Raw genomic sequence first — 144,179 nt, 5'->3', positions numbered from 1 at the left:
CACAACATCCACATCCTCAACAATCCAACATGAATATATTATAAGACCTTAAGGGGAAAAGAAGCTAGGAAGGAAGCAAGGGAATCAACAGAAACCAAGGGCACAATGAAGCGAAGAGAAGCTAGGATGGAAGCCAATGACATTGCAATGTCTAGGGATAAAATGTTGACTAGGAGGATAGAATCACCAAGGTTGAACAAAGAGTCCAAAGGATGGATTTCTCCCATCAGAACCTAGCTAATTAGGTGATTACTACATTGAACACCCTAAATGAGAATATTAATAGTCTGGGTGAATCACTGATGAGTGTTGGTTACGGCGGTGAAAATTTGGAGAAAGCCAGCTTGGACATTGGGTAGGCTAAGGATGATTTAACTAGATGAAAATGAATAATTGTTTTACAAATATGGAGAGAGAGTGCTATTAGAAACAATAAATTTGGTACCCAAGAACAAATGTTTTTATACAATGATAGAAGTTGGTCTACCTTGAATTGTTAACTATTATTTTATTATTGCATTAGTCTTTTATCTTTAATTGACTTACTTTTATAATACTTATATGTAATTGTATGTACTATTACCTACGAATAATGAAGAAGACATATGCACTCTTATGAAGATGAAAACAATTAGATTAACCACCTAAATATTACCACATTTGCAAAGAAACGACGATCTACTAGATTCTCCAACTTGAGAAGATTGGGCATTTGCAAATGCCTGAGAAGATCTACTAGACTCTCCAGTTTGAGAACATTGGGCATTTGCCAAGGCACTAAGGTCCAGGTTGGGAAAAATAAAGAGATGAAAATGAGGACATTTTCTGCTAAGGCGCATCCATCAATCAGTACATTCAACATGGAAGTTATGTGTGCAAGGTAGCCCAAAAACATGTAATTAGAGAGGTTACTTATCATTAAAACACAACCAGGTGTTAAATATATGAACCAAGTTTCCCTTAAAAAAGTGTAACACAATTATTTATAACAATATTAAACTGCATACCTCATTTCCTACATGGAACTCCTCATGGCAGATGGGGCACTCACTATAGTCTGTAGGTACTACCTTCATGCAAAATTTTGGAAGCTCTTGAATAATGCTTCAACTACTTCTCTCTTCATTATACTCATTTTCAGTAAAAGAAAAGAAAAGAAATACTTGTTTAAATAAAAGAAGCCAATCAATGTATAAAAGAAAAAATAGTTGTTAGGGTTATCTGACCACTAGTCTACTACATCATAGTCTTTGAAAGAATACTTGAATTGATATATAACTATGAATTTCATGTCCATGAATTAATTGAATTCAAATTACGTGTATACCCCTAACCTATCTTCAATTATTATAACAATAACTCCTTCAAACAAATCAAACTCAAGGAAACACTAAATTCTACAAGTTCCAATTATAATCAATGGACTACAAAAAACTACTAACAATAAATAGAGTCTTATTGCTGTTTATATTGAGACATTTTAACAAAGTACATATTAGTGTAGCTTGGTCTCCTATGGCATTGGGAACATTTTGAGTGGTTAAGCTATAATATAACAATATTTTAAGAAGTTATAAGTAGAAGACAGTACAGTTTCATTGGTTTTGAGTCCCCTAAGGTAAGTAAATTTATCTTACTTAAGAGAGACATAAGATTATGTTATTAATAGTATATTCTCATGTATATTTGGCTTCTTTCCATGTGATGATGTTATGCTTTTGTGCAAGTTGTTGAAATTGTAGTAGATTGCCTACACAATTATCTTTTGTTTGAGCACATTTTGAAAGTTCAGCTTGTTCCATCTGAAAAAATTCAGCCTATATTGTAAGATATTTTTAAAAAAATTGACTGTCATCTAGAAATAATTTTCACATTCACATGCATTATCAATCATAGAGTATATTGTAGGAACATTACGAATAACTATTATGATTAGGCATTGATAACAATGTTGATGGTTTTTTTTTGCATTAGTTTCCATTGCCTATGATGCACTTCCTTTGTGTATTCATTTTATTTTGTTTGGCTTATAGTATTTTAGTTGTTTAAAATAGGTATTTTTTTTGTAGCATTGGTAATTTTTCTCACCACATTTTGTTTATTAAATTACTAGTTATCATGAATTGCCTGAGCATACATGATAGTTACTTTTGATTTTGTATGCCTTAGAGTTCACATTGGCATCTATAACATCTTATATTAATTATGTACACACCTATGGTCACATAGAAATTTAACAAAATATCATTAATAAGGAAATAATCCATGTTGAGTATCTTGTCTCATCTCCATGCAAAGAGAGCTTGGTAGTTTAATGTGTACTCAAATTATGGAGGTTGCAAACAACACTCATGTTACATGGAGTCACATCTTTAACAATCTATCTGATCCAAATTGGAAAGTGAAGAATGACAAAATACTAAGGATATTTATGTAGAATTTCATAGAAAAATGAAAAAGAGATCTTTCTTATAACTATTGTTATTAGAAAATGCCAAGTAGAATGCATAGTTTTGGAAATATTTTATTTTACCTTCTAAAGTCTTCAAGATATATTTTCACCAAATATGCCTCTGTGAAATAAAATTTCACCCCAAACACTATTCTTTGGTACCTTTAAAGTGGTCTTAGTGCATTAAGAAATTAAACACTTGATGAAACACATGTAACAACATTCATAGTTAAGGATTGGGTAAGTGCACCAAGTTGTGGTGCCAAAAGGGGGGTATAAGTGGACACCTTTTTCCTGAAATCAGCAAATTCTAGACTTCAACAAGAATTTGGAGATAGTTACGCTCAAAATTTTAAGATATGACAAAAACAAAAGTCGTAGTCCTTTGAATCTAGTTTCTAAACTACTAATTTTTTTTCAAAATGGTTTAGTTTTAGGTCCTCAAGAAAGGGGCCCACAAAAAGTGGTACTGTTTATTCCAAAAAAACATAACATAGTACAAAGTGTGGCCCCCCTAAAATTTTAACCTTTTTTTTGAAATTCTTTAATCGCTCTAGTCAAAAGTTACCTAACACTATGTAGTTTATCCCAGATTTTTTGGGTAATTTTATAATGTGTATTTTTTTTTTAATGAATTTTTTAATTAGACCCATCCCAAAAATGTGAAATATCTATGTGCTCCCCCTAGAAATGATTGAAAACTAATCTAAAATCAAAACTTCTTTTTTTCAAAGTGTGTAGAATGGAGTCTAGTTTCTAAAAAACTAAGTTGTTACAAAATTCGATTAATGAGCTAAAATCTACAGCCCAATTAGTACATGGTGGTTTTTGACAAAAAAAGAACATACATTCAAAAGAAATTATAGATGAAAGACTTAAAATAGTTCAAATTAAAAATAAATTATATGGTTAGATAGCTAACACAAAGACCTAAAATGTTATGTAACCTGATCTTATCAATACCTAACCACGAGGAATCTTGAAGGGGAGAACACAAGAAAAATCAATCATTTTTTGTATGTTTGTTGGAAAACATGTCTCAGACCTGTTTATAAACTCCAAACCTTTGGGTTGGATCTCCAAGGCAAAACCAAGCCTTAGGCTTGGTTTTAATGAAAAGCTTTGAATAGCGCGTGTGCCCTATAGTGCGCACGCGCTATTAAAACGCTTTTGAATTTGAAGTAGTGCGCACGCGCTATAGTGCGCACGCACTATTGAGACCTAAATTGCAAACCAAAACCAAGAGAGAGCTAGGGGGGGTGGGGTGAGGGAATGGCTATTTTTGTGTGTGAGAGAGATAGAGAGAAAGTAGGGGATGGGAGAGGGGAGAGAGGAAGTGAGAAAGAGTAGGGGTGGCAAAGAGAGTATAGGATGGGAGATAGAGGAAATGTGAGAGAGTAGGGGTGGCAAAGAGAATATAGGATGCAAGAGAGAGGAAGTGTGAGAGAGAGTACGGGATGGGGGAGAGAGATTGAAAGTAGGGGATGGGAGAGAGAGGAAGTGTGAGAGAGAGTACAAGTTGGGAGAGAGAGATTGAGAGTATGGGATGGGGGAGAGAGAGAGTAGGTGGTTGGAGACGGAGTGGGAGAGGAAGAGCGAGAGAGAGGAGGATGGGAGTGCATGTGTGTGAAAGAGAGAGAGTAGGGAATGGAAGAGGGGGAAGATAGAGTAGCTTGAGAGAGATTAGGGGATCGAAGAGAGAGTAGGCGATGCGAGAGGGAGTGGGAGAGGGAGAGAGAGAGAGAGGGGGGATGGAAATGTGTGTAAGAGAGAAAGAGAGAGAGTGTGAAAATGTGAGAGAGGGTAGGGGGTAGCAGAGAGAGAGTAGAGAGGGAGAGAGTGAGAGTGAGAGTAGGCAGTGGGAGAGGGAGAGCGAGTGAGAGAAAAAGTAGAGGATGGGAGAGGAGAGAGGGGGGATGGGTGTGTGTGAAAGAGAGAGAGTAGGGAATGAGAGAGGGGAGAGAGAGAGAGAGAGAGTAGGGGATGGGATAGAAAGAGAGTAGGCAATGGAAGAGGGAGTGGGAGAGGGATAGAGAGGGTGGATGGAAGAGAAAGAGATTAGGCAATGGCAGAGGGAGTGGGAGAGGGAGAGAGAGGGGGGATGGAAGTGTGTGTAAGAGAGAAAGTAGGGGATGGGAGAGAGTGCGAGAGTGTGAGAGAGAGTAGGGGTGGTAGAGAGAGAGAGTGAGAGTAGGGTATGGGAGAGAGAGGGAGAGAGTGAGAGAGAGAGAGAGATAGTAGGCGATGGGAGAGGGAGTGGGAGGGAGAGAGAGAGAGGGGGAATAGAAGTGTGTAAGAGAGATAGAGTTGGGGATGGGAGAGAGTAGGCAATGGGAGAGGGAGTGAGAGAGAGAGAGAGAGAGGGGGGGAATGGGAATGTGTATAAGAGAGATAGAGTAGGGGATGGGAGAGAGTGTGAGAGTTTGAGAGAGAGTAGGGGGTGGTAGAGAGAGCTTGTATAGGATGGGGGTGAGAGAGAGAGAGAGTAGGGGATGGGAGAGAGTGTGAGAGAGAGTAGGGGATGGAAGAGAGAGAGTCAGAGTAGGGAATGGGAGAGAGAAAGTAAAGAGGGAAAGAGAGTACTTGAGAGAGAGAGATAGTAGGTGGTGCAAGAGGGAGTGGGAGAGGGAGAGAGAGGGGGGATGGGAGTGTGTGTGACAAATCTAGAGAGTAAGGGATGGGAGTGTGTGTCTATGAAAGAGAGAGAGTAGGGGATGGGAGAGGGGAGAGAGAGAATAGGGGATGGGGGAGAGAAAGTAGGCAGTGGGAGAGGGAGTGGGAGAGGGAGAGGGAGAGAGGGGGAATGGGAATGTGTGTAAGAGAGACAGAGTATAGGATGGGAGAGAGTGTGAGAGTGTGAGAGAGAGTAGGTGGTGGCGGAGAGAGCTCGTACGGGATGGGAGAGAGAGAGAGTGAGATTAGGGGATGGGAGTGTGAGAGAGAGTAGGGGATGGGAGAGAGAGAGAGTGAGAGTAAGGGATAGGATGGGAGAGAGAAAGAGAGAGTAGAGAGGGAGAGAGAGAACTTGAGAGAGAGATCTAGTAGGTAGTAGGAGAGGGAGAGGGAGAGAGATAGGGGGGATGGGAGTGTGCGTGACAGATGTAGAGAGTAGGGGATGGGAGAGAAGAGAGTGGGGGGATAAGAGTGTGTGTGTCTGTGAAAGAGAGAGAGTAGGGGATGGGAGAGAGTGAGAGAGAGAGAGAGAGAGAGAGAGAGTAGGGGGTGGCAGAGAGAGAGAGAGAGTACAGGATGGGAGAGACAGAGTGAAAGGATGGGAGAGAGTGTGAGAGAGAGTAGGGGATGGGAGAGAGTGTGAGAGAGAGTTGGGAATGGGAGAGAGAGAGAGTAAGAGTAGGGGATGGGAGAGAGAGAGTAGAGAGGGAGAGAGAGAGAGAATTTGAGAGAGAGAGATAGTAGGTGACCTGGGAGAGGGAGTGGGAGAGGAGGAGAGAGAGGGATGAGAGTGCGTGTGAGAGATCTAGAGAGTAAGGGATGGGAGAGGGGAGAGAGAAAGGGCAGTGGGAGTGTGTATCTGCAAAAGAGAGAGTTTAGGGGATGGGAGAGGGGAGAGAGAGTAGCCCAAGAGAGAGAGAGAGTAGCAGATGAGAGAGGGGTGGATGGGAGTGTGTGTAAGAGAGAGTAGGGGATGGGAGAGAGTGTGAGAGAGAGTAGGAGCTGGCAGAGAGAGAAAATGGGATGGGAGAGAGAGAGAGAGAGAGAGAGAGAGAGAGAGAGAGAGAGAGAGAGAGAGAGAGAGAGAGTAGGGGATGGGAGAGAGTGTGAGAGAGAGAGTAGGGGATGGGAGAGAGTGTGAGAGAGTAGGGAGAGGGAGATAGAGAGAGGGGGATGGGAGTGTATGTGACAAATCTAGAGAGTAGGGGATGGGAGAGAAGAGAGAGGGGGGATGGGAGTGTGTGTGTGTGTGTGTGTGTGTGTGTTTCTATGAAAGAGAGAGAGTAGGGGATAGGAGAGAGTGTGAGAGTGTGAGAGAGAGTAGGGGGTGACAAAGAGAGAGTACAAGATGGGAGAGACAGAGTGAAAGGATGGGAAAGAGTGTGAGAGAGTAGGAGGTGGCAAAGAGAGAGAGAGTAGGAGATGAGAGAGATAGAGTGAAAGGATGAGAGAGAGTGTCAGAGAGAGTAGGGGATGGGAGAGAGTGTGAGAGAGAGTTGGGGATTGGAGAGAGAGAGAGAGAGAGTAAGAGTAGGGGATGGGAGAGAGAGAGAGTAGAGAGGGAGAGAGAGAACTTGAGAGAGAGATAGTAGGTGGTGGGAGAGGGAGTGGGAGAGGAGGAGAGAGAGGGATGGGAGTGCATGTGAGCGATCTAGAGAGTAAGGGATGGGAGAGGGGAGAGAGAGAGGGGGATGGGAGTGTGTATCTGCAAAAGAGAGAGTTTAGGGGATGGGAGAGGGGAGAGAGAGAGTAGCCCAAGAGAGAGAGAGAGTAGCGGATGGGAGAGAGGGGCAGATGGGAGTGTGTGTAATAGAGAGTAGGGGATGGGAGAGAGTGTGAGAGAGTAGGAGGTGGCAGAGAGAGAGAATGGGATGGGGGAGAGAGAGAGAGTGAGAGTAGGGGATGGGAGAGAGTGTGAGAGAGAGATTAGGGGATGGGAGAGAGTGTGAGAGAGTAGGGAGAGGGAGATAGAGAGAGGGGGATAGGAGTGCGTGTGACAAATCTAGAGAGTAGGGGATGGGAGAGAAGAGAGAGGGGGGATGGGTGTGTGTGTGTGTGTGTGTGTATGTCTATGAAAGAGAGAGAGTAGGGGATGGGAGAGAGTGTGAGAGTGTGAGAGAGAGTAGGGGGTGGCAAAGAGAGAGTACGAGATGGGAGAGATAGAGTGAAAGGATGGGAAAGAGTGTAAGAGAGAGTAGGAGGTGGCAGAGAGAGAGAGAGAGTACGAGATGAGAGAGACAGAGTGAAAGGATGAGAGAGTGTGAGAGAGAGTTGGAGATGGGAGAGAGTGTGAGAGAGAGTTGGGGATTGGAGAGAGAGAGAGTAAGAGTAGGGGATGGGAGAGAGAGAGAGTAGAGAGGGAGAGAGAGAACTTGAGAGAGAGAGAGAGATAGTAGGTGGTGGGAGAGGGGAGAGAGAGAGTAGCAGATGGGAGAGAGGGGCGGATGGGAGTGTGTGTAAGAGAGAGTAGGGGATGGGAGAGAGTGTGAGAGAGAGTAGGAGGTGGTAGAGAGAGAGAATGGGATGGGAGAGAGAGAGTGAGAGTAGGGGATGGGAGAGAGTGTGTGAGAGAGTAGGGGATGGGAGAGAGAGAGAGTAGAGAGTAGGGGATGGGAGAGGAGAGAGAGAGAGGGGGATGGGAGTGTGCATCTGTAAAAGAGAGAGTTTAGGGGATGGGAGAGAGAGTAGAAGATGTGAGAGTGTGAGAGAGAGTAGGGGGATGGGGGAGAGAGAGAGAGAGAGTAAGAAGTGGGAGAGGGAGGATGGGAGTGTGTGTGAGAGATCTAAAGAGTAGGGAATGGGAGAGGAGAGAGGGTGAGAGAGATGAGAGAGTAGGCGGCGGGAGAGGGAGAGCAAGAGAGAGTAAAGGATGGGAGAGGGGAGAGAGAGAGTGTAGGGGATGGGAGAGGGGAGAGAGAGTATGAAGAGAGAGAGAGTAGGGAGAGAGAGAGAGTAGGGAGGGTGGAGAGTGATGTGTTCTCACATAGTGCGTACGCGCTATAGTGCGTACGCACTATAGCACGTACGCACTATGTGAAATCACCTAAAAATGGTCAAAAAGCAACTTTGGGGCCCGTTTCATTCATTCTCTACTTTTGGTCTATTCTGCACTCTATTATCTCGACAGAAATCACAAGTTTCAACACAACAAACAGTCTTTCAAGGTGGTAAACACTATTTCAAGCTAACAAACACTATTTAAAGGTGGCAAACACTTTTGGAAGCTAGCAAACACCAAATTCAATCATTGGATACGCGATTTGAAGACTTTTTGAATATTCCTTGTATAGAAAAGGTTAGTGCAATCTATTTTAAATATTGTTTGTTGATATATAGATACAAATTTGATTATAATTTTACATGTTGTTTAATATATAGTGAATTCATTGAAATTTGTATGTTTCAATGAAATGTTATTTCGAAATGGTTAGAAATTTGACAAGTCATTTTATATATATATTGTGTATTCATTCAAATAATTATAATTTTTATATGTATTTGAATAATTTGTAATTTACACATTTTAAGTAATTCAAATGTTTGAATAATTTGACATGTAGAAATCATCATCATGCCAAGGAAGAAACCAAAAAATCAAACAAATGAAGATAGGGAGAGACATTTGGCAATTAAAAGAGATAAAATGAAATTACTATGTGGGAAAAGAAAATTGCAAAGCAATAATGAAGAATTGACTTTCGAAGAGGATCAAGAACCACCGGTACCAAGAAACAAAGAGGAAGAATTGGAAAGACAAAGAGAATGAATGAGACTGTTACGCTCAAGAAGACAATTGAATTGTGAAGCTACACCATCTTCTAATGTTGGAGTCATATCGTCTGCTACACTATCTTCCAATGTTGAAGTCATATCGTCCTCTCATGTTGAAGAGACACCGATTTGTAGATCTGACGATATACACACTCCATCATGTCATGTTGAAGGCACAACATCAACACATCAAGTAGGTGATATTCCATCTTTTGCATCTTATTGCCAAGGCACATCATCTTCTATTCAAGGTACACAATACACTCAACCTTATGTTGATGTTCAAAATGTTGAGAGAATTGAAGAGATTATAACACCTTCTAGAATTCATTTTAGAAGACCAAAATATTTGATTGATATTGATAGTAACATTTTGAAATCAATGCCCGACAAGATTAGCAAGCGTACTTGTCAAAAAAAAGTTAATCGTATGTAGAGATTATTTTTTGATGAATTAAATATTACAGGTCAATGCCAATTATTTGTTGAAATGATGAGGAATTTAAAATTTATGCCTATCATGAAGATTCTTGGGCTAAGAACGATGGATGATTCAAATGAAAAAAACATTGTAAAGAATCTAATGAATGCTTATGACAAAGTGGGTTCTAAATCATGCACCAAAGATAGTAATATCGCAAGACGAGTACTTACATCGATAATAGTAAGTAGCCAAATGAAGAAAGCTCGACTCATGAGAAAGACAAGCAAAATATTAAAAATTGGTAGAGGTACTCTAAGGAGAGCCATGCTAAGGCGTGAGAGATTGGAAGATCCAACAAAAAATGAGTTATGGACATTTAGCGGTAGACTACCGCGAAAGGATAAAGAAATTAGTGAAGCCTTGAAATCATTGATTGAAGATTTTTGGAAAAATAACACACGTGTTTCCCCTAATCAAAGAGATGTTGTAAGAAGGAGGATTGGTAGCCAAAATCGCGAACCACATGCGAAACATTTTTTGGACACAACTCAGACACAATTTTTTGCAAAATTTATTGGTATGTATCCTCAAATTCAAATAAGTCAAAGATTTTTTGAGATGGGTAAACCTTTTTATGTGAAGATAAATCACACACGCACAACTTTTTGTTGTAGGATACATATTGAATTTTCTAACCATTTTGATGTTTTTAGGCATATATGTGTAATTTTGCATTCTCAGTTTGTTTTGCAGGATTGTGACATAAATGAGCCACCAAGATCTTCAAGGGAATTCATATCCAACATTTTATGTGAAATAGGGGACAGCCAAAAATTTTACAAGACATCATGCTTGGATGGTACGTGCTTATTTTGTGGTTCTTTGCAACTTTTATCAACTTGTCAACATATGGATAGTACACATGCAATTGAAAATGAAATAGTAGATTACGGAAAATTTAAGACAGTGACATATGCTCTAAAAGATGGGAAACATGGTAAAAGATGTGATTTAGTCATTGAAAAGATTCCAGTGTATGAGTTCATGAAGATTTTTCGTGAAAACATTATTTACGAGTATGCAAGGCATACCCATAGAGCTCGATGGCTGGATTTGCAATTCAAGTTGTGCAAGGATACGTTTCCACTGGATACCATTGTTTTGATTGTAGATTTCATAGAGAACTACACACTACAATGACAAAATGAGGTGCAAGCAAAGTATTATACTTCTCAACAGGTTTCCATATTTGTTCACATAACATTCATGCATTCACCTACAAGTACAGAGGATGATAGGAAGATTTTGAGGGAGTACCATTTTTACATCAGCGATGATCGATCACATTCTACGGAGTTCGTACATGGTTGTTTTCAACTATTTTATGGAGATTTGGCTAATAGGGGCATCACATATCATCAGCACATTATTTGGTCAGACAATTGTGCATCTCAATTCAAGAATGCACGGATGTTCTATTGGTTGAGCAGGATGCACAAGTTGTGTAGAATTAATACATGTGGAATTTCATAGAGGCTAGTCATGGAAAGGGAGAGCATGATGGTGCAGGCGCATGAATCAAAAGAGCCTTAGCTCGTGAAGAACTAAAGTACAAAGATGGAGCAATATTGACAAATGCAAAATCCATCGTCTAGTGGTGTAACGCTACAATGGGTCCAGGTAAGGAAGGTGAGTCTACGGTTCATAGATTTTTTTGGTTGATAGATAATACTAACATTGCACCATATCAGGATTGTTGCACACTAACAGGATCCAGTGAATTGCACTCTTTTAGAAGCTCTGATGCAGGTTCATGGAGTATCCACACATGAAAAATGGCATGCTATTGTCCATCATGTGCAGAGGAAAATTGGGATGACGTGAGTCGACTGAATGGGTGGACAAATGGGATATATAGGTTTTGGATGCAATTGACACCTATCATCCCCCACAAGCACTGGAAATGGTACAAATTGAATCGTCTTTTGACTTTGACCGCTTGTCTGATCTAGTGAAACCTGGTAATATATATATATATTTATATATCTTTGTAATTTCAATATGTAACTTTATAACTTTTACCCAAGTATTTTTTGAATTAATGACCGCATTTTGTACATTTGTCACTGCAAGCCATGTTTTTGTTGTTATTGCACCTGAAGACAATGAAGAAGGGACAGATTATTATTTGTGTCGTTGTGTTCAAGCCAAAAAAAAATTGGATCACTCGGTTATAGATGGTGAAGGTTTAGAGTACCATGTTGGTGCGGTGGTTGTAACCGACACATGGCTTAGACGATATTCTATGAAGAACCCTAACTTGTGGTTATTCGAGGATTGGCAAACAGAGAGGAAGATTCTTCATTATTCAAATCTTGTTGTCGCATCAAATGTCAACTTGATAAAATATGGTGGAAAACCACATAATAAGAATCTTTGGAAAGTTCACGAGTCAAACCATGAGGCAATACTTGAGACATTAAAATGTCGAGCAGATCCAGTTGGCTCATTAGATTGAATACAGAGAGAGGGAGAGAGAGAAAGAGTGATCAACTGGATCCAAATACATTGTTGCAACCTCTTCCCCAAGACTGTCCACATGACTAAGGTGGACCGTATTGTTATGATGTGTAAGTGATGAGATTTAGTTTAAATCATAGATTTTATGTTTTGATTTGTTTAGAATCTAGATTTTATGTTTTATTGTCTCCATTTTTTTTAAAGCTAGAACAATATTTTTCATATTTTCTTATTGTGACGATATTTTTCTTTCATTGCATGTTCTCTTAGATGACAGGAGGGAGAGAAGAAAAATAAGTAGATTTCCAAACAGCCAGCCACCCTTCTTCATGTAATTTATTCATTTAAGGTAAAAGTCCCATTTCCTTTGTTTGGCTTTGGTATTTGGTTATTTAAAGTCATTATTCTAGTTGGACCTTCGTATGTTTGAATTTGGGATTGTTTAGTGTCTATTTGTTATGATTTTACTGAATTATTAATTCTATGATGTTTCTATTATTTAATTATTTAAAATAAATTAAAACTTTTTGTATAAAATTATTATTTTTTATTTCTATCTATTTGTTATGATTATTTCTATTATTTAAAATAAATTAATTCTATAATATTTCTATGATGAACTATTTATATTTCTAAACTTTACATATTTTAAATTAGATATCTCTCGACTTAATTTACCAAAAAAATTAATTAAAATTTTAGGTATGCTAGTAGTACACCATGACCAACAATCAAACTATTATAACAAAAAAAATACATTTAAATAGTAATGTAAGAATGGTTTAGTTCACATAAAAAATAAGTCTATCTTAGATATTCTAAATACATCACAAAACTTTATTGCTTCAAAAAAATTGGAATTTCTCCCATCTACTTGAGTTCCCATCAATTGTCCATAAAACTGGGAAAGGGAATAGGTGTTATGCTCCCAATCCCAACATCCTCCTATCCACTACTAGGAGATGTGTGTAATGTAGGATTCAGCTCCAACAACTTAGTCATTTTTTTCACTAGTTGATTGGGACTCTTGCTTTACAACTCATCAATATTTGCATCATCTACAGTAGTTGCATCATCATTTTCAAACTCACTAGGTGCTCTTGCACCATTCTCCCCATGTGACAAAGAACTCATGGTGGATAAATCTGAAGGAATTTCGTAGAAATACCTTTCTTTCCAAAATCACTCTCATCTATCCATGTTACTTCAGATTCTAGTTGATCCTTCCATTTGATAAGATGCTCCATATAGGTGCCATGAAAAGTCTTCTTCTTGATTCTTGAATCCATAACCTTTTCAGCTTTTGGCTGAGATTATAATGGGATAGTGACTTCTTCAACCTTTGATTTTGTTTGTCCTTCTATGAATGTAGGCCCTTTATATTGAACTTAGTCCTTGAAATTAAAGATAAGGTAAATTTCCAAGTTTGGTGGGAGTTCTATTTTGTCGGCATTAGAACCATAATTTGCAAGTACCTTACAAGGTCCTATCTTATGCATTTGTAGCTTGGTTAGAACACCCTATGCAAGTACCAAAACTCATCCTTGGCATCATACCATGGCCTCAACACCTTGGATCATCTCAAAACATCTCATCTAACATGTTCCAACTCCTTGCACACTCTCAGCAACTCATCTCTTACACTTTCTCAATTTTGCCTCTTCTAGGCTTGTTCCAACTAGCCCTTGCCAGTCACTAATTTGCTGTTTTCTCCAAAAATTTCCACAGAACTTCCTAAACTATTGGGTGATTAAAATACCCTTTTCCTCACTCTAAAATATACTCCAAAACCAACTACACTTTTTTTTGTAAAATATCACTCAAAACTGGCTATTTCAGTCTGCCAACTAGGCCTAATTTGAGGCCATTTACAAAGCAACTCACAATCCCTTGACTTTTGGAACTCCCATGACCCAAAAAAGTCTTAAGACACGACTCAAATGCAAGGATTATTCTATTTTTTTGGTCTCATGATCAACTTTACAATGGTTTTTACAAAACCCTCCTTTCTAGCCCCTTTACCCTAGGGCTTTCTAGAACTCTTACTTTGCAATGTCTCTAGAACCCCAAAATGTTTCAAACACCTTCACTTTGGTTATATTAGATGACTTCAAACATAAAATGAAACTCTTGTTTGGAGAAAACACTAAATCCACCTTGGGAGCAATCACATACCCCTTTTTATGCACTCAAATTTTAGGGAAAACTATGCAAATACTTCTTAAATAGTTTCAACACTTGAATTTTCAGATTGAAATGGTTATTATAGACTCAAACCAACAAGAAAAATCCCAAACTTGAGGTTTCTCAACACTCAACAATCAAATTTCAAAACTGTTACCAGCACTTACTACTAGGACAATTTCTCGTTTTAACGGTCAAACTCCCAAACCATACAAAGGACCCCCCACTATTTTTGCATTTTTAAACACTATTTTTGGAGAAATACAATAACCTCTCTCGCTTTTTGGAGATCACACTCCATTTTCATTTTACGACGCCATCTCGGGTGATGCTGAAACTTGTAATGTTGGCTAGTACAAAGTTGCCAACTGCCAAATCTCTCTCACCTTTTGTCATGGGATCGAACTGTCTGCTCTGTTAGCTCTGGGTGGCTGGGTAAACCTTATCCCCAACCTCATCCTATCCCCTTCAGTGCTCGAACGTTCTTAGGCACACCAATTCAGAATGTCCCTAAGGGTCACTAAATGCCATAGGGCTATGATCTTTGACAAGGCATATCTCGGAGCTCGTGTGAGGTATGGATGTGATTCTAGTTCCGACAGGATCATGTTGCAGAGACCTACAATAACCTCTCTCACTTTTTGGAGATCACACTCTATTTTTGTTTTACAATGCCATCTCGGGTGATGCTGAAACTTGCAGTGTTGGCTAGTACAAAGTTGCCAACTGCCAAATCTCTCTCACCTTTCGTCGTGGGATCAAACTATCTACTCCGTTAGCTCCAGGTGGCCAGGTGAACCCTATCCCCAACCTCATCCTATCCCCTTCATTAATAGAACGTTCTCAAGAACGCCAATCCAGAATGTCCCTAAGGGTCAGTAAATGCCATAGGGCTGCGATCTTTGACGGGGCATATCTTGGAGCTTGTGTGAGGTATGGATGTGATTCTAGTTCCTATAAGACCGTGTTGCAGAGACCTACAATAAATTCTGTCAATTTTTGGAGATCACACTCCATTTTTGTTTTACAACGCCATCTCGGGTGATGTTGAAACTTGCAGTGTCAGCTAGTACAAAGTTGCCAACTGCCAAATCTCTCTCACCTTTCATCGTGGGATCGAATTGTCTGCTCCGTTAGCTCCGGGTGGTTGGGTAAACCCTATCCCCAACCTCATCCTATCCCCTTCAGTGCTGGAACGTTCTCAGGCACGCCAATCCAGAATGTCCCTAAGGGTCACTAAATGCCATAGGGCTGCGATCTTTGACGGGGCATATCTTGGAGCTCGTGCGAGGTATGGATGCGATTCTAGTTCCTATAGGACCATGTTGCGGAGACCTACAATAAAATCTCTCACTTTTTGGAGATCACACTCCATTTTTTTTTACAATGCCATCTCGGGTGATGCTGAAACTTGCAGTGTCGGCCAGTACAAAGTTGCCAACTGTCAAATCTCTCTCACCTTTCATCATGGGATCGAACTGTCTGCTCCATTAGCTCTGAGTGGCTGGGTAAACCCTATCCCCAACCTCATCCTATCCCCTTCAATGCTCAAACATTCTCAGGCACGCCAATCCGGAATGTCCCTAAGGGTCACTAAATGCCATAGGGTTGTGATCTTTGATGGGGCATATCTCAGGCACGCCAATTCAGAGGGAAGTGACCATCTTACACTTATCCAAATGTTGTGGCTTATTTGTATCCATGAGAGGTTAATGGAGTTAATCTTGTGAGAATTTGTGAAGGAGACAAATATGTTCACTAACAAATTTTTGGCAGCTTTTTTGGGGATTCAAAAACAAAGATCAGTGTAGGATTAGATATCCTTAGCTATCCTTTATTCGTGCGAAATTGGTGACTCTATATTTTATCTTGTATAATATTTGAATAGAGGGTTTCATTATATACAATGGATTTGGTTGCGAGAGAACCATGGGAAGCTCATATTGGGCCCTTTGCTTTGTCTAGTATTCATCTTTACCCAAGGGTCAAGAGAAATCATCCCAACACTTGATGGACAAAAAATACAAGATCTAGATGACCACATCAAAGAAGTTACAATTGCTTGTTTAATTCTTGGCGTGCAAGAAGAGGATGTCTTCATCAGATTATTTTCTTGTGGCTTTATTGAGAGTGTTGCTAAATGGTTTTAGAATTTGTAGGATGGTTGTGTCACTTGTTGGAACAATCTCAAGGTAAGATTTATTTAGATATTTAAGCCTATAGCTGATGTTGGCAAGTTATTAATAGATTTCTTTCAAATTCAAATGAGGAAGAGTGAAATTATGAGGGATTTTGTATATAGATTCAATAGATGTACTAGAAAAATTCCTCCATCCTATTAACCAACTGAAAATAAGCAATTGTGTATCTTTAGAAATTGAAATTAAATTCTAGTTAAAGCTCCAAGAAATGCATAATTTGGAAGATGCTAAAAAAGAAGTTGCAAAGATAGATGATGCTATGCTGATTAGTAGAATGAAATATAAAAATTCAAGCTATGTGAAGGCAACAAAATCTGAAAATTATCATAATCTTTATGCCAAAAAGATGACTTTACAAAATAAGGTTGAAAAGAAAGAAGAAAAACCTTCATCCCCCTTTCTTTTTTATTATAAAAATTTAATGATTTTCAATCAAAGAGACTTTCAAACACCTCATGTTGTTGAAGGGAGATTTTCTAACAGTGCAGGAGCTTATCATTTGCATGTTGAATATGACAATGAACACATCTCTCAGCCAACTGATTTGGTGACTTTCTTAGCTATTCCTCCTATTGAGAAGGAACTTGTTGATAATAAAATTAATGAAAGTTTGTCAATGGATGCCCCTTTTCTAGAATTTTATTCTTTTATATTTGAAGCTTCTAATATCATTCCAACCATTGATGTTAATCCAAGAAACTTGATAGATCAACACAAGCAAGAAGGGATTGATGGAGAGAAGATAAAAGATATTCCTCACCCTAACAGACAGATAGAATATGAGGCTTTCTCATTTGATTATACACCACATCAAGAAGAAAGGTTGCTACTAGAAGCATTGGAGGATCATGAAGACATTCAAAAGAAATATGAAGAAGGTTTATACATTTTTATGCCATCCCATAATAGGATTGTACTTATTTGGTGTTGGAGATATTTATCTTTGAAGAAGAACTTGGAAGTGTATTCATCGTAGATGAAATTTTAGTGAGCCTATATTTAGACTACAAAGATAAAACTCTAAACACATCTTTCCCCAACCATTCTCTTGTCAAAGGCGTAACTAATTTTTTTGAGATGGTGGATCTTGGTGTTGGCAATACGAACTAGCTCATTCCAAATGATGCCAAAATGTTGCAACCATAAGTTTATAATGCAAAATGGCTCTTTGGGCTTGGTATATTTTTGAAGAAACTTAAGCAATGTGTTGTTATTGAGTCTTTTCTTATGATTTCCAATAATGATATATCTTGCATATAAAGTTACATCTCCCTCAAAGGACATTCAATGAATAACATTGATGGTATGCCTTTAATCAGAAGGCACAGAAGGCAAGCTATCATCTATCCATAGACATGAGGTAGATGAGAGAATTTACAAATAAGAAAATACAAACTAAGAACTCAAAGATTCTAAATTAAATATTCACAATCAGCAAATCAAGGGGAAAGATCAAAATGATTTATTTTAGATTGTGTGATACGCGAAACTCAAAGTTTTCCTTATATGCACAAACACAATTTACTCTATAAAGTTTATTAGAGATAACCAAACTGGTAGAAAGAACAACACATCTCAAATGAATATATTTAAATGCAAAGCTTTCAAATATATTGCATCTCCTCTCTAATAAAAGATAACAATTCACAAACTATCATTCTTATTCACGCAGAAAGCCCAATCTAAAAATGAAAAAAATGTTTATAATTTTCCCTCTACCATTATTACAAAACTAAAAAAAGAATCCCTCTTCCTCTTTTTTTGTATCTACTAAAGATTTGTGGGTTTGGAAACCTTAGAAACATATTGATTGAAGTTGTTTAAGGTGTGTAGAGGTGGAGGAAACAATTGGTGAAGGTAAATCCAAGTTTGGATTCTTTGGTGGCATTGTGTGCATTTGGAAACACCATTTTGGAAAATATCAAAGATCCTTCACGCTGCCCCTGTTTCCAACAATGTAAGAATAATAACAACTATTTATTAAACTTTTATTTTTACCTTAATCTAGTTACTATAGAATAATAACAACACATTCCAATCAACTGGTGATTATGTTACAATCATTAATGTATGAAAACACAGAAAACTATCAGTGATTATGTTATATTTATGATATTTAAAATGACTTTTTTTGCAAATAATCCATCTTTTCTCTACTATCTCTGACATTTTTTAATTGATGATAAAGAATGGTGGTTATGTATTGAAGCTTAACAAATGGAGAGCTTCTCAAGCTACTAATTTCTTTCATGGAGTTCCTAATAAATCTCAAGGTTCTCATTTAGGTGACCAATTGCCTAGAGGTCCACGAATATTGCCTGATAAAGTTTATTGCCAGGAGGTCCTAATCGATCTTGACTGATAAAGTTTATTGCTAATCAATATTGTATCAAAAATTCAAACTAATTAGGTATTGAATTAAACTTGATAAACAAATGATAAAGAAGGAAAACTTTAAGCATGAACAAGATCATAAATCATATGACGATGACATATTGCAAATGATTAACTTGTGCTTAAACAGTGATAAATTTTATTGTTACTCAATATTCTATCAAAGTTTCGAACATATTAGGTATTGAATTTAATGTCATACATAAACATATCTAATTTAATGTCATACATGCACATATCTAATTTAATGTCATACACGAACATATCTTATTTAATGTCATACATGAACAAACATATAATATAAAATGATAACCAATAATGTCATGTACATTAACAAACACATAATATATTATGATAACCAATAATGTTGCATATGAACAAACATATCATATATTAACCAATAATGTCATAAGTCGACTAATGTCATACATCAAATAAATATCATACATCAAATATAAAATGTCATATACATCAAATGTGTATCGAATATGTCCACTGATGCCTATATATATATATATATATATATGTCTAGATCAACTATATATTTTCCTTCCCACGAGGGGAAGGAAACAAATCTCTCGACGTCTTCTGTCGTCGTGTCGAGGGAGATGGTGGAGATGATAGGGTCCTCCTGAAACGCTCGCTCGTCCTCTTGTTGAGGCTCTTCTCCAACTCGAGCTGATACAAACAAAGTAGATATGAATCCGTATTTATTATACGTTGAAATCAAATATATGTACACACAAAATCAATTATTTTCTTACCGCCATCAAATAGTCACTCTGTACGTCCACCTCGAAGGCTCGTGGACGATCAGGCGTGACGAGACCCTACAACAATTCAATAAATATAATCACTTATAAATAACATTATAAATTTTGAGACTAACTATTATAAACAACAACTAAAATGGAGAAAATTCTTTCATACCTCAGTCAATGGCTGTGAGCTAGCCATAGCTGTGGCCACTCCATGATCAACAGACTGTCGGAGATGAGGAGGTGTGTCTGACGTCATGAGCTGCATGTCATAAAATACACGTTACATGTAACATGAAACATGAAACAAATATAATCAAATGAATTAAATTAACATGAAACAATTGTACCTGTACGAAGCTTGTACGATGTCTATGCTCTGAGTCCATACTAAAGGTTGAGGGTCCTGTGGAGAACTGATGCACATGCATAATTTTTTTTGTCAATCCTTAATATGATACTTTAATAAATATATGTATTAATTTAAATGATTAAATCGATACATACCTCTGGACTCGTGGAGGGGACAAAAAATGGGGCCAGACCATCGTTGCTAGGCTCAGCAACACTCTGACCCTGAATTTTGAACAATGTCAATAGATGCTAATTAATTAATCATTCACTATACATATGAAATGTGATCAAATTAGTAAATTGTAATTGTAATTTACCTATGTGTCAATGCCAAATGTTTCGTTCAAGAACTGATCAGTGACGAGCCCATCATCCGCAGCATCTCTAGCATGAGTGCCAAATGTGCATAGGGATCCGCATGAAGTGCACATGTGACCACGACGCACAGAAGGCTCCCCCTCAACTAATGGGCCCATGGAATGGATGAGGGTCTGTGTCAAAGTATTAATGATCCCTAGAGTGCTGGCCTCTACATGTTCCTTCACAACTGAAGCAATAGTCACATGCTCACGCTGTGGCTTGACCACAGGTGCCGTAACTACATTAGGGTCACGACGTGCTCCCGACCTCTTGAATGATGACCCCCCACCTCTACCCTGGGAGTCTAATAGATCAAAATAATTGGGGATCTCCCCAAGGACAAACTCACAATACAATTTCTTCAAAAAATACATTGGGACCTCATGATTGTTGCAAGGAGGGGCATCAAAAACCATCCACCATCTATCCCAAAAATGATTTCTCATAGCATCATGTATACACCAATGGATGGGGAACCGTTTAGTACCCTCTCTAACAGTATTTTTCTCACCAGGTTTTCTAAATAATGCACATATTGAACCTTTTGGTATTTCTTTCTTTTTAACATCTTCATATGACAATTTATTTGCATAAAATCTTTTTTGTTCTTCCCTCTTAACCCGCCAAACATCTAACTGACCAGTAACTGAGGCTATCTGGGTCTTAATGGATTCAAGGGATGATGCCAATTGAGCCCTCATTGGATTGGTTTGTCCAACTTGTTTCAACTGACCAATGAGTCCTTCTAATTCAATTTTGCCTATCTCAATTTAATTTAATATATTTTCTTGTGTTCCTGGTGGAGTCTTGGAATCGGTTCGGGTTGTGGAATTTGTTGTTCTTCAGGAGGGTTTTGTGGATTTTGGTTTTGAGGTTCTTTAGGTTCTTGAGGGTTTTGTGGATTTTCCGGTTGATTATGGATATTTCCTGATAAAGAATCAATTGAAATCCAAATGAATAAACAAATCTAAATAAAAATTGTAAAAACCCTATAAAACAATATGAAAAACATATAAAATAATGCAAAGTCAAGTTTAGATTACATACGGCGTCAGCATCGGCGTGCTGGTGATCTTGGATTTTGTCGGCGAGGAGGCATATTGGCAAGGGATGTTGAAAATGAATTGTTTTCCAACTCGCATGCGCGCTGCCCTTATAAACAGTAAAAATCACTGTTAATATGATGGGCTGCGGGTGTGCAGCCCATCATTTATAAAAAAAAATTGCTTTTTAATAGCGTGTACGCGCTATTGTGCATACGCACTATTGTGCGTATGCACTATAGCACATACAGACTATGGTTTGGGTAACTCGAACCATAGTGCGTACGCGCTATAGTGCGTATGCACAATAGCACGTGCGCGCTATTGAAAAATGAAAAAAAAAAGGCTTGTCACCTTTTTGGCACCACAACTCGGTGCATATGCCCCACTCTTTTAAAAAACCTTTGAGCACTTCTTCACACAATCTTTGTAAAAAAGCTCATTGGTTTGTGCTCAAAACATTTTAATCCATCTGTTTACTATCTTTTTATGTTTTGGATCATTGGAAACCTAGGAAATTGCACTCAAAATTGCAAAAACTTCATTATATTATAATGTAGAAGTGTTGTTACAATTAGAGAACACATTAGTTACACCAAATTTTTCTTTCAAAAACATATGTGCAGATATAAACATTAAGTACATGTTCAATTTTTTTGCAGATAATATACACATTAGTTAGATCAAATTTTTCTTTGAAAACCATATGTACAGATATAAACAATAAGTAAAACATGTCCAATTTATTTGTAGATATATTTTCCTATGAAGAAAGACCATGCCTAACAACATGAACCCAAAAAAAAATAATGAGACAATGGCTACATTGTGGTCTCAGTTCCAAAGAAAAGCTGATAAATGTAATTGTCCTTGCAAAAAGCGTAAAGGCTTAAAGAATTGAAGAATTCTAATCACAACAGCATAGAGACATTGTAGGAAACATGGTCACATTGAAGGTGGCCATGATTTTTGTCCTTTTGTAAATGTGGATTTCCTACTGGAGGAACATGGAGGTGTGAATATCCAAGCTGAGGTTAACACTCCCATGGAAGAAGATGATAATATGCCAGAGGACATTTTCAAAGAAGATGATATTGGAGCAGGTGATGAAGAGGCTAACGATGATGGTACTAGTGCATCTGATAATGATGGTGAAGATAATCTTGATATACCTTTACTTGAGAAGGCACACGCGACCTATACGAAGGCTCCCAAACAACTCTTCTCTCGATGATAGTGTTGTTGGTAAACTTAAAGGTTATGAATGATTTATCTAACATAGCAATATCATGTATGATAAGGTATGCAATTTTTTCATCTTCCATATTAGAGCATACAATTAATATTTATTATATTAATAATGCATATTTGTTGTTGTAGGTTGATAGGTGAGTTTTTGTTACCACCGTCAAACATTTTACCTCATTGGTACTGAGAATTATCTACCATTATAAATTAGATTGGAATGAAGTATCAGGCAATACATACATGTCCCAATGATCACATTCTATATCATAAACAACATGAATTTGCAATAGAATGTCCTGATTATCATATTAGTAGATATTAGTTAGATCAAATAACAAAAAAGGTGCCTCGCAAGGTTCTTTGGTACATTCCCATTATTCCACATCTTCAATGATTATTCAAGATGATATTATGTGAATGCTTATGGATGGTTATTTCATGCATCAAATCAATGGTCAAGATGACATTATGTGAATGCCTATGGATGGTTCTTCATTTAAAGAGATAGAAGAAATGTGGTCACACTTTAAAGAAGAACCTCATAATTTGAAGCTTTCATTAGCAGCAAACAATGTCAACCCATTTCAAGATATGAGATATGTTCACTCAGTGTGGCCTATTTTTGTTATTAACAATAACATTCCTCCTTCGATGTCCATAAAGAGGGAGCATAGAATGTTGTCAATGATTGTGCTAGGAATTTTTACATTTAATAGTTTTCTAAATTAATTTATAAAAATGCATGAAAATGGTCATAATAATTTTGTAATGTTTATGTTCATTCAATTACTAGGTAAGTACCAAGTTAAAGATATGAACGTGCATATTGAGCCCCTAATTGACGAGTTCTTGAAGTTATGGAATGACATCACTATGTATGACATCACTAGACCAATAGGACTCGATAATTTCAATTCGATGCAATGCTTGTATGGACAATACATGATGCCTCTGGGCTAACTCATTTTTGTAGTATGTTATATTGTTAAGATCACATATTTTTGGTCTATTATAGTGTTTACACATTACTTATTGTATGCTTAAGATGCACATGAAAATTGTACATGATCTTTTAGGTTTTTAGATAAAAGGAAAGTTCACATGTCTAGTTTGTGGTCTGAAGATGAAATCACATCATTCAAGAAGTTTAGGAAAGTAGGTGTTTGATGATTTTAGGCACTTTCTCCACAATAATCATAAATATCAAATTACTAAAAAATATCCTTTTAATGGGAAAGAAGAGACATCATCAAGGCCACAAAGAATGACACCTCATTTATGGAAATTGGAATATGATCGACTAAATCATTGAGTTAATGTCTAGTTTGTTGTTCGAAGTTTAAAATTTATATTTTTATATTCTAGTATTTACTAATGATGTAATTGATGCTCATGAAGGTCATCAAGGCATCAATGACCAACTTCTTAGAGGAATGAAAAGTTATCCTACAAAATTTAATAGGTTATTGTACTACAAGAATCTCCCAATCATGCATTTGTTTGATGCTATGCATATTGGAAAGAATGTAACAGAGACACTATGGAAAATATTGGAAGGCATGATAGAGAAAAAATTGCCAAATTTGTGCTGACGTTCATGAATCCAATGCACTAAAAGATTTTATTGAATCAAATAGAAATGGAGATTGCATAAATACAAGTGCCCTTCCTTGGTTATTAACAAAGCAAAAAAGTGATGCATTAAAAAAAGTCATAAAAAAAAATTTCAATAGGATTTGCTACAAATATAAGCACTCTTCTATCAAAGATAGGTGATTTTGGGCCAAGGTTTAAAACACATGATTGGCATACTTTCATTAAGGTAAGTCATATTCTCTATTTATAGTATATTTCTAAAATTGAATGTACTACCCATTGTATTATTTAATAATATATTAAAATTATCATTTTTTAATGATTGCAGTACGTCCTACCTCTATTCCTCCCACACCAGTTGGAGAAAAATATTAAACAAGTTATATACGACCTTGAAAAATATATGAGGTTAGAAGTATTTTTTTCCTAGATTTGTATAATTTTATCTAAAATCTCATTTATATGTTCTTGTGTGTTGAATCTCTTTGAGGTGGTTATCATCTAAATAAATTGATAAAAAAGATATAAAATATTGGAAGAGAAAAATTCCACAGCTCATGTGTGAAAAGAAAAAGTGTCTACCTTCAACCTTTTTCAATGCTCAAGAACACTATCTCATACATCAAGTTGAGGAGATTGAATTGTGTGGACCTATACAAACTAGGTCAATGTGGATGGTTGAGAGGCACTTGAAATTTATGAAGGGTTTGGTTCAACAAAGAGCACATCCTAAGGGTTATATGGTAGAGGGATATATGGTTTACCAGACCATGGTCTACATTGGTGAATATCTTCCAAAGTTTGCAGCAAATATCCATGTAGACCACATTTGGGATCTCAATTCTAATGACAAATTCAAAGGAGAGTACTTGATAGGGAAAGGTAGATTGAGGAGATTGACAAGTAATTATAAGTTTTTTCTTTGTAGTTTATTAATTCATCCATCATCAATATAAGTTGTTTCTAACTAGTCTAATTGTTTTCTTTATAGTTGGTCGTGAGTGGGATGCACTACATTTGTATATTATAAATAATCTTGATTGGATGATGGTATGGATTGAACAGTCTCAAAAAAAAGGTCACTCATTAACATGGGACAATGTTGTATTGTTGGTTAAAGAAGCTCATCGTAATGGAGATCCCAATGTTATGCCAATGGTACTTGATCTAGTATATGGATTAAGAGATACAAAAGTATGTAGAAGATTACTAATCATAAGCCATAAGTTTACTATCAAATCACAAATCAACATAAATAATATTGACATGTTGGAAAAATTATAGGTCAAACATCACAAAGCTATATACTACCATGGCTATAAATTTTGGATAAAAAAGTCAGATGAAACAAAGAAAACATGTAATTTTGGGATAAATGTAGTCTTTTTGGTCACCAATATTTTGTCTAGAATTGGCATACATCCTCAACAATCTAAAAATTGATACTATGGAATTTTGGATGATATACTTGAGTATGACTTTAATTCATTCAAATAGTTCTATTTGTCATCAAATGGTTCAGGCTACGACTTAATCACAATGATCCTGATAGAACTGTCATTGAACATGATATTGGATTTACAATGATTAATACAATGTCATTTGAGCTAGTCGGAGATGAGCCCCATGTTCTCCAAAGCCAATATGAGCAAGTGTTTTACTTTGGTGTTTCACACAAACTAGGTTGGTTATTTGTTAGTAGACACAATCCAAGAGGAAGGGTGGTAAAATATAATGTGATGGAAGAAGATACTGAAGAAGCAAAAGACAAAGAAAATGATAATCACAAAAGATTGTTACCCAATGATGAAGAAGAATATGGTGATGATTTTGGTCATGTTGATGACAATGGTGATGATGATGATGACGATCATGATCATGTTGATGAAGATTGTGATGATCATGGTGATGATGGTCATGATGATGATGGTGATGAAGATGATGATGATGGTGATAAAGATGGTGGTGGTGATGACAATGATCAAAGTGACAAGTATGATGATGATGATGACATGGATGAAGATGATGATCAATGAAACGTCTATCTAGGTACAATCAATTTAAACTATGATGGGGTCATGTACAACCAAAATTTTCTTTCAAAACCATATGTGCAAATATTAACATTAAGTAGAACATGTCAAATTTCTTTTTTACATATACACATTAGTTACACCAAATTTTTGGCTAGCTTAAGATAAATGATTTACATATACAATCTACATTATTATTAATATTTTTTTTGGTAATTCTATTACTTTCATTTTGTTACTAATTCTTTTTTACAGGGTGACATGGATAGACCACCATGTCGCACGGGCAGGGATGCACCATCTCACACACCTTCTTTAACAGAGGTAAACCTTAATTATTGTAATTGTCCAAATTATGTAGAAAAAAATGTCTTATTATTATGTTCTTTCAAAACCGTATGTGTAGATGCAAACATTAAGTACAACATGTCAAATACTTTCATTTTGCTGCTGATTTCTAAGAAATACTAGTCTTTTTCACAGGGCAACACGACTAGACCACCACGTACAGGTGGAGGTGCACAATTTCACACACCTTCAGTGGAGGTAAAAATTAATTATTGTAATTTTTATTGTTATACACAAACAAATTTTGTATTATTATGCTCTTTTCGTTATGGCTTTGAAGTTATTTTGGTGAAATTTTACTGATTTTGAATTTTGCAGATATACAGATTAGTTACACCAATTTTTTCTTTCAAAACCATATGTGCAGATACAATCGTTAAGTACTACATGTCAAATACTTTCATTTTTCTTCTGATTTCTAAGAATTAGTAATCTTTTTCACAAGGAAACATGGGTAGACCACCATGCACAAGCAAGGCTACACCAACTTAGTCACCTTTAGCTGAGGTAAACATCAATTATTGTAATTTTTATTGTTATATAGAAATAAATGTTGTATTATTATGTTCTTTTCTTTATGGTTGGAGTTATTTTGATAAAATTTTACTGATATTAATGTCACAAATGATAGGAAAAATATAGAATGATAGTAGATAAATGCGATCTAAAATATGGGCATCATTTGTGCATGACATCACCTTTAGTGCTAACCCTATTTTCATGGAGCAACAACTAAAACAAAGATACGTTGATGAAATTGTTAATGTTATCATCGACTATGACACAAGTGAGGAGAAATAGGCACTAAAAAAAGAATTGGACTGTAGGGTCCAATCTTTGAAGGTAAGCAGTAATTAATCTAATGTAATAATAGAAGTTAAATAGATGTTAATATTTATAGTATCTTACGGATCATGATCTAAAATATTATGTATTTTTGTACAGAAATATGTGACAACTATGATATCACATGGTGAACATGGTGAGGGTTGTAGTGCACAACCTTCATGTAAGTAATAGTTTCTTTATTCATTTTCATCAACATTATAACACAACTTTTTTTTTGGTTGCTTCTAGCTAGTATCCTATTTCATTTTTATCCATTGCAAATGTCTTTGCTAACAATATTGTAATCTTCAATGCATAATGAAGTATAGACACCTCCTTCGATCGACGGTCTAATATTGCTCTATTCATTTTTGGCAACAAGGACCACACAAACATCCTTGTCTATGCCTAGTACAACTAGTAAAACCTTGTATTTCTATATTGTGTAATGTGCTAACCATGCATTTTTTTTTTTTTGGTTAGATTTTGTACTCATGTACCTATTTTTTCACTAATAGATAGACCTTCAATTGATAGAGAAACAGAGAATAGTACTACTGAAGCTGATCCATTTCCTAGAGCAATCTATGTGTCTAGTACTAGTTCATTTGAATGGACATTGTTGCTGAACAAGAAAACTATGTTTCCGTTTAAATTATGAAAGCTTTCAGGTGCTTTAAAATTGTTATTATTTAAAGTGTAAATTTAGTTTACTTATACATAACTCATTTTGGATTGATAATATCTTTACGTTTTTGTAGGTAATAATGTTTTCTTTGACCATCTTTCTAATATGATATTGAGGCTATTTGAATCCACCATACATAAAAGGTACGTAGTTTCATATCATTATTAGATAATTTTTCTTTTCTTTCATTTATTGTATTATATTAAAGTTATTGATCTAAAAAAAATAAAAAATTTAAAAAGGTGGAATTTATAGGCTTTTGAATTAAAAAATCAGCTGATTACATCTTTTGAGGACTTATTTGGAAAAAAATATTTTTGACACTGGCCTACTTCTGAAAAGAGTATCAAGGCATATAAAGGCTGTGAGGGATCAATATAGAAGGGGTCTTATGGAGAACCCAAAGTAAGAGAATCCTCATATGATTCCACTAATGGAGTGGAATGAAATAATAGAAGATGCAAAGGAGAAAAGGCTATGTAAAAATAGAGTAAATGAACCAACACAGGGGAAAAGAAGGTATCTAATGATAGTAATAAGTACATTGTAATCATGCACTTATTAGTGATCTTTGTGAATATATAATCTAACATATTTGAAACTATTAATAGACTATAGGATACATCTATGGTTACAAAAGTAAGACTAAAAAAAGTTGGCCAACACAAACTTGGCTCTGGTGGCTATAAGAATCTTCAGTCTTGAATTGTAAGTAAAAAAAATGAAATTTCACATATATATATATATATATATATATATATATATATATATATATATATATAATGTTGTAAACAATTTTATTTAGTGAAACCATACATGGAAAACTGATGATGTTAAGCAAAAAATACAGGTCATAGAATTCAATGTGGAGCTCACAGATGAAGATAGAAAAATTGCCTTGAAGGAAGGTTGTAAAGTTGTGGCTACACACCAATGCCAAGAATCTAAAAGCCTTACCAAAGAATTTGGTGCACAAAATGAGACATAGGTAAATTGGTCAGATGAGAAGTAAATGAAATTGAATAGTTGAGAAAATTCTTTTTTGGTGCTAGTTTTGAACATAAATTGACTGCATAACAATGCGCATAACATTTTACTGTAGCCTTCATATCCTACCATAGAACCTGCTTGTAATGAAGGCTATGATGTACATTATAGTGGTGGAGGTATTAATTTTCTATTGAAAATTAATTATTCAATTATGAATACAATTTAACATCTTCAATTGCAATTTGATGTGTATCCTTTTTTTGAATATTTTAGAGCATGTTGAACATCATGGTGAAGGAATGGAGCATGTTCCAAGTGTTTAGCATGTTGATGTGGCAATGGATCAAAATTTTAATTTATATGATGTCACATTTTTAGGTAAGAAAAATGCATGTTATGTTGTACTAGTACTTAATTATAGACTTGTAATAATTTAAAAAAGAAAAAGAGTATGCCAATTTAACCCATTTACTTTTTCTTGCAATAGAGCCCTCTTTAGTGCAGCAGCCTCCTACTCCTTCAAAGAGGAGGAACCATCATAATTTGACATTACATGTGCCACAAGAGGAGGAAAATAAGGAAGATATTGATGCTCCTATTAGCCTTTTTCTTAATAGAGCTAAGAAGAAAAGAAGAAGAAATGATGTTTTTAAAATGGTCTTTGATAAACCTTGCTGGATGATTAAAAAACTTTGTTTTAAGTAATTATCTATGAATGATGCATATTAATATTGATTTTTATTTTATGTTAATGAATATTTTTATGTGTTAATGAAGTCTTGATTAGTATTGTGTATTAATCAATTTTATATCATATTAATGAATGTTATGTGATTTTACTGATTGGATGTTATAGGTCATAAATGGAGGAATGAATGAATGAAGTATGTAATTAGATAATAATGGGTAATTTAGATTTATGTTAGGGAAAGGGGGTGAGCTGAATGAGTTTCCACCTTAACGTGGTTGGCCTTGTTAAGTAGAGAATATTATAGTATTCTTGAAACCAAGTGAAGCTCAAACTAACATACCAAAGAATCACAAAACCCAAATCCATCTATCTCTCATCTTCTCATCCCAATAATCTTTTCCACCACTTTTTGCATATTCAATATTTTATTATTCACAATCTTGATAATGGAAGCCTCCATATTTTTTGTAAGTTGTTCCTATCCTATCCTTTTATTTTTTTTAATGCATATATTTCTCTCCTACCATAACTCCCATATGAAAATAGATGGTGTCGTAGTCCACAAGCCACCATACAAACAATCCTTATTTTGAATAGATGTTTGTCTTTGGTCTTAGCTATTTTGTAAATAGGTAATTATAGCCCTCCTTAGTGTTCTAGTTTTCAATAGTCATTTGACAGTTTCTCTGAACAACCTCAACCCCATATCACAAATCACACACATCATGATTATAATGAGCACCTATCTCATATACAAAAAATTGCTCATACACATCATAGGTACACAAGTTAACTAGCTTTCCATACATCACATACATAGTAAGTAGCTCCAACATACATCACAAAGACTATAGTGACCTACTCACATGTGAATCACAAGACAATAGTGACTAGTTCACATATAATGGCTAATCATTCCCCGCCCATGTGCATCCTAAATGAGGGATTGTTAGTGCATTGTGCACTACACTATGGGTCCCATTTCTTCCCTTGGTCTTGGAACTAGTAGATACTTTGGAATGGGATTAGGTTCATCCCATGCTAAACCCAATTGGGTGTAGTTTACCATTTCCACTTCAAACTAAACCCAATAGCATACCACAATGTTTGTCCAATTATCACCTACCTGTTCCTCATTAGAAATTCTCTTCCCTCCAATCCCTGAGATAGCCAAGAAATTAATCCTTGAGGAGGTAGCCTCATGATAGGTATTAGATATATGTGCCACAAATCCTTTGAGGGAGCCTACTCAGAAATGGTTTCCAAGGCCCTTAGATAAGTAATTCCCCATCTTTCTCAAGGTTAGCGATGAAGAGTGCAACAAGGAATTGAATGGTTAAAAATATATTATGAATAATCAATTATTCATTAATGTAATTTAAATGCATAATGATGAAATTTGATCATTAGGAATTGGCACTCTTCTAGTAAGGAAAGTTTTATATCATTATATTTTAGTGGGATCTAAACCCTAGTTGTGAATAGTAGAGTAAGTTAGTAAAAGTCTCAATAGGGGACATTGCAGTAGTAGAGTATGCTAATATCCCATTTGAGGAAGGTAGTGAGTGGAAAGGAAACCAATAAGTCTTCAATGGTATCAGTTTGACTATATATCAACTAAATATTGGTGAGGGTCCAATAGAAAATTATTGATTACTGGAAAAGTATCAAAATATTACACTTTGACACAAATCAAGAGTCACATATAAGATAGTCATTGGTTGATGGAGGTTGTGATATAACACTTTGAGATATAAAGTAATCTATTCACCCAGGCATTGAATAAGATTCAATACTCTATCATAGATTATCAAATGATGGGGGCACACAGAGATATAAAGGATATGAAAAAAGAGCAGTCACAAACTTCTAGCAATAACACAAAATTTGAGTTAGTCAAGTTGATAGATGACAAGATGATCATAGAAATGACTAAAGATTTAATGATATTAGTATTACTATACTGCTCATGGGGATGATGCACTCTTCATTGGAAAAGCTTACTACCACACCACAACTGCTCTTTGTCAATTGTGTAATGAACATGATGCTCTCTCAAGTGTGAGCATTAGCAAGAATATGTTTGAAAAAATTATTAGAAACCTATTGTTAGAGAGGATTGATCATACTATAGAGATTTTTGAGGGAAGTGGATCAAATTGGAGGTTGAAAAAAACTGGAACCCCTAGCAACCTTGGTAGTTTTGAGGACATTCTCTTTGCTAGTAATGGCATGTAAGATACACCAATGATAATCGCTCTTCAATATGTTGCCTCATAGGTATATTAGATAGCTCCTACAGTGACTAATCTTCAATACCTTGATTATTCTATCTATGCTTAAGAATGGAGCTTTGGCCTAGGTGGCTAACAACATGGTCGATCATTCACCCGGGGTCCCTACCTAGATGGCATTCCTCATTATTCCTCTTTCTCTTACACATCCTTCTATAATGATGAAAGTTCACAAATAGATAACTGAATATACATTCTATATCAAATAATTATAAATATAATTGATTGAAAAATAACACATAGGCAATGATAAATACCAAAGAGCAACTGCTAGATTACAAGATGCTAGTAATAACAGTTGTGAAAAACCCAGGGGTCTATTGCTTTCATATGCCTAATCTCAATTTTATCTTATTGTTTAATTCCTATAACTGCTTCTAACTTATTATTGTGTTTGATTCTTCCTCAATGATTCCTTACAATATATTCTTCGATTGTTCCCATGATGTTTAGCAAGGAACTATTGAATGTATTAATTGTTTGATGATTTGCTTACGCCTTCCACTCTGATCCACCTTTTAATAAGTACTGTATTGATCCTCTTTTTCACTTTATTGTTGGAAGGGTTACCACCTTTCATAAGGATTGAGTCACCACTTTCCATTGTTTCCTTTAAAAATAATATATTATTCCCCAAAGTGATCTCAGTTGGATGTTCTTCTTCAATGAAATCTTCTACCCTTTATAGCTTCCAATTTGGTCGAAATTCACACCTCTTCATCATGTCTATCCCTTTGCAATAGTTACCTGTCACAATTTCCACCCTTTGAAAGAGTTGCAACCCTTCAACATTCCTGCCCTTTAAAATAGTCACAACCCTTTCAAAGAGTTACAACCCTTTGAAAGAGTCACTTCTCTATTTTATTTATCTATGTTCCTTTCTTCTTCATTCCTTCCTCTTTCTTCCTTCCTCTCTCTCACCCTTTCAAATGAACTCTAATCAAATCTATATCAAATGCCAAGGGAGTCACATTTCTTCATTTCACATCTCTTGACCTTTTATTTAACTTAATTAACTTGTAATTATTTTATTTTATATTTTATTATTTATTAATTTTTATATTTAAACTTTATTTATTTGTTATTGAAAAATATTTTAGAAAATAGAAATTATAGAATGCACCAAGATTATGTAAATGGTCCCAAAGTTCTATAAAATTAGGCACAACCACTAAAGTTAGCCTAAACTAAGTGTGAAATTATAAAGGGACAATTTCTGACACTACTCAATCAAGCTTTGTGAAAATAACATAGAAAACAACACAATGGACCAATATACAAAAAATAATCATACACAAAAGCACAAAGTGAATGGAATAAAGAAGAAAAAGGAGTAGGAATGAAGGAAGAAGTGGATGGCTTTTTGTGTCCTTCACTAGAGCTTTTCTTGCTATCTGCATCCCTGGGAAATATTATCTCCCTAAATCAATAAAAGTAATGGTGAGAAAAACCTTCAAAGTACTTGGAGTGGAAAAATAAACAAGTTACTCACCCATTTGTGAAATCCTCAAAGGTCTCGCTTGTATCTTTTCCATCTCTTCCCTTATAGCAAGAAAAATACGTAGCTTGGCTGAGTTATAAGTTTAACCTAAGCATCATTATCTCTTAGTATTATTTGAGCTTTTCAATAGCTGGAGGGAAGATGAAAGCTATTTTTTTTATTAACATTTTTAAATTTCTAGCATAAGCTAAAGGTGGATTTGTAGGTCACCTCCAAGAAAAATACTATTTGGCTTACAAGTGTTCTTTCATGGGAGTTCAAATGAATTTATATTTTTCCATTTATCTCATAATTTTTCATTTGTATACTCTTCCTCTCCTAGGTTGTAACCTCATGATTATGTTTGAGAGTAAACCCAACTTTGCCAATCCACCTTATTTCCTCATCATCAATATATTTTCAACATCAATTCTCTTATTTTTATCATTTAATGTTGTTTGTGTTGTCATATAATATTTGCACATCTGTATAGTATTTATGAAATGTTTTCAACTATCTCTCTCTTTTCCAACACATCATGGGAGTTGAATAATAGGTAGAAATCATAGGCTAATTGATTGTATAATGGTTCCAATTTCTATATTTTTGAGTTAAGCGTTTCTTGAAGCTGTCCTATTTCAAGAACATTTAATGTTTTTCCATTGGAAGAACAACTTTTGATTTTCCCTTTCAAACACATGGGACTTATAGGGGATTCCATATTGTGGGCCCTTAGAAAACTTTTTAATTTACAATAGGCACTAGTACATTTGCATCCATTTTTCTACCAAAATTTTTGACCAACGCTATGAATCCTCTTTATTTTTTGTTTTCATTCCCGCGTTGGTTGCAAAAAAAAAAAATTCCCCACCTTTGTTCGAAATTTCAACCAATATCAAATTACACAAAGTCAATGCAAAGACTAGAAATGCCAAATATTTGCCTGCATTTTCTGAACTTTGGTGAGTGCATGCCAAATATGTTTGCTCGCATTTTTTGAACTTGGATATGGTTGGGAAGGTAGGATGAAATTGTGTGTCTTTTTCGCTCGCATTTTCTGAACTTTGGTGAGTGTAGATATGAGATTGGCATTTCTGATAGGGTTTTCCCATGAACAAATTTTCTTGTAGGTTCCCTATGTTGACTTGGCCTAGTGTGGAACCATTCTTTCAATACCAGCTATGACCGACTGGTGAGAGCGAATAGCATTTGGGTGGTTGACCATAGCTTGCATCGAATACTTGTTTCTCATTCTCATCAACATGACACACATGAGATTAGGATAATTGGTCCTCAAGCTGCAGTACATTTGCTTCTGAATGAGAATGAATTAGGCCATTGGGCATTCTTTTCCCACATAGAGGCCCTTGCCTATCCACATACAAGAGTATTTTATCTCCTTCTTCTTTTATTAAAAGTTAAAATAGTATAGTTGTTGTATTTTCATCATCCATTTAATGGGCAAACTTCTTTTTTGGAAGCAGTCTATTTAGCTTAAAGAAGATCTGACATAAACTCTTCCAATATTGTATATAAAGCTGGATAAGTTGCTTCAAGATAGTTCAAAGAGTATAAACATAATTCATAAAGTTAAGCCAGTCAATAAGTTCTTGAATCAGATGCAAACAAACAAAATTGTTTTCCCAAATTGGAAGTAGTAGTCTAGAATAGTAGTTGAATAGAGCATAACTTAATGGGTGTTTGTAAATTGATTATTATAGGGTTTACCAAGTGATATTGAAAAATGGGTCCTTTGTCTTAAAGGAGAAATTTTTCATTTTCAGGGCACACAACTCTCACTGACCTAGTTAAGCATTCATGAGCCATCAAAGATCATTATTCAACATAAAACAAGTGAGGCTTCGGCATGGGCTTGTTGGATAAGGTATGCACGGTTGGAAGACAAGGAGCTCTTTTTATACTTTCTAATTTATGATTTCCTTCTGTCATCCATATTAATTACAACTGCATAATCAAGTGAACATACCATCCTACAACATAGTTTGTAAATTTTTTTTTTATACATTTCCTAAACACTAGTATAATACCAAACAGTTGTCATTTTCTTTTATCAAAGTTTCAAATATGTATCTAGATCATTTCAAACATATTCTTATCATATTGTTCTTTTGGACCCTTTGATAATGTGTGCTAGTATGATAATCACCCTTTCTACAGTTAGCAAACACAAAAGCAATTAAATATTATATTCACTCAACAGTCATTCTTTGAACATTTAACAAGAAATGGACTTTTCATAAGCTTCCTTGATAAATAACTTGACTAGTTCTTGAGAATAGTGCATACTAAATAGAGAATGAGTAGTCCAATCTCTTGAACTCCATTGTTAAAAATTACTATCAAGATCACAAATAAAATCCTAACCATTCTAATGTGAATTTAACATATGTGCACCTGCATTATTCTTGCAAATATAGTGTTATTCACAGGATTGCCTCTTATTCCAGGAGCAATTTTCTATTTTGATTTGACATTATTTGATTGCATACATTTTGTTGTCTTTCACTTCCATCATTTTTACATCATTAGGATTCTTGGCATTGTCATGAGACTCCTTAACAAAAATACTACCAACTCTCCTTTGATCTTGTTCCAAATTCTTTTGTTTCAAACTATAATTATTTCTTACCCAACAAACAACTATTGCAGTAAGATGGCCTCCTCAAAGTATTTTGCCTTCCATACGAATCAAGAATATTTATGGAAGCAGTCTATTGACTTTCTTCATCATAAATGAGAACTTGTAGGCGGCGACCCCTAGTGCACACAGTAGACAGATAGGCTTGAAGTTGTGGGTCACCCTCATGGTCTTGAGTTTGATTCTGCCTCCGAGTTCAAATGGTGAGAGTGGCTTGCCTACGGCTGCTCTGCACCCGTGGGGGACTAGTACATAAGAAGGGAGGTAGACCAACAGAGAGTAGTACACAAATTGTCATTTAATTATTATGATGTTTCAGTTGATAGACCAACAGAGAGTAGTACTACTGAAGTTGATCTATTTCTTGGAGTAGTTCGAGTGATTAGTACTAGTTCGTATGAAGGGACATTGTTGCTGAATAAGAAAACTATGTTTCCATTAAAAGAATGAAAGCTTCTAGGTGCTTTAAAATTGATATTATTTAAAGTGTAAATTTAGTTTACTTTTACATTACTCATTTGGACTAATAAATCCTTTATGTTTTTGTAGGTAATAATGCTTTCTTTGAACATCTTTTTCATATGACATTAAGACTATTTGGACCCACCATGCATAAAAAGTACATAGTTTCGTATCATTGCTACATAATTTTTCTTTTTTTCTATTTATTGTAATATATTAAAGTTATTCATCGAGCAATCTATTTGTTTTTAAAAAGCTGGAATTTATAAGCTGTGGAATTAAAAAATTAGCTGATTGCATCTATTGAGGAGAAATTTGGGAAAAACATTTTTGACACTAGCCTACTTTTGAAAAGAGCAACAATGCATATAAAGACTATGAGGGATAAATATAGAAGGGCTCTTAAGGATAACCCAAAGTATGACCGTCCTCCTATGATTACACCAATGGACTGGAATGAAATAATAGAAGATGCAAATGAGAAAAGGCTATGTGAAGATAGAGATAATGAAGCAGCACTGGGCAAAAAGAGGTATGCCATTATAGTATTAAGTACATTCTAATCATGCACTAATTATTGATATTTGTAAATATATAATCTAAGATGTTTGAAATTATTCATAGATTGCAGGACACATCTGTGGCTACAAAAGCAAGAGTAGAAAAGGTTGGCCAACACAAACTTGGCTCTGGTGGCTATATGAATCTCCAGTCTCAACTTGTAAGTAGAGCAATGAAATTCTTTTTTATAAATATAATGTTGCAAATAGTTTTGTTTAATGAAACCATACATGGAAAATTGATGTTATCAAGCAAAAAACATAGGGCACAGATTTCAATGTGGAGGTCATAGATGAAGATAGAAAAATTGCCTTGAAGGAAGGCTATAAAGTTGTGGTTGCACACCTATGTGAAGAATCTGTAAGCCTTGCCCAAGAATCCTGTGCACCAAATGTTATCTCACAGGTAAATTGGTTAGATGAAAAGTAAATGAAATTAAATAATTGAGAAGATTCTTTTTTGGGATTAGTTTTAAATGTAAATTGACTACATAACAATGTGCATAACATTTTACTGCAGCCTTCATATCCTACCACCGAACTTGCTCGTGATGAAGGCCATGATGTGCACTATAGTGGTGGAGGTATTAGTTTGCTATTGGAAATTAATTATGCAATTATGAATACAATTTAACATCTTCAATTGGAATTTGACGTGTATCCTTTTTTTTGAATATTTCAAAGCATATTGAACATCATGCTGAAGGAGTGGACCATGTTCCAAGTGTTCAACATGTTGATGTGGTGGCAGATCAAAATGTCAATGTACGTGATGTGGCATTGTCAGGTAAGAAAAATGCATTTTATGTTGTACTCATACTTAATTACAAACTTGTAATAGTTAGAAAAAGAAAAAGAGTATGTCAATTTATCCCATTCACTTGTTCTTGCAACAGAGCCCCCTTTAGTGAAGCGACCTCCTGCTCCTCCAAAGACAAGGAGCCATCATAATTTGACATTACACATGCCAGAAGAGGAGGAGAATGATGCAGATATGGATGCTCCTATGAACGCTTTTCTTAAGAGAGCTCAGAAAAACAAAAAAACAAAATTATGTTTTAAAAATCTTCTTTGATAAACCTTCTTGGATAATGAAAGGACTTTGTTTTAAGTAATTATGTAAGAATGATGGATATTGATATAGACTTTTATTTTATATTAATGAATATTGTTATGTGTTAATAAAGTTTTGATTAGTATTGTGTATTAATGAATGTTATGTGATTGTATTGATTGAATGTTATAGTTCATAAATGGATGAATGAATGAATGAAGTATGTAATTAGATGATAATGGGTACTTTAGATTGATGTTAAGGGGAGGGGGGTGAGGCTAGATGAGCTTCCACCTTCACATGGTTGGCCTTGTTAAGTAAAGAATATTATAGTATTCTTGAAATCAAGTGAAGCTCAAACTAACATAATATGGACACTTTGCATGTCGTAGGTCTAAAATGATCCACAGCTACTACTGCCCATAACATACAATGCAAATTTGATATGGGATTTACGTGTTGCTACCTAAAATGTTTGATATTTGATCATTTTTTTCCCTTTATATATTTACCCTTTTTATTTTGCCCTCAGCAATAGTTGTCAATAATGATATTTTGAACTATGCATTAGGTGACTTAAATAACCATTATGGGTAAATACTACAATATCATTCTAATAGAAATGGTTGATCAAAGATTCATCTCCATCTTTGGGGAAGAATACTGACAAGATTTCTGACGAGGGCACATGCTTGCTTGTGAGTGAGCTAGGTTCTATAGCTATATGTCTCTTTTTTTTCCTCTTGATGTTAGCTTAGTTGTTGAGGTGAATTGTGTTTATAGGCAAGCTCTATTTAAAATCTTTGATTAGAATTGTCCTACTCATGAGATTGTTTCCCTTGGTTATGTTTTGGATAACTAGTTGAAAATGTTAAACTATTGTGGATGCAATGTAGAGAGTTTTTTTTAACGCATTTGTTAAATGTGTTGATCATGAACTTCTTCTGTTTGAACTGCTCTTGACATCAACAATAGTATTGATTTAGAATATGATAATAGCTTTATCAAAGTTTAAGAATTTATGGTAATATTTAGGTCAATAAGTTATAGCATAATACAAAGTAGATCAAATTGTGAATTTTTTGTGAATTTTCTATAAATCTACTGAATTAGAGGGCTTCATTAATACCAAAGACCCTGTCCCTAGTATGTCAAGTGTAGGCCCTAATATTACAAGACTAAGGACCTTGAGTGTATATTATATATATGCCATATATTTGGTCAATATATCTAGCTCAAAGCTTCAAGCTAAACTCTTCATTCTACCATCTGCATTCAACCTTAGGATTCATGGCACTAAATTTTGTTTCAAGGTTACATTACCATTTTAATATGAATAATGACACAGTATTTTATTAATATAGTTTTAAAAGATTAATATGGTTCTAGCTTTTTATGGATATAGAAGTTTTAGGCTTCATATATATATATATATATATATATATAATATATATATATATATATATATATATATATATATATATATATATATATATATATATATATATATATATATATATATATATATATATATATATATATATATATATATATATATATATATATATATATATATAACCTATGTCTTGCATTGACATACCCAAATTGTACCTTGACGTCTTCTAGGATGTGGGAATTTACTTCCCTCCTTGCTAGCATGAAGAAGAAAGATAGAGATTTGGAATTTGAAGGTAGAAAATGGAAATTTTAATGAGATAATGGATGGATGTCGAGGTTAGGAAAGCAACAACAATTAAGGAAGAGGTCGCTCAAGTCTTTCTTTTTAAAAAACTTTTTAAATTCAAATCATTCTCTAAACAAAAATGAACAAACATCATCATCTTTGCAAACATGAAACTGAGCATTCAATATTGCAAGCAAACTGTTTGAAAATATGCCTAAATACTATAACATTGAAAAGAGAAAGGGAGTGCAAAAGAAATTGGTGCATACAGGATGCACATTACAAATTTCCATTTTGTTTCATGAATTCAATTGAAATCCTTCATGGGAGGGAAATCCGCTTCAAATCAAAACAACTTGAAAAGTTAAGAACCAAGCTCTCCAGGAAGCTAGCTAATATTGCATTCAATAAAGGTGCAGTTATGTACACATTATTCCATCCTTTTCCAAAGTTTTCCACTATATTTATCTTGCCACAAGACCATGCATAGTTTCCAATGAACTATGATGAAGAAATTGACCACACAGTCAAATCCAGAAGCTATCAAGAAAAGAATTTTGCTTGACATAAGATATGTGCTAGGCTATTGCTTTGTGTAGACCTAGTAATAATACTCATAGCATTTCATTTATTGCTCTAGCTCAACATACACTTACCTTATGAGCACTCAAATTCCTATTGCCTCTTTATACTGAAAGATCTCCTCTGATCTGACAACTACAAGTTTTGATTTTTATTTTTGTTTCTTTGAATTTTTTGATTTTTTAAAGGATTTCTAATATTTTGTCCTTTTGTATTTTTTTGGTTTTCCTAGTTGTTTGCAATGTTTAAATGAAATAGAAAGAAATATGAAGTGAAAACGCAAGTATAGATTAAATGTAGAGTAAAGCATCAATTCAATGAATTTTTATATACTTAAAAATGCCAACAAATGTACCATTATAGGTTTACTGCAGATCTGAAATTTCTTGAGATATTCTATGGCACACAATGTAACACGGGGACTCACAACCCCTCCTAAACCTCAAAGAAGTTGTCCCAGAGACATCCCTGCACCAGGTACTTGGAGTATTTGAGTAGCCCCGCCTACGCTATTTGACAACCAAGCCATTGTTGGGATAGGTACTTGAATTTCTATTTCTATTTTGATTTTTGAATGTTACTAGTGGATATGCTCTATGTTACTACGTTGAGTATTCAATGGTTCTAGTCCTTGTTACAATTTCTTAGATATATCAAGGGTGAAAGATTACTCTTGTCATTGGATATCTATAGATTAAAAGAGGGTTTATATCAGTGTAGATTTCCAGTTATCATGCAAATGCAAGGAGGTTTAAGCAATTAAAAATTGTAGTAGAGTTGAATCAATACTAAGTCATGCAATAAGGTAAAGATGTTTGGAGTACACTAAAGTAGAGAACTTGGTTTGAAGCTAAATCTGTCACAAGTAGCTAGTATTGATGCCAATGTAGTTTCTTAGTTTTGTTGAGATTGATATAATTTTAATTTGTGATCTATTCAAAGAAAAAATAAGAAAAGCTTCACAAGATAGAGGAGAAAAGAATATATTTACAATTATATGATGCCATGAAAGCATTTGTTCACATCTGCAGAGATGGCTATCGCACAATAGGACCTCACGACAAAGACCTAGATGATACTATGGGACCCTGCAATTTCCTAGCATGCAAAGGCCTTGAATCTTTAGTTAGACATTTTGCTAGGTGTAAGACACAATTCCCTAGTGGATGTGTTCACTATAAAAGAATGTGGCAACTTCTTGAACTTCATTCAAGAACGTGTTATGAGCTAGATGTCTGTAAGGTTCCTCTGTGCAGGTACAGATGGGGCTTTTGTTATTAAATGCACAATTGGTATTATTACATTTTCTAGAAGCATACTTCTTTTTGTTATAGATAATCAGAGTATATCTTCATGAAGGCATTTTAAAGAAAAAGTGAAATAGCAAAGCAAGAAGGATGAAGTGAAATGGAAGGTGCTGGTGAGCCAAGTACAAGCAGCTAAAAGAGTTGTCAATGCCTTTTCATCAGCTACCACTATATAAAGATTATCTTTCTTACAACACTATACTAGTTGACTCAAAAAGGAGTAGAAGAGGTTGTTGATGCTAGAAAAAGGATTAGAAACATTCTAGTTGATTTGATATTTACTTCTTCATTGGTTCGGTCCCAGATGATTGTTATGCTACGATGAATCAACACCATAGGAAAAGGGTTTTTTAGTCAAATATTTACTTTATGTTTATGCTAGCATTAACTACTTTGCTTCTCTATATATGCAAGGGCAAGTGTTTAAATGGTTATTACTTGAGTTCAGTATCAATTCTTAGGAAATTTAAATTTTGTATCTAGCAAGAGTTGACAAATGCATAGATGGAGTTTTATTCATTGAGAAAATTTAGGGGGTGATTTTATTAGATAAATTGCATTTGGTAGGAGCCTTCTAAATTTCCAATTATCCCTTTTTCTAAGGCCTTCATATTCCTAAAAGGTTATTGTGGCCATTGCTACTCAACCAATTTCTAAGCCACTGCTCAATAGTTGACTTCTGAGTTTCTAACATTTTGAGCAATTTTTTGAATGTTTAGAGCTATAGAGGTTGGTATCAAACCTCTTACTTTTGGTTAAAGCTAGAAAAATGTGTGCTTACATGGGATTCACCCAACACCTAGTTCAATGTGATTTGTGCATCTTAAAATTTCTTAAATAATGTCAAGATTTTCCCATTTTATTTGCAATATGCATTGGGTTAATATTATTACATCCTTCTATAATTACCCTGTGTTGACAATTTGCTAGTCAATTGTCATGATAGACTTGAACTTGAGTATCATCTCAAAGCCGTGTGTTTATTGTTTTAAAAAATAATGATTATACAATTTGTATAAATTTAAAGGTCCTTTTAATGAAAACAAGAATAAAATATTAGATTCATTTCTTTGGAGGTAGTTGTGAAATGACTATCCCAGGTAGGCTGAGGTGTTTAGGATGTCGTTCTATTTCTTAAATTCAAATTTATTGTTGTGGTTTCAGTAGCACATCTATAGTATGAGTGATTAGGTTTGGATGTCAACATTTATATAATGACTTGTTAAATAGGACTAAAGCTTGAAGTTGAGTTTAGTGTGATGCAGGTACCAATAATAATACAAAATGAGAGTGAGCAGGCCAAGGCATGGAGCAGGATATTCAGTGAAGATACTCAAAAAATTCTATTCCAATCATAACAACTTGGCAACTCAATGAGTGCATGTAAAAGCTTAATGCTAACAATTCTTGGATATTAATAGTTTCAAACTGTGTATAATATAAGTTTATAATGATTACTCCATAAATGTTTACTGCAATGCAGGTATGGATAATTGTAAGGCCTCAACAAATAGGAAACAACTGATAGATATGGAAAGGAGAAATTTCATGAATGTTGTCACAATTATGACATTCCTCCCCCAAATGGTGAAAGCCTTGAAATGTGCACAGTACGTGTTGTTGCCTACTTTAAGGAACATGTGTGGTATATTTTTATAAATCAGATATGCTGCATTTATTTTGTTATAAATGTGCTTTTTGTAGTGGTCTATAGATATATTATGATTGGGTTGTTTGCTAGGCTTTCAAATTATGTATGAGTACTAGCCACAAAACAAGTAACTTGCACATATCCATCTTCTGGATCTGATATGTTTTGAGAGGTATCAAATCCTTATGAAAAATGATCTTTTCTTGTTTACATTTATTGTAATGACTAATTAAAATATGTTATACTACACATGTAGCTGATGTTATACAGAAAGCTTTCATATACTTTTCATAGTGCTACTTTCTTAGGAAAACTTTGATTTATATGGTTGTTGTATGTAATGTCCCCTTTTTGTAAATGCTTGAGTATTTTCTCTGAATCAAAGATTCCAAGTAGAACAAGAAGTAGAATAGAATGCATAACATCATGTACTTGGTCCTGCAACATTTTAGGAAATCTTTGACACATAATCCACAAATAGATCTTCCTTATTTGCAATATTAAAGCATATATCACTCCAAATAGGATTAGGATAGTTAATTTAATCATATGGGGATACTAAATTTGTTAATGGAGTTCAACTATGGGAGAGGTAGGATAAGGGGCATATTAGGGTGCCTTAATCAATCATCTACCCTAGGTCCAAGAGAAAATGCCATCACTCTTGGTTTCTTGTGGCCGTTGCCATCCATACAAGTGGGTGTACCTAGTGAAAAATCCATATCCAATCATTCCTCTAACTAAGGCCCAAGAGTGGATACCATCCCTTGTGGCCTCATGTGGCCCTTTACCATCCATTTGAGTGGGTGTACCTAGTGAGGAATTCATAGCCATTCCCCTCTTCCATAACCACCGTTATCCTCCTTCCTATGATTAAAGATCCTTAACGTAATGGCCAAAATGGTAAGGATATGAGAAAATTGAAATAGTATTTTATGCTCTTCCTTTCAAACTAAATAAGTTTTTCCCATCTGTTTGAAGAATCAACTCTAATATGTTAAGGTTGGGAATACCTCTATTATGGGTAGGTAGGTGAATAATAATTTTGTATTCATTTGATATAATTTCATAGTAAGAAAGCCTTCAATGTTAATATTTTACTACTTTTCCCCATATAGGGCAATGTTTTGAGAACTTCCTTTAATAAGTCTATGCCCTGGTCAACAATCATTTAGATCTTTTTGATGGCATGTGCTTCATACACAATATTGATAGTGGTTACATATAATGTTGCAAGAAATGTACTGGTTGACCATAATAGGTTTATAAAAAGGGCAGAAAATGCTAGGAAAGTTAGTTAAAGTATACAACCTATCATAGACATCTAGGAATTTTTGTTCCCATGCTTTGGTCTGTGAGAATATTCATAGTCTAGATGCACAAAAGTCCATTCTATGTCAGGAAGAGATTCCAATTTTTCTTGAAGTGCTTCTCCAATGTCATGAGCATCCTGCAAGGGCATATCACTGGGTAGCACAATTTCAACTTCAACAAAGAAATGAGACACAAATGTGTAAGCTTTGACGATATCAATATGTTGTATGTCTTTGTAATGATTCCAACAGAGATATGTCAATTTTTGCAAATAATTAGGCGATGTTGTTTTCCCCACCAAAGAATTCACATTCTCCAAAACTGTGCTTGACCATGTGCTGATTGTACAAAGTGCTAACGGCACAAAAGACCCACTATTAGCTTTAGTATTTCAAATTATACACATTAATATAAACTTGAAGCATACTTGGCATCTACTCGGACGAAGCCTGGTAATCTGTATTTTGGCTTTAACGATCACAAGATTATACATCCTTCTTGCTACCACCACCACATAAATAACTTGATAGACACTAATGATCAAGTTTAAATAAAAAAGAATACATCCTCTTCGTTATTGTGCATGCCTGCAGCTGTTATTACTCACTAGCATTTTAAATGCTTCTAAGATATAATAGGTTTATAAAAAGGGCAGAAGATGCTAGGAAAGTTAGGTAAAGTATACAACCTATCATAGACATCTGGGAATTTCCATTCCCATGCTCAGGTCTATGAGAATATTCATAGTCTAGATGCACAAAAGCTCATTCTATGTCAGGAAGAGATTCCAATTTTTCTTGAAGTGCTTCTCCAATGTCATGAGCATCCTGCAAGGGCATATCATTGGGTAGTACAATGTCAACATCAACAAAGAAATGAGACACAAATTTGTAAGCTTTGACGGTATCAATATGGCATATGTCTTTGTGATGATTCCAAAAGGATACATCCTCTTCCTTATTGTGCATGCCTGCAGCTATTATTAATCACTAGAATTCTAAATGATTGCTATCAGTGTTTCCATCTATAGAGACAAAAGTCTGTATCCCTATATGTACATAGAAAGAGAGGTTAGATATGGTAATCCTAAAGGAGCCAAATAGTATTATCTGTAGTCATGTGTTCTAAATACATTGTATACATACATATGCCTTGTAGTAGTCGTTACTATCATCTCTGAGGAAATGAAACCCCAATACTATTCTACACAAATAAGATCTCCAGAATCAAGTAATGCAAATGGTCACATCTACTTGGACTCTTTAAAACAACTACTAATTAGTGGAAAGTGGAAACATATTCTATGTTTGATGCGGGTTATACGAGTTAGCTAGGAGCACATATATAGATATTATTTGGCTTTATTAACTACGTAGGCATTATTGTAGAAAATCAAAATGTGAAGTATCCTATGTTACAATGTAAAGTAAAAGGTCAAAGAAGTGCTTACCACTATTGCTCCAACTGGATCAATCCACCAGTAAAATTTACTTCCAAGAATTGCAGCGGTGAGACCAATTGAATTGGTGATGACATAAAAGAAATGATCTTGGGCATATGCCTTTACTATCTCATTTGTAAAAGTCCAGCAATAGATTACAAGGACCAACTTCATAAAAGTAACTGAAACCATAATTCCAACAACCCAGAACCACCTATCTCCTTCAAATAATACACCTCATTTCTACATAATTTAGGAATGAAGTTGGTGTAAGAGTATTACTTATATGTAATATGCAAAAGTAGCTCATTTAAAAGACAATACACTAATGATGGAACAAATGGAAAAAGAGCAGAATAAAAGTAGAATATTTGGTGCAGAACAAAAGAATACTCCATATCACATTTAAGCTCAATATTTTATAGCTCAAAAATAATGATCAAAATAAAAAAGTATAAAACTCAACTTTTAGGACAAGGAAGTATGCCTTCATTTTGTTCACTTTTGCATCACTAGAAAACCATGTAAATCAGGCCAAGTAAAACTCAACATGAAGCATTTCTATGAGTATTTTCATTTGTATCCACTTACAAAATTTTGGCAAAAACAAAAAGCCAGAGCTCAAGCCACTTATACCATGTAATTCCTTCCAAAATGGTCAAGGGGGTTTACTAATCCAAAATATTAACACTCACCTGATGATGTTGTATTTAAGAACATACATATGGCCTCCAACACTTGAATATTATTTTAACTTAGTAAAACCATGTTGTTTAAAGGATTTAAATCATAAGCACAAAATTATATCTATGGTTGTAATTATGTCCAATAAAATATACTGTATTTGCAGTAATAGGATACAAAGCTAAACAAGTGACTAAAAAAGCATATAATATATCTTCCATGTTCATGAAAATCTCAAATCATCATGAGAACCATTAGGGGGAAATAGATATCTTGTTCTTAAAGGTATATCCTTGAATGGGGAATTTACCTTTGAACAAGTTGTCGAATAGACTCTAACATGATTTGCAGTCCCAATGTAACCATAACTAAAGCAAAAACTAGAATTCCCTACACATGGAGCATTCTATTATGAATTAACACTACATTAGTGTTTGACAATTCACAATGCTCATTCTTTGAGCAATTAATATAGAGCATGACAAAGAGAATATGAACATTCACACATCAATGATTGACCATAGCAATAGAAAACACAAACTACAATGAACAATCTAAAACAATTTCTTACACTAATCAAGAATAGAATTCATCTTCAGTTATATTGATATCTTCTATGAAATTACTCAAAGATCTTAATGAGTCTCATCCTCATCTTATTCATAAATTAAAATGAAACCCCCATTACTAAGAATGCAGGGTAGCACATAAATGCAATTTGAAACAATAAAACATCAAGTTGCAAAGCTTAAGGTTAAAAAATAGTAACATCTTTGGATTTTGGATTTTGCAATGAAAAAGTTTCCCATATGGATGCTTCCCTATTACATGGGATCTCTTATCAAATCTCAAATAAGAAACCAAAGGATAAGAAGTCAAGAACACATAATATATAATAAGCACAACTAACAAGTGTGAAACCTAATTAATAACCACTAAAGTTGCATAAGTTTTAGGTGATGATATTTAAATACTTGACCTTTTAGGTGATGATTTTTAGCTATCTTGTTCCTTAACAATATTGATACTAATATCATGTTATTGCTTCCCTAATTTTTATGTAGAGCATTTTGGTGAATATTCAAGATACAAAAAAATGCATTGTAGCAGAGAAAAGGTTTGATGCAGAAAAATCAAAAAGGCGATACACTCGCTTAAAACTTCTATTCCTACAATTTTTTGGAAGCTATAGCTTGTCCTAGTTTTCTCTACCCTCCCAAACTTGTTCTCATGGCTACTAGATTCAAGGTTTTGGTGTGAAAATATAAGCTAGGTTCAACTTGGAAGTGTATGATGATTTATCGGTATTCCCACCTTAGACAATGTGTTGACTGATATGATATTTATATGTATTGTAATGTTTCATTGTTTATTGAAACCTGCCCACATTCATTATTTTCCTCCAATCGGGTCAAAATTACTATGAAGCAAGAAAATTGTGTGATGGAAAGCCATTTGCTATTTTTTTTGCATGTTTTCTATACTGTAAGCAATTATTTACATCACAGACTTGATATTTTTCTGCTTGTACTTTGACATAAAAAACATGATGTGCATCTCAATGTTGAAGATCCTAATGCTAATAACTACACTAAGCCATAGGTAGATGATTCACAATTAAGTGATTGGTTAAATCAAGATGTAATTGAAAGCATTTGCAATCGCTTTATTACTAGTGATTGGTCAAAGGTTGCTCGCCCAAGTGAAGCAATGGATGAGAGAGATGAAGATGATGACTCTACCTATGGAGATTTTGAAGATCTAGAGATGGGAGAGAAATATGGAGATGAAGCTAATGATAGCACGAAGGACAGTAAAAATTTGAAGTTTGCAAAAGAACAATGAAGACTGAAAAAGCTTGCACTTCATGCCAAATTTTATTCTCAATATCCTTTTGGCTATTTTGTTTTCCAGTCATGCAATGCCTACTTTTAAAGATATTTAGTTTCCATGGTTCATAACATTGTGAAAAAATGTTCTTGGATAGCATTGTGTTTGAGATCCATCCTTAGGATATGATGCAAGATTAGAAGTCTAGAGTTTCCCTTGCATGGGTGATTGCATTGGAAGAGTTGGGAAAGTCTATTTCTAAAGAATTAATAGTAATGAGGTACACAGCCACCTGAGGACAATAAATATCAGTGGGAAGAGCTAAATGACCATCTACTTTAAGGTTGGGAATCAGGATAGATAAATAAAATACTCGGATTAGTAGTAAATAAATTTAAACAAAAAAAGATTATCAATTTAGCCAGAACTTAATATTATGTGCAAGAGACAACAGAATATTGTTCACTGGTTTCTCTTATTTAATACTTTTGGCACAATAAGTCTATAAGTTGTAATTAATAAATTTACTTGTGTGAATTGCAAACATTATTTATTGGTAACTCTAATTTGGTATGTTTTGCAGCATCTCATTATCACCTAACTCAAATGGATAGTCACAGCTTAACTCATATTTGCATCTTCTAACTAGATTTTCTTTAGCTTTGTGAATAAAGTGTCATATGGCAACCTCATTTGTTGTAGATATAAGTGTCGTCTTTAGTTGCTCTATAATTATCTTGATAGGTTCACTAGATAAACCATTCTTCGATGGCACAAATCATGTCTTGACCTCTAGAAGTTTTGATGATAATTGCACTAGCTATGTTTAGTTCTTTTTTGTGGTACAAATATGAGGTGGATTATTGTAGCATTGTTGGCTCTTGATGGTGATCACACCACCTAATGTTACACACATTTGTTTCCGTTTACAACCTATGGAGATATATGTTGAATTTATTTGAGTTTATTAATGTCTGATAAAATAGTAACAATTCTCTCTTTTATTGATTTTGGTATTTATGTCCTAAGATTCTTCCAGCACTACATCAAACTAAGCAAGCTGGAGAAGAACTGAAAGCTAAATGATCTGCTTGATGCACTAGACTTCAATCAAGTTGTGATATTTGTCAAGAGTATTAACAGAGCTACAAAGCTGAACAAGCTTCTTGTAGAGTGCAACCTTCCATCAATCTGCATTCATTCTAGAATGCCACAAGAAGAAAGGTATGTTTGATGTTGTTTTTCTTTTTGAATCTACCATGGTACTTAATGTAATAATTCCCTTTTCTTAGCTATTTTTCCTCTCGATGTTGCAAAAATCCATATTCAAACAGCTCCAAATATTAATGCTAGCAGAAAGAATTGGCTGTAAATATGACATGCTCACCTCAATGTGGACAGATAAGACTGTTTAAAAAATACTTGAAACCTTAACCCTCTCCTAAACTGTGATGCTTTTGATGGTGAAAATTGATTGATATGTGGAAGTTGGAACTGATTGATTTAGTAATTGGGCTATTGAATAAAAGATTGGGGATCACTTTGATTTTTACCATATGTGCACCCAGCCTGTACCTTGTATTTTTTTTGCTTTTATGTTACCTAGGCTACCTATTTTAATTTTTCTACTTTGGAGAAATATTGTGATCAAGCACTGAATAAGATTGGGTTCGTGTATTGTAGTCAAAATTCAAATAGTTATTTGTCTTGATTTTAGCTTTATAGAAAACTCTTGAGCTGCTCTCTATGTGTTATATTGCTCAATCTTCTATATCTGTTTAGATAAGCCACAAATATATGAACTATAATTTCAGCTGTGCGATGATTCATCTTTCATTATTAACCTATATTTAGTGTCTTTTCTCTAATTTTTCTATGTTCAGAACTTCAGCCATGTTAATTCTTGTTTTCACAGTGGCATAGTCTACTTATATTTGTTATGTACAACACCCTTTTGGCTGGTTTGTCATTATACTTGAGTGCTCTTCAGGGTTATCCAAGACTACTCGATTCAAACACTCTATATAGTATATTACCGAGAGATAATTTTCTAATAATATAGACTATGAAAAGACAGAGATCTTTAAGCACTAGTATTTTTCATACTACTCTTTATTTTGGGTTTGACAAATGATCTTATAATTCTATGCATTCCTTTAAAGCCTAGTTCATGAAGAGTAATTTAATGCTTTACTTTGTTTCCACCAATGAATGCCCATTTACCATTTGTATATGATTCAATCACTTTACTATTAAATAAGCATTTAACAAAAATGGAAATAAGTTTCCTGACATGAAACAAAGGTGTTTTTTTAATTAGGCTGCCTTTATATCAAATTAAGATACCCATAATTCTAGAAATTAACCTATTGTTGGGAATATTATGAAAGGCAAAGTGTTCTATTGTATAGGTAGGGCAAAAAAACTGGCAATAACCATAGCATGCAAAGTAGTTGGTGGAGCTATGTTTGCATTATGTTTGGTGGGAATTTATGTCAAAATTAAGGCTAAAAAATGCTTTGCACAAATTCATTGCATAGCCATACATGGTAAGTTAAGATAATCATTTGCTATTTTTATTTTATTTTCTCTCCTAGATAATAATTTTAATAGCTCCTTGCTTTGTACTAATAGCTTCAATGTCTGGCAACATGTAGATCATTAGGCAATAGAAATTAATTTAGTGATGTGGTAATGTATTCCTCATATGATGTTGGTTTCATTATGTGTTTAAATGAGTTAGGTATTAATGATTGGCATTGAAAGATCTTAGCTCAGAGGTTGAATGGTTGAAAGACTTGGTTCAAGTTTGAAAATTTTGATTTACTTACACTCTTTATCTGTTGTGATTGGTAGTGGGCTATTCTAGTCATGGTCTATTTTTAAAATTTTCACATCCTTAAAGACATCAATTAAGAAAATCTTTGAAAATTTCAATGCTACAAGGACTCCATGCCATAGTTAATATATGACTTATAGCTACTTTTTCCCCTATATGCTTCAAGAAAGAGATTTCATACAGGCATCCAGAATATAGCCTATAGAGGAAGCAAGGATAGTTTTATGGTATTGACAAATGCTTCTAGATATAACTGTGTAGTGTTTTCCAACATCAACATTTGAGAAAAAATGTGAGTGTGATCCAAACTATTGATGCTGAAAAAAGTTACATCATTATATCCAAAAGCATTCACTAGAACTATCATGAACTCTGGAAATTTCATGTCTCTTATAGTTTTCTGATGATCTTTACCAAAATGAGGGATCCTTTAATGCCAAATTTTATTCAAGGCATTGCCTTTATTATGAGGGGATGCTTGCATGTTGTCTGTCTTTAAAATTTGCATTCTACTTTTTCTAGAATTACATTAACATTCCACGCTTCCAAATTATAATGTCATGATAATGACATCATAGATACTAGATGGGGAGCATAGTCCACTTAGAAAGAATTAAACAAAGCACTTGAAAAACTTGAAAAGATCTAATTTAATGCTTTCACAAGGAAGAATTAACACTATACACACTATTCCATCTAATAAAATCCACAAATACTTCTCTATTCACTTCAAAACTTAATAAAAACTAGTAACTATCACTACAATTCTAGGCACAGTCTATTGTTCCATTCTATAGTCATATAATGGCATTTACCAACCCTTACATTAGGGTTCCCCAGGACATTTATAGCCTTCTCCTTGGCATTCATGAAGTCTGTATCCACCATCCTAAAAGTAGAAGTTACAGAATCACTTCCCAGAACTCATATTCAAGACCTTGGTGTTCTTCTGATTCATTCAAGATATGAGGTAAGCTAATTGTGATTATTTGGAAGAAATGATCATATAGAATTCATCCAATGTTTTTGCTCTTATTCCATGAATAATATGATCTTTTGTTTTCAAAATTTGAGGCTTGCATTCTTCAGCGAACCAGGTCTATATGGATTCAAAGGGCTTGCTGATAGGGTTGCACCTATTGGTGTACATGCAGCTCTTTTTCTCATAATGGTAGGGGCAACTCTAAGTTCTATGGGGGGCTACCCAAGTCCAGTTACAATTCCTCAAGGCTTGAATTTTATAATGGGGGATGTGCTTACTCCAAATGGAATTTTGTCTAAACCAATTATCAATTTTCAAACCGAAGTTCATGTTGAGAAGTTTTATATTAATTACTATGAGAATGGCGAGGTATATATAAATATATATTTGGGATTACAATCTAGAGCTTTGTTTCTCCTTCACACAACCACTCACATAAAAGAAGAAACAATATTCTAGCCACCATCTTACAACTCTTTGTTCTTTTTTTGTTCTCCTGGCTACATTTTTTAGTTTTATAATCTAAAAATAATCAAATCTCTTTCAAAAACTGCATTGAGATTTTAACAACAGGTATCTTGTTGTTATTCATTTTTCTTGTCCATCTTTATTTAGGTATCCCAACTTCACATCGACCTTTCTTTATGTGATACAAATGGAAAGGAAGTTCTAAGGAAGACTATCAGTGTGAATAACCCTTTATGATTTAGGGGCATCAAAATCTATCAAACAAATTGGAGTATCTCAACTCTTCAAATACACAAGAATGGTGCAGGACCATTCAATCTTTCAATGCTACATTACAAACCAGAGATAATAAATGTTTTGGTACATTCTTGCCACTAGAAGATGATAATAGTTCTACCAATCCTAAAGAAATGTAAGTATACATGGAAAATCTTTATTTCTAAAATTTTTAAATCTCTCTTTGAGAAAGCCAAGAAAAGAAATCATCTTGAAGGATATTTTTGTCATTTCCTACAATTTTGGAGCTTCTAAACAATTATATTTGATTCATTTATAGATTTCTAGAAAATATTGTGTATAATTATTTGAATCAATGTTTCAGATGGTTTCAAAGAATACATGATCATGCTTATATGTTTATGTTCTTCTTTGTTCTATGCTATATCAAGCAATTGTTTCTTATTTGAGTCATTTAATTTGCAACATTTTAAATCTCTGCAAAGATAAAGTTGGAGCAAGAGAATTTTTCTTCTGAAAGGTGTCCTTTTCTTAATTATTTAATTTTATTTTAATTTTATATGCAAAATATTTTTATATATTAATTTTTTAACTAAAAGATGGGTAAAATTTTTATTGAATATCAAAGAGAGTTGAACAACACAAGAAACAAAGAGAACTACATAGCTTTCTCCTAGTCCACAAGTTGATCCAGCATCTGAGATAAATCAAAGGGAAGCATCCTAGGATCAAGAATGTTCCAAGCCAGCCCCTGCTCAGAGGCCCATTTAGTCAGACAATTAGCCACACTGTTCCACTCATGAGGGATATGCATAAAGGACACAAAATCCAGAGAATTGCATAACTGAATGATCTGCTGAATAACCAGAGCCAAATGCCAATCCATATGAATAAGGTTCCTATTATGCAATAAGTTCACAACCACTTTCAAATCTGTCTCAAAGATGATTCTTTTCCAGCCACGTAGACAACACTATTCCACTGCAACCAAGATAGCCAGGGCTTCCATGAGGTTATTAGTATGGTAACCCTTGTATATAGAAAATAGAAATTGGATATCACTAGAACTATCACGCCCAACTCCCCCAATACCAGCCAGACCATGATTTCCCTAAGAAGAACCATTAGTGTTGATTTTAAGACTTCCCACCTTAGGAGGAGACCAACGTCCCTGACCATTAACTTGCTAAGGGTTTTTCTTAGCTCTATTCTCAGAGCAGGTGTGGGGGATCGAGGGAGAGCAACCCTAAAGAGGAAAGGAGATGAGAGAGTAAATACAAGCATCAATAGGATCCAAACCCCCACTGATGTCACATTTAGCAAGGAGTGTTTCCTGAAGAGAATTAACAATTCTCCCCCATAGGTGCTTGATCTCAAACTACAAATCATGAAAGATCCTTCTATTCTTCTCAAGCCAAACATGCCATAAAATAAGGGAAGGGTCAATAGTCCAAGCAACTTGAAGAAAATAAGTCTTGGAAGGGGAATGGACCAAACGGTCCCAGAATTTAGACAAAGAGGACACATGCTAGCATGTGCATCCCCACACACTCCACCAGAGGTGCCAAATCTGTTTGGCAAAGGGGCACTGGAAAATAGGTGAGATATAGTCTCTTCACTATTGTACTAGAGAACACAGATGGAAGGCCCTTAGAAGCCTCACTTGCAGAGATTATCCCAAGTAAGACAATGATTGTAAACCAAAATCTAGATGAAAAAGTTACACTTAGGCCATGAAAAACTATTCCAAACTTTCGTCCACCAAGAGACCTCCACCTCACCAAAAAGTTGCTTTGTCAGTGCAAGGTACCCAGAAGAAACATAATACTTGCCAGAAGAAGCACCTCCCCAAGCCAAAACATCAGGTTCCTGTAATGAGCTGCACTCCCTAGAAGCCAATATCTGAGATAGTTCTAGCTGATCTCCCAGTGAGCCACCCAAAAGCCAATCAAAAAAATTCTTCCATCTATAACCCACAACAAGGCCCAGGTTAAAAGCCTCCTTATAATAAGCTACCTTATTCCATCTAGTAGAAAGGAAAGAATCACAAAGCACTTGCAAGTGAGGAAGAGAGGAAAGGAGAGGAGGACGCCCATTCCAAGAATCACTCCAAAATAAAGCCTCAGTGCCTCTATTGCAGATCCAAAATAAACTTATCTTCACCAGGTGAGCACCAATCTTAAGGGTATGCCACACCATAGAGCCTCTTCCCTCAAGAGAAAACCTAGAAACTTCTGAAGGTTCAACACCAGGTAAATACTTTTGTGATAGGATATGGGCCCAAAGCTGAGACTAACTAGTACACCAACGCCAATAGAGCTTGGCAGCAAGAGCTTGACTACACAAGATAGTAGACTGAAGGCCAAGGCCTCCTTCCTTTTTTGGCCTACAAACAATATTCCAATTGATGAGGCTCCATTTGGTATGTTTCAAATTGCCACTCCAAAGAAATTGGTGAGAGAGGGCATCAAATTCTATAAGAAAATACACCAGGGCAGCCTGAACCATGCTTCTGTATATGGGAAGAGCTTGAATTATAGATTGAAGGAGTGTCACCCTACCAGCAGTAGAGAGCCACCTATGAGTCCAATTATTGACCCTTTGTCAAAGTTTGTCAAGCAAGCTTTGCCAGAAAAGCCTAGGCTGTCTACCCACCACTATTTTTATATTTTGATTAAAGTAAACATTATTAAATTTATACTCTCTTTTATTAAATTATAAGACACCTTTAATTATATATTTATTAATTTAACTAATAATAATATTATGAATTTATTATTAAAATGAAAGTACTAAATAAATTATTATTAAATTAAATAAATATAATTATACCAAAATTAGAACTTTAATTAAATCTTTTAAATTTATTTCTTCTATTTAATTAATTAATTTAATATAATTAAAAATTGGTTTTTTTAATATAATTTTTTTGTTAAATTAAATCATTTAATAATTTTTTATTTGATTTAATTATAATTGAAAATCACAATAGACCCACAAAACTAAATAAGGAAACTCATTTTAAAGATAAAGTACTGAATCAGACTCAAAGGGTCAAAATCTTAGATTCACATCACTTGACAAATTCAAAAGGGTAAATAACTTAGATACTTGTCCTGATTTATAGGAAAATTGGCTTAGGGTTAGGATTTGGACTTAAGAAATATCTCCCATCTTTTACCATTGAGATACTATGATAGGACACACTCATCCTAACAATTTAGGGAAGTTGATGCCTGACACTTGCAATCTACATAAAAGCTGAGCATATACATATACATATAAATCTACACTAAATAGACAATGACGAGGAGTGGTGCATCATGTAAATCTTGACTCATAGGTGACTATGACTTCGTCCCTCAACCACATCAAAAATGTCAACCATAAAGTAAAATATGCATGTACACCATACACATGCAAGTATGGGGTAGGTAACCATGGAAACTGCATACAAATCATCCATCTAACTATCACCATAAAATAACTAAAATCACTATATGAACATACATATATCATCATCCAAAGACTAATAATGAACACATAAAATAATTGAGTATCAAGTAGCTCATCAGATATATAAACTAAGTATGAAATAGCATTCAATCAAATCTGGTAATCAAGTACCATTAGTCAGAAAACATAACCGTAAAGTTGGCCTAAAAGAATACGACAATAAAACATTAAAAGTGAACTAGGGGTAGGCATTACATTAGATCTAAAAATTTGATAGATCAAATGCTCCCACACTTCATGTATGATATAATGATGGAAACTACTACAGTAGTTTGTTCTTCATTAATAACAATGTCAATGTGCATGTTTTACCCATTATTTTTAAGGAGGCTAATAAAAGTACAAGCCATTTAACGAAGACCCTATAAAATTCACTATGGATGAAAAGGGTACAAAGATATTGGTAAAACTTGCAAAGAAAATAAATTCTTGAAATGACAAGATGAACCTCAATGAAGGAAAATTCTAACAATGTGTATTTCATTAGTACCAAGGAAGAGAAAATAATAAAAATACAAATAATCTTACCAATATTTTACTTCGCACACAAAATTTTGCAAACCTTCCATGCTAGCACTTAGTGACATCATTTGATTGGTGTACCCTTCAAAAGTACAAGTGCTAGTTTATAATTTATTTGTTTTTTTGGAAAAGATAAATATTGGCTAGCCATCCTTTACGACTCAATAATTTTCTAATTCATTATTTTAAAAAAATAGATAACCCTCATGCAATAACATTAATAATCATTAATTAAAATTATTATAACATATAGCTAAATCATAATGAGAACAATGACTCAAATTTAAAATTATCCTTTATATTTTGAAGAAATATTCAAACCTAAGATTACACTTAATAAATGTTGTGTACGTGGAAGGCAACATTTTACCTTCTTCATTGGGAGATTACTTTTTACATCTTCATTGGAATGCTTGTTGAGCCATCTGAATAGTTCAGGGTAAAATGGCTATTTTTTATTATCAAATCAGAAAAATGTCTTCATTTGGAATGCTTGTCTAGCCATCTAAATAGTTCATAGAAAAATTATTATTTTTAATTATCAAATCAGCAGAATATAAATATATTATTTATATCTTTATTTCTCCATATTTTTACATTAAGGAAAGTTTCAATATATATGACAAATTTGTGCATACTTTTAACAATTAAATTGTTCTTAAGACATAACTACAACTGATGGCCAAGAAACTTATGCAATGAAAGAAATAAAGAAGTAAAAGAAAACTCTAAAAGATGCTAATTTTTATAAATATGTATCTTTAGTTATTAATATAGTTTGTAAGAGAAAATATAAGACTAATGTGCTTGTATCCTTAATTTCCAAGGAAAGCTTTTCCCCTTATCATAGATAGTTATGTAAATCATGATAGACCTTCCCATGGATTTAATCATGCATAACACAATAGCTTAATGTTTTTGGAAAAAAATATTAACTTACAAAACTACCTCTAGAGGAGCAATTATTGTTAGAGTCATCTTTACAACTGTGCCCTATGGCATCATCCTCTTCATCGCAATTATGGTCTTCAGATATTAAGGAATTCACCAATGTCTCCAATAGATGCATCTTTCTAGCTTTGGCCCTCTTCTCTGGATGATTAATTTCGGTGTCATTGTGTATAAGCACATATTCCATTCCCACATCTTCCTTTCCCTCTTCCAATATATGCTTCCTCAAGGACATTGTGTTATCTATATCCCCACTTGGAATGCTAATGAAGCCACCTGAATTGTTCATAGCAAAATAATTCTTTATAGTTATCAAATCCGAAAAATATAAATATGTAATTTATAATTTCATTTCTTCACATTTTTAATGAAAATATTAGTACTTTTAACATATTTTGTGCATACTTCCAAGTTTTAACAGTCAACTGGCCTTTGACTAAAAATTTAAGGAGTGAAAGAAGTAAGAAGAAAACTTTTGAAGAACAACCATTTTTATATCTACTTTTTACTTCATTGCTTCAACAGTTCCTAAGCTATAACTATAGCTTATGGCCTAAAATTTTTTTACTGAAAGAAGCAAAAGAAAACCTTCAAAGGAGAACCATTTTTATATATACACTATTTAGTACATTATTGTTGTTTGAAAAAGATTAGAAATGGGTGCCTGTAGCCTAAAATTCCAACAATAGCTTTTCCACTTACCATGGATTTAATCATGTATAATAGAATATGTTAAAGACTTTTTTAAAAAGAAACTAAAAATACCTTCAGGGGAGAAGTTCTTGTTAGAATAATCCTTTCCGTCATGAATAAGGTCTTTAGGTATCAAGGAGTTCACCTGACGACTTAAACATCACACTCTAAGCTACATTTCTGGGCTAAAAGTGCTAAATAGTCAAAGTTGACTTATTTTTTTCAAACTTAATTTCTTCCTTAGTGTGTGATGTTCAAGGGTGGCCAAAATTTACTGATGCCTCCAGTAGTGTCACAACCCATTTGTTCACAAACAGAATGAAATTGAAAATATCATGCCACAAAGATTTTGTTTAAAAATTTCATTAGAAAATTTATCAATTAGTAAAGAAAAATGCAGAGTTGTTTGGACAAATGCATCAAATCAAATTAGTTTGGTTAGTTACAATGGTAGGATTGTCTTTTATTAAAAAAGGGGTGCTTGCCCTTTTTTGTTTCTCCATTGCAACTGCATCTCAAAAGAGGGTAGATAAAAGACAATGATTTCATCAACAGATGGGGTATAAGGTAAAAGGAGGAGGTGTGCGAGCTAGAGATGATCAAGAAAGCTGATTGGACAAAATAAACAAAAATGAAAAAAATACTCAATTTGTTGCGGCAGTAATATATTTCAATTATCATTTTGTCCATATCAAATACATTACATGATGCTTCTATTTATAGAAGTCATAGATCATTTCAAAAAACATCTAAATTAGTAGACAAAACAAAAATAGACTTTTCTAGAATTATTTATGACTTCCAGAACTTAACCTAACAATGATGCTTTTACAATTCATTTGAGGGAGAAATTACTCATTCCAACATTGCTCCTAAAGCACTACTAGTTTTTCAATTGAAACTGGTACTGATTTCACCATTCCTACTTTTCATAATAAATGGTTCTACTAGTAATTTGATAGGATAAAATGTGTTTTTTACTAATCATTAAAACTTTAGTACTCCAGCACTTATATGTTGCTTCCTACTTTGTTTTTCCACATACTCAAACTTATCATGTTTTACTTGATGCTCTTATAACTTGCCATGTTAAACCAAACTTTAAATCCCATTCTTTTCTCTTTGGCACTTAAAGCCATTGACAAAACTTACAATTTAATTATTGAAAAAAAATAGCAACTATAATTCAAGAAATGACTGATATTAGTGTTAATCTTTGGACAAGCTGGTAACTCATAATTTTGAAGCACCATTTATTATGTAAGAGAATTTGGTTTGATACACAGTTAATCTATTTATGCCCTAAATCTTACAATATTCTTGCCCTTGTGTTCTTAGACAAGTTCTATAGCTCATTTCAACTTGGTCGTCATGGTTAGAATTTCTGGTATCTAGTATTCAGTATTGGTAATCTAGCAATGAAATTTTGATTTCTTTTGAACTTGAGCATATATGTATATATATCATTTTAGTTAAAGCTAATGATAGTTTATGTAAATCAACTAATGTTGACTACTCAATATTCAAAGGACTTGACTCTCATTGATTTTTTTCATTTTATGGAGAATGTTGATGTGGCATTGATTTTGTAGGGGTGGTCCTTACATATGGTATTAGAGCTCTTGGTTCCACACTTGGGCCTTGAGTTCACTATGCTAGACACACAACTATAAGTCAACTAGTTTACTTTATGTTGTATGAGTTGATGACATAGATTGCATGTTGTGCCTCTTAGCTATGATTACTTTTGACATAGAAGGATATGATGTTTCTTATGCATGTCATGATCTTGAGTTAAAATTGCATTCTTTTAAAGATTGTTAAAAATGGGAAGTTTATGGAATGACTGGTAAATTGTGTACCTTATATGTTATGATTATATTTACTTAAAACCATGTGATGGTATAATATGCATATTGAAGCATTAAAATTGAACTATTGAGATAGTCAAAGGATGGTTGAATTTTGCACTAGGCAATGAGAGCCTACCAAATGAAGATTTGGCTTGTGATAGCACTGAAAAATATCTTTTTATTATGTAAATGACATGTGATGCACATGTGGTGCAAGAATCTATTTTTATTTTATGCCAGATTCATGAGGTTCATTGATAAACCTAATATAATAAGTAGGAAGAACATGGATTTCATTACAAAAGTATTGCATGTTCCATTATGCATTTAGAAATGTGTGATTATCAAAATAAATTGCATGTGATGCATGAGAAATTTGGTTATGTGCAAACATATACTCCCTCTTGGTGACTAGTGATAATCAGTGTGATTTAAGTGAATTGGGTTTTTATTTTATTATGTTCAATTTCATGAACTTGGATGTGATGAAAGACTAGCTTAAAATTTTACTTTCTTTAGGACCACCAAGCCACCAATTTCTTATGTGACCTATTTACCATGACTCTTGTTCACTTTTATTTTGGTTTTGTATCTCCTTTTTGGACTTTGACTTGAGAATTATGAATCTTGTTTTCAAGATTTCTTTGATCTTGAGGTGGCTAGGGTGTGTGTATTTTTGATGATGCTAGTCTTGTGATTTGGAAGTGATTTCATCAATGATATTTATTATGGAGCCTTGATAGGATGCATGAGGGAGTAGATTTTGAAGACCATGTCATTCTTCCTTTTGCATTTATTTTATGCTATTTTTATTATTTTGGAAGCTTACCTTCCAGTGTGGGTGCCCAATATGGACAAACAAGAAGGGTAGAAGTACTACTTTCATTTTCCACTCTACCTATCAGTGTAATACTGACACTACAAAATGTTGTTATTTTCCTTCATGGCTAGGTGTAATGTAGCAGTTATGGGAAAGATAGATGGATACTTCATGTTTAGTTTCTCTATCTGCCAGTTCTGTAGAATGGTACATGTTTTTCTTGTTTGCTCTACCAATAAATTTGGCTTTATAAAGTTCTTGGCCAAGCCATTTGTTTCTCAGATAATGCATATATGTATATGGTTATGCTTATTTGATTTTACTACATATGTGTAGATGTGTAGTTTATTTTTATTCCTTGCTACGTTTTGTGATTAGGCTACTAGGCACATGGTTGCATGTAGTGTGTTTCACAACTGCATCGAATCCATCTGATCCATCTTGTTCTAGGAAGCTAGGTGTCTCGTGCTAGGGTAGGGGTATTCTTCGTGTTAGGAAGAATCTCAGGAAAAAATCACTTAGTATTTGGCAAGGTTAAAGTGCCTCAAACCATATTTTATGTGATGATTTAATGGCATGAAGGTCATACATCACAACATGTGCTTATATGTTGGTTAAGTACACTATGGTGACAAGATGGGCTTGAGGGCCTAAGGTCACTAAATTGATAAAAATTGGATTTATTGATCCTTGTAGGTGATTGGTGAGCATACCTAGCTAATTTACTTAATGGTATTGATCATATGGTAGATGACATTGCAATTGTATATGTGCTTATTATTCCATCTTCAATGTGTAGGTTGACATTTTCTATGATGCCATTGAGGTATGATGCTTTAAATTATACTTCATATATTTATTAAATCATGCACTTTGATAGATGGATTCCTTGGATAATGTCACTCTCAAATGAAAAATTATTTTCTAACCTTTAATTATGGTGAGTGAAATAATTTTTGACCATACAACTAGGGTTTTACTTGCTCATTTATGTGTCTTTGGAAATAATGATATGACAATTGTTTAGTAGGACATGGTTCTTACATATGATGAAATATAGTTTGACATGTACGTCAACTTATTTAGTATATTCATGTATGAAATATTCATGTGATGATATGTTGTGCTCAAAAATTTGGTCGATAATTGGTTTATGAAATGTAATTATTCTTATACCTATCATTTCAACATGTGAGTTGGAAAGTAGAATGAAGTTGCAAAATTAATTAAAATTTATATTTTATCTACTTGTTAAATTAAACTAATTGTAGACAATTTTGGACTAACCTAACTTGACTTTTTGGCCTATGTGGAAAGTATATGGATATGTGGTTGTCCTATGAGAATGCAAACATGTATGTATAGATCCCTCTTTTACCTACTTTGATAATATTTTTGCATTGGTGTTATGTATATGTGATGATCCACCATGCATGTGACTTTTACTATATAGAAAGTTGTTGAATCCTTTTATTTAGTCAATTTGGTCAATGAATAATGATCTTTGATGTGGTCATCTTAAGTTATTTGTTTGACTCCTAGTTGATATGGTGTTCGACATAAACTTAGACCCTTTAGTCGACATATGCCTTGGGATTTGGTTGAATAATCTATTGATGTAGAACTTGGGTTAATGTTACTTGACACATTTGATTGTGTGACTTTCTATCCTTGATCTTTCTATTATATTGGTTAAATGTATGTTGTTAATTTGGAGCTATATGACACATTATGATATAATTACATTATATGTCACCTTTTGTAGGCATATGTATGCATTATGATGATCAAATTTTGATGAGTACATTGATGATTTTATGTGTGGATGTCTTTGTATTTCATGATGATTTAAACAATGATGAATTAGATGTATCATGATAACATTACTTGATTATGTTTCGTGGACACTGACCTATTGATGTGGATGGGTACTCACTTAGCACACACCACATATTAGATGGTATGTGTGGTACACATGGTATGAATGGTTGATTATTTATGTTACTCATGATCAAGATGTGATTAAAAGATAAGTTAAGAAGTCATAAAGTTGAACAAAATTTTTGACTCCTAATATTTGAATTAATCTCCTTGAGATACTGATATTATATATGAGCTAATGATATTGTGAGTGCATGTGTAAAAGTATGGTAGGTTGTGGATAAGAAGTATCTACTAGCGAGGAAAAATCCACAGGTGATGCCAAGGTATGGTAAGTGCACAGGTATGTGTGTAATATCATGTGATTTTAAGGAAATATGTTACTAATTTTGAGACTTCTTGAGATAAGGAAGTATTTGATTTTATATTTCAAATACAAAATAGGAAGGAGGCGCGTGAGTTGGAGAGTAGAGAAAGAGAGTACAAACTTGCAAAATGGGCATAACTAATAGGTTCCCTTTTCTATTTATGTGTTATTTAAAAACTTCATATGTAATGATGTAGCCTTGCTTGAATAAGTTTCTCAGTTGTTTTGTGCATTAACTCATAGCTCGTTAGTGTTCACAAATTTATGGTTATCACAAGAGTCGCATCTTTCCAACTTTGATGCTCCAACATAAATCCAATGTTGATATGTTATTTTCCTTAATGTTCAACCAGGCATCTTTCGTTTATCTCTTGGATACTTGCTATGTTTGTGTGAAGATTTTGACGTGTTCTGCGTTCTTTTTATATAGATGAGAAAATGGGGAAAATGCATTTTCTAAAACTAGAATAGGCAGTTTGTTGTACAGAGAAGGCATCTTTCTATTTTTGGAGTTTAATATAGACTCGCAAACTATGAATATGAGATTTTTCTGGTTTTATAAGGCATGGATATCATTTCTTCTCATTTTAAATGAATTCTACAATTGATCTTCTTTTTATTTTCTAGGATTACACATGAATGAATTTGACAATTTATGCAGAGGTTGAGGTACTATTATAAATAGTTTAACATTCAACATTATTCTCTTTTGAAATAAAATATTTATGGTTTATAGCCATGTTTTAACTATACATCTTATTGTCTATTTAAATTATATGTTAAAGTTCTAGCAAGACCATCTCTTCCTCAGCCTAAAATGCCCACCAAATAAGGAGGCAAGCAATTTCAATTAATTGTCATGTTGGATGAACCAAAAAATTAGGAGAGCCAAGAGGAAATTAAATCTCAATGAAATGGCATAAGATGGAACTTGGCCAAACCATTGTGAGATTTATGAAGCCTCCATGGTAATTCAAACTAACAATCATGTGCATTAGTTGAAGGGCTAAGTATCTTAGATGTAACACCCCACCAGGGAACCCAAAAAAATTAACCTAAAGTGTCACTTATAATCTTTCCAAACATTTTTTTGAAAGATTAAAACAACAAGAGATAATATAGTGGAAGAAATAACTCACATGCATACAAAAAAACTAAAAATAATTGCATCTCTTAAGGGTTACATAATGTTGAATCACATACATGAGTTTTCATTAATACAAAATCTGATACATAACCAAAATCCACATCATAATATAATCACAATTATGAATTCAATTAAATAAGATGTCACTTGGCATAACCAAAATGCATAATCATCCAATGTACAAGCCGCAGGGTATGAAAAGCTCAAATAATATACATCATGAATATAATACATCATCTCATAAGATCTTTGATTATTCAAGTACAGTACAACATAATATAACCATCCAAAAAAAACATAAGATCATAATGAAAGGAACAACTGCACAAGTACATCCAGCACTTACATCCAACTGTCTCAATGGTATAAGAAAAACTACCACCTGGCCTCATGGAACCTAAATGGCCCACTCCCACCATGCTGAGGAGATAATCTCAAGTCCCATATGGATATAAAAGCACAAAAGTCATAACCAATATCTAGGTCAAGGAAAACTTGATAGAAAACTATCTCAAAGGGTATCAAGACACAAGTATCATCTAATCCTAGAGGCAACAAAGACACATAGGAAATCTACTATGTAAGTGGGCAAGTGTCATGGCATGATTCAACTCTAAGGTTACCCTAGTAGCCTCTAGACACTGGCCCCCTAGTATCTTTATGTGGCATCAATATCCTTTCGTATAGACAATGCATACTACCATGGCAAGGTTGCAACCAAGCATCCTCTCTACTCCCATCCTAGCCTATACTAGCACTGCATGCATGGGCAAGGAAAACACTAACTCTTAGTAATTCATCTGAAACTCATTTAATGAAATGTTCTCACTTATTAAAACAACTTACAATTGGTTACCCAAGCGACCTCTTTAGGGCTTAGGCTTCCATTGTGAGCCACTTCCCAACATACACATAGATAACCTACCCTAAGCTAATGAAAAGTACAACTCATAAAATCAAACTATTCACCTCAATCCTTATATAAGCAACTGGAAAGCACCAAAAGATAACTGATCAAAAACTCAAAGGTTATAACAAAAAACTAACAATAATCACCTCAGCCATATACAAGCAACTAGAAAAAACCAAAGGATAATTGATTGAAACTCAAAGGTTACACTGAAAAAATCACAGCATTGACCTTAGTCCTAAACAAACAACTAGAAACAATTAACAAGCAACTGATCAAAACTCATCATAGAAATACATAAATACATCACAATGGTTGAAAACAAAAGATCGTGACCAAATAATAAACATTGATCCATATCTCAAAGATCAAAGCATAAACCACAACATCTCATATAACATCATAAAATAATAACTCTTAGGCCTCTGGTCAACATACTAAGTCAACCCCAAATCCAACACAAAGTAAAACATACATTTTGAAAACATAAGGTTTTGATTTATAAACAAGGTTCAAGTTTTCATTTTACTGAGTGTTATGTGTGTGTGTGTAAATAATCGAAGTCTTGTATTATAATATAATGAATAAAATAAGTTACAGATTTTCTCCATTCAAATGGGCACTGGTAGGAAAGAACAGAGTTGGAAACCTCTAGACTAGCCTAGGACCAAAGTCCTATATTATACATTTTTAAAGGATCATACCCTAGTTTACAAAATCTCTTTTTGATATATGTGTTCGAGTCATACTAAAAAAAAATTCCTTTAGAGTATGAAAAGTGGAAATCCTTATCCTAAGAACCAAATGTTTACCTATTTTGAGAGATATGGATGAAATTCTACAAAAAAAATGATAGCTAATTTCCCAGAAAGGTTAGTAGTTAGCTTCCAAATCATAGTTAACAAGCTCACAATCTAGGTAAAATAAAGGGATTCCTTATTAATAATCCATCCTCTAAATCACCATATAATGTATTTTCAAACTTGGTTTCTTATGCAAATTAGTACCCATGTTTAGTGTTGCCCCTATTAAGTTAATAATAAAAGGCTAAATTAAAGTCTAATTGTATTAGATTTCTGATCTTGCAATTTTCCCATGGAATTCAAGGTAATCAAATAATTAGAAAATGATCAAATAATTAAACATCTTCTTTACAATGATACTTAACCATATTCTTTTATTTTTTCATGAAACCTAATTAGAATGTGTTTGAGGTTATTCTACCTTAATTTTCTGAAGGGGCTAACATTTTGGGGAATTAGTTTCCTATCCATTAGCCTAAGTTAACTAGATGAAAACATGTATTTACATTGTTAGTTTCTGACAAAGAATCCTAATAGTCTAATTGCTAACTTGCTTTGATCATTCTCTTTCTTGTTTATTCAATTTAACCAGTTAATTTTTATAATTAATGCCAAAATTTGAACCATGTATTCTTAGAATTTATTTTTAAAATCCTCTTTCAATCTTTTAATGATTTAGGTTAATGAAATAATGATCTAAATATTTGTACCCTTGTTAATGTTAGTTTGGGATTGATTGTTAACTGATGAGTAATATCCTTACTAATGATACTAAATTATGTTTCCTCAATTGTACATATTTGAGTTTCATGTTTTATAATGCTTTCTAGCCCTTCTCTATTTTAGTATGTTGTCAATGTAGAAACTTTTAAATTCACCAAAAATATGCTACAAAAATTCTTCAATAGTGAAAATAGAAATGCTAAAAGAAATTTGGGGGTAACTTTCCACACATAAGGAATAGAATAGTGAAAATACTATGTATTTATATAAATTTACAAATTTGTTCATACAAAGAGCAAGATGCAATTGTATCTATCTAGAAAACTTAAAGATTAAGAGGAAAACCTAACAGAACCCCATATACATCTTTAAATGCCATATATTTACAAGGGAAACAAACAAAAAGGTCTTAGCCCATACTAACGAAGCATTGCAAAAAAAAACCCTAAAGTCGGAACCCTGCACACAGGAACTAAACTAGTAAGCTCAATAAGACTGGCCATCTATACATCATCCTTATTAATGCAAACAATGATAATCTTCATAGGTTCCTTGTGGTTTTTCACTGGGCATCCCAGAAGAGAGATGAAAGATGTTTGTTCTTTTCTTATTTTGTACATATTGGGTAGAATTATTTCCACATTCTCCAAGCTTTCCAAATCAACCTCAAGCTCTACATTTGTTTATTATATAGGTTTAGATATATTTGTAGCCATTCCATATTTGGCTCAACCACCATTCCTCTTCAACTTAGGAGAAAAGAGATATTTGCCTCCATTTTTTACCAAGCTTGGAAAAACTTGGCATTGTCCCTAATTGTCAAAATAGGGCACCTAAATATCTTATCTCTACTTGGTCTACTAGGTAGGTGGTTCATATATACCTTCAGGATAAGAATCTTCTAATTCACGATACTCTTAACTGTATGTTCCAGCCCTTTTAACCAAGTTGAATTGAAGATATCCCAACATAGATTAATAATAAACCATGCTCTATGTTAGCCCTAACTAGACAGCCTATGAAGGACTCAATAACAGAGTTGCTCATCCTCCAAGTATAGTCATAATTGAAGATCTGATCTCCTAAAACCCTACTGATCACTACCCTTGAAAGATTATCCATAGGATTCAAAATCCTATTCCACCTTTCATGCTTGACATTACCCCTAAAAGCCATTGTCTTAGGCTCTAATGCATGAAAAATGACCATAGTTGTTTCCATACTAAGCCCTACACTAAATTTAACAAACAGATGTCATATGTTGCTATAGGACATAGATGCTCCTTTTATAGATGGAAAGACTACCAAAGGCTCTAGAAGCCTAATAAACTTATGATGGTTGATGATTAATATTTCCATCATTATTCATCATTCCTTAAAAATTAACTTTATTTTCTTATTACTTGTAATGATTTTATATTTATTATAGTGTTTAATAATGGTTTTAAATTTTTGATTAACTAATAATATTTCTTCTCCATTTGCCCCTCTATTTCCTTAAAAATCATCCTTTCAGTTTCCTTCTCTAAAAATGTGTTGAATTTTAGTCTCCTCAAAGAGATCAAAATATTTTAAAACTTCTTCTAATTTTGAGTTTAATACCCAATTTGAGGTACTCCTTTTCCTCAAAGCATTAAGAATAATTTGAGAATCCCCTTTGATGATTAGTCTTTTAATCCCTAAATTGTTACATAATCTGAGTCCTTCTTGGAGGACTACCAATTCAGCTAAATTATTAGTCATATTTCCAATATGTTTTACTCTTTTGATAATCCATTTTCCTGAATCCTGATTTATTATACATCAAAGTTCATTTTTGTCCAACTAAGGGGGGAGATTCCCATTTGCAATTGCCCCTAACGTCTTGACTCTTTTTTTGTATATTAAAGGGGGGTTAATCAATTTGTTCCAATTTATTTTTATCACTCCTAGTTTGTAAACTTTCCTTCTTCTATAATAGTTTTCTTTAGGTGAGAATTCATTACTTCTACTGTGCAAGCTTCTATCTTATTCTTTAGCAAGAAGCTTGTAAATTCCTTTCCGTAAAATATTCTTTTGCTTCTTTCTTTCCATATTTCCAAAATTTGGATAGAAGGGCTTATATTCCAAACTTTGTTGCAGATATTATGAAACTTGTCAATAGGCCAACCTTTTAGATTGCTTTCTAGATTGTTAGAGAATAGTGCAATCTAGGGTAGCTTTTGTCTTAACCATTCCCAACAATACTGAGAAAAACTACATTTAAATAATAGGTGATCTATACATTCACTTTCTTTTCTTACATAAAATGCATCTTGAGGGCCCCTCAAAGCCTATTTTACTAAGTCTGTCTACTGTCAAAATTCTATTTTGGAGGATAACCCAAAGAAAGATTTCTACTTTTGGGAAGCAGGCAGAATTCTAACAAAGCTTCAGAGGCATTTCTACATCTTCCCATCTTTTTGATTCAATGATGAGGTTGTAAACTTTTGTCACATAGTATTTTACATCTTTTGAAGCTCCCCATATGTGCTTATCTACTCTTTCCATTTGATTTACTTTCCTTTCTCTGATAATCCTTTGAAAAGCCTCCTTTTCTATGGAGTCCAACTCAATGTTTTCTAGAGTTTTCCATTTCCATGTTGCTCTGCCATATTTCTCTATCAAATGCTTATTATTTCTAACTTTTGCCCCCCATAAATTTAGCAATGTGTTTTTAACATTCTCTGGGATGCCTAAGTTGTCAAGGGAAGGGTGACCATCCCATGAGTCCTCCCAAAAAAGGGCTTCTTCTCCTCTTCCTGTGTCACAAGTTATATATTTCCTAATTAGTTCTCTGCAATTGACTATGAAATTCCAACTTATAGATCCTTTGGGTAAATTTTGCATCGTCAATAAGGAAGTAGGGTCAAATGCATTTAAGTATTTTTTATATAGAATCTTAGCCCATTTTTGTTCCTTCTCATTATAATGTCTCCAAACCAGTTTTGCTCCTAAGGCTTCATTTTGCTAGTTTAGAATTTTAATCCCTAAACCCCCTAGTTCCTTGGGTTTTCTTATATTGTCCCATTTTCTTATGTTCCTCCATGTCATTCCAAAAGAAGTTTCTCAACTTTGCTTCTATTTTTTTTTTTTTTTTAAGTGGAAGATATGATACTTGAAAAGTTAGCAAAGTTGAAAGGATAGCTTTAATCTTTGTTACTTTTCTTGCTTTTGTTAACTATTTCCCTTTCCAATGTTCTATTTTGTTATCCATTCTATCTAAGATATTATTCCTGCCTTTATTACTGCCTGAACCTTTTTCAAGTTCTATACCTAAATATTTACATGGGAATGTTCCTTTCTTATAACCCATGATGTTCCAAATCTAATTTTCTACTTCAAGTTTAGTGTTAATAAAGAAGATGTATGATTTCTTAGCATTTAATTTTTGTCCTGATGCTTCTATGTATAACTGGATAATATTTCTAAATTTTTTTGCTTTCTAAATTTTTGAGCTTCCTTTAATGTGCTTTTATGGGTAGGATCGTGTTATCTACAAATTGTTGATGGGCGATGTTTGGGACATTCTCTGTCACTGTAATTCCTTTAATATTTCCTTATGTTTGCACTTTTTTGATCTACCATCCAAAAGCTTCTACCATGATTATAAATTGAAAAGGCAATAGTGGGTCTCCTTGCCTTATTCCTCTTGATATATCGAAGAACCCTATAGGGGTCCCAATAATTAGGAGTGAAATTTTAGGGTTAGATATACATTTAAAAATGAAGTTAATCCATTGTTGGGAGAAACCAAAGGCTTCTAGTATTTTGCATAAGAATCTCTAGTCTACCATGTCATATGCTTTTTGTATATCCAACTTCATAAACATACTCGCCTCTTTATTCCTGTTTGTTGAATGTATTGTTTCTTGTACAATTATTAAACCATCTACAATGGACCTACTTGGGGCAAATCATGTTTGTTCTTCTAAGATAGGTTTAGAAAGAATCAATTTAAGCCATCTAGATAAGGCTTTTGATAAAATTTTGTAAATGGTATTGCATAGGACAATAGGTCTAAAGTCTCAAGGATATTCAAATTTAGATTTTTTTGGTATGAGAGTTAAGAAAGTGTGATTAATCTCTAATAATAAAGATCCCCCATTCCTAGATGCTTCTATAACACCCCATAAATCTATCTCGATAATATCCCAACATTTTTTAATAAAAGAAAGTTTGAAATCCATCTAGCCCTTGGGATTTGTCTAGCTTCATGCTAAAGAAGGTTGATTAAACTTCTTCTATGATTATGGATTTTTTTAGCCACTTGTTGTCTTCTGAAGTTACTATTTTTTGGAATTGATTCTAGCATTTTTAATTTGTACAGTTATATTTGAGCTTCCATTATTATTTAGAATTTTTTTTAAAATATTCTATAAATATTTTTGCAATCTCTGTAGGATTTTCAACTTCAGTCCTGATTGGGTCTTTGACTTTTATAATCTTATTGCCGGATCTATTAAATATAGTGCTATTATGAAATAATTTTGTATTGTGGTCCCCTACTGTTAACCAGGTTTCTCTTGATTTTTGTCTCCAATGTATTTCTTCTTTCCCTAATATCTCCTCTTGTTTTGTTAGCATCTCTTTTTCCTTTATATATTTTTCATTATCCATTCCCCTTTTTATTATTTCTTCATTAAGACTTTTTAGATTTTCTTCATTGTCTAATTTTTCTTTAAAGATATTCTTAAATTGATTTTTATTCCATTTAAGAATATTCTCTTTTAAGATTTTGATTTTTTCCACAAAATAGAACATTTTAGATCCTTTAAAGTTACCTCGCTTCCACCATACTCGATCTAATCCATAAAGTTGTCATCAAAGAACCACATTTTTTCGCACTTAAAGGAATTTCAATGAGGCTTCTTAGGTTCAAATAATTTGATTCTTACCAAGGACTGGTCTGATCCTGGTATAGGCAAAAATTCTCCTTGAAGGAAGAACCTATCCAATTTTTCTGCTATATAAGTGAAGTTTTTCCTTCTATTGTTCCAAGTGTATGTTCCATTATTAGAGGGGATATATAATAATTTATTCATTTCTATCCAATTTTTGAAATCTTTGGAGGCTTGCGAGGTATAATACATCCCTCCATATTTTTTTATCTAGACTTAAGATTACATTAAAATCTCTCCCTATTAATATATTGTCATTATTATGGTCTCTCATAAATAGGCTAACTTCTTCCCATACTAACTTCTTCCCATAACTATTTTTTAGCTGCACTTTGAGTTGGGCCATATATATTTATTAGAATTATGTGTAGATCATTTCTAATGCTCTTAACTTTATAGATCATCCAGTATTGATTAGATTTCATTAAGTCTAAATTAATCTTCCTTGGATTCCAAATTGTTCCTAATCCTCCTAATGCTCTCTTGATTCTTGTAAGATTATGTTCCAAATACCTATTTTCTTTCCTAGTTTTATACCTTCCTCTTTGTTTTGTTTAGTTTCTTGCATTAATATAATTTTTGATTCAAATTGTGTTAAATTTCTTTTTATTAATCATTTCTCCTAGGAGCATTGAGACCCCTACCATTCTAAGTTTTCATTCTTATACTATCCCAAGAAGGCTCTTCTCCTTCCCTACTTTAAGAATCTAACTAATATTTTTTTGTTCCTTTTCCTAACCATCTACTTCTCTCATCTCTTTTAGGGATTTCCTTCCTCTCTTCATCTTTTTCTTATCACATTTAGGAGTTTTAATACCTTCTTGATTGATGGATATGCCTAAATATTCTAGATTTTCATTTGCATTGCTGATACTTTTTGTTTGCCTTCCTTCTTCTTCCTCTTCCTTTTCTCTTTCCATCTCTTTTATTATCTATTTTTCTAAATTCAACTGCTCTTTGTTTTTCATTTTGTCCATTTTCTTGATCATCTAATTCTTCACATTTCTACCTTAAGTTTGACTTATCCTCTTTATCAGTATTTTGATCATTACTTTGTTCTAGGTTCTCTGTGACTACCCTGTAGTCCTCTATACTCCAAACTTTTACTTTGTTTGCTATTGTTTCTTCATTTTCTACATTTGTGTTTTTTTGTGTTCTAAAAGGATCACCTCAATTCTTTGGGGTTTCTCAAAATTTATAGCTTTTTTTTTTGGCTCTTTTTTTTATTGTGATATTACACCATTGGCTTTAAGTTGTTGCAGGAATAGTATCATTCCATTCACCATTTGTTTCACTAGTTACTTCTATGAGTTCTTCCATTGTTGTTTTTTTTTGGATTGTTCTTATCTACTTCTATCTGCATTTTTAGGTGTTACCCAAGAATTTTTCGCTTTTTCTATTCTCTAATTTTTCTCTTTTTCCTGATCTTCTTCACTATCAAAGTGTCCTCTCTGAGTTTGATCTTGTTCATTCTATTGGATATCCTTTTATTTATTCTATATGCACCTATTCCCCTGTTCCTCTCTCTTTTTATAAGGAGTAATATCTTTTTATACATCGTTGGATGTCCACATAATTTCTATTTGATCTATGACATCATTAATTATTAGAGTTATATCTTCATTGAGTTTTTTAATTTATCTAATGTTCTCCTCTAGACTCTGAATGCCTAGGTTCTTCTCTTAGATTTTCAACTTTTCTTCCTAGTACATTCAGTAGTTAGATTCCTTCCCTAAATCTCCTTTGCATTTCTTCGTTGGCATCTTCTTCCTCTACTATTTTTCATTTCATTACTATACTTCTAAGAACACTCTAGATGATTTCAGGCTCTGTAATCTCCCCTTTTTCAGTCTCTTTGTTCTTTGCAATAATTATGTTGTCTATTTTATTTTGTGCTCTTTTTTTTTTTCTTGTTTCCTCAATTTCTCTTCTATGTTTACCTCTTCTATGGTGTGAATCTCTACATGATATTCTTTCCTTACTTCCTCAAAATATTTGTAGGTTGATACTTTTCTTATTCCTTTTTAAAGATAATTAACATATCTAATTTTCCTAGTATAGACCATGTATTTGATTGTATAATTTGAAGGATTTATTATTATTTTCATTTGATCTTGTTCATCACTATCTGGTTTCGGGTTAACTAGTAATTTCACATTGGTTGTTTTCGAATGATGTCATTCAAATTCTTTTATTCCTCCTAGTTTTTCTCCAATCTTAATGAATATGTCTATGTCACATAGTTCTACTGGAACTCTTTGTAATTACTTAGTTATATTGAGATTTTTAATTTCTATATCATTGAAATTTGACTTCTATTTTACAAAGTTTAAACTATAACCATTTTTAATTTTTAATTCTCTTTTAAGAAAATATGTTCCCAATTGTACATCTTTGCAATTTATATAAATTAAAGAATCCAAAAGGGGGGATATACTTACCTGATTCACGTCCATTGATTTGAGCCATTTCATCAATTTTGGTCTTTCTGTGTGCCTATCCAGATAGCATATAGTCCACTTCTTTCACATTCAAACTATTTATCTCCTATATTTTTATCACTTATGATTATCGTGTTATCCATTTTTGTTTCTGATTCATGGTTTGCTTGCTATCGATTGACTATTTTGTCATACTGAAATTCCCCAAATTGGAATCTAGGGTGAAGTGGTTTTGATGTTTTCTCCTCCCTGAGATTTGTTACTAGATGTTGGGTGCTAATTTTAGGGTTGAGATTTAATGGGACACTATTGGCTTTGGAAATGAAAGAGGGTTTGGCAAAAATAGGGATTAGACCAGTTTAGGGTTAGGATTTTAGGGGCTATCCTTCCCAATTTTGCCTTCAACATTTGTATATCTTTGGCATACCTAGTTTTTTCGAAGATGGTATGGTTTCTCTAGTTTTCGTCCTTGTTTTCATCCAAGTTTTTGTTTGGCCCCCCTTGATCCCTTTTTTGAAAATTTTGCATTGAACTTTTCTACTTCCAGGGTCAGACTTGCCTCCATCCTTCCTTTTCATCCATTTTTTCCTTTGATTAATCTACTAGTTTGGCTTGAAGATGATTTTCTTAGATATTCTTGAATCATTTTTCCTATAGTCAACCACTATTTCTTTGATGCACTCTTCATGCCTTTCTACTAGGATGTAAAATTTATTTTTTAACATGATTTCCTCCATTCTAGAGCATTGTTGTGGTTCCATATTTGTTTTTCTTTCTATCTTTCTTGTTATCTTATCTGTCACGGTTGTTGATGATAGGTATTGATCACTTTTTCCTTAATCAAGATTTTCCTACTCTTTAGCAAATTCGATACTATCATGAAGTTTGTTTTGTCTTTTTCTATTCATCAAGTGTTATATTTACTATGGTTTTCAAATTAAGTAGAAAATCATTTACATATTAACTTTACCCTTTCCAAAATAACATTCTCAAAATTTTAAAAGAAAAGTTTATTTAGATTTTAAAAGCATAATTATTTAAGAACCTTTGATAATTAAGAATTATTATTAAAATTTTAGTAATAATTATTAAGTTATTAATAATAATAATTATAAAATTATTAACAAAATACTATATATTAATTTATTAATAATAATGATCATTAATATTAAAATAATATAACAATTAATAATAATGGTGATAATAATAATAATAATATTCTAATTATAAAAAAACATAATAATAAAAATTTATGTGATTTCATATAGCAACCCCATGGGTGAAGGCCGCAAGCAGCCTCACTGCTTTGGCAGCTCACTGCCTTGGCAGTGTGCCTACCATCATAATCGAGGGGGGAGGTCACAGCCCCTCCTCTCTCCTTTTTTTTTAAATTTATTTTTTATTAATAAATTCACTTGAATAAAAGAAAATCTCCCCACTTCATTTAACAATAGTATTTTTATAAAACTCAGTAAAGGCATGGTATACGGATAATTTTCAGGAACCCCCTTGTTTTATTATAGATATTAATTTTAATCTTGATAGGGCAACAAAATAAAAACAATCAAATTTAATAATTAAATTTTATTTTATTTTCTAAACCCCATCCTAATTCATAATTTCCAAAATCAATCCAATTAAAAAAAAAAGGATTTCTCAATCAAGAATTTCCAATTTGATTTCATTCAAAGATATTTTTCAATAATAAATAACATAAATTTTAACAAGGGTTTCAACCATAATTATTTCTGAAAGCAGATCTATAACAAACATGGAGAAGATAGAGAAATTTTGAAAGAAAATTACTGTGCAAATCTCAACAAAGTCCTACCTCAATCTGATGCTAACCAAATTAATGGTCAAAGCTTGCAAGAATTTAGGTCTTCTTGAAAACCCCCTTTCTCAAAATTTTCTCCTCCAAACCACCTATGTGTGTAGAAATTAGCTCTATTTCCTTAATAAAGAGCTTTCTCCCATTAGGGTTTCATTTTTACAATCACACTTTTAATAATATATTTTTTAATTTAACTAATAATAATATTTAGAATTTATTATTAAGATAAACCTCCTAAATAAATTATTATTTAATTTTTACTTTAATTAAATCTTTTAAATTTATTTCTTATATTTATTTAATTAATTAAATATAATTAAAAATTAAATTTTTAATATAATTTTTTTGTTAAATTAAATCATTTAATAATCTTTTCATTTGATTTAATTATAATTAAAAATCACAATAAACCCATAAAACTATAAAGAAAACTCATTTTAAAGATAAAATACTAAATCAAACTCAAAGGGTCAAAGTCTTAGATTCGCGTCACTTGACAAATTCAAAAATGTAAACAACTCAGATACTTGTCCTACTTTATAGGACAATTTGTTTAGGGTTAAGATTTGCACTTAAGAACTATCTCTCATCTTTTACCATTGAGATACTGCGATAGGGCACGCTTATTCAAACAATTTAGAGAAGTTGATACCCAGCATTTGCAATCTACTTAAAAGCCAAACATATACATATACATATAAATCTATAGTAAACAGACAGTAACGGGGAGTGGTGCATCATGTAGATCATGACTAGTAGGTGGCTATGACTGCCTCCCTCAACTACATATGAAATGTCAACCATAAAGTAAGACATGCATGTACACCATACACATGCAAGTATGGGGTAGGTAACAATAGAAATTGCTAAAGCGTGTTATCTACATCCTCACTTGGAATGCTAAAGAAGCCACCTAAATTGTTCATAGCAAAATAATTCTTTATAATTATAAAAATAGAAAAATATAAATATGCAATTTATAACTTCATTTCTTCACATGTTTAATGAAAATTTCAGTACTTTTAACATATTTCGTGCATACTTCCAAGTTTTAACGATTCAGTTGGCCTATGACTAAAAATTTGAGTGAAAGAAGTAAGAAGAAAACTTCTGAAAAACAACCATTTTTATTTCTACTTTTTACTTCATTACTTCAACAGTTCCTGAGCTATAACTATAGCTTATGGCCTGAAATTTATGTACTAAAAGAAGAAAAAGAAAACCTTCAAAGGAAAACCATTTTTATATATCCACTGTTTAGTACATTACTATTGTTTGAAAAAGATTAGAAATGGGTGCCTGTAGCCTGAAATTCCAACAATAGCTTTTCCACTTCACATAGATATAAAGTCACGTTACCATAGAAATCCCACAGATTTAATCATGTATAACAGAATATGTTAAGACTTTTTTTAAAAGAAATTAAAAATACCTTTAGGGGAGCAATTCTTGTTAGAATCATCCTTTGCATCATGAATATGATCTTTAGGTATCAAGGAATTCAATAATGCCTCCAGTAGAGTTACATTTGTCTTTCTAGCTTTGGTCCTCTTCTTTCGACGATTACTTTTTATAGTATCATGTATAGGATCTTCTATCATACCCACACCTTCCTCTCCCTCTTCCAATTTACACCTGTTAGTGGATTTTATATGTGGAAGTTGTTGAGAAACATGTGTCTCAACCTTGCATTCTTTTCTTGGAAAATTCCAGAATTAGTTTGTGGGAGTTTTCCACTTGTTTATGCATTGGAAAGTGGTTAGTGAGTTGTTAAATGAGTCTTGTCCTTAGTAGAATAGAGGTAGGCTATTTTTAGAGCCTTGATGACTCATTTTGTGACTTTTATGGGGGTCTAGACTAAGAGACAAAATTATGGACGGGATTACTATTTTTAACCTGGTTGTTGTCAAAAATGGGTAACATGTGGCATGGTAGTTTTGCTCATGGTTTTGTAAAACCATAAGTGGTTTCCAGGTTGTAAAATCACTATAAAAGGAGGGCTTTGGGAAGTGTTTGTGTAATTGAGTTCAGTTTGCAAGACTGGTGCTAGAAAGAGTCTCTCCAAGTTCGAGTTGTGGTGATGCGCTCTTGTAAGAACTTGCATGGCAAGTGTATTGTAGTCATCTTGGTTTGATAATACATTGTGCGAGTTTTGGAGGGTGGGGTTTTTCTCCTGGAAGGGTTTCCCCACAGTAATCATTGTGTTGTGTATTCTTTGTTATTTTGATTATGTTATTATGCATTTCTTGAGATCTTTGCAATAGTTACTTGAATTTGCATAATCGTCCTCTCAAAGATTAGCGTAGGAAGCAATTCCGTGCACCTTTGCTTCCTTACAAGTGGTATCAAAGCCTGGCCAGGTTTGGTTCTATTTGTTGGGTACAGGGTTTTTTGAGCTAATCAAGGTTTGAGTGGGAGCTTGTGCAGAGCATTTCATTTCTGTGTTGCAGAATTAAAAGATAGCAAGCATGTCAGGGAGAATTGATGTTGAAAAGTTTTCTAGCACAAACTTTGAGATGTGGAAGTTGAAGATGGAAGATCTATTGATTGATCAAGATCTATGGGATGTGATTGATGAGAACAAGCTAAGGCCCACAGATCCAACATTAGCCGCACAATATGATATGAATGATAGAAAAGCTAAAGGTCTCATTAGATTGTGTCTTGCAAACTCGATTTTGATTAATATCCATGAAGAACCTACCGTGAAGAAGCTTTGGAAAAAGCTTAGTGAGATCTATCAAGCGAAATCACTTGTGAATAAGATTTTCTTGAGGAAGAAGTTGTATTCCTTGAGAATGGAAGAAGGTGGACAAATTTCTGAGCATTTGGAAAGGTTTAATATGTTGGTGACTCAATTGACCTCAGTAGGGATGCCAATGGATAAAGAAGAAAGGTGTCAAATCTTGTTATGTTCATTACCAGACTCATGGGATAGTCTTGTGATGGCTATAGGGAGTACTTCAGTTGTCTTGAAGATGGAAGATGTTGTTGGTTCTCTACTTTCTAAGGAGATGAGAAGGAAGGTCTCTCTAAATGCCAAAGAGGCTTTGAGTGTTCGTGGAAGACCAAAAGAAAGAGGCAAGAACGAAAATCACCATGCCCATTCTAAGTCCAAAAATAAGGGGAGATCAAAATCCCCTAGTAAGTCCAAGGCAATTTTCTGGAATTGCGGCAAACCTAGACACTTCCGAAAGGACTGCAAAGAGGAGAAGAAAAAGAAGAAGAAGAAAAAGCAAGATTCTGATTCTGAGTCCAAGAAGGAAGATGGAGATGCTTTCATTGTAGCCTTGGCCACTCATGCAATTTTTTGAAGCAGGTGTAAAAATGGTGAGAGGCGCTATGGTAATAGCGAGAGGAAGTAGATTGGGTACATTGTACCAACTTGATGCATGCACAGTTGAGTGCAATAGTACTTCTGATAAGATTGTGAAAAAGACTACTCAGTTGGAGAAGGAGAGAGTTTCTCTTTCAATAGATGGTCATGGTTTTTTGGTACCCAAGGGTGCTCTGTCTACCGAATCAAAGTTGCCTACAGAGAAGACTATGTTATGGCACCAGAGACTTAGCCACATAAGTGAGAAGGGTCTACGGACCTTGAAAAATAAGAACCTTGTTGATGCGTTGAATGACTGCAATCTTGAGTTTGATTTTTGTGAGCATTGTATCTATGGTAAACAAAACCGCATTCAGTTTTACTCAAGTTTTCATAAGTCTTCATGTATTTTGGATCTAATTCATTTAGATGTATTTGGTCCAGTTGATGTTCCTTCTATTGGTAGATCAGTTTATTACGTTTCTTTCATTGATGATTTTAGTAGAAGAACATGGGTTTATTTCCTTAAGAGTAAAGCTGAAGTTTCCAGTCGTTTCAAAGAATTTAAAGCAATGGTTGAATTGCAAATTGGAAAGAAAATAAAATGCTTGAGAACTAATAATGGTGGTGAATTTTGCTCCAATATTTTTCACACATTTTGTAAAGATTTTGGTATTAAAAGAGAGAAGACAACTCCATATTCTCCAAAGCAAAATGGAGTTGCAGAAAGAATGAATGGGACCTTGATGGAGAAGGCTAGGAGTATGCTGAGTGGTGCTGGACTAGAACAAAAGTTCTAGACTGAAGCTGTAGCCACTGCTTGCTACCTGATAAACAGGTCTCCTACATCAGCTCTTGTTGATAAGACGCCAATGGAAGCGTGGTCAGACCACAAGCCTTCACTTAGACATCTAAGAGTGTTTGGTTGTGAGGCATATGCTCATGTGCCAAAGGAGAAGTGAACAAAATTAGACAACAAAGCTATCAAATGTATCTTCATCGGATATAGTTATGGTGTGAAAGGATACAAGCTTTGGGATCTTGTTGCACAAAAGGTATTTTATTCCAGAAGTGTTATTTTTAGAGAAACTAAGCCTTCTTTTGTTACAGAGCAGCCATAACAAATTAAAGAAAAGAAAGAAGTGATTCAGCTTCCTACTACACCTGAGAAAGTTGAATCAAGGCCCTTAGAAAGACGAGATGTTGAAGAGAGCTCTACAAGTTTTGAATCATTAGAGGAAGAGGGAGAACCTAATCATGAACTTGAATCTCCTCAACCTAAACTAGATCTTGTTTGAAGATCTACTAGACAAAGGAAACCACCTGAAAGGTATGGGTATTATCTTGATGATTGGAGGTGCGTATTTGCATTGAATACTAACATTGATGAACCGAGATCTGTAGAAGAGGATCCTAGTATGAATGATTTAGAGTCTTGGAAAATAGCCATGGATGAAGAAATGGAAGCTCTTAAGAGGAATCAAACATGGAACCTTGTACCATTGCTTGAAGGACGAAAGCTTGTTGGTTGTAAATGGGTGTTCAAAAGGAAGATGGGTTCAGATGGAAGCATTGAGAAGTATAAAGCACGTTTGGTTGCAAAAGGTTACTCTCAAGTTGAGGGAGTAGATTATGGTGAGATTTTTTCTCCAATAGCCAAAATGACATCCATTAGATTTTTGCTTTCTATTGCAGTAGCTTATGATCTAGAGATTGAGCAAATGGATGTGAAAACTGCTTTCCTTCATGGAGATTTGGAGGAAGAAATTTACATGTCACAGCCAGAGCACTATGTGGTGAAAGGTAAAAGTCATTTGGTCTGTAAATTGAAGAAATCCTCGTATGGTTTAAAATAGAGTCCTAGGATGTGGTACCAAAAGTTTGATACATATGTGTTGAGTTTGGTATTTGTGCGATCTAAATTTGATCACTGTATATATTTCAAATCTGATGGTGATGGTTTTCTTGTTATTGCCTTGTATGTTGATGACATGTTGTTTATTGGCAAAGGAAAAGGTTTGATTGCAGAGTTAAAATCTCAACTCCCAATAAATTTTGAAATGAAATATCTTGGTGCAGCTAGGCACATTCTGGTAATGGAGATTATAAGAGATAGACAGAACAAAAAGCTTTGGCTAGGCCAAAGTAAGTATGTTGGTACTATTTTGAAAAGATTCAATATGCAAGATTCAAGACCATTGAGTGTTCCAGTTACTATGGGAACAAAGCTTGCTAGCTCACAATGTCCCACATCCCCATTGGAGATGGAAGAGATGAGTCAAGTACCATATTAGAGTGCTGTTGGAAGTTTGATGTATGCTATGGTTTGTACAAGACCATACATTGCCCAAGCAGTGGGAGTACTTTTCTGTTATATGTCTAATCCAGGAAAAGCACATTGGGAAGTAGTAAAAAGAGTTTTCAGATTCTTGCGGGGTACCTCAGAGTACTCAATATGTTTTCATGGAATAGGAAGTGAGCATTCCTTGGATATTCGAGGCTATGTGGATTCAAATTGGGCTGGTGATGTTGATAGAAGAAGATCGACCAGTGCATATGTGTTTACATTATTTGGTGGTGCAATCAATTGGATGAGTAAGCGATAGGCTGTGGTCACTTTATCCACTACTGAGGCAAAGTATATGGCAGCTACTCATGCCTACAAAGAAGCCATCTGGCTAAAGAGATTGTGTTCAGATATAGAGTTCAAACAGGGTGCAGTGACAATTTATAGTGACAACCAAAGTGCAATCTTCCTAGTGAAGAACCCAACTTTTCATGCGAGGACCAAGCACATTGATGTACAATATCATTTTGTGAGAGATATTATCGAGGACAGCAAGGTGAAGCTGGAAAAGGTAGAGACTTTGGTGAATGTTGCTAATACATTAACTAAGCCTATGAGCATAGAGAAATTCAGATGGTGTTCAGAGTCTATGGGCCTCTCGGCCCCTAGCAATTAAGTCCATGATATTTCAGATCCCCTGACTCTTGCCAGGTGTTCGACAAGTGGGAGAATGTTGAGAAACATGTGTCTCAACCTTGCAATCTTTTCTTCAAAAATTCCAGAATTAGTTTGTGGTAGTTTTCCCCTTGTTTATGCATTGGAAAGTGGTTAGTGAGTTGTTAAATGAGTCTTGTGCTTAGTAGAATAGAGGTAGGCTATTTTTAGAGCCTTGATCACTCATTTTGTGACTTTTATGGGGGTCTAGACTAAGAGACAAAATTGTGGACTGGATTACTATTTTTAACCTGGTTGTTGTCAAAAATGGGTAACATGTGGCATGGTAGTTTTGCTCATGGTTTTGTAAAACCATAAGTGGTTTCCAAGTTGTAAAATCACTATAAAAGGAGGTCTTGAGGAGGTGTTTGTGTAATTGAGTTCAGTTTGCAAGACTAGTGCTAGAAAGAGTCTCTCCAAGTTCAAGTTGTGGTGATGCGCTCCTGTAAGAACTTGCATTGCAGGTGTATTGTAATCATCTTGGTTTGATAATACATTGTGTGAGTTTTGGAGGGTGGGGTTTTTCTCCCGGAAGGGTTTCCCCATGGTAATCATTGTGTTGTGTATTATTTGTTAATTTTGATTATGTTATTATGCGTTTCTTGAGATCTTTGCAATAATTACTTGAATTTGCATAATTGTCCTCTCAAAGATTAGTGTAGGAAGCGATTCTGTGCATCTTTGCTTCCTTACAAAAGTAGATCTAGGTCTTTACCTTACATTGATTTGCTGAAACAAAATAAGATCTCCTCATGTATTTTTCCTTTGTGAAACTGATCGAGTCAAACAAACATATCCACTTCTCCTGAATCTACTTGTGTACTGCTAGCAGTTATCTGGCCCAACAATAAAACATTATCTCCATTAACTGAATACAACTTTTTCTTTGAGAAATTTCAGCCAGCATAATTAAAATAAACATTATATAAGAGACAAACCATGTTTTCTTGAGCAATGAGATTAGATGCATGCAGAGCTTCATTCCTAGTCACGTCCACTGAAAGTCCATGAAATATTCCCATTACCTTATTTACAAAACCACCATTCCAGAGTGTGATGCTATTGATCAGTGAAAATAAATTTAGATTCACCAATTAAACAATTTAATCTCTCGGTTATGATAGGCTTCTAAGACTGTATGCACTGAGGCTCCTTGCCAAACCCTCTCTGAGAAATAGAATGACAGAAAAGTTTGAAAATACCTTCAACTGTGCCAATGCATGTTTGGCAGCTTTAGTTTCTGCAGACCTCTTCTTCATGTTTGATCCTTCTCCAGATATAATTGATCCCTTCACCTTTATTTGTATAGTGGCCACATGAACATTCCTTGTCTTTGTGGTGGCCACATTGAATTCATAATGGTGGTAAGAGCAAAGCTCGTGCAATTCCCATAGTGGTTGCAATTCCATGTTTTTAGGTGTAACAATGGGAGACAAAATAGGTTTTAGTTTTTTCCAGACAACATCAAGTTTTAGTCGAGTATCCACTAATATTGCACCTAAAATGCTTTCTAGTATATCTCCTAGTACCTGCATTTAAGAAATATAGTAAAATGACATAAGTTGTAATCAAAGTGAACATTTATGTTAACATGCAATAAAAAGAATGCTAATAACATGTCTATATTATATCCAAGAATTAATTACAAAACAATAAAATAAATTGGAATTTATTACACAAATACCCACTGGAAATCTTTTATTGTGTACCTATCTATGTACTTTTGATGTTCAATAATAAAAAGTCAAGCTGGACTTCCAGTCCAATAAATTATATTAATATGCATAGAATAAGGGTCCTCAATCATGCTATTGAGCATTATAGAAAATTTTCAATAATTAAAAAAAAGTGAGCTGATTAAACAAAAATTCAAAGATGAATTCTCACAAATGTTAAACTACCTAACTTGCCTTTGGAGCATGCATTCCTCCTCCAAATGATATAAACTTGCAGTTACCACCTCTATGTTGTTTAAATTCCTCAACAAATTTTAATATTTGATTTTGTAATTCATTTGAATTATGACGAAGATAGTTGTGAATATTGTGTTTCACTGTTGCTTGAGCAAAGTTCTCGTTGTTCACAGCTACCTGTCGTAAGTCTGATAAAATTCCCTGGGATGATTCCTCATATGTTGAATACAGATGCTTAGTAATAACAAGATCCAGTACAGAGTTACCTAGGAATTCTAACCTCTGTAAAATTAACACATAATATCAACATTCAGTTCTACATTCTAGAAAAAATTAATTGTGCAAGTACTATCAAATATACTATTTGGACTATGCAAGGTAAGTTCAATATAAAATTACCTGGTAAGAATGTCATCCTTTTTCGCTAATTGAACCATGTGTGATTGCTTCTACCAAGAGGCATCGATTTTCAAAGCGGTAGTCTAAGATCAATTCCAGTTCATCCAAACGTTTGCATGCAATATCTACTGACTCATCTTCAACATTAACCTCCATGTTCATCCATCTCATGAACTCAAGGGCTGCATTTGTACCCCCTCTGATCAAAGTGCTCCAATTAGGGCCTCCATAACATCTAATATTATTTTGGATTGAATCCATCGATGCCTCTTGTCACAAACTTTGCCCATTTCAAGACTATTGGAATCTTCTGGGTTGCAAGAGCAGGGAACAATGTTTCTGCAATGTAGCCCAGGGGCGACCCATTTGCACACATGAAATAGATCATCTAAAATATATCCCTTTTCACAAAGCAAAAGAAAAATAAGTTATTAGATTAGACTTGAAATTGACAAATAAGTCATATTGTACTTGTCACTAATTCTTAAAAATTTAGAGAAAACTGTCTAAGAAAGATAAAATATCAATTTATTTTAGCAGTAGGATTTCTAATCTATAGTATATTTACTAAGATGTTTTTATTAACTAACTATGAATAAAGAGTTTAAAAAATAGGAGCTCATTTTACTAGTAGAATTTTTAATTTAGAATTTATTTTCTTATCAACTAACTATAAAAATATAGCATTTTAGTACCTGCAAATTATGGTTCAATGCCAAATCATGAAGCGTTTTATTACAGACTGCCTTAGCTCTACGATATGATAACCGTCCTTCATCCTCATTTTCCTATTTCATAAAAAGGAGTCACCTAATAACTCCAACCGCTCATAGGAGTAACATTCTAAGCATTTGTGTGAAGTGATTGCTTCCAGTATCTATGAAGAAAGAAAAAGTGTTCAGTAAGAGGTTAAGAAGAATTTACTTCTGCATAGAAAAACAAAAATGAAACAATTAATCTTAAATAAATAAATCAAACAAAATAACATCAGTTTGAAATGATTAGCAATGAAATTACCAGTTGCACGGATACAGGCGAACAATTTGGGCGTTCTATCTTAATTGTTTTATTAAGTTGACTTGCGAGCATTGAACAATTGAGGCGGTGCATAACAGATCTCATAAATGGTCCATCCAAGTTCAAACACAACTCTGGAGGAAGTTCCACAAATGGTCCTTCTTTCTCCACTGCCTTTTCTTGGTGTTTTGTAAGAAAATTACGGGGTCGCTTTAAATGCTTCAGTTTCTTTCCATGCCTGCGAAATCATCATGATAAGTTAATTAGAACCATTGCAATCAACTCTATGTGAATACACCTGGACGGGCATTTAAGATTAAGACTATCAAAGATGAGATACTCACTTTTTCAGAAAATATTCACTGTAGCTATCATAACATGGATTAGAAACTTTTTTGGGATATAGCATTCCATTATGAACAATAAGCACTGCTTTATCTATCAAATGTGAAGATTCACAGATGTTACTAGCCAAAATCAAAATTTCAGAGTCCTCTCGACTGTGCAAATCTGTTGTTCCCATCATAGAAGCCTCTTCTGAAATAGTCTAAGGGCAGAAGTAAGTAAGTATAGGAAGTGCACCATAGGTTTTTTATTTCCATGAATTTTTTCCTATTCCTCAGATTTCCAAAAATTCCATTGAAAATTATTTCTTGAAAATCTTTTGCATTCCTCATCTGTTTAATACACAAGTGACAGAACTATTATCAGTTTCATACAAAAAGAAGCAAATAACTTATTGGAAGCAAATTGTAATATATAAATTGGAAGATGAAGTTGTTTGTCTTTCAATACCTGAGTTAAATCCAAAGTCATTTCTCCTCTTCGTAAAAATTCTGCCTTAACAAGCTTATCTGTAGTTAAAAACATATCTATATGTGTATTTGCAATGTCATCATCTAATTCAGATTTAATTAACATGGCAAAATTCAAATATGTCTTATTATCATTGGATTTAGATGTAAAATAAGTTCGTAAACTTTCAAAGTAACTTCTCTCTCCTCTTCATCCCAACTATCAGATAATGTGTCTATTTTAATAGTTGAATGTACCTCTCTTATTTCAGGTAGACCTTGCAGAAAGAAAAAGAAATAATATCAGACAATTAAATCTTCAAATATCACAACCTACTAATCATCAAAGAAAATCATGCGTAATTTTCATTAATAAAGATTATAAAAGAACAAAAATATCATCAAAAGAAAATTTTCTCCAAAGAATATTGACATTTTATTCCGTTTCATTAATGTTTTTTTATTTGACAATAATTTTTTAATAAAATGTAATTAAAATAAATAATTACGTTTATTGAAAACGCACTTTTAAGAAATAACTAATATATGAAATATAAATTTAATTACCTCTATTATTATTTGGGATATACAATATGACTTCAAAATTTTCAAAAAAGTTAAAAATATTTTCTTTTAAAAAAATATAAGCAATAAAAAGAAATATAAGAGAAACCTTTCAACTACTATTAGAAAAAACACATTTAATTCATATATCACAATCAAATTTATCAAATATTAATTTCATTCCAATAAATAATATAGTTTTACTTCTACATAATACTAAAAGTTTAGCAAAACTATTTCTAATGTCAGAGTCCCCAATAATACAAGAGAATGAATTGTTTGCATACCTGATTTCGTAGATGTTATTCCCTCTTTGTCATTGCAATCCTCTTCAATTTCATCCCCATTTTCAATTACTCTTTCCTCAATTTTGTCCTCTCTTTCACGAACTCCTCCAAGATCTTCACCAAAATCTTCAACTTCATTTAAAGTTCTAGATTTATCCTTTTCAACCACACTTTTCTCCTTAGTATAAGGCATTCTATTTACAATGGTTGTGATTCTTGGAAGTTGTTCAACATCTACTGACAAATCTTTTTCAATTGAACTCCTCTTTGTTATAGAAGCGTCATTTTTACTTGATATTATGTCCTCTATTATGGCTACACTCTTGATTATATCAAATAAGTCATCCTTCTGCTTCTCATTACTTCTGTGAAATTCAAAAATTGATAACATTTAGTGTAAAAGTATAACACTAACATTGGTTATGAATTTTCTAGATTTTATCAAATTGCAAATGCCTTATGCCTTCTATGGTATTTGAAATCATGAGATGAAATTTTCGATAATTAATAGCTAGACTCACATTCTACTGAAGTTGAAAAAGCAAAGTGATTATTTACATCATGCATCTCCTAGGAACCATGGTTTAGATTATGATGCCAAACTGAAAGGTTGTTGTACTAACGTATTTTATGCATTGTTTAAACAGATAAGAATGTAGTAATTTACTTTTTTTTAAAAAATTTATTCATTTTTCCAAGGTAAAAGTCGTAAGCTTGAACATTATATTAATTACTTGAATTTATATTCACAAATTACCTCTCAAAAAATAAGATGAACTCTGAGTTTTCATGGTGAGCACGTCCACTAGATTGAATATAACTCTGCAGGCTTACGGGTAAATCAAAATGGATGACACAGTTACAATTTTCTACATCAATACCTTCTTCAATCACATTTGTTGCAACTAAAACTTGAACCTGCACATTCATATTAAAAAAACATCATAATTCAATACAGCCCATAGATTTTTTTAAAATCAATATCAATAACCTTTATAAATATATTTCTGAAAAAGATGCAACTGAAAATTTTATGTAATATTTGAACACCGTATTAACAAAAAATTTGAACAACGTATTAAGAAAAATTTAACATCTAGGTAAGTTTGAATAGCATGGTCGTAATCAAATTAACATTTGTTTCCAGTAAATGAAAGATCCAACCAACCTTTCTAGAAGAAAAGTTTTCTAAAGCTTTTTTCTGTGTCTTGCTACCACATGTAGAGCTTACACTAGATAAGAAATCAGTCTTCAGACATTTCAAACAATCAATCTGTTGTAACAAACTTGAGATTACTGCAGCTGCAATCACTCTTTCCACAAATACTAAACAGGAAACCTTTCTGGGATCTTCATCACTGTTAAAACTAGGAGTCAGTCTTCTATCAAAATGCAATAAAAAAACTACAAATAGACACTGATATCACATTACTATGATTTCTCGTACCTCTTCTGTATTAAAAAATGCACTAGCTGCTCCAACTTTCGAGTTAAAATGCCATGTTTAACAGCATTGTGAATTCCTTCAGGTGTGTTGAATAATTCATTCACATCTGAAGTCTCAAATTCAATATTTTTAATTTGATGTTTACACCGAACAAGTGTGAGAAATACAAATCAAAAATTTAAACTCACAACCCTAAACTTAAAAATTATACTTGGCACTTCAAAAACTTCTTGGCACATGAAGGTGTCGAGTGCTAGTTTTACTCGGCACATGAAGGTGCTGAGTGCCAGATAGCTCGGCACTTGCTTGGTGTCGAGTGATAGGCAAGAGGTGCCAAGAGAGCTCAGCACAAGAAGAGCTCGGCACACAATAATTGCTCGGCGCCAATGGATGCCGAGTGAGCTCGGCTCCAACTGAGAAAGAAGATGTCAAGTGTTCTGTTTCAAACTTAAGAAATATAACTTAGAAAATATTTCAACGTGAATGCTTTCACCATTCAAATCAGAAAGCCAAAACTTTAAGCTTTCAACCAAACTTGTCAAATGCAATGAATAGAAGAGTAAGAACAATAGATTCGAGTATGCCTGCTTGCTTAGTATTTAACTTTGATTTAAAACAATACAAGATCTGGGAGCATTTGGCTTCAACCAAAAAACCCTAAATTTACCCTAAAACTTCAAATGGCTTCAATACTTCAAACTTCAACTTTGCAGCTCTAATGGCTGCATACAAAAGCGCCTGGAGCAATCACTGCTTCACAGGTCAAATCCAATGAACAATAAACTTACAGAATGATCAGAGAGAAGACGTGGAACTGTAGGCATGAAATAAAAAAACTTCTTTCTCTGCACTCCGACGACTGGATCTGTTGATCTCCTTCCACTGAACTTCTCTGCAACTTCTAATCTGATCTTCTTGATCTGCTCTCCTCTTCTTTTTCCCTTTTCTTCTAATGAATGAATGAATAACATTCTTTTTATCACATTCCATTTTCCCTCTCAACGTTCAAATTCAAAAAAATCTCACCTATCGCATTCATGTTTTCTATCTGTACTGAGTTGTCAGGTGGTAGGTGGGTGTTTGGCTCTAGGGGCAAATGTCAATGCTGCATTAAGTTTTTCAACACTCCCCCTTTGTCCCGAGCCAAACAAAACAAGGATCACTGCTAATCCACATCAACTACACCAAGACACTCTCTTAGGTGTACAAAAGGTCCAATGTCTAAAGGCTTGGTGAAAATATCTGCTAGCTGCTACTTTGATTTGCAAAAATTCATCTTGATATCCCCATTCTCCACCAATTCTCTGATGAAGTGATATCTGATTTCAATGTGTTTGCTTCTCCCATGGAAGACTAGATTCTTGGACAATGCAATTGATGAGATGTTGTCACAATAAATTGTGGTTCCATCTTCTTGCCTTTCATTCAAATCTGTCAAGATTCTCCTTAGCCAAATTGCTTGACATGCTACTGCGTTTGCTGCAATGTATTCAGCCTCAAGTGTAGATTGAGCAACAATAGGTTGCTTCTTGGATGCCCATGAAATTGCACCCGATCCCATATGAAACATGTATCCGGAAGTGTTCTTCCTATCATCTAAGCTTCCAGTCCAATCACTATCAGTATAACCTACCAACTTGAATTCATTTGATGCAACATACAAAATCCCAAATCCCTTGGTACCTTTCACATACCTTAGGATCCTTTTTCCCGCTTGCCAATGGGAATCCTTTGGTGTTTCCATAAATCTGGAAATCAGACTTACTACATGCATTAGGTCTGGCCAAGTTGTAGTCAAATACATTAGACTTCCAACCATACTCTTGTATAGTGTTGGATCCACTCTCTTGCTAGAGTCTTCCTTGCTCAACTTCAGACCAACTATTGTTGGTGTGGGGGTTGCCTTACTATTATGCATGTTAAATCTCTCCAAGATCTGCCCTGCATACTTTTCTTGAGAGATGAAGATGTCATCATGCATTTGTTTTACTTCTATGCCTAGAAAGTATTTCAAGAGACCTAGGTCTGTCATTTCAAATTCACTTTTCATGGCCTCTTTAAACTCACCAATTAGAGCCTTATCATTATTAGTAAAAATTAAATCATCTACATACAAGACAACAATCAATACATTACCATTTGCTGCCTTGATGTAAAGAGGGGGCTCACCATTGCTTTTGCTAAAGCCATTGCTCATCAAATATGAGTCAATCCTACTGTACCATGCCTGTGGAGTTTGCTTGAGCCCATAAAGAGCTCTCTTCAATCTATATACCTTGTTCTCTTCACCTGCAACTTCATAACTAGGTGGCTGCTCCACATACACTTCTTCTTTCAATACACCATTTAGGAAGGCGAACTTCACATCCATTGGAAATACCTTCCACTTGTGTTGAGTTGCAATTGCTATGACAGCACGCACAGTTTCCATTCTTGCAACAGGGGTATAGGTCTCATCATAATCTCTTCCATACTGTTGTTTGTAGCCCTTGACCACTAGCCTTGCTTTATGCCTATCAATCTTGCCTTCAGCATTGTATTTGGTCTTATAGACCCATTTCACTCCAATCACTTGCTTCTTTGGAGGCAATTCAGTTAGCTCCTATGTCTCATTCTTTTCTATAGCATCTATTTCCTCATCCATGGAATTACACCATTTCTTCTCCTTAATAGCTTCCTCAAAATATATTGGATCACTATGAGAAAATAATGCAAAATTAACACTCTCATCATAATCTTCATACCTTTCATCTTGGTAAATCTCCCTAAGACTCTTGGTCTTTCTTGGTAATAGGGAGGAGAGTGTGGGATTGGAGTCTTCATTGCTGCTGCATTGCCGACTTGGTTGATCTTCACTAGTACTCGGCACTGACACTCGGTTATGCCTAAAGGAGCTCGACACTATTTGAATCTGCTTGCCTTTTCTGTTAGGATAATCCACGGACAGAAATTAAAAAAAAAAACTACATGCAAATATAACCAATAACAGAAAATAATAGAACACACAGAAATGAACACAAGGCACCACGATTTAACGTGGTTCACCCAATCCCTGGGCTACGTCCACCAAACAGCAAGTCTGATCTTATTACAATCTAGTGATTACAACCTGATTACAATCTGTAATCCCTTACAGCTCAATACCGCCGCAAGAACCAATTTTGTATCACAACATAATGAAAAATACCCAACCCTAAGCCCTTTTATACAAGTATTAAACCGATTTAGGGTTATAACATGTTGGCCATATGTCGGCCATAATATGTCGGCTACCATGTCGGCTACTGCCCAAAAAAATAAATTTGAACCCCACTATTTATGAAGTATGTACAGTAATTTCCTGATCAGTCACCAGAATCTAACAATCTCCCACTTGGGGACTGATCAGGCTCCACACTAAACAACAATCTCCCACTTGGAGACTGATCCTATAGCAATACCACTATCACATGGGGCTCCCACTGGATCAAACCATCCTAGACTCTACTGTTCTTTTATTCATGTTTAGTCTAAAAGACCAACCGAAGCTGAAGAGGAGTTCAGCTTCTCCCTTGTTACAACCTTTGTCAACATATCTGCTAGATTGTCATTGGTATGTATCTTCTCTAGCTTTAACTGTCCATCCTCCAAAACTGACCGAATAAAATGGTACCGCAACTGTATGTGTTTGGTCTTAGAATGCAGAGCTAAATTCTTAGCAAGATGAATGGCACTCTAACTATCTATGAACAAATAATTATCCTTCTAAGGATGTCCCAATTCTTCCAAGAAGAACTAAATCCATATCATCTCCTTGGCTACCTCTGTAGCAGCAACATACTCTGCCTTTGTAGTGGATAAAGCATTAATCTTTTGTAACCTAGAAACCTAGCTCACGGCTGCCCCACCAACAGTAAAGACATAAATTGTAGTACTCTGCCTAGTATCAATATCCCCAGCCAAATCTGAGTCAACATAGCCCTGTAAATCAGTAGTAGAGCCCCCAAAGTGTAAACACTTATTGGATGTTCCTCTCAAATATCTGAGAATCCACTTGACAGCATTCCAATGCTCAAATCCTGGATGACTCATATACCTGCTAATGACTCCCACTGCATGTGCAATATCTGGCCTAGTGCATACCATAGCATACATCAAACTTCTTACAGTTGAAGCATAGGGTACCTTGGACATCTTATCCTCCTCTTCTTGTGTCTTGGGACACATCTCCTTATTCAATTTCAAATGATCAGGTAAAGGTGTGCTGACAACTTTAGCATTCTCCATAGAGAAATGGTGCAACACCTTCTCAACATAATCAGCTTGAGATAGCGTCAATGTTCTGTTCTTCCTATCTCTGCAAATCTTCATACCAAGGATTTGTTTTGCTGCCCCCAAATCCTTCATAGCAAATGCATGTGCTAATTGGCGTTTTAGCCCTTTAATATGATCCATGTTAGACCCAGCTACAAGCATATCATCAACATATAAACATAAAATAATGTAGCTATCATCATCCAACCTCTTAAAATAAACACAGTAATCTAAATGACACCTATTATATCCATGCTCATGCATAAAACTATCAAATTTCAGATACCATTGCCGAGGTTCTTGCTTCAAGCCATATAAACTTTTCTTCAATTTGCACACTAAGTTCTCCTTACCTTTGACCTCAAAACCCTATGGCTGAGCCATATATATTTCTTCATCCAAATCACCATGAAGAAAGGCTATTTTAACATCCATCTGCTCTAAATGCAAATCTTCAGTAGCCACAAGACTTAAAATAGTACGAATAGAAGTCATTTTAACAACAGGAGAAAATATCTCATCAAAATCAATTCCCTTTTTCTATGCAAATCCTTTTACAACTAACCTGGCCTTAAATCTTTTCTTACCTCCTTCCTCTTCTTTCAACCTGTAAACTCATTTATTATGTAAAGCCTTTTTACCTGCAGGCAACTTGTACAAATCCCATGTCTTATTTTTCATCAAAGAGTCCATTTCATCTTTCATTGCAGACTCCCACTGAATCTTAGTATCCACCTGCACAGCTTCATCATAACTTTCAGGTTCACCAGCATCAATAAGTAAAATAGAATACAAAGAGGGAGAAAACCTTTGTGGAGGTCTAATTTGCCTTGTTGACCGTCTAACATTCACTGGTGTGTGTGGTATTTGTTGTTGCGGTTGTTTCACGTCATGAGGAATGGCTGGAACATCAGCTTTTGGAGTATCATCCAGCACTACATAATCATCTTCTTTCTTCTCATGTTGCTGCAACAAATCTTTGTACAACTCTTTTTCATTGAATATGACATCCCGACTTCTTATAATTTTATGATTTTCAAAATCCCAAAGCCTATAACCAAATTCATTAATGCCATATTAAACAAAGACACATTTCTTTGATTTAGCTTCGAGCTTGGTTCTATTTTCAGAGTCTATATGAGAAAAAGCTTCACAACCGAAGGTCTTGAGAAAAGAATAACACACCTTCTTACTAGTCCATGCTTCCTTTGGAATACCACAACCCAAAGGAGTAGAGGGACCTCTATTAATCAAATATACTGTAGTATTGACAGCCTCCGCCCACATGCGTAAGGGCAACCCAGCATGCAACCTCATGCTCCTTGCGCACTCCATTATAGTCCTATTCATGCGTTCAGCCACTCCATTTTCCTGTGGAGTCCTTGGAACAATTTTTTGTCTATGAATACCATTAGTGGAGCAATAATCTTCAAATTCATGACTACAATACTCACCACCATTATCAGATCTGAGACATTTTAATTTCTTACTAGTCTCATTTTCAACCAAGCATTTCCATTTCTTAAAAGTTTGAAATACATCAAATTTTTGTGTAAGGAAATAAACCCATACTTTTCTAGTTGCATCATCAATAAATGTAACATAATAATGAGAGCCACCAAGGGAAGATACCTGAGCCGGTCCCCATACATCTGTATGCACAAGCTCTAATTTCTCCTTTTTGTTTTCCTTCCCATTCTTTACAAAACTCACTCTCTTTTGTTTTCCATATACACAACTTTCACAGAAATCCATATTCAAACATTTCAGACCTGGTAAAAATTTCTTTGAATGAAGTACTTTCATACCTTTCTCACTCATGTGCCCAAGTCTATTGTGCCACAACGTTGTATCAGAATCTATAGTAGCTACTTGTTCTCCCTGCTCAACTGCAGTAATTGTTCCTGAATATTCATTTTTCTCTGAAACAATCAAAGTAGAAGGAACAATATGACCTGTACAAAGATATAAGGTGCCTACTTTCACACCTTTTGCTACTACAAGGGAACCTTTTGAAACCTTCCAATTTTTATCATTAAAAGTAACTACACAACCCTCATCACCGAGTTGCCCTACTAAAATTAAATTTCTACTTAGTTTTGGAACATGTCTTACCTCATGTAGTAGCCAATGATTCCCATTCTGCATCTTAATCTTAATTTTTCCCTTTCCAACAATCTGACAAGGTTCATTATCCCCCAAATAAACAAGCCCAAAATCCCCTTGGACATAATCAATGAAATAACCTCTATGAGGTGTAGCATGAAATGAAGCACTAGAATCTAAAACCCATGAATCATCAACACTCTCTAAAGACAGAAGCAAAGCATCCTTTTCGGATTTGTTACTTACCACATTTGCCTCCTTGTCTCCATCTGATTTATCTCCTTCATTTTTCTTTTGATTCCAACAATCTTTCTTTTTGTGCCTTGGTTTCCCACAGTACCAGCAATCATATGGTCCTCTCGATTGAGACCTCCTCCCCTTTGACTTTCCTCTTGATTTCCCATGATTTCCAGAGTTACTTCCTCTTTTAGTCGTTCTGCCCCTGCTTTGAGCATTTAAAGCACTTCCTGATGTAGATCCACCTGAGGATTTTCTACGAGTTTCCTCACTTAAAATAACACTGATTACATCATCATATTTTAGGGTACTAGATCCAGGAATAGAATTACTCACCGCCATTACCAAGCCATTCCAGCTTTCAAGCAAAGAACACAAAATCAAGAGAGCCCTAATTTCTTCATCAAAATTTATACCCACAGAAGATAATTGACTAGTAATAGTATTAAACTCATTTAAATGATCTGCAACAGATCTACCTTCTGCCATTTTCATATTAAATAAACGCTTCATGAGAAATACCTTATTTGAAGCAGAGGGCTTTTCATACAGTGTCGCTAGGGTTTTCATCAAATCTTCTTTCCTCTTTGCTTTTGTAATATTAAATGCCACCGATGGTGCCAAGCATAACCGAATGCTTCCGAGTGCCTTTCTATCCAAAAGATCCCATTCAGCCTCTGACATAGTTCCCTGATTCTTGGCTTTTCCTTCCAACAGCTTCCATAAATCCTTCTGATATAAATAGTCTTCCATTTGCATCTTCCATAACTGGAAGTTCTGCCCATTAAACCTATCAACCCTCAACTTACCCTCATCTGCCATCGCTCTCACTCAACCGTGAGACTCCCACTTAACCATGAGACTTTCTTGCAGAGGATAACTGAAAGACAACCTCGCTCTGATACCACTTGTTAGGATAAACCACGGATAGAAATTTAAAAAAAAACTACATGCAAATATAACCAATAAAAGAAAATAATAGAACACACAAAAATGAACACAAGGCACCAAGATTTAACGTGGTTCACCCAATCCTTGGGCTACGTCCACCTAATAGCAAGTCCGATCTTATTACAATCTAGTGATTACAACCTGATTACAATCCGTAATCCCTTATAGCTCAATACCGCCACAAGAACCAATTTTGTATCACAACATAATGAAAAATACCCAACCCTAAGCCCTTTTATACAAGTATTAAACTGCTTTAGGGTTATAACATGTTGGCCATATGTCAGCCATAATATGTCAGCTACCATGTCGGCTACTGCCCAAAAAAATAAAATTGAACCCCACTATTTATGAAGTATGTACAGTACTTTCCTGATCAGTCACCACAATCTAACATTTTCTCCTATCTGCTCCTTCTTCTTGCTGCTCATCAGCATCCTCTTCACTCATAATTGGCACTTTACTAGAAGTGCTCGGTGACTCATCAGTTGAACCATACCAAGACTGATTTTCAAGAAATTTCACATCTCTTGAAAGTATCATCTTGTTGTTCAATGGGTCATACAATCTGTATGGCTTTGATTCTGGGCTGTACCCTGTGAAAATGCATTTCACACCTTTGTCATCAAATTTTTGCCTTTGCTCTTTAGGCACATGTGCATATGCAACACATCCAAACACTCTTAAGTGTTCAACTATCCATCTTATTCGTGACCAAGCTTCCATTGGAATTTTGTCACGGACTGCCTTTGTAGGACACCTATTAATTAGGTAAACAGCTATTACCACAGCCTCTCCCCAAAATTTAGTTGGGAGACCTTTCTCTTTCATCATGCTCCTTGCCATTTCAACAATGGCCATGTTCTTTCTTTCAGCCACTCCATTCTGCTGTGGTGTATAGCTAGCTGTGAGCTCTTTCTTAATGCCATGTTTCTTGCAAAAATTTACAAAAGAATTGGAGGTATACTCCCCTCCTCTATCTGATCTAAGGACCTTGATATAGTGTCCACATTCTCTTTCAGCCTGGGCTTTAAATTCTACAAATTTTTCAAATACTTCAGATTTATTGTTTAAAAAATACACCCATGTCCTATGACTGAAATCATCAATAAATGTCATAAAATATGTACTCTTCCTAATGGAAGTAACCTGCATAGGACCAACTAGGTCAGTATGCACTAATTCTAATGGATATCTAGCCCTCCTAGAATTTCCAGAACTAAAGAGAAGCCTATGTCGCTTACCCAAAATACAAACCTCACACTTGTCACAAGAATTTTCTACATGTGGCAAACCATCCACCATTCTTTTATTTGACAATAAATTTAAACCAGCATAGCCAAGATGACCATACTTGAGGTGCCATAGCCATGAGGGGTGTTCAATCACACTCCTTAGAGCTGATTGTGTGGGAGGTGCAGCACGAACTTGAGATGAGAAACATGTCTCAATCCTCAAGGGAAACATTCTGTTCTGGGTCATTTGAACTGCTGCAAGTAGGTTTTTGCTCCCATCCTTTTCTTGAATGACACACATGTCATTCTCTATCAGCACTTTGTATCCGTTTTGAATGATCTGACTAATGCTCATCAAATTGTGTTTCATACCAAGGGCAAAAACCACATTCTGTATTTCTTTTTTCTCACCTTTCTTGGTGCGGACCATAATAGATCCTTTTCCCACAACTGGTAGGGTTCCATTATTACCCATTTTAATCTCTGATTTGAAACTATTGTCAATGAATGAAAACAAGGTTTCATTACCACTCATGTGATTGCTACATCCACTGTTGAGGTACCAAACCTCAGGGCTTCCTTCTTCACCAACATTAGACATGATGAAAGCAGTGTTTTCACTTCCCATATTCACATCAGCCACATTTGCTTGTCCTGACTGATCTTTCCGCTTCTTCCAGCATTCATTTTCATAATGCCCATATATATGACAGTAGTAACATTCTACATTACTCTTATTTGAGTTGTAGTTTTTCTTACCTCCTCTTGAAGTATTTTGTGAGCTACTTGCTCCATTTGCTCTTCTTGAGCTTTCTGCTGCAGCAATTCTTTGTCCTCCATTTCCTCGGCCTCTACCTCTGAAGTTTCTGCCTGAGCCATTTCTTCCTCTCCCCCTTCCTCTTGGATTTGACTTAGCCTTGAATGCTTGCTCTTGGGTAGAAGAATATGTGGATCTATTGATCCTATACTCATGGGTTTGAGGAGAACCCATCAACTCATCCATTGTCAAAGTAGTGACGTATTTTGCCTCTTCTATGGTCATGACCAAATGGTCATATTTATGAGGTAAAATCCTCAATATCTTCTCCACTATCCTCTGCTCTTGATAGTCTTCTTCATTTGACTTCAGTCGGTTAATCACATTGGAGGTCCTTGAACTAAAGTCTGCAACTGATTCATTCTCCTTCATTTGAAGGTTCTCAAACTCCCTCCTTATATTTTGTAGCTTTACAACATGGACTTTATCAGTCCCCTTGAAGTTTGTCTCAAGGATATCCCATGCTTCCTTTGCATAATTTGCTGCTGCAATCTTTGGGAATATAGACTCTGTCATTGCTGCTTCAATCAAACTTAATGCTTTAGCATCCTTCCTCCTTGACTCTTTCAAATGAGTCTTTTGTGCATTTGTGAGAGTAACATACTGAGTTGGATCAGTCAAATCATTGAATCCATTAACTACAAACTCCCACAAATCATTTGCAACCATAATGGTTTTCATCTTCTTTACAAATGTATCATAATTTTTTCCATTAAATGATGCTGGTTGCTGCCATATCTTTCCTTCATCTCCTGCCATGATAAATATCCCCAAAAAAAAAAAAATTCCCTAACGCACTTTGGATGTGGGGCCTCAAAGCTCTGATACCATGTGAGAAATACAAATCAAAAATTTAAACTCACAACCCTAAACTTAAAAATTATACTCGGCACTTCAAAAACTTCTTGGCGCATGAAGGTGCCGAGTGCCAGTTTTACTCGGCACATCAAGGTGCTGAGTGGCAGATAGCTCGGCACTTGCTTGGTGTCGAGTGATAGGCAAGAGGTGCTGAGAGAGCTCGGCACAAGAAGAGCTCGACACACAATAATTGCTCGGCACTAATGGATACTGAGTGAGCTCGGCTCCAACTGAGAAAGAAGATGTCGAGTGTTCTGTTTCAAACTCAAGAAATATAACTTAGAAAATATTTCAACGTGAATGCTTTCACCATTAAAACCAGAAAGCCAAAACTTTAAGCTTTCAACCAAACTTATCAAATGCAATAAATAGAAGAGTAAGAACAATAGATTCGAGTATGCCTGCTTGCTTAGTATTTAACTTTGATTTAAAACAATACAAGATCTAGGAGCATTCGGCTTCAACCAGAAAACCCTAAATTTACCCTAAAACTTCAAACGGCTTCAATACTTCAAACTTCAACTTTGCAGCTCTAATGGCTGCATACAAAAGCACCTGGAGCAATCACTACTTCATAGGTTGGATCCAATGAACAATAAACTTACAGAATGATCAGAGAGAAGACGTGCAACTGTAGGCACGAAATAAACAAAATTCTTTCTCTGCACTCTGACAACTAGATCTGCTGATCTACTTCCACTGAACTTCTCTGCAACTTCTAATCTGATCTTCTTGATCTGCTCTCCTCTTCTTTTTCCCTTTTCTTCTTCTAATGAATGAATGAATAACATTCATTTTATCACATTCCATTTTCCCTCGCAACGTTCAAATTCAAAAAAATCTCACCTACTGCATTCATGTTTTCTATCTCTTTTGAGTTGTCAGGTGGTAGGTGGGCATTTGGCTCCAGGGGCAAATGTCAACGCTACATTAAGTTTTCCAACAACAAGTAACAACATTTTATACTACAAGAAAATCAACAACTATTTTTTCAGCTGTAATTTGTTTCTTTTGGATTTATGAAAATCCATGACAATTGAATTCAGAGTAAGATGGTCGGATTCAGTCAGATGTATTTTTGTTTGATGATGATCACTTTTAGCTGCATTTCTTAATAGACTCCTCAATGTCCATGTTATGAATGTTCAGAGTGGTTAGAATGTCTATTTATACAAATATTTAGCCATCTTACATCTATGTTATATAATTGGCCTGGATTGCATGATGGCACTCTAACCATCCTAGCAGTTATGTCAGTTATTCTAGGTTCTAGAAGTGCAAAGCAAAAAAATTAATAAAAATTTCTCAACTGACCATATAAGTTTCATGTGAAAAATTATTGTTCATGATTTACTACCCCTTAAAAGTGTGGTGGACATGCATACCAGATGGTAATTCTTCTTCAAAGAGTCTACGAGCATCTTTTAGATAATCATCTAGAGCATATTCCTCCATTTCTACCATTCTAGTAGCAGTCTCACGTAACTTCTCTTTTTCACTGTATAACTGAACAGCCTGTATGAGTGACAGATTTCATGTTAATGTATAAAACCAGTCTCGTGTAGTCTAATAATTAGTTATGTAACAAGAAGACATGAATAAAAGTTCTGAACAAATTAATATTATCATAAAGAAACAATTAAATTCACTTAGCTATTATTAATAACCACTAGACCTGAGGCTATCCTTTATAAAGTGTGTGAAGGCAAAAGTGTAGACATATAGGATATAGCTCAAGCAACTGAAAGAAGAACAAAACATCATTCTCAAGGAGCAAAGCTCCAATATCAAGATTTTGTCCAGATGTTATCTCTTTTAACATATAGAAAATCATGTTTCCCAAGCCCTATTTGCAAGTCTTATTATCTCTTTTGAATCTTGATCATTTTCGTATATTGTAAAGGAGTAGAGGATCACAAAAGTGAAAAAGATTTACACCTGCACGTATGCTCAATCGATGCACTATCTTAGACTTAATTATTGGCAGAAAAAGATTTACACCTAGCTACGACAGCCAAGTAGGTATAGATAAGCTTGATCCTTGACAACAGTTTGAGGTATGTTTTTGGATTCATCGTAAGAAACTTAATTTGCACTATTGAAATGAAATTTCATTGGATCACATAGTGGAACAGTCACTAAGATGAAGTTTAGTTGACCAAAGAACTGTAGGATTCAAACAACAGCAGCAACACAATAAAAAAAAATGATAATATTCAAAACAAGGAAGGCTCTGTTTTACTGCAGAGAAAAAAATTGATATATTATTCCACCAACAAATTGCTGTTCAGCCAATACATTTATTCAAATAAAAATTGTTAAAACTAATCCCTAACACATAGATCAAAATATAGATCAGGAGTTCTGACAGTAGTTTTAGCATTATTCCATGCCTATGATTAAGGATGGGAGAAGAAGTAACTAAGACTAAACTAAAATGCATCCAAAAATATCATCTAATGCATGCCATATGTACAGCATGCTTCTTGTTTAAACTACTCCTAAACTGGAGTATTCTAGAAATTATTTATAGAACGGTGGAAATGGAGCGGTGGAGCTGGACTTTGAAGTGAAGATCTCAGCATCAATCTTCATACTCCCCCTTGATGCTGAGAGGACTCACAATCTGATCTCTGAGTATCAAAAACTGATCTTTTCTAATTGCCTTTGTGAAGATGTCTACAATTTGCTCCTTTGTGCTAATGTACTTCAACTCAACCACTTTATTTTGTACCAAATCTCTGATAAAATGTTGTTTAAGATCAAAGTGTTTGGTCCTGTTGTGATGAACCGGATTCTTGGCCAATTTAATGGCACTTATGTTGTCACAAAAAATCACAGTAGGCTAAACCTATATCTCTCCAATTTCTTCAAGAAGCTTTCTAAGGCATAAAGCTTGTGTGCCAGCTGAAGTGACCGCAACATATTCCACTTCTGTAGAAGAGAGAGCAACCATACTTTGCTTCTTTGAACTCCATGTAATTAAACTGGAACCTAAAGAAAAACAATTACCAGATGTAGATTTTCGGTCATCCAAACAACCTCCCCAATTTGAATCACTAAAGCCAACAAGCTCAAACTTATTAGAAGAATAGTGAATGCCAAAATCTACCGTGCTTTTCACATACCTCAAAATTCTCTTGGCTGCCTTCATATGTTCCTCTGATGGATTTTCCATATACCTTGAAACCAATGAAACTAAATAAGCAATATCAGGCCTTGTGTGAGTTAAAAACATCAAACTCCCCACAATGCTCCTGTATAATGTCTCATCAACAATTTTCGCACCATCATCTCTACATAATGTAACTCCATGAGCAATTGGAGTGGAAAGAGGTTTACAATCAGCCATATCAAATTTTTTCAACATATCTTTTGCATATTTTTCTTGACACATAAAAAATTCATCTTTACCTTGATAAACCTCCATGCCAAGAAAGTACTTCATGAGACTTAAATCTTTCATCTCAAACTCATTCATCATAGCAACTTTAAATTCATCTTTCATCTTTGAACTACTACCCATATATAACAAATCATCAACATACAAACTCACAATGAGAATATCATTACCTTCTTGTTTGTAGTAAAGGGTAGGTTCACTCTTACTTCTTTGAAAGCCATTCTGCTAAAAATATCCATCAATTCTTGCATACCATGCATGTGGTGCTTGCTTGAGGCCATACAAAGCCTTCTTCAACTTGTAGACATAATCTTCTTTGCCTTGAATCTCAAAACCTTGTGGTTGTCCCACATATACCTCTTCTTCTAAGTACCCATTCAAGAAAGCACTTTTCACATCCATGTGATGAATACTCCATTCCTTTTGAGCTACAAGAGAGATTAGCATCCTAATAGTTTCTTGTCTTGCTACTAGTGCAAAAGTTTCTTCATAATGAATGCCATACCTTTGAGTGAAACCTTTAGCAACCAATCTTGCCTTGTGTCTTTCAACACTCCCATCACTATTATACTTGGTCTTATAGACCCATTTTGTGCCAATCTTCTTCTTCTTATGTGGAAGATCTACAAGCTCCCATGTTTCATTCTTATCAATGGAATCCATCTCTTCATTCATTGCTTGCATCCAAACCTCATTAGCACATGCATCTTCAAAACATGATGGCTCAAAATCAGCTTTAGCAAGTAATGCAAAATTTACTGTCTCATCTATTGGATCTTCTTCAGGTGCTTGATTTTGACACCTCTCATAAATATCACTCAATATTCTTACCTTCCTTGGAGGACTAGAGGATGGACTTGCTCTTGGTATTGGTGAGGGGTTTTTTGGTGGGCTTGGTGATCTTGAAATAGAACCATTAGCTGGCTGCTCATTATCATTATCAGCAATATCATCATCATCCAAAACTGATTTTGGCTTTCCAACATGTTGTTTTTGATGACCATAAACTCCCCCTTCATCAAAAAACACATCTCTTGAACCAACAATCTTATTAGTAATAGGATTGAATAATCTATAAGCTTTTCTTTCCTCACTATAGCCCACAAAAATACATGATTCACTTTTAGCATCTAGCTTTTGCCTATTCTGATTAGGGATGTGAACATAAGCCAAACAACCAAAAACTTTAAAATGATTTACATTGAGCTTTTTCTCATACCATGCTTCATATGGAGTCATCTTGTGGAGGGCACTTGTAGGACTCCTGTTGAGAATATATACGGCTGTAGCAACTGAATCAGCCCAATAAGAATTGTTCAAACCCTTGGTTTGTAACATGCTCCTTGCCATTTCTACCACTGTAGGATTCTTCCTTTCAGCCACTCCATTCTGTTGGGGTGTGTATGCAGTTGTGAGTTGTCTTTTGATGCCATTCATCTCACAAAAATTCTGAAAATTGTTTGAGAAAAATTCTCCTCCTCGATCTATTCTCAAACATCTTATTGTGCTCCCTTTCTCATTCTCTACACGAGCTTTAAACTTATTGAATGTATCAAAGGCTTCATCTTTAGTCTTCAAAAAATATACCCAACACATGCGTGAGTAATCATCAATAAAAATAATGGAATATGACGACTTACCCAAACTTTGTGTTTGCATTGGACCAAAAATATCTGAATGAATAAGTTGAAGTGGGTATTGGGCCCACCATGCATTGCCTTTTGGAAATGATTCCCTTGAATGTTTCTCTTTTGCACACCCTTCACAAATCTGTTTAGGCTCTTCAACCTTAGGCAATCCAAGAACTAATGCATTTGATGTTAGATTCTTCAAACTATTGAAATTTAAATGGCCATACCTGAGATGCCACAACCAACTTTTATCCTCATAAGCCATATTGACAAGCTGATTATCATTTTGACCAAACTTCAAAGGAAACATCCTATTCTTTGTCATAGGAACAACTGTAATCACTTCTTTTTTTTATTCTTATCATAGATAGTACAGTGCATGTTCTCAAATACCACTCTATAATTCTTCTCACATAGCTGCCCAACACTCAATAAATTATGCTTTAACTTGGGAGTATAATAAATATCTTGAACACTTTTCATACCTTCCTTTGTCTGAACATCCATGGCTCCTTTGGCCGCAACATCCACAGTATTGTTATTACCAAGGGTAATATTGGATCTGTAGCTATCATCAAGCTTTGAAAATATTTCTCTGTTGCCAGACATATGGTTAGAGCATCCAGAATCCAAATACCAAACATCATTCATAGTACTTTCACCTTTCCCATAACACAAAAATAAATTACCCGAGGAAGGATCCTTATCTTGTTGGGCATAATTTGCACTATTGTTACCTAATTTCAGTCTACACTCTCTCTCAAAATGTCCATACTTATTGCAATGATAGCATTGGATGTTCCTTTTATCAAATCTGCCTCTACCTCTGCCTCCTTGAGCACCTCCTCTTCCTCTAGATCCTCTTGAAAAATTCTGATTTTGGCCCCTTCCCGAGACTTTGTTGTCGTTACTACTGCTGCTAGCACCATCGTTCTTTGAAATTTGCAATTGGGAAGCAAAAGCCTTCTCATTAACACTGATAGACGTGTCCCTTATTCTATCCTCATGTGATATAAGAGATCCAACCAATTCATCATACTCCATGGTAGCTGAATTTTTGCTTTCTTCTATGGCAATTACTACAATATTCCATCTTGGGGTTAGAGATATCAATACCTTTTGTATTATTTTCTCTTGATCAATAGATTCACCCAAAGTGGCCATTTTATGAGTCACATCTTTCACTCTCACAAAGAAATCTCCCACACTCTCTGTCTCCTTCATCTTCAAGTTCTCATATTCTCTTTTCAAGGTTTGTAGCTTCACAACCTTGATCTGATCATTGCCATGGTAAGCATCTTTTAGAGTCTTCCAGGCCTCTTTTGTTGTCTGTGCATCAGCAATTCGAGGAAACAAGCTCTTATCAAGAGCCATCTGAATGTGAAACAATGCCATTGTATTCTTCTTCTCAATTTCTTTCTTCAATCTCCTATCATTAAGTTGGAGAGTATTCCAATCTGCAGGATATTCATATCCAGATTCAACGTTCTCCCAAAAATATTTTCCAATAAAAAAAGTTTTCATCTTGATTGACCAATATTGGTAATCAACTCCATCAAACTCTAGGATTTGCAAATTGTTTGCCATGCTGCTGTCTTCCAAACACCTTCCGCTCTGATACCAAATGTAGGATTAAAACAACAGTAGCAACACAATAAAAAAAAATGATAATATTCAAAACAAGGAAGGCTCTATTTTACTGCAGAGAAAAAAACTGAGATATTATTCCACCAACAAATTGTTGTTCAGACAATACATTTATTCAAATAAAAATTGTTAAAACTAATCCCTAACACATAGATCAAAATATAGATCAGGAGTTCTGACAGTAGTTTTAGCATTATTCCATGCCTATGATTAAGGATGGGAGAAGAAGTAACTACGACTAAACTAAAATGCATCCAAAAATATCATCTAATGCATGCCATATGTACAGCATGCTTCTTGTTCAAACTACTCCTAAACTGAAGTATTCTAGAAATTATTTATAGAACAGTGGAAATGGAGCGGTGGAGCTGGAGTTTGAAGTGAAGATCTCAGCATCAATCTTCAAGAACCATGAAAAAACAAAGTGAGGGGAATCTATATGATGACAGAATCTGTAATTAGGTCTGAACAACCTGGTGATTGATCTGTGCATGTTAGCTACATGACTGTGGAAGAGGCACAACCTGCAGGTATAGTACACACACAGGCAGGCATTAAGAAGTGACGAAGTAATCCACGATTCAGCAGACGCGCAAGTATTTGGTTAAGAGTGTGAAAGAATAATAATAATAATTTAGTAGAATTGTGGAAGACACGTGGAGAAAATCTCAGCAGTAAAGTTGCATGCAAGGTCCTCGCTCCTATATATATCCGGGCTCTGAATTCATGTAACATTCAAAGCATTTTCAGTTAGTTTATTAATGAAGCATTTGTTCGGAGACTTCATACAGGACTTAGTATTTTCATTAGACTGTGAATTCATTTATAAAATAAGTGAGGTTGCAGTTTTAAGTGTTGAAATCATTTTTTAATTAGATCATCAGAACTGCATTGAGTTTGTCTGTGAATGAAAAATGCAACTCTAGTGGTCTAATGAAAACATCGTTTCTCCATCTACAGAGAAGGAGGTGAGTTATGTAGAAAACAAAAGATTCAGTAGCAGGTTTATTCTCCTTCATTTTAAAATTTTATCAATAGTTTTCTTTCCTAAATATTTTTAAAAATTTTCTTTTAGAATATTTGATCAGCATCACTATCGGTTAAAGGATTAGAAGTTTTCAGAGATAAACTCATGTGAATGTTGTAGCAGTAAGAGTGCTTAAACCTTCTAAATCTAAAGAAACTGGTTTTATGATTTTTAATGAACACCCGAAAGGATCAACTGATTTTTTTATAAGTCAAAATCAAAAAATATCAAGATGAATAACACAGTCATGTAGCCACTGCACAAAAAGGCACTCGATGCAAGTGACAGCTGGATCAAACAATAGAGTCGTGCATGGAAGATACCATACTGAGACTTGCCAAGGAATGAATGCATAATGAGGTATAATAACAGAAGGGGTTTAATTAGAGCAACAGTAAATCCATCTCCAATTACCCATCTTAAATACCATATTTTCCTTAACATCCTATATATGTTCAGTGTGACAAATGAAAATCTCAACAGAACATTACTGAAATAAAAATTTAATATTAAAAAAGTTAAAAACCATACCTTTAATGCACAGAGCAAAACCAAATTCTGAAGACAATATTCAACATTTGCTCTGATCCTTTTTGCTTTGCTTTCCTCAAAAAGATGATGCACAGAAACCAATTTGTTTTGTAGGGCTTGATGTTCAATTGACAAGGAATAAAATTTAGTTATTTTCTTTGGAGGGTCTGGAGTCGACTCAAGTTCATGCTTATCTTCCACTGTAATGGTCTGTTTGGGCATGTTAATTAATGCGGTTACAATTAACATCTGAGAAATGAAGAAAACACCAAGAAATGATGGAAATGTTACTAGTTTCTCACAATAGGGGTCATCAGATTTACCTGAGCATCCAAGATTTCTTCAATTTGTGTTATTTGTTTCTCACAATCACTGCTAGAAGAAAACCCTGTGGATATCAATGCAAATATAAATAGCTAATAGCATCTTCTCAACATTAAATATATTATTTACGAACTGTTGAGTGTTATTTTCAAGAGATATATACTTCATAATTACAGTATATTATATCATGAATCAGTATTTAAGGTTAGGAAATTTCTATAGACTTAATTTAAAAAAAGGATTAATCACCAGTACCACTTATTCTTGTTCTTGGTATCCGTTCTTCACTACTACTAATTTAATATCTCAGTGCAAAAGCCTCTATTCACCTACATATTAAATTATTTTGCCTATACCAAGGATAAACTTACGATGATTCCTAAATACATGAGATAAGAAAAATCCTGTTATTTTATGGATAAAACAAATTTTATTCAGTTTTTTAACAACCACCCTGAGTTGCTACGATTATTATTTTTACTTAAAAATGTTCACTAACTCAATCAACCAAGTAAATTGCTTTTAATTTATAAGAATTTTCTCTTGCTCATTCAAACATTTAGTTATGTCAAGTATTAAGATAGTTACAAACTAAAGCAATGAGACTCGGACCCGGCTCGGCTCTGACTTGGCAAGGGCGATTGGACTCGCGACCCAGCTTAGACTCAATCGTCACTCTGCAGTGACTCGTAGAGCTAAGTATATTAATAGAAATGCCTTATAGAAATATAAGATATTTGACGACTTGGTGGGTCAAGGTCACAGGTAACCTAACTCAACAACTTGGGTGACTTGCAGCGAGTCTCGTTACTATTTTACAAACTAGCCACGTGGGGTGTTGCCAACTGTAAAATTAGCAATTCATGCTCCTATAAAGTGAAAAATCTTAGTATTTTTAGATATACCATAATAACTACCAGACATGACAAGATCTCAAATTAGAGTAAAACTTAGTCATCAAATTAATAAAATTTAAATAACACAAATTTCACTACACACTCGGATATTCGTTGACAATTCTTATAAGAATATTCCCTTTCACACCCTCCCTAGGATGTCTTAGGGTTAGCCAACCATTCTCATAGGCTTAAAATTTATTGAAGGATTTCAAAGAAAATGTGTACCAAGAGTCTGACTTAATTAGGATCATTCAATGGTACAATATTATATCCTTAATCTAAACTCAAGTGGGATTCATAGGTCTCTAGTGTTTGAACTTGGTTTCCCTGATACCTATGTAGCAACCACCCTAAGTTGCTACTTTTATTTTTACCTTTGATTTTCACTAACTCAAACAACCAAGTAACTTTTTTTAAATTCTGAAGTGGAGATTATAAATACTCCTCCATTCACCATGCTGGCAACAACGATATCGCACTCCATGCTCACTCATGATAGTCTTCAGTCTCCATAACTAGAGTCATCCCTAGACCTAGATCAAAGCCTTGACGGTTCACTCCTAGTGATGTTTCCTACTTATCCTCTTGTAGGAAGTTAGAGGCTTAGTAGTTAGCAATCAAAGGGATTTTATTCTCTCCTCTAGATGATACCTTGATCTCTTTAACCTTAACTATTGATTTAAGCGATACTATGAACTTGGTCTCATTAAATAAAGAATATCAATCAACCAAATCAATTTCGTTTAATTTGTAAGCATTCTCTCTTGCTCATTCAAATATATAGTAATGTCAAGTATTAAGATAGTTACGAACCAAAGTAATGAGACTCGGACCCAGCTCTGACTCAGCAAGGGCAAATAGACTCGTGACCTAGCTCGGACTCGACTCAGCAGTGACTTGCAGAGCCAAGTATATTAATAGAAATGCCTTGGTGAGTCTCGTTACTATTTTACAAACTAGCCATGGAGGATGTTGCCAATTGTATAATTAGCAATTCATGCTCCCATAAAGAGACAAATCTTAGTATTTTTAGATATACCATGATAACTACCAGAGATGACAGGATCTCAAATTAGAGTAAAACTTGGTCATCAAATTAATAAAAATTAAATAACACAAATTTCACTACACACTCTGATATTTGTTGACAATTCTTATAAGAATATTTGCTTTCACACTCTCCCTAGGATGTCTTAGGGTTAGCCAACCATTCTCATAGGCTTAAAATTTATTGAAGGATTTCAAAGAAAATGTGGACCAAGAGTCTGACTTAATTAGGATCATTCAATGGTACAATATCATATCCCTAATCTAAACTCAAGTGGGATTCATAGGTCTCTAGTGTTTGAACTTGGTTTACCTGATGCCTATGTAGCAACCACCCTCAGTTGCAACTTTTATTTTTACTTTTGATTTTCACTAAAACAACCAAGTAACTTTTTTTAAATTCCAAAGTGGAGATTATAAACACTCCTAGTAACCCTCTCTATGTATCCTCCCAAGGTAAGTTAGAGGCTTCATATTTAGCAAGAAAAGGAAGGTTACTCTCTCCTCTTGATGAGATCTTGATAGCTTTAATCATATCTATTAATTATGTGATACTAAGAACTTGGTCCCATCCAATAAAACATATCTACTACCATCCAATGTTGGTTCCATACCCATATTTATCAGTCATTAGTTTTATCACTTAGCCATATGCACATGGGTACAAGGACTAACTCCCTCACATCACAGGTAAACATTAATGTTTGCCTGATATTTTCCATAACATAGTGGTCTAGACCACTATGTTACGCTTGCCCAACATTTCCAATAACATAGAGGTCTGGAGAAGGTGTTCGTTATACAAGGACTAGGTCCTTCACAATGCAGGTACAGTACAAGCTGACTAGCTTGTTGTTCATCGCATACACGGGGAGTAGCTCCATCATATATTACTACGCAATAGTGACTAACTAATAGAGGATACACCAAACAATAATTATTGGCTCTTACAAAATCACTCTAAGAATAATGATCAGCTCATATACAGTGCATAACTATCCACTGTCCCCAGTGCATCCCCAAAAGAGAAAGATGTTAGTGCATTGTGTACTACACCATAGGCCTCATTCCTTTCCTTGTTCTTTTGCTCCGTCATATACTTGGGAAGAGGATTTGGTGCATCCCATACTACACCAAGGGTTCGTCCTCAACCAAACAGGGTGAAGTATAGCATTTCCACATCAATCCATAGAAAAATCATACTAACTGGTTATTTTTTTTTTTTTTTTACTATCTCTTTTTGTAATATATATTTTATCTTCTCCTTCCACATTCAATGTGGAGGCTTCTGATGGGATGTGACAAGTTTGAAATGAGATAATCATTCAAGCATCATCCATAAAAATACGAAACGAGGACATGAAAATCCAGAAACAAGGAGGACATGAAGTGTTGGGCCAAAGACACAACAAGTTCCATATCATCATCAGTCAAGAATATGAATAATGATAAAAAATTGTAGGTTTGTAAGATGAGGCACAGACAGTAACTGTCAGATCACAAAAAATTTAATAGGTCCAGGTACATACAATTTAAAAGAATATATGATGCATATGCATACCAGCTAGCAAGATGAAATCTCAGGAAAAATGTCTCTTAAATTTGATGATAGTCCTTTATTTTTATTTTCCTATATCAGATAGTGTACTCACCCTTTTTTGTGACCAACGTTGCACTCATTTCAAATATTTTGGGTTTTTGTTGAGACGTTTTCTGATAAACCTTCAATACAAACATATGAATTGTTAATTAGCTTCATATTTTAACAAAATTTTAGAAACAAATTCAATCACTTACCCTCATAATTTTAGCATATGGATGATGTTTTGTTGCATGATGGCACTCATCGAAGATCATGAGGTTGACTTTCTCTAGGGTTATTGAATTATTATCCAAGCCATCAAGTAAAATCCGAGGAGTCATCACAAGCACCTGCAATTTGATCCCCACACCATTTAGAACTAAAATAGAAAAGCAATTTGAATCCAATGGTATGTTATATTCAAGTTTCATTTAGTTACCTCATTCAATGTTGCTTCTTTCCAGTCTTTTACTGCTTTCCCTCCAATATAACATGCCACTTGCAAGTTTTTATGTCTTGTTATATATTCAAACTGCTGGAATTTTCAAAGTTGAAGAATAGAGGTTATGATTATGTTCTCAATCAGGCACCTGATCACATCGTATCTCTCATGTTATTTTAGATTGACAGAATAGTGTACTCGACATTACCTGTTTAACTAATGCAACTGCAGGTGCTAAGAATATCATCAGGCATGCCTTGTGCTCCTTTTGCAGGTTTTGGCAATTTGAAAAGCATACTGAGGGTGTAGGCTCCAAGCTACTAATACGGATGGGCTATGATAGAGTATAAGGGTAGGAGAGTCAATGGCCAATCAAAGCATCACAGTTTGAGTTGAGAAAATTTCTCAATAAGAGTGCCCTGGAATCAAGAACATGGAGATTGGTGAATGTTTGAAGGAGTCTACACCATGCACAGACCAAGAATGGTTTAAGAAAGGTAAAATATACTCTATTCCTATTTTTATGAATCATCATTTTGCAGGTTGTCTCTGCTAGATTAACACAAGCAAAATGTAGTAGAGGAGAGTGAGATTCTGCCTCAAGATGGCAAAGTAGAGCCTTCGGAGACAGAGCACATTCAAATAAGGCAGAAGAATATGAGACTACTCTTTCTAGTATATGTGAAGTAGAAATGGAGGGATTTAACTCTGCCAACTTAACCACTAGCCAAGCCTAGGAAAGAGGCAAACCAACGTATGGGAAATCAAGAATGGCATAAAAAGCGTAACTAATTCATTAATGTTTCAAATGCAAGAAGGATATTTTACAAAAGAACACAAGTATCTTGTTGCTTGTACTAGTCAGAGGTGAAATAGCTTCTGATATTGTGCAATACAAAACCACTAAGGAATATATGTTCCATAGCAAGGATGACAAAAGAACCATCTACTCTCCAAGACAATAGGAAGGGGATGGTCAGAACACACTCATAGGAGATATGAATCCGAAATATATGCAAAGTTCACAATTATTGCTATCGTTACAAGATATTCTTGTGTTGCAAACATGTATATATTTCCATGACAATGGTGTTTCTGTAGCATGTATTTTTTCCACATGTTGTACAGTAATGGGCAACCGAGGGAGATACCGTGCTTATCATGGATGGCCATTGGAAAAAAATCCAACTTCAATTGGTTATGCAAAGTAGGAGAAGAAAAACAATCATTACTTGTGCATAACAAGAAGGGTGGAAGAAGTGGAGCACTCCAAAAGAGGAAGTTTCAGATCGCATCATAACATTGATTACATGGTTACTATAATTGTATTTTGCACAAAATCTCATAAGGTATAGCATGTTCATGGTTGTAGTATGAGAATCCACATAATCTCAGCTGTTGTAGTATTCCTTGTAGCACTTTAAGTTGACAAGAAATATTATAACAATGTACAGCCAAAAGCGTTATGCATCAGAAAGTTATAACATGAACAGAACATTGTAGCGATGCTTGCACTGTAGTTTCTAGCCCATGGCAATAATTTAATATATTTCATGCATCACAAAAACGTACAGAATTTCAGCTAACAAAATAAAGTTGTAGTAGCAATGACCACCATTAAGATGATCATGGAAAGGACACTAAAGAAACATCTATTAATTTCACATTTGCAGGTTTCAAGCATGACAAAGCACCACTACCTTCAATCTCAAAGCATTTTAATGTTGGTCATTGCAGAAGAGGATGAACAAGGAGATATGAGGGAGTCTTGCTACACAAATGTAGGGTATACATAGAAAACATACAAACTTTGCTAAGAAAATTATCATGCCATTTTTATTATCAACTAGCTTGGAAGACCCGATAGCTAGCAAGTAATTGTATTCCCCAAATTTTACAGCCTTCCTTGACTATCTATTTCATGAGAGAGAGTAGGAAGTCAAGATAAATTTGGATTAAGCCTGAAGACATCCAATACAACTTAGCAACTGAATGTCTCCAAAAAAGTAAAGAGAATATTGTTTCCTCTCTCTTTTACCAAAAGCACAAGGAATATGATATACCAGATTAGCACAAATGTGTCAAGTGGCTAGCCTTTGATGAGACCTAACAGCTGACAAGTGGATTGCATTCCCTGAAACATGAAATTCTATAGCGAAACCAGATGCAATTTGTATACCACAAAACTTGAATACCAAAGCAGATCCTTCTGTTCTTCTAATCTGTGTTGCTGTTGGCAGTCGGGAACAATTCAAAATTTCTCTGTAATGACTAGCTGCATGTTGACCCACTGTTTGGGAGACACTGTGAATTGCAAGTTGAATTACCCTTTAGCTTTTTTAAACATTGCCATGTACCAGTATCTTGTAAGATATATGTGACGCGTGAGCCATTTGCATTGAGAGTAATTGATAAATTTCAAGAATGTTTAGGGGCCAATTTTTTTATGACCTCACATATCCCATAAGCGAACCTTGAATTTTTAGGAATGGCGTTCAATATAATTTCAGACACAACTATCACCTCTTTAGTTCTAAATTCTTTGGTTTCTATTTACACAAAACTTAAAGAGAGCCAATATGCCTGCCATGCCACTATCAAATATCCATAAAACTTAAAGGGTGCTAATATGCTTGCCAAGCCACTATCAATTACCCATAAAGGAACAAATCCTTAAGCAAGAATACGAAACAACTTAACGATTATGAATGTACTCAACTAAACAGACCAGAGTAATACCCGCCTGAGTTGCATTGCATATAAGAAACCCAAGGCCTAGCTGAGAAGAACGAGTCTCCAACTAGACTTTCCTGCCAATTTTCTCAAATTTGTTCTCGTTTAAGTCTACTTATTTCTTTGTATTCCTCTGAAATTTTTGAGGGCTACATCCTCCCTCCATTGCAACATAGCATTTTCTTCTTCTGCAATCATGGCGTCCCCCAGGCAAGGGCCTAACAACCCTTGTATTAATTTTTTGGCCGCCATGCAACATTTTAAAAGAATGTCTTCCTGGTTTCTGGATCGTATTGTGTTTTATTTTTCACATCAACTTTTCATATCACTCTTTTACCTATCATTATGTTTTCTCTCTTTCATTCTAATGATGGATCACATTCTGTGATTGGAAAGTTATGTGAAAAATAAAACACAATCCATTCCAGAATCAAATTTGACAACAAAAATATTATTATTTATCATATAAAACTTAGTTTTTAAGTCTAAGATAATATATTTAATATATATATATAAATCAAGATTAGCTGATCAAGATTAATGGACCCTAAGAACTTTTCCATCAGAAGAGAAATGCAAGGGGAAACAATTGCTTAATCTAAATCATTTTTTAAAAGATTGTGTAGAAAACATACTTGGATAATTATTATCTTTTTTCTTACTTATTGTCCTCATTTGTGGATTCAAGAATGTCAATTTTATCTGCATCAATCTTTAGAATCATACCTAAAATATATTTGAAAGTGACATTAATTTAATTATAAATTTTTAGAATTTAATATCATGAGTTCTACATATTATTATGCTTAGAAATGTTGTGATGGGATTAGTGAATGTTTCTTAAATAGATAATATTTAGTTTGGAGCCTTGTCAAAAATATGGATCAACTATTAAGATACAAAGAGATATTAGATTTATATAACTATTTTCAAACATATTTGCTATATTAGGTTTATAATCTATCATAGGTTTTTGTATTCAATTGTGAATGTGTTTTTTAATATCAACCTTTCCAATCACACTTAGGGATCCATCACGGGGATGAAAATGAAAGATAGCAAGATCATAGGTTTATCAATTCGATTGTGAATTTTTTTTTAACATCAACCCTTCCAATCACACGTAGGTATCCATCATCAAGGTGAAAATGAAAGATCCCAAGATAATATGTATCATTGCGTTGAAAATTAAAGATAGCAAGAGAGGTTATACATCTTTTGCTATCTTTCATCCCCAATGTTCATACTTCAAAACACATACGCAATCGAATCCGAAAACCTATAATTTATATAACTATTTTCACACATATTTATTATATTAAAAACAGTAAAAACCAAAACAATGTTATTATTCTAAATTTTAAAAAAAATGATCCTTGTTACTGAGAATGACAGGAAATATTCATACTTAGAAACACATACACAATCGAGAAACCTAAATCAATTTATATAGCTATTTTCACACTTTTTTTTTTTTTTTAAAGTAAAGTCCAAAAGAACATCATTATTCTAGATCACAAAGAGTGCTCCTCATTACTATTGTAAAACAACTTCTTACTGAACTTTCAATGAAAATTTACCTCATCTTCATTGATAGAAAACATATATATCAAAATTCAAATTGTCATTATTGATTGTAGGTAAATCATGTCTATTAAAAAAATAATTGCTTGCCATACCTCCTTGAAACAATTTCGTCCTCCCTCGCAGCTTCCATGTTAGATAATTGATCTTCAGTTACAACAAATCTGAATTTTCCTTCCGATGTGATGTTGTGCGAAAAACTCTATAAGGAGTAGTGACTATTCACTAGTGTTCACAGTATAGTAAGAACTCAAGAACTCTGAAGTGGTAAATAGTAATTGATTTACAATTTATAATATTATTTTATTAGTTGTAATTAAAACTATTTTACATGTTCATATTTATATATATATTATATAAATTATTTATCTTAATTATGATTGGTTGATTTGGTTTGGTGTTATAAGATTTTTTTTGGAGGCTTCCTCATAATGATTTTATCCTTGACAAGATTGTTGAGGAAGTGATGTATTTGAGTTTGTTGAATGTGAATACAAATATATTTAAGTAGATTATTATATTCAAGAATAATTGTTTGTATTTAAAAAATTTATAGAAGACTTTTGTATATCAAAATAATGAAATTATAGATATTTTTAATAAGTTCATTTTTAATAATTTCTTTATATTTTAAAAAAGAGTATTGATCTTATTAACAATAGATAAAATTATGCATTTCGATTTATGGCTCTAAGTGGGAAAGGATGATGTTGATGAGGACAACCATTCTAATGGTATTGGGAAGGTGTTTGTGTAGTTATTCTTTGTTCTACCCCTTCCTTGCCACATTTAATGGATTACATTGGGGTTTGTGGATATGAGGTCCTCTTGGCCTCTATGGACTCTTAAGGTGGTTCATTGATCTTTTGTCTACTTGGAGTTCTTGATTTCTTGCTTAGATGCTCTGTCTTCTATCTTGATGGATTTTTTTCATCTGTATACCCTTCTTAATGGGTGCCCCTTTTCTTTAGTTGTGTGCTCACTTTTGGGAAGGATTGTTTTGGACCCATTTGAAGAAATCTTCCTTAAGCCAAGACTTGTGTTTGGTAAGGTGTGGACCAAGATTTGTGCCTTCTATCAAAGATGTTATCAGCAATGAGGCTTTGTTTAGCATTTTGGAGTACTTTTTGGTTTTAATCACCTTCAAACTTGCCTTGAAAATTGTGCCTTTGGCATGTTTGGTCGTTGAAATTGGACAAGAATTATCTTTCGTAATTCTAGAAAGTTTCAAATCTAGTGTTTTGGTGTACAAAATTGGAATTAGAATTTAGATAAATTAGAATTTGGCATCCCCATTTAACCCCCAAAACCATAATTGCATCTTCTATCTAGATAGGTAGAAATGGTCAAACTCCCATTCTAATCCTAATTTGACAAAAATGAGGATTAGATAATTAATTGAAATATAAAAAAATCATGTCTACATATTTAACATTGACACATTCTTTATACTATTTAATTATCTACTATTTTTTCTCTCGTTTTTCCCTTTAGGCGGTGACATGTTTTGAGTTAAACTCTTGACCATGGATTTGACTTCCCAACTAGACAAATTATTGGAAAGACCTGTTGAATTTGGTTGCACATTAGCAATCATTTGATACTTATTTTTATCGATAAAGGGTTTAGGCCAAACTTTTTATAAATTATCAAAAAAAAATTGCATGGTTCCTCCATTCAAATAGACACTAGTAGGAAAGAAAGGAGTCAAGATAACCTCTAGTCAAGTCCACAAACATTTGTCCACTATAGATACACAAAATTATATAGGGGTACTTCCCTTTTTACATAGCCTTAAGTTTGAGGATTTTCTTCATTTTACATACATGGAGTAAGATTGGGACATTTCAAGAGCTCTTTGACAGTCTACCAGTGAATTGGGGTGACCTTCATATAGGAGGTCTTAAGTTCCACATTCAACTACTAATATATGTGGCCTAGCTCAGTTTTCTTATAATAATAAAAGATTGGATCTTTCTCCTTTTAGCAGAATTTGAAGATAATGAAGGTTTCCCTCATTTTACATCTATGATATTGGTGGGTTGTAAACTGACTTTATTGTCTTTTCACTTTGATAGATGAACTTCTAGCAGTGATAACTTCTTACTTGATGCCCACATAATTCATTTTGCATTCACTATTTCTTGGCCAAGCCCATGTTAGATCTGATATAGTTCAACAATAATAAATATCAATTGTTAGATATTGACAAGGGGAGACAGATGAATTAGTCAATTATCCTATAGGCCTCCAAAATATTTTAGTACCAATAAAAATTTATTAACATCAAAATAAATAACTGGGTGAACTTGTTCAACTTCACAATTTACACTTGTAAATAATTTACTCCAAATTGTTATCTCATTGTTTCTGTTATTATCGAGTATTAAAAAAATATAGCTTATCTTTTACTTTACTATTATCTAGTTGTTACCAATTTGTAATAATAAGTAAATACCATTAAAATCAATTTACAACATAAAAAAATTCACACATTTGACACTATGATTTAATGTAGAAATCCTGTAAAGGAAAAAAACACTTGGGACTAACAAGCCAAATAATTTCTCTATTTTGAAGTGAGCTCTACTAGGAGAGATTCTTGTTAAACGTTACATGCACATTTTTAGTGTGACCTAGTTAATGGGTTTCAATAGAAAGATCATCTAGGCCTTATCACTCTGTGATCTTGTCTAAAGAGTGGCCCACTCTAAAGGACTTACAAGCATCACTAATCGATGTAACCATAGAATTTCACAAACTTTTTAGGTCCACTCATTTAAGATAATTTTCTTCTACAATGGTAAGGAAGTAATAGTCAAACAATCTGTAAGATTTAGCACTACCTTACCTATTTAGATCTCAGTTTTGCTATGTCTTCTCTCTTCTATGATCTTTGCTTGGCTGATTCACTCCTTCGCACTTTCACTTTTCCTTAACTCTACTTGATCTTCCTTCCACACTTCTTGTTTCTCTTTTTTTCTTTCCTTCTCTATCAATAATTCATACCCATTCAACATCCAACCAACAAATTAATTAACAACCAAAAACTTTTTCCATATCTCCTTAAATAGTAAACTTTTTGCTTCCAAATTCTTTCAAAAATTTTCGCTTTGCCACATAAAGAGACATCAATTTCATTATACTTAGTCAGTTAGAAAATGGAACTTTCACTAAATTTAGTTCTCATCCTTATCTCGTTTCAATCTCTATCATCATATTTTCATTATATTTTTTTAGTCACTGATCTTGTAACAAACTTTGAATCACACCTTTGAAATTTTGAAACATTATTTATTTTCACCATAAGTTGGCCTTAGATTCCATTTTTCTTAACTTTTTCTTCCAACTTATACTTGGTGAACATTAAATTTTACTTTGGTGACACCTTACTCAGTTAATATATGAATTTTTTGCTTAACGTTGTAGTAGCTTAGGCAATATTGTGTTCCTTTAACCTTGTCACTTAGTATAACTTGCTTAGCTCAGTGAATTCATAAAGTTCATCATTACTTATAGGATAACATGATTGCAAAATAATCAAACCAATATTACATTATCACTCTCCAACTCATTCAAGTGACCATTGAATACCATACTTATCAACTCTACTAAATCATTATACATTCTTGAAATCCTCTTCATCAATCAAATGATATGACACTCTATTGAATTAGAATAGTGTCTAGCCAACTTAGACTTTGGAATCAATGAAAACATAACAAATGATATGATTGTTTCACATACATTCATAGCATTCTTGTTACATGATCAATTTGGGCTAACAATCTCCCCCTATGGAATTGATGGCAACACATAAACATGTGATTTTATATTACAAATAATACATAAGATAATCATATGCGTGCATTGACAATAATACAAATTTTTAGCTCTTGGTTCTCCTTTAAGTTCTCTACAACAAATTTCATCATCCACTGTACTCGGTCTAATTCTTCAGCAATAACAGTATTCAACATTTCTCGCACCTAGTATACAATTTCTTTCTATTCAGCGGCATCTCTGATCTTTTCTATTAGTTTCCTATTTCTCTCCCCCTTTGGTTACATCTACTACTCATTCTTTTTACAAATTCCCTCCCATAGTATATCGCTCCCCATTTTTTTATTCTTCGTTATTGAATCTCTTCAACTCATTTTGTTTCTCACAGATTGTGTCCCCCTTTGACAACAATGCCAAATGCAACTATAAGTTACAATGTGAAACTTATAAAGCCTTGTAGTTATACGTTGTACCTTGCATATACTATTTCTATTAGTTTTATTCCAATTATTTTTGCAACTTCAGAACTGTTCTTAAAGTGTGAACTCTTGCATCAACTCCAAAAATATAATTTTGTTCATCCATGAATTGATAGAACATGCATCTTCACTTAAGTGAATTTTGGATAGGAGAAAGATCCCAATTTACCTCTTAGATACTCAAAAGTATCTTTAGGCAATGACTTGGTAAATATATCTACAAATTTCTCCTTAGACTTCACATGTTCAAGCCTTACTTGTTTTTCTTGTACTTTCTCCCTCAAATAGTGATACTTCATTGATATATGTTTTGTCTTTGCATGGATCACCAGATTCTTTGATATATTTATTGCACTAGTGTTATCACAATAAATAGTAATAGGCTCACTTATGTCTTCTTGCATTCTCTCCAATAGGTGCTTAGTCAAAATAATATTAGAATAATTGACTGCAGCAACAACATACTCAGCTTCAGCAATAGATTGTGAAATGAAGCTTTGTTTCTTGCTTAGCCATGTTATCAATATTTATCCTAAAAAAGAAAGCTTCACCACTTGTGCTTTTTCTATCATCAACATTAGCATCCAAATAATCATCTATATAGACTTTAAGGGTAAAGTCACCATCTTTTCTATACCATAGTCCAAAATCTTGAGTCCCTTTGATAAATTTGTATATTCTCTTGACATCTATCATGTGTGTTTCCTTTGGATTAGATGAAAATCTTGCAAAAATTCTAACAACACGTGAAATATATTGCCTACTATGCACAACATATTATAAATTACCAATCATTGATATGTATTGAGTTTCATTTATATCAGCAGTATTTTCATCTTTTAACAATTTCACTCCAATCACCATAGGTCTAATGACTAGTCTTGGCTCATTCATTCCAAAAGTTTTCAAGATTTCCCCTACATACTTAGATTAATTCACATATATACCATTATTTTTTTGATGAACTTGTATATCAAACTATTGAATTTGTAAATATTTTTAATAAGTTCATTTTTAATAATTTCTTTATATTTAAAAAAAGAGTATTGATCTTATCAACAATATATAAAATTGTGCATTTCAATTTATGGCTTTGAGTGGGAAGAGGAAGGAGGGTGGGTTTTGAAATTGTGAATTTTCTAGGGAGGATGATGGTGATGAGGAGGACCATTCTAATGGTTTTGGGAAGGTGTTTGTGCAATTGTGCTTTGTTCTAACCCTTCTTTGCCACATTTTATGGTTTACATTGGGGTTTGTGGATATGAGGTCCTCTTAGCCTCTATGGATTTCTAAGCTAGTTCATTGATCTTTTGTCTACTTGGAGTTCTTGATTCCTTACTTAGATGCTGAGTCTTCTATCTTGACGGATTTTTTTCATCTATATACCCTTCGTAAATGGTCTCTTCTCTTTGGTTGTGTGCTCACTTTTGGGAAGGATTATTTTGGACCCATTTGAAGAAATCTTCTATGAGCTGAGACTTGTATTTGGTTAGGTGTATGCTTAGATTTGTGCCTTCTATCAAAGATGTTATCAGCATTGAGGGTTTGTTTGGCCTTTTGGGGTACTTTGTGGTGTGAATTATGTTTTAACTTGCCTTGAACATTGTGCCTTTAGCACATTTGGTTGCTGAAATTGGACAAGAATTAGCTTTTCTAATTCTAGAAAGTTTTAGATCTAGTGTTTGGGTTTACAAAACAAGAATTGGAATTCAGATAAGTTAGAATTTTTTATCCCCATTTAACCCCCAAAACCATAATTCAATCTTCTATCTAAATAGATGGAATTGATGAAATTCCCATTCTAATTCTAATTTGACAAAAATGAGCATTAGACAATTAATTGAAATTTTTTATAAAAAAATTCATGTCTACATCTTTAACATTGACACATTCTTTATATTATTTCATTATCTACTATTTTCTCTCTCTTTTTGCCCTCTAGATGGTGACATGTTTTGAGTTAAAGCCTTGACCATGGATTTCACTTCCCAATGATAGAATCTATGGCAAAGATGTATTGAATTTGGTTGCACATTACCAATCATTTGTCAATAATTTTTATCACTAATAGGTCTAGGCCAAGCTTTTTATTAATTGTCAAAAAAAATTGCACAGTTCCTCCATTCAAATAGGCACTAGTAGGAAAGAAAGGAGTCAAGATAACCTCTTGTCAAGCCCATGGACATTTGTCCACTATAGATACACAAAATTATATAGGGGCATTCCCCTTTTTACATAGGTTTGAGTTTGAGGATTTCCTTCATTTTACATACATGGAGTAAGATTGGGGCTTTTGAGAGCTCTCCCACAGTCTAGCGGTGAATTTGAGTGACCTTCATATAGGAGGTCTTAACTTCCACTCTCAACTACTAATATATGTGGCCTAGCTCACTTTTCCTATAGCAAAAAAATATTGGGGCTTTCCCCTTTTTGCAGAATTTGAAGATAATGAAGCTTTCACTTGTTTTACATCTCTGATATTGGTGTGCTCTAAACTGACTTTATTTTCTTTTCACTTTGATAGATGACCTTCTAGTTGCTATAACTTCTTGATTGATGCCCACTTAATTTAATCCTCATTTGCTATTTATTGGCCAAGCTCATGTTTGATCTGATATAATTCCACAATAATAAATATTGATTGTTAGACAATTGAGAGGGGTGGAGAGGTGAATCAATTATAACCAACTATCCTATAGGCCTTCCAAATAATTTAGTACCAATAAAACTTTATTAAAATCAGAATAAATAAATCGTGATCTCATTCAACTTCACTATTCACACTTGTAAACGATTTACTCCAAATTTTTATCTCATTGTTTCTGTTATTACAGAGTATAAAAAATATAGCTTATCTTTTACTTTACTATTATCTAGTTGTTACAAAGTTGTAGTAATAAGTAAATACCATGAAAATTAATTTACAACATAAAAAAAGTCACAAGTTTGACACCATGATTTAATGAAGAATTCTTGTAAGGGGAAAAATCACTCGGGACTAGTAACCTAAATAATTTCACTCTTTTGAAGTGAGTTGTACTAGGACAAAACCTTGTTAAAGGTTACATGCACATTTTTAGTGTGACCTGGTTATGGGGTTTTAATAGAAAGATCATCTAGGCCTTATCACTCCTTGGTCTTATCTAAAGAGTGGCCCACTCTAGAGGACTTACAAACATCACCAATCAATATTACCATAGGATTTCACAAACTTTTTAGATCCACTCATTTAAGATATTTCTCTTCTATAATGGTAAGAAAGTAATAGTCAAACAATTTGTAAGATTTCTAAGTACTACATCACTTGTTTAGATCTCAGTTCTACTATGTCTTCTCTCTTCTTAGATCTTCACTTCGCTAATTCACTCCTTCACACTTTCACTTTTCTTTAACTCTACTTGATCTTCCTTCTCCACTTCTTGTTTCTCATTGGTTCTTTCCTTCTCTATCAATAATTCACACCCATTTTGCATTCAACCAACAAATTAAATAACAACCAAAAACCTTTTCCAATATCTACTTAAATAGTAAACTTTCTACTTCCAAATTCTTCCATTTTTTGTCGATTAACCACATACATAGATATCAGATTCATCTGTATACCCTTTGTAATGGGTCCCCCTTCTCTTTAGTTGTGTGCTTGCTTTTGGGAAGGATTGTTTTGGACCCATATGAAGAAATCTTCCTTGAGCCGAGACTTGTGTTTGGTAAGGTGTGGACCAAGATTTGTGCCTTCTATCAAAGATGATATCCCAACATAGATTAATAATCAAACCATGGTCTATGTTAGCCCTAACTAGACAGGATATGAAGGACTCAATAACATAGTTGTTCATCCTCCAAGTATAGTCATAATTGAAGATCTGATCTCCTAAAACCCTACTAATCACTACCCTTGAAATATTATCCATAGGATTCAAAATCCTATTCCACCTTTCATGCTTGACATTACCCCTAAAAGCCATCATTTTAGGTTCTAATGCATGAAAAATGACCATAGTTGTTTCCATCTAAGCCCTACACTAAATTTAACAAATAGATGTCATATGTTGCTATAGGATATAGATGCTCCTTTTATAGATGGAAAGACTACCAAAGGCTCTAGAAGCCTAATAAATGTATGATGGTTGATGATTAATATTTCCATCATTATTCATCATTCCTTAAAAATTAACTTTATTTTCTCATTACTTATAAGGATTTTATATTTATTATAGTGTTTAATAATGGTTTTAAATTTATTGATTAACTAATAATATTTCCTCTCCATCTGCCCCTCTATTTGCTAAGAAATCATTCTTTCAGTTTCCTTCCCTAAAAGTGTGTTGAATTTTAGTCTCCTCAAAGAGATCAAAATATTTTTAAACTTCTTCTAATTTTGAGTTTAATACCCAATTTGAGGTACTCCTTTTCCTCAAAGCATTAAGAATAATCTGAGAATCCTCTTTGATGATTAGTCTTTTAATCCCTAAATTGTTACATAATCTGAGTCCTTCTTGGAGGACTACCAGTTCAGCTAAATTATTAGTCATATTTCCCATATGTTTTACTTTTTTGATAATCCATTTTCCTGAATCCTAATTTATTATACATCAAAGTTCAGTTTTGTCCAACTAAGAGGAAAGATTCCCATTTGCAATTGTCCCTAACCTCTTGACTCTTTTTTTTGTAAATTAAAGGGGGGTTAATCAATTTGTTCCAATTTATTTTCATACTCCATCCTAGTTTGTAAACATTCCTTCTTCTATAATAGTTTTCCTTAGGTGAGAATTTATTACTTCTACTATGCATGCTTCTATCTTATTCTTTAGCAAGAAGCTTGTAAATTCATTTTCATAGAATATTCTTTTGCTTCTTTCTTTCCATATTTCCCACATTTGGATAGAATGGCTTATATTCCAAACTTTGTTGTAGACATTATGAAACTTGTCAATAGGCCAACCTTTTAGATTGCTTTTTAGATTGTTAGGGAATAGTGCAATCTAGGGTAGCTTTTGTCTTAACCATTCTCAACAATACTGAGAAAAACTACATTGAAATAATAGGTGATCTATACGTTCACTTTCTTTCTTACATAAAATGCATCTTGAGGGCCCCTCAAAACCTATTTTACTAAGTCTGTCTACTGTTAGAATCCTATTTTGGAGGATAACCCAAAGAAAGGTTCCTACTTTTGGGAGGCAGGCAGAATCCCAACAAAGCTTCAGAGGCATTTCTACCTCTTCCCATCTTTTTTATTCAATGATGAGGTTGTAAACTTTTGTCACATAGTATTTTACATCTTTTGAAGCTCCCCATATGTGCTTATCTACTCTTTCCATTTGATTTACTTTCCTTTCTCTGAAAATCCTTTGAAAATCCTCCTTTTCTCTGGAGTCCAATTCAATGTTTTCTAGAGTTTTCCATTTCCATGTTGCTCTGCCATATTTCTCTATCAAATGCTTATAATTTCTAACTTTTGCCTCCCATAAATTTAGCAATGTTTTTTTAACATTCTCTGGGATGCCTAAGTTGTCAAGGGAAGGGTGACCATCCCATGAGTCCTCCCAAAAAAAGGCTTCTTCTCCTCTTCCCATGTCCCAAGTTATATATTTCCTAATTAGTTCTCTGCAATTGACTATTAAATTCCAACGTATAGATCCTCTGGGTAAATTTTGCATCCTCAATAAGGAAGTAGGGTCAAATGCATTTAAGTATTTGTTATATAGAATCTTAGCCCATTTTTGTTCCTTCTCATTATAAAGTCTCCAAACTAGTTTTGCTTCTAAGGCTTCATTTTGCCAATTTAGATTTTTAATCCCTAAACCCCCTAGTCCCTTGGGTTTTCTTATATTGTCCCATTTTCTTATGTTCCTCCATGTCATTCCAAAAGAATTTTCTCAATTTTGCTTCTATTTTCTTTTTTTTAGTGGAAGATATAATACTTGAAAAGTTGGAAGAGTTGAAAGCATAGCTTTAATCTTTGTTACTTTTCCTAATTTTGTTAACTATTTCCCACTTTTGTTAACTATTTCCCTTTCTAATGCCCTATTTTGTTATCCATTCTACCGCCTTTATTACTACTCGAACCTTTTTCAAGTTCTATACCTAAGTATTTACATGGGAATGTTCCTTTCTTATAACCCATGATGTTCCAAATCTAATTTTCTACTTCAAGTTTGGTGTTAATAAAGAAGATGTATGATTTCTTAGCATTTAATTTTTGTCTTGATGATTCTAGGTATAACTGAATAATATTTCTAAATTTTTGTGCTTCCTCTAACGTGCTTTTATCAGGCAGGATCGTGTTATCTACAAATTGTTGATGGGTGATGTTTGGGACATTCTCTGTCACTGTAATTCCTTTAGTATTGCCTTATGTTTGTACTTTTTTGATCTACCATCCAAAAGCTTCTACCATGATTATAAATTGAAAAGGCAATAGTGGGTCTCCTTGCCTTATTCCTCTTGATAAATCGACGAACCCTACAAGGGTCCCATTAATTAGGAGTAAAATTTTAGGTTTAGATATACATTTAAAAATGAAGTTAATCCATTGTTGGGAGAAACCAAAGGCTTCCAGTATTTTGCATAGGAATATCTAGTCTACCATGTCATATGCTTTTTGCATATCCAACTTCATAAACATACTCACCTCTTTATTCTTGTTTGTTGAAAGTATTGTTTCTTGTATAGTTATTAAACCATCTAGAATGGACCTACCTGGGGCAAGACATGTTTGTTCTTCTAAGATAGGTTTAGAAAGAATCAATTTAAGCTGTCTAGATAAGGCTTTTGATAAAATTTTGTAAATGGTATTGCATAGGGCAATAGGTCTAAAGTCTCAAGGATATTCAATTTTTTTTGGTATGAGAGTTAAGAAAGTGTGATTAATCTCTGATAATAAAGATCCCCCATTCCTAGATGCTTCTATAACACCCCATAAATCTATCCTGATAATATCCCAACAGTTTTTTATAAAAGAAAGTTTGAAATCCATCTGGCCCTAGGGATTTGTCTAGCTTCATGCTAAACAAGGTTGATTTAACTTCTTCTATGATTATGGATTTGTTTAGTCACTTCTTGTCTTCTTAAGTTACTATTTTTTGGAATTGATTCTAGCATTTTTAATTTGTGCAGTTCTATTTGAGCTTCCATTATTATTCAGAATGTTTTAAAAAATAATTTATAAATATTTTTGCTATCTCTTTAGGATTTTCAACTTTAGTCCCTACCGGGTCTTTGACTTTTATAATCTTATTTCTGGATCTTTTAAATATAGTGCTATTATGAAAGAATTTTGTATTGTGGTCCCCTACTGTTAACCAAGTTTCTCTTGCTTTTTGTCTCCAATGTATTTCTTCTTTTGTTAATATCTCCTCTTCTTTTGTTAGCATCTCTTTTTCCTTTATATATTTTTCATTATCCATTCCCCTTTTTATTATTTCTTCATTAAGACTTTTTAGATTTTCTTCATTACCTAATTTTTCTTTAAAGATATTCTTAAATTGATTTTTATTCCATTTAAGAATATTCTCTTTTAACATTTTGATTTTTTCCACAAAATAGAACATTTTAGATCCTTTAAAGTTACCTCACTTCCACCATACTCAATCTAATCCATAAAGTTGTCATCAAGGAACCACATTTTTTTGCACTTAAAGGAATTTAAATGAGGCTTCTTAGGTTCAAATAATTTGATTCTTACTAGGTAATGGTCTAATCCTAGTATAGGCAAAATGGTTGATTCTAAATCCCTATCTATGTTTCTTAATTCTCCTTTAAGGAAGAATCTGTCCAATTTTTCTGCTATATAAGTGAAGTTTTCCCTTCTATTGTTCCAAGTGCATGTTCCTTATTAGAGGGGATATCTAATAATTTACTCATTTCTATCCAATTTTTGAAATCTTTGGAGACTTGCGAGGTATAATACATCCCTCCATATTTTTCATCTAGACTTAAGATTACATTAAAATCTCTCCCTATTAATATATTGTTGTTATTATGCTCTCTCATAAATAGGATAACTTCTTCCCATAACTATTTTTTATCTACACTTTGAGTTGGGCCATATATATTTATTAGTATTATTTGTAAATCATTTCTGATGCTCTTAACTTTATAGATCATCCAGTATTGATTAGATTTCATTAAGTCTAAATTAATCTTTCTTGGATTCCAAATTATTCCTAATCTTCCTAATGCTCTTTTGATTCTTGTAAGATTATGTTCCAACTACCTATTTTCTTACTTAGTTTTATACCTTCCTCTTTGTTTTGTTTAGTTTTTTGCATTAATATAATTTTTTATTCAAATTGTGTTAAGTTTCTTTTTATTAATCATTTTTTTCTAGGAGCATTGAGACCCCTACCATTCTAAGTTTTCATTCTCATACTGTCCCAGGAAGGCTCTTCCCCTTCCCTACTTTAAGAATCTGACAAATATTTTTTTGTTCCTTTTCCTAACCATCTACTTCTCTCATCTCATTTAGGGATTTCCTTCCTCTCTTCATCTTTTTCTTATCACATTTAGGAGTTTTAATACCTTCTTGGTTGATGGATATGCCTAAATATTCTAGATTTTCATTTGCATTGCTAATACTTTTTGTTTGCCTTCCTTCTTCTTCCTCTTCCTTTTCTCTTTCCATCTCTTTTATTATCTATTTTTCTAAATTCATCTGCTCTTTGTTTTGTATCCTTTGTTTTTAATTTTGTCCATTTTCCTAATCATCTAATTCTTCTATAATTCTTTGTTTTGAATCCATCATTATGTCATATTCTTCACATTTCTGCCTTAAGTTTGTCTTAACCTGTTTATCAGTATTTTGATCATTACTTTGTTCTAGGTTCTCTGTGACTACCCATAGTCCTCTATACTCCAAACTTTTACTTTGTTTGCTATTGTTTCTTCATTTTCTTCATTTGTGTTTTTTTGTGTTCTGAAAGGATCACCTCAGTTCTTTGGGGTTTCTCAAAATTTATAGCTTTCTTTTTTTGGCTCTTTTTTTTATTGTGATAATACACCATTGGCTTGAATTTTTTGGAGGAATAGTATCATTCCATTCACCATTTGTTTCACTAGTTACTTCTATGAGTTCTTCCATTGTTTTTTTTCTTTGGATTGTTCTTATCTACTTCTATCTGCATTTTTAGGTGTTAGCCAAGATTTTTTTGCCTTCTCTATTCTCTGATTTTTCTCTTTTTCCTTATCTTCTTCACTATCAAAGTGTTCTCTCTGAGTTTGATCTTGTTCATTCTATTGGATATCCTTTTATTTATTCTATGTACACCTATTCGCTTGCTCCTCTCTCTTTTTATAAGGAGTTATATCTTTTTATGCATCTTTTAATGTCCACATAATTTCTATTTGATCTATGATGTCATTAATTCTTAGAGTTATATCCTCATTGATTTTTTTAATTTATCTGATGTTCTCCTCTAGACTTTGAATGCCTAGGTTCTTCTCTTAGATTTTCAACTTTTCTTCGTAGTACATTCAGTAGTTAGAATCCTTCCCTAAATCTCCTTTGAGTTGCTTAGTTGACATCTTCTTCCTCTACTATTTTTCATTTCATTACTATACTTCTAAGAACATTCTAGATGATTTCAGGCTCTGTAATCTCCCCTTCTTCAGTCTCTTTGTTGTTTGCAATAATTATGTTGTCTATTTTATTTTGTGCTCTTACTTTTTTCTCTTGTTTCCTCAATTTCTCTTCTGCATTTACCTCTTCTATGGTGTGAATCTCTACATGATCTTCTTTTCTTACTTCCTCAAAATATTTGTAGGTTGATGTTTTTCTTATTCCTTTTTAAAGATAATTAACATATCTAATTTTCCTAGTATAGACCATGTATTTGATTGTATAAATTGAACGATTTGTTATTATTTTGATTTGATCTTGTTCATCACTATCTGGTTTGGGGCTAACTAGTAATTTCACATTGGTTGTTTTCGAATGATGTCATTCAAATTCTTTTATTCCTCCTAGGTTTTCTCCAATCTTAATGAATATGTCTATGTCACATAGTTCTACTAGAACCTTTTTTAATTATACCCACTTAGTTATATTGAGATTTTTAATTTCTATATCATTGAAATTTGGCTTCTATTTTACAAAGTTTAAACTATAACCATTTTTAATTTTTAATTCTCTTTTAAGAAAATATGTTCTAAATTTTACATCTTTGCAATTTATATAAATTAAAGAATCCAAAAGGGGGAATATACTTACCTGATTCATGTCCATTGATTTGAGCCATTTCATCCAGTTTGGTCTTTGTGTGTGCCTATCCAGATAGCATATAGTCCACTTCTTTCACATTCAAACTATTTTTATCCTATCTTTTTATCACTTATGATTATTGTGTTATCCATTTTTGTTTCTGATTCATGATTTTGTTGCGATTGATTGACTATTTTGTCATACTGAAATTCCCCAAATTGGAATCTAGGGTGAAGTGGTTTTGATGTTTTCTCCTCCCTGAGATTTGGTACTGGATGTTGGGTTTTAATTTTAGAGTTGAGATTTAATGGGACACTATTGGCTTTGGAAATAAAAGAGGGTTTGGCAAAAATAGGGATTAGACTAGTTTAGGGTTAGGATTTTAGGGGCTATCCTTCCCAATTTTTCCTTCAACATTTGTATCTCTTTTGCATACCTAGTTTTTCCAAAGACGGTCTACTTTCTCTAGTTTTCGTCGTTGTTTTCATCTAGATTTTTGTTTGGCCCCCCTTGATCCCTTTTTTGAAAATTTTGTATTGAGCTTTTCTACTTCCGGGGTTGAACCTACCTCCATCCTTCCTTTTCATCCATTTTTTGCCTTTGATTAATCTACTTGTTTGTCTTGAAGATGATTTTCTTAGATATTCTTGAATCATTTTTCCTATAGTCAACCACTATTTCTTTGATGCGCTCTTCATGCCTTTCTATTAGGATGTAAAATTTATTTTTTAACATGATTTGCTCCATTATAGGGCATTACTATGGTTCCATATTTTTTTTTATTTCTATCTTTCTTGTTATCTTATCAGTCATGGTTGTTGATGATAGGTATTGATCACTTTTTTGTTAATCAAGATTTTCCTACTCTTCAGCAAATTTGATACTATCACGAGGTTTGCCATTTTTTATTCATCAAGTGTTATATTTACTATGGTTTTCAAATTTAGTATAAAATCATTTACATATTAACTTTACCCTTTCCAAAATAACATTCTAAAAATTTTAAAAGAAAAATTTATTTAGATTTTAAAAGCATATATGAACATTTGATAATTAAGAATTATTATTAAAATTTTAGTAATAATTATTAAGTTATTAATAATGATTATTATTAAATTATTAACAAAATAATATATATTAATTTATTAATAATAATAATCATTAATATTAAAATAATATAACAATTAATAATAATGGTGGTGATAATAATAATAATAGTCTAATTATAAAAAAACATAATAATACAAATTTATGTGATTTCATATAGCAACCCCATGGGTGAAGGCCGCAAGTGGCCTGACTGCTTTGGCAGCTCACTGCCTTGGCAGCGTGCCTACCATCATAGTCGAGGGGGGAGGTCATAGGGCCTCCTCTCTCCTTATTTATAAATTTATTTTTTATTAATAAATTCACTTGAATAAAAGCAAATCTCCCTACTTCATTTAACAATAGTATTTTTATAAAACTCAGTAAAGGCATGGTATACGGATAATTTTCAGCAACCCCTCTGTTTTATTATAGATATTAATTTTAATCCTGATAGGACAACAAAATAAAAACAATCAAATTTAATAACTAAATTTAGTTTGATTTTCTAAACCCCATCCTAATCATAATTTCCAAAATCAATCCAATTTTTAAAAAAAAGGATTTCTCAATCAAGGATTTCCAATTTGATTTCATTCATAGATTTTTTTCAATAATAAAGAACATAAATTTTAACAAGGGTTTCAACCAAAATTATTTCTGAAGGCAGATCTATAACAAACACGGAGAAGATAGATAAATTTTGAAGGAAAATTATTGTGCAAATCTCAACAAGGTCCTACCTCAATCTGATGCTAACCAAGGTCAAAGCTTACAAGAATTCATGTCTTCTTGAAAACCCCCTTTCTCAAAATTTGCTCCTCCAAACCACCTATGTGTGTAGAAATGAGCTCTATTTCCTTAATAAAGAGCTTTCTCCCATTAGGGTTTCATTTTTATAATCACACTTTTAATAATATATTTTTTAATTTAACTAATAATAATATTTAGAGTTTATTATTAAGATAAACCTCCTAAATAAATTATTATTAAATTAAATTAATACAATTATGCCAAAATTAAAACTTTAATTAAATTTTTTAAATTTATTTCTTATATTTATTTATTTAATTAATTAAATATAATTAAAAATTAATTTTTTAATATAATTTTTTTGTTAACTTAAATCATTTAATAATCTTTTCATTTGATTTAATTATAATTGAAAATCACAATAAACCCACAAAACTATAAAGAAAACTCATTTTAAAGATAAAGTACTAAATCAAACTCAAAGGATCAAAGTTTTAGATTCGTGTCACTTGACAAATTCGGAAGGGTAAATAACTCAGATACTTGTCCTACTTTATAGTACAATTTGCTTAGGGTTCAGATTTGCACTTAAGAACTATCTCCCATCTTTTACCATTGAGAAACTGCAATAGGGCATGCTTATTCAAATAATTTAGTGAAGTTGATACCCAACACTTGCAATCCACATAAAAGCCAAGTATATGCATATACATATAAATCTATGGTAAATAGACAATGACAAGGAGTGGTGCATCATGTAGATCATGACTAGTACATGACTATGACTGCCTCCCTCAACTACATCAGAAATGTCAACCGTAAAGTAAGACATGCATGTACACCATACACATGCAAGTATGGGGTAGGTAACAATAGAAATTGCATATAAATCATTCATGTAACTATGATGAAGTACTGCTCTGATATGACTGACGAAGGTACGCTCTGATACCACTTATAAAGGGCCACACCACCCTTACCAACTCATGACAAAGAATGCAACAAGATCTCTCAAGATCCAATCCAAACCCAAGGTAGCCCAGATCCACACTCTAGTATAAACCTCCAAGATCTCAACTTGTGCTCGTAAGTCACCAAGCAACCTTCTTGTTTCTAAACCGCAGTCACTAGCTCTTCTCACAAACACTATCCAAGATCCAAGTGTAAACTACCTTACATTCGGTGCTCTATCTACACACTCACAACTCCATCATAATCCTGCTATAAACTACCTCACATTCAGTGCTCTGTCTATAGACTCAGGAAAACTCACTCTTCACTTTCTGTTTCTCTTTCACACCTTGAAGCCTTCCAAGCTTTCCAAGCTTCACCTTCCACAACTTTCACCTTTCCAAGCTTTCCTTCCAAAGCTTCTACTTCCCAAGCTACTCCTTGAGTTTTCACCGTCTTCTCGAGCTTTCACTTCTCAAGCTTCTACTCCTCGAGCTTCTCCTTCTCGAGCTTCCACTTCTCAAGCTACTCCTTGAGCTTTTCCCTTCTTCTCAAGCTTCTCCTTGAGCTTCTACTCCTTGAGCTTGATTTGAAATGCTCATATGCCTTGCTTAAATAGGCACTTACCACCCCATGCATGACTTATCCACAAGCTTCTAGAATTCCTCCACAACCTTCTACAACTTCCACAACCTTCTACAATATCCACAGCTTTCTACAATATTCATAACTTTCTAGAATTCTACCCACACACCTCGATAAATGGAATGACAACCATTTATTTTTTATTTTTTCTATTATGCCACCTATGCACCTTGAAAATAGAAATTCTCTTTTTCTTTCTTTTCTCCTTTTTCCCCTTTTTAAATTTTTTTATTATTTCTCCTCTAATTTTTGTCACTTTCTCTCTCCTCCACAATTTTTATTTATTTATTTATTTTCAATAATTTTCCAATGCAAGGTGCTCCTGCATCAGACTCCCTCGGTAGATAGAAAAGTGTGTCCCACACTTTGACGCCAAAAAGAAAGGTCTACAACCATCTTCATCTTCACCAAAGGTTTCCACCTCAACAGGGACAACAAAACCACCATGCAAATCTTCCACATCTACATTACTCTATCAAACACTAGAATCTCAACCATCCAATCAACATGCTCACTCCCACAAACAAACTGAACATAATGCTTCAACAGAAAACCCTCATCGACATCAACAACTAGTGAATTCATACCTGCAGCAACAAACCCCACATTAGCAAAAACAAACTCCATATCAGCACCAACATCTAGATCTCCATCAACACATGCCAAACTCTCAACACTAGCAACATCATTGCTGGCAACAAGATGCTCTGCAAGATACAAGTCACCACCAACAACAACTGGATCATCCACAACTAGTGCTCCACAATCTCCATGTCAGACTCAACCATTTGATCATGAAAACCAACCTCTATCCCAACATCAACAACATTAGGAATATCTTCATCAACAACCTCTAGTTGCTCTGCAGGTTCTGCATCAGGCTTCACAAACTGATCAACAAAACCAACCTCTTCCACTTCAACCTTGTCATGCCATCTTCTCTCACGAACCTCCTTAATTGATCAGCCAATCTATCATCCAATCAAGAAATCGTCTTAAAAAAATTCCTCTCCACTATATCATCGATTTTCGCAATCATCTTAGGGTCCAATCCTCTTGGAGCCATCTTCCAAGATCTTCATAAACCCTCTACAACAAATCCTTCCCACACTCCTTGTGACAACCAAATTGTTTGCAAGTCAGATCGTAACCTGCCACCTCACGCAAACAATCAAGAACCACATCACAAGTTTAGGATAATAGATTTGTAATCCACAAGCTCTCTACGATCATGCCACAACAAGTTCAGTCTTCCATCTCCCCATCCATCAATCTTTATGTCCTCCTAAGGTCCTGGTACAAACTGCCTTAGCTTTGGCGATTTTTTTACATGCTCATGAACTCCCACTCTAATAAACTTCACCCAACCAAAGTCCTAGTACAAACTACCTCACACTTCGGCGATTTTCTTGTACACTCAGGAACTCCTACTCTGATAAACTTCACCCAACCAAGGTCCTGGTACAAATTGCCTCACACTTTGACGATTTGCTTGTACACTCAGGAAATCCTACTTTGATACCACTTGATGAAGTACTGCTCTGATACCACTTACGAAGGTATGCTTTGATACCACTGACAAAGGGCCACAACACCCTTACCAACTCATGACAAAGAATGCAACAAGATCTCTCAAGATCCAATCCAAACCCAAGCTAGCCTAGATCCACACTCTGGTAGAAACCTCCAAGATCTCAACTTGTGCTCGTAAGTCACCAAGCAACCTTCTTGTTTCTAAACCGCAGTCACTAGCTCTTCTCACAAACACTATCCAAGATCCAAGTGTAAACTACCTCACATTCGGCGCTCTGTCTACACACTCACAACTCCATCACAATCTTGCTGTAAACTACCTCACATTCGGCATTCTGTCTATAGACTCAGGAAAACTCACTCTTCACTTTCTGTTTCTCTTTCACACCTTGAAGCCTTCCAAGCTTTTCAAGCTTCATCTTCCACAACTTTCACCTTTCCAAGTTTTCCTTCCAAAGCTTCTACTTCCCAAGCTACTCCTTGAGCTTTCACCTTCTTCTCAAGCTTCCACTTCTCAAGCTTCTACTCCTCGAGTTTCTCCTTCTCGAGCTTCCACTTCTCAAGCTACTCCTTGAGCTTTTCCCTTCTTCTCAAGCTTCTCCTTGAGCTTCTACTCCTTGAGCTTGATTATAAATGCTCATATGCCTTGCTTAAATAGGCACTTACCACCCCATGCATGACTTATCCACAAGCTTCTAGAATTCCTCCACAACCTTCTACAACTTCCACAACCTTCTACAATATTCACAACTTTCTACAATATTCATAACTTTCTACAATTCTACCCACACACCTCGATAAATGGAATGACAACCATTTATTTTTTATTTTTTCTATTATGCCACCTATGCACATCAAAAATAGAAATTCTCTTTTTCTTTCTTTTATCCTTTTTCCCCTTTTTAAATTTTTTTATTATTTCTCCTCTAATTTTTGTCACTTTCTCTCTCCTCCACAATTTTTTTTTTTCAATAATTTTCTAATGCAAGATGCTCCTACATCAAACTATCATCATAAAATAGCTGAAATCACTATATGAACATACACATATCATCATCAAAAGACTAATCATGAACACATAAAATAACTAAGCATCAAGTAGCTCATCAGATATATAAACTGAGTATGAAATAACATCCAATCAAATCTGGTAATCAATCACCGCCAGTCATAAAACATAACCATAAAGCTAGACTAAAAGAATATGGCAATAAAACATGAAAATTAAATCAGGGGTAGACATTACATTAGATCTACAAATTTGATATTTCAAATGCTCGCAGATTTCATGTACATGATATAATGATGAAAATTATTGAAGTAGTTTGTTCTTCATTAATAACAATGTCGATGTTCATGTTTCACCCATTATTTTAAAGAAGGATAATAAAAGCACAAGCCATTTAACCAAGAGCCTATAAAATTCACTACAGATGAAAAGGGTGCAAGATATTGGTAAAACTTGCAAAGAAAATAAATTCTTGAAAAGACAAGATGAGCCTCAATGAAGGAAAAGTCTACCAATGTGTATTTCATTAGTTCCAAGGAAGAGAAAATAATAAAAATATAAATTATCTTACCAATGTTTTACTTTGCACACAAAATGTTGCAAAATTTCCATGCCAGCACTTAGTGACATCATTTGACTGGCATAATCAAAAGTACAAGCGCTAGTTTATAATTTATTTATTTTTTGGAAAGGACAAATATTGGCTAGCCAGTGAATAATTTTTTAATTCATTATTTAAAAACAAGATAGCCCTCATCCAATAACATTAATAATCATTAATTAAAATAATTATAACATATAGCTAAATCATAATGAGAACAATGACTCAAATTTAAAATTGTCCTTTAGATTTTGAAGAAATATTCAAACCTAAGATTACACTTAATAAATGTTGTGTATGTGAGAGGCAACATTTTGCCTTCTTCATTGGGAGATTACTTTTTACATCTTCATTTGGAATGCTTGTTGAGCCATCTGAATAGTTCAAGGCAAAATAGCTATTTTTAATTATCAAATCAGAAGAACGTCTTCATTTGGAAGTCTTGTTGAGCCATCTAAATAGCTCATAGAAAAATTATTATTTTTTAATTATCAAATTAGAAGAATATAAATGTATTATTTAATCTTTATTTCTCCCTATTTTTACATTATGAAAAATTTCAATATATATGATAAATTTGTGATGCTTTTAACAGTTCAACTGTTCTTAAGACATAACTACAACTGACGGCCAAGAAACTTATGCAATGAAAGTAGGAGAGAAATAAAAGAAAACTCTAAAAGATGCTCATTTTTATAAATATGTATCTTTAGTTATTAGTATAGATTGTAAAAGAAAATAAAAGACTAGTGTGCTTGTATCCTTAACTTCCAAGGACAGCTTTTCCCCTTATCATAGATAATTATGTCCATCACCATAGACTTTCCCATGGATTTAATCATGTATAGGCTCTTCTATCATACCCACACCTTCCTCTCCCTCTTCCAATTTACGCTTGTTAGTGGATTTTATATGTGGAAGTAGATCCAGGTCTTTACCTTGCATTGATTTGCTAGAACAAAATAAGATCTCCTCATGTATTTTTTCTTTGTGAAACTGATCGAGTGAAACAAACATATCCACTTCTCCTGAATTTACTTGTGTATTGCTAGCAGTTATCTGGCCCAACAATAAAACATTATCTCCATTAACTGAATACAACTTTTTCTATTAAAAATTTCAGCCAGAATAATTAAAATAAACATTATATAAGAGACAAACCATGTTTTCTTGAGCAATGAGATTAGATGCATGCAGGGCTTCATTCCCAGTCATGTCCACTGAGCGTCCATGAAATATTCCCATTACCTTATTTACAAAACCACCATTCCAGGATCAAGAATTCCCAATTATAATAAGGCTTGTCCATGTGATGCTATTGATCAGTGAAAATAAATTTAGATTCACCAATTAAACAACTTAATCTCTCGGTTATGATAGGCTTCTAAGACTGTACGCACTAAGGCTCCTTGCTAAACCCTCTCTGAGAAATAGAATGACAAAAAAATTTGAAAATACCTTCAACTATGCCAATGCATGTTTGGCAGCTTTAGTTTTTGCAGACTTCTTCTTCACGTTTGATCCTTCTCCAGATATAATTGGTCCGTTCACCTTTATTTGTACAATGGCCACATGAACATTCCTTGTCTTTGTGGTGGCCACATAGAATTCATAATGGTGGTAAGAGCAGAGTTCGTGCAATTCCCGTAGTGGTTGCAATTCCATGTTTTCAGGTGTAACAATGGGAGACAAAATAGGTTTTAGTTTTTTCCAGACAACATCAAGTTTTAGTCGAGTATCCACTAATATTGCACCTGAAATGCTTTCTAGTATATCTCCTAGTACCTGCATTTAAGAAATATAGTAAAATGACATAAGTTGTAATCAAAGTGAACGTTTATCTTAACATGCAATAAGAGGAATGCTAATAACATGTCTATAATATATCCAGGAATTAATTACCAAACAATAAAATATATTGAAATTTATTACACAAATACCCACTGGAAATCTTTTATTGTATACCTATCTATGTACTTCTGATGTTCAATAATAAAAAGTCAAGATGGACTTCCAGTCCAATAAATTATATTAATATGCATAGAATAAGGCTCCTCAATCATGCTATTGAGCATTATAGAAAACTTTCAATAACTTAAAAAAAGTGAGCTGATCAAACAAAAATTCAAGGATGAATTCTCACAAATGTTAAACTAACTAACTTGCCTTTGGAGCATGCATTCCTCCTCCAAATGATATAAACTTGCAGTCACCACCTCCATGTTGTTTAAATTCCTCAACAAATTTTAATATTTTATTTTGTAATTCATCTGAATTATGACGAAGATAATTGTGAATATTGTGTTTCACTGTTGCTTGAGCAAAGTTCTCGTTGTTAACAGCTACCTTGAAATGACCCTAGCTATAAAGGTCACTAAATCCCAACATTGTACTATGGCAATTCGTCAAATAGTTGGCAAACAGGCTCTGATACCACTGAAATAACCCTGACAGGTTATTGCTTTCTCCAACACCAAAATCTTAAACTTCAAAGGTTTGACATTTCGTCAAACAATTAGCAATCGAGCTCTGATGCTAGTAAATGGTTCTGATTTGAAGAACTACTAAAATTATCCCGACTGAGGTACAACAATTTATCAAATACTTTGGAGCCTGCTTTATTTTCTAAGAGGAACCTATCATTATTTACAATTGCAAATGTACTATGATAAAATATTACTAACTAGATGAACCTGGCAAAGGAAAGAATCGACATTGATTCTTCAATTGTGAAAACTGGTCTCCGGGCACAAGCTTGTATTTCCTCTGTCTTCCCAATACGGAAATACTTATCGCCAACCTTACCTTGTGAACGCACCCCCTATGCTGCCTCTGGCCAGTTATAGGATGCCAATTCAGTTGGAGAGAACAGTGTACCTTGCCCTCCCTTCTTTATCACCAATACCCTCTTACCCCTGTGGATGGCAATTTAAGCAATATTACTCCCGCAATGAAGGTTAACTAAGCCGTCCAGTCCAAGGAAAATGACATTGGCCAAGATCTCATCAACTTGCACACCAAACAGAACACTAGTTCAACAATCGTCGAGTTGTCTTTGGAAGGAATTCCGACCTCTGTGATTCATTCATTCTGCTGGTAACAAATCCGGATTTCATCCCTTGCTATCGCTGATGATTCAGAACTCTGATACAGGCCATTATTTCATTGCAGCTGCCAAAGTATTGGAATTGCGAGTCTCTTCAGCCAACTCTGAAATGTCCGTCTTGGACTAATGTTGCCAGCGGTGTGAAACCTATGTGAAACCCGCAATCAAAGGCAGGAATTTGTACCGATGAGACAACGGTCGATTATAGTCAGATTCCCAAACACAATACTATCAACGATGTGTAAAATCCGCACGCATGAATGCCCTTCGTAATGGTCCAGATGGTGATTGTTGGTTCTTGCGATTTCACCTTTTGATTTTGCCTTCAGTGACGAAGATGCCCTAGAGTAGCAGACTTAGAGCAGTAATACACCCGACCACTGATTATGGAATGAATGTTCCTGGCTGTGATCCGCAGGTTAATACAATCATTGTTCATAGGTACCCCACCATAACTGATCTTTGCAACTTGCCTACGGTCCAGGTTTGGCCTCTAATGATATATGAAAATGCTGGCTGGAAGGAAAAACTTGGAAACTCGTTCTTTGCCTCCAATTTGCTCACACTACGACTTCCTATATTGAATGCTGAAGATGTCGCCCTACTCCTTTCGCCACCTGAAATAATAAACCTTGCAAAAGCTTAAATCTACGAATATCAATTCTTAGAAATGATCCACCAAACTTGGCCTCAGGCCACAAATTCTGCCCTGATGAAATGACTGTAATGTCACCTCCAATCTGCAATAATTCAGATGATATTTCACACCCTCAAAATTGCGTACCAATTGAGAGTTATCGTTCTCAATGGCCAACTGTGACAATTGTAGAAACCCTAGGTTCCACAATGCACCCGTGATTGAATCACAATCTAAAAAATTAAAGAGAGATAATCAACTGCCTGATTCGAATGGAGCCCCGGGGTGCCTATTTATTCTTTTCCCTCCATCCTCTCCAGAGACTTCTAGAACATTTTTGATCTTATCTCTTAAGTGACTTTATTAAATATTTTCCAAGTCACTTTATTAAATATAAAGTTATCTTTTAATAACTATTTATTTAATTAAAATAATTAATTAGTCGTCCTTGGACAACCATTAATTAAATTAATTAAATCGAACTGTCACCAAAAATTGGGGACATGACAGTCCGCCCTTCCTAAAATTGCTTGTCCCCAAGCAATGGCTGAACCATGAACCAATCAGTCTTCCTGGATCCCAAATGTAAATCTGTGTATCATCCCAATCCTCATCATACTCCCGTGGAGAAATCATCAATACCAGTATCTGAGAAACTGTACTCAACATCCAAACAACTGACAACTCTGATGAAATCATCTGAAAACCAACTGTAGATGTCAGTAGAAGAAACCATTTTGCCAAACTCAAGCCAACTGAAACATCAACTCTATCAAAACTCAAGCCCCTGTCAAAAAGACACCTGCACCCAACTGCATTGTAGATATGACAATAGCCATAGGTACCTGAATCATTGCCATCAAATCCAATCTCTAAAAAACTGCTCCGGGCGTGTCGATGCTGCAGGCCGAGTAACTTGCTACTACCAGTTTTATTTTCAAAAGATGGTGCCAATCTATCCCCTAATGGATGATAAGAAACTAGAGCCAATCTACATCTGCGTGAAATTAAATCTTCTATCTCTATGTCAAAAGAGAAATGATGAGCGTACCCTACCGTATAATGCCAGTAAGAACCTCCAAATTCTGCTGCTAGCTCATCATCACTGAACTGGTAATCAACATATGGCTCCAATCTCTGACTCCGAGTGACTATAGGTCAGATAGGTCCCTGTGCACTCTACTCAACAAACCCCTCCTCGAGATCCCTGTGAGGTAGCATAGTAGAAAGGACCCCTATAATCTTCTCAACCAATTTGCAAATAACACTAGTATCATGGATGAGAACACCTTCTGTCACTTCATGCGAGTCCAAATGAACACATGCACTGTCCAACAAATACTCCATAAACGATTCAGTGCAGTAAAAATTATATGAGGAAACATTTACATACTCCCCTTTACACCACAACGGGTCCTCCTGTAAGGGTGGCATATTCAACTGTACCACACTATCAACTATCTGAGAAGAATCAATCTGAAAACTTGACTCTACCGGTATCCTAAACTCATTAAGACCAACTTCTTCCAAACCCTGAACATGTGTGTCAGTCTCAACAATAAGCTCCTCAAAAGCAACTGTAGGAGTGTACTTACCGTCATCTACCTCAATAGACAAATGAACTGGGTCTGGGGCTGGTTTTGACCTCAAATGTTCCAACTCCACGGTCACCTCCTTCAACTGAAACTGCGACTTTTGTAGATCTCATTGTGTGTCCTCTAAAGCCTCAGTAGTCGCTATGAGCTCCTGGGAAAGCTCACTCACCTCCTCTTCACGATCCAAGAGTGCCTCATAGGCTGTACTTCCCCACTCAACCAAGTGATCACGGTCGGCTACCAATCGTAAATAATCCTGCTTCAAAATCCGAACAGCTTCACGCAAGGCATGAATCTCTGCCAAAGAAAAGTAACCACCGCTGGACTCATCTGTCATAGAAGAATCCCAACCAGTAACGGCCAACAACTGACGAGCAGTATCAAAATGCTCACAAGCGATAGCAATGTCTCGCTCACTAACTTTCAACTGGCTAATCACATGATGGCTTTGGCTAGACTGCCTTCTATAAACTCCCTCTAACGCATTGCCTAAAGGAGTATCTTCAAAGATACTGGTCTCTGGATTTTTCGAATCAACTTCAAAACTCATATCAACATCTAGAGTGTCAAAATCTGTAGTCCTGCTGTCAAGCTCTTCTGTACCTAAAGAAACTGTCAAGGAAGCTGAATCTTCAAAACTATTCATTTCATCCTCCCCAAGGTCAAAACAATCCTGGGACTCATCTGTACATGATTGAAAATATGAAAAATCTTCAACACCCTTCAACAAGAATGGTCGTCTGCATATATGAACCAAACCTAACACCGGTGTATAAAGACTAATACCAACATCGGACAAACTGCTGGCACAAGGAAAGACAACACCGTGTATTCTGCTAATCAAATCCATGATAGCATCCAAGCAATCATTGCTACCATTAAAACATCTCCAGTTAATTGAATCCCAAATGTTGCTGAAACATTCTCGAGTCCATATCCGTAAACAAGAAACAGCTGGTAACTCAAGCAAACACCTTACCTGAGTAATGTGACCAATACCAACTAACTTCACATACCTGTCTGCCATTGTCCTTGTATCCTAGATGTGAATGCAAGATGAACTCGTAGCATTATCAGCAACCTCACATGTTCGCTCTTCTGTCAAAAACTGAGTGCAAGATGAACTTAAGCTCAGCTCCATGTCATGCTTATTCCCATGTCTCTCCCAGTCCTGTAATGCCAAAGTTGCTCGAGTGTCCTCAAGCTCATAAGAAAGCTTGACAACTTCCTCCTCCTTCCTCCTCAAGGCAT

General features: G+C 34.2%; 3 protein-coding genes across 3 annotated transcripts; all 3 read right to left on the bottom strand.

Moving 5' to 3' along the window:
* Positions 1–19,151: 19,151 nt before the first annotated feature.
* Positions 19,152–19,766, bottom strand: LOC149552915 (uncharacterized). The gene is made up of 4 exons (XM_089790253.1): positions 19,728–19,766; positions 19,550–19,639; positions 19,384–19,449; positions 19,152–19,297 (listed from the first exon to the last, which is right to left on the bottom strand). Exons 1-4 carry the CDS (start codon positions 19,764–19,766, stop codon positions 19,157–19,159), a joined length of 336 nt encoding a protein of 111 aa, XP_089646379.1. The 3' UTR covers positions 19,152–19,156.
* Positions 19,767–44,613: 24,847 nt separating this feature from the next.
* Positions 44,614–116,682, bottom strand: LOC149552914 (endoribonuclease Dicer homolog 3a-like). Its single transcript, XM_089790252.1, has 26 exons — positions 116,645–116,682; positions 114,344–114,536; positions 112,230–112,325; positions 112,006–112,140; positions 111,861–111,930; positions 108,262–108,326; positions 107,939–108,148; positions 101,085–101,214; positions 89,203–89,308; positions 88,924–89,137; positions 88,513–88,673; positions 87,756–88,120; positions 86,906–86,964; positions 86,455–86,657; positions 86,111–86,348; positions 85,789–85,881; positions 85,375–85,481; positions 85,148–85,292; positions 84,692–84,976; positions 83,984–84,310; positions 83,720–83,806; positions 83,574–83,617; positions 54,855–55,050; positions 47,039–47,118; positions 46,050–46,258; positions 44,614–44,957 (listed from the first exon to the last, which is right to left on the bottom strand). The coding sequence occupies exons 1-26, from the start codon at positions 116,680–116,682 to the stop codon at positions 44,614–44,616; spliced, it is 4,200 nt and encodes a 1,399-aa protein (XP_089646378.1).
* Positions 116,683–139,054: 22,372 nt separating this feature from the next.
* On the bottom strand, positions 139,055–139,812 carry LOC149552913 (endoribonuclease Dicer homolog 3-like). The gene is made up of 2 exons (XM_089790250.1): positions 139,753–139,812; positions 139,055–139,375 (listed from the first exon to the last, which is right to left on the bottom strand). Exons 1-2 carry the CDS (start codon positions 139,810–139,812, stop codon positions 139,055–139,057), a joined length of 381 nt encoding a protein of 126 aa, XP_089646376.1.
* Positions 139,813–144,179: the final 4,367 nt, after the last annotated feature.

Source organism: Cupressus sempervirens, chromosome 6, assembly GCF_028749045.1.
Source record: "Cupressus sempervirens isolate cs-2001-9-10 chromosome 6, ASM2874904v1, whole genome shotgun sequence".
Classification (NCBI taxonomy): domain Eukaryota; kingdom Viridiplantae; phylum Streptophyta; class Pinopsida; order Cupressales; family Cupressaceae; genus Cupressus; species Cupressus sempervirens.
Note: the sequence above shows the minus strand (reverse complement) of the source record. Positions and strands in the feature narration are given on the sequence as shown.

Coding starts and splice junctions, on each gene's coding strand:
- LOC149552915 (XM_089790253.1), bottom strand. CDS start 19,766: ATGGACTCAGAGCATAGACATCGTACAAGCTTCGTACAG. Junction 19,640..19,727: donor ATCGTACAAGCTTCGTACAG/GTACAATTGTTT, acceptor TATGACATGCAG/CTCATGACGTCAGACACACC. Junction 19,298..19,383: donor AGAGTGACTATTTGATGGCG/GTAAGAAAATAA, acceptor TGTTTGTATCAG/CTCGAGTTGGAGAAGAGCCT.
- LOC149552914 (XM_089790252.1), bottom strand. CDS start 116,682: ATGGAAGCTGCGAGGGAGGACGAAATTGTTTCAAGGAG. Junction 111,931..112,005: donor CATATGCTAAAATTATGAGG/GTAAGTGATTGA, acceptor TTTGTATTGAAG/GTTTATCAGAAAACGTCTCA. Junction 108,327..111,860: donor AACGTTGGTCACAAAAAAGG/GTGAGTACACTA, acceptor TGATATCCACAG/GGTTTTCTTCTAGCAGTGAT.
- LOC149552913 (XM_089790250.1), bottom strand. CDS start 139,812: ATGGAGGTGGTGACTGCAAGTTTATATCATTTGGAGGAGGAATGCATG. Junction 139,376..139,752: donor AATGCATGCTCCAAAGGCAA/GTTAGTTAGTTT, acceptor TCTTAAATGCAG/GTACTAGGAGATATACTAGA.